The 144,179-nt window shown below is 42.8% G+C and overlaps 4 protein-coding genes and 1 long non-coding RNA gene across 7 annotated transcripts; 1 reads left to right on the top strand and 4 right to left on the bottom strand.

Annotated features, from left to right (window-relative positions):
- Nucleotides 1-26,349: 26,349 nt before the first annotated feature.
- Nucleotides 26,350-42,507, bottom strand: DTD1 (D-aminoacyl-tRNA deacylase 1). Its single transcript, XM_081872915.1, has 5 exons — nucleotides 42,370-42,507; nucleotides 39,846-39,936; nucleotides 38,106-38,341; nucleotides 32,599-32,696; nucleotides 26,350-26,525 (listed from the first exon to the last, which is right to left on the bottom strand). The coding sequence occupies exons 1-5, from the start codon at nucleotides 42,410-42,412 to the stop codon at nucleotides 26,370-26,372; spliced, it is 624 nt and encodes a 207-aa protein (XP_081729041.1). The 5' UTR covers nucleotides 42,413-42,507; the 3' UTR covers nucleotides 26,350-26,369.
- A 5,088-nt stretch (nucleotides 42,508-47,595) lies between these two features.
- LOC309347935 (uncharacterized protein) lies at nucleotides 47,596-48,588 on the bottom strand. Its single transcript, XM_081872928.1, has 2 exons — nucleotides 48,371-48,588; nucleotides 47,596-47,821 (listed from the first exon to the last, which is right to left on the bottom strand). Exons 1-2 carry the CDS (start codon nucleotides 48,537-48,539, stop codon nucleotides 47,631-47,633), a joined length of 360 nt encoding a protein of 119 aa, XP_081729054.1. The 5' UTR covers nucleotides 48,540-48,588; the 3' UTR covers nucleotides 47,596-47,630.
- Nucleotides 48,589-53,538: 4,950 nt separating this feature from the next.
- Nucleotides 53,539-78,001, bottom strand: SEC23B (SEC23 homolog B, COPII coat complex component). Of its 2 annotated transcripts, none has more exons than XM_081872696.1 (20): nucleotides 77,902-78,001; nucleotides 75,637-75,872; nucleotides 74,038-74,095; nucleotides 73,185-73,271; nucleotides 72,794-73,030; nucleotides 72,587-72,672; nucleotides 71,631-71,775; nucleotides 71,022-71,180; nucleotides 70,031-70,146; nucleotides 69,545-69,668; nucleotides 69,057-69,137; nucleotides 65,733-65,822; nucleotides 65,120-65,226; nucleotides 64,632-64,785; nucleotides 63,179-63,256; nucleotides 62,782-62,943; nucleotides 61,803-61,889; nucleotides 59,548-59,703; nucleotides 55,938-56,003; nucleotides 53,539-54,763 (listed from the first exon to the last, which is right to left on the bottom strand). In XM_081872696.1, exons 2-20 carry the CDS (start codon nucleotides 75,855-75,857, stop codon nucleotides 54,674-54,676), a joined length of 2,304 nt encoding a protein of 767 aa, XP_081728822.1. In that variant the 5' UTR covers nucleotides 75,858-75,872; nucleotides 77,902-78,001; the 3' UTR covers nucleotides 53,539-54,673. The 2 variants fall into 2 exon arrangements, with proteins under 2 accessions (XP_081728822.1, XP_081728823.1); XM_081872697.1 differs by lacking the exon at nucleotides 77,902-78,001 and adding an exon at nucleotides 77,562-77,710.
- LOC309347968 lies at nucleotides 76,069-117,808 on the top strand. Of its 2 annotated transcripts, none has more exons than XR_014159089.1 (3): nucleotides 76,069-77,122; nucleotides 99,916-100,067; nucleotides 117,433-117,808. It is a non-coding gene; the product is annotated as an uncharacterized lncRNA (long non-coding RNA). The 2 variants fall into 2 exon arrangements; XR_014159090.1 differs by lacking the exon at nucleotides 76,069-77,122 and adding an exon at nucleotides 78,330-78,451.
- Nucleotides 110,212-135,725, bottom strand: SYNDIG1 (synapse differentiation inducing 1). Its single transcript, XM_081872896.1, has 4 exons — nucleotides 135,645-135,725; nucleotides 123,377-123,928; nucleotides 115,204-115,341; nucleotides 110,212-111,797 (listed from the first exon to the last, which is right to left on the bottom strand). The coding sequence occupies exons 2-4, from the start codon at nucleotides 123,869-123,871 to the stop codon at nucleotides 111,639-111,641; spliced, it is 792 nt and encodes a 263-aa protein (XP_081729022.1). The 5' UTR covers nucleotides 123,872-123,928; nucleotides 135,645-135,725; the 3' UTR covers nucleotides 110,212-111,638.
- Between the last annotated feature and the right edge of the window lie 8,454 nt (nucleotides 135,726-144,179).

The raw sequence follows: 144,179 nt of genomic DNA, 5'->3' as shown, positions 1-144,179 counted from the left end.
AGCCGGAAAGTCACAATGGCTTTGACAGAACAGCTAGTGACATTAGCAGCAGCATTCTCTGGGTCAGGTTAACCAGAAATGTCATAAAGATCCATCACCTTCAGGTTACTCGTGAGTAGCTAAGAAGCGCATGGTCATTGGTGAATTGGTCACTGGTGAATTCCTTTTCTGATTTTCAGAATGTAAACTGTATTTTCTGTACAGCACCACAACTCCATCTTGACCAACCAACCACACACTTAGATTTCTGGTCAATGTTAGCAAGGGAAGACAACCCACCTCAAAGAAGATATTTAAGGGAAATAGGTAATACGGTAAAGGTAAAGGACCCCTGGGTGGTTAAGTCCAGTCAAAGACGACTACAAGGTGCAATGCTCATCTCGCTTTTAAGGTCGAGGGAGCCGGCGTTCGTCCACAGACAGCTTTCTGGGGGTCATGTGGCCAGCAGGACTAAACTGCTTCTGGTGCACGGAGTCCCATGACGAGTGCCAGAGCGCACGGAAACACCGTTTACCTTCCCGCTGCAGCAAGTATTTATCTACTTGCACTGGTATGCTTTTGAACTGCTAGGTTGGCAGAAGCTGGGACAGAGCAACAGGAACTCACCCCATCATGCGGATTTGAACTGCCAACCTTCTGATCAGCAAGCCCAAGAGCAGGTTTACCTCGCCTGTGCCAGTGCACTCCAGCGGAGATCCCTCGGTTGGCTGGATCGCGCACGTGATTTCTGGCGCCTGCGTCTGCGTAGACGCAACTTCCAGCGCCGCGGAAGCAAGTCCCAGCACTGTGCTGCACTGGTTTAGCGCAGTGTGTGGGGACTCGCCGAGTGGGTGGCTCAGTTGGGGGGCGGCTCATGGCCTCCGTGGGCCACTTGTGGCCCATGGGCCTTGGGTTTCTGACCTCTGCCCAAGAGGCTCAGTGGTTTAGACCAGGAGTCAGCAACCTTTTTCAGCCGTGGGCCGGTCCACCGTCCCTCAGACCATGTGGGGGGGGGCGGACTATATTTGAAGGGGGGAAATGAATTAATTCCTATGCCCCACAAATAACCCAGAGATGCATCTTAAATAAAAGTACACATTCTACTCATGTAAAAACACGCTGATTCCCGGACCATCTGTGGGCCGGATTGAGAAGGCGGTTGGGCCGCATCTGGCCCCTTGGCCTTAGGTTGCCTACCCCTGGTTTAGACCATAGCGCCACCTATGGGGCACCTAAGGAAACTATGAAGCTATCACTGAAGCGGCTTGGCTATTCAGTTCTGCAGTTCTCTAAAGATCTGGGGGAATAGAGTTCTAGCTAAATATGCAGGTACAGATACCCAAAGAAATCAGGTCAGCTTCAGGCCATTTCACATAATAAATTTTGCAGCAGAAACATCACTCTTTGTGTTGGGACAGGGACCATTTGTTTTGTGATGTTTGAATGATCTCATGAGCCTCTCTTCAGCTTTGATGGTGAAGAGGGTTCATAGCCTGGGTGACCACAGGAGAGGTTCTGAAATGCAATGAGAGAGCTTTGAAGTTGGTTACAGCAGCAGTGCAAACCTCTCTCTCTTTCTCTCTTCCATTAAGATATAGAGAACAACCCAAGCATAAGGCTATGAAACCAGGTGCCTTTTTAAAGTATATTTTACTTCAGAATTCCACAAATAGTTTTTCTTTCACACACAGCTGCCAAGGTCTCTCAGATTTTAGGCAAGTGATGAAAACTCAACTGATAAAAATTATATGCCCACTTTGGCATATAATAGTTACCTATATTCGTTTTAAACTGTTTTCTGATTTGATATGAATTTTAATGATAATCATTTCATGTATATTTGTTTTGTAATAGGTGTGTAGGTTTTAGTAGTGCTTTATCTACAGTTTTATTATGTACACCACTTAGAGACCACTCTTTGCTTAAGCAGTTTATAAATCTGTCAAAATAAATGCACAAGGCAAAAAATACAAATATTTCTCACCATGGTGGCAAATATAATAATAAACGAAAGGGTATGCCCTGCAAAATTGTACATGTGAAAACAAGAACATTTGATTATCACTTTAAGTACCACTTTCTGAGTGTCACATTAGGCTTTGGCCAACAATTGTGTCACTGTTCTCAAGTAAGAGGTGCACTATTACATTTAATAAAGAAACCAGGAGTTCTTGAGGATGAATCTGAATTTGAAATCTTATTGGTATTAGAAAACAAAAAGAGTTTAATTGGCAAAAATTATTCTTCAATCACAAATCTGGATAATAAAATTGAAAGGCTTATGATGAAATGAGATACAGAGTTACAACAGGATGTGAATAAAGCAGAGTGGAAATAGATTTGGCCTAAAATTGCACCACAAATTATGTCAATAGATTTAAAGGGCTTTTTAAAAAAATGATTGGATATCAGTAGTATTTGACCCCATTCACTAAGATACATGGGTAACGTGCAACTTTCATACATTAACTTGCATGCATTTAGCTTTATGCACATGGCAAAACATTTTTAAAACAATTTAAAAGGAGGTGAAACAAGGGGGGGCTGCAACAAGATTGGGAGGAACACATTGAGCATTGAGCAGTTCAGGAGCTCTAAAAGTTCTCATTCCTGCAGCAGAACTAACCCTGAAGTTTGAAAGCATTAAAAAAGTAGCTTGAAAATAAACACGAACTGTCTACATGCTTGGAGAAATGTTTTTATTCTCCTATCCTAAAACATGCCCTCCTAGCTACAACCTTTCAATGGCCCAGTAATAGCAAGATTAATGCCTGGGCCAGTGACAACTTTTGCTTCTGTATTTTAGCAGTGACTGCAACTAAACCTTGCTGTTAACACCTCCATTCCCAGAAGCCTTTGTAAATATGCTGCAGTGACTGACCCCCATTGATTTGCTTTTGGTGTTGAGTTCCCCAAGAGTTAAAGTGTTATGGAGAAAATAAATGAACTTCAGCTAATTTGTTTTTCCATTGCCAGTAGGCATTACTGGAAAAGTCTATGGAGGAGATTAAAGTGATACGGTTTGGAAGGAGAGTGTAAATGTAACAAGCCACATTCCTCCAACTCAAGAGATTAAGGTTGGGTTACAATACACATTTACTTAGGAGTAAGTCACCACTGCATTCCATACGATTCGCTTCCAAATACATGGGATTCAGCTTCCCCAAAAAGCAAACTACACAGAACAGTGTCCAACTAAATGTAAGCATTTTAAGTCCCATTGATTTCAATGGGCAAGATTTAAGCATATGTTTAGCTCCTGTATTGAAATAAACTTAATTTTAAACTTAATGAACTTCCATGTGTTAAACTTGTTAAAATGTTTTTGCATTTTTGAATATGAAGATTGCATGTTCCCTCTACAAATAAAAATACTCGATTCCTCCCTCTGGACCTACCAACCAGCCTTAGTTACTGAATATCACAATTATTTGCTCTCCCAATAAACTATTAAGTAATATCAATCTTCTATTATATCATGGTTGATTTTGATTATGTTTTGGGTGGTTTTGTTAGCTGCATCAAAATGCACATTTTGAACAGAAGAAATACACTTTAAGAGGGGAAATTATATGTTATTATAAACGTGTGAAAATTATGGAGAAGGGAAACAGTGAAAGGTAAAGTAGAGTAGATGTGTTAAATTGTGCCAAATCAGATTTTATCTGTTGCATTTTGGGTTCATTTTGTAAGCTGCTTTTGTGAAGAATTTCCTTGAAGAATGGATTAGAAATCTATCAATCAATCCCTCTTACATATTGGAAGCATATTATTTTACCACATGGACCGCACATTTGCTCACACATCTGCACCCCATGTGTAGGAAAATCCTCCTTACTCACTCCTCCCTGGATTGTGTCCCTCTGCCTGCTTTTGACTAGGCAGCTTGCCTCTAAATTAGTCCCAGGCGAGAGTCAGAGGCAAGCTGCCAAGTCAAAAGCAGGCAGAGGGACTGGTGAGTTATAACATTATAAATGTGTTATTAAAATGTGGCACCAGGGGGCGCTGTACAGCAGTCAATGGAATATTGCATATTTTTTTAGATCAGTGTAGATCCAGCCCCAGTTGACAGCTTCTTTACTCTTTAATGCTTAGGATGCTGACCCTTGGAGAGCCCAGTGGCAGAGAAGCTAAGGACAAGCAATAGAGGAAGGCTGAGGGGCCAACATTTGCATTTTCAAACTGCCTCTTCAAGCATCTGACAAAAAGGGTGGAGGGAGGGGGCTCTTTTGCTGAGATGCTGCGTCTAGTCCCTACACGCTGCCGCTGGACCAAGCCTCCACCTGCTTTGACTAGTCAAAGTCTTGTTGCACAGAGTTACAAACATCTGTAAAACTGCCTGATATACTATTCTCTTTGTTCTTCCTCTTGGTTTTCATTTTTTTATTTCAGAGATGGGCACAGAGACATATGCATGAGCATTAGCAATCATACCACAGTCCCATACGCTCATATGCAACTCTCTCAGGTACATGCATGCACACACAGATGCACACACAGTGCTTTTACGGTTTAAAGCAGCCTGGCAAGTAAGGCCACATTTTGGCTAGCCTACCTGCTCATGAATGCCTGCCTCCCTCCCTCCCCTGTGGCCCATCAGGAAGGGCCTGGAATGGGGGGAGGGGAGGAGGTCTTGGCCAGCTTCTTCAGCTGGTTTCCTCTTGCTCACTATAGGCGCCAGGCAAGTGTGTATTTAAAAAATATATATATTATTTTCAAAATTTTATAGTCACAATAATTCATAAATTCAATACTTTTCCAAAAGATGCAATATAGACTTCCCCCTCCCCTAGATTCCAATCTCCCCCCCCCCATAATTTATTGCATTGCACTTCATCTCCAAACTCATAGTTTTCCCTCTTATTTATCTTGATTTCTGATTATATAGTCACATATATGTTATATCAAACCTGCTAGCATTTTAATATATTTACAGTCGTCTTTTAAATAGTCTATAAATTTCTTCCATTCCTGCTCAAACTTTTTCTCATCTTGATCTCTGATCTTTGCGGTCATCTTTGCCATTTCGGCATAGTCCACCATCTTAGTTATCTATGCTTCTTTTGTTGATACCTTCCCCTCTTTCCAGTTCTGGGCAAGCAACATTTTTGTTTTTGTTGTTATCATCCCAGGTCAAAGTAGCACCAAGAAGGGGAGGGAGAAGGATGAGGACTAAAATGTCAAGGGAAAGGAAAATATAGAATTACAGCCGTAACCGAATAAGTATGAGAATGAAATTAAAATAAGAAAATGTTATTATTTGATTGACGTGAGGAGTTGTTGGAAAAAAGTTCAAAACAGGATGCAGAAAAGGGGAGGTAAGGGGAAGTCCGGTTAGGAACGCAGGAGCGGGGGATGTGAGGGAGTCCAAAGATGATAAGAAAATTCTGTTAAGAGATATGCTACATTGTTCTGTTTATTGGTATTGTAATTAAATTAAAAAAATTGCTAATAAATATATTTTATAAAAAAAAGGGGGGGAAGTCCGGGAAGTAAGGTTAATGAAAAAGAGGTTTTGGAATTATACATGTTTATATGTTTTTGTATGTTTCTCTCTGTGTGTTGTTTTGCTTATAATCTGTGTTGGAAAATCAATAAAAAATTATTATAAAAAAAAAAGAAGGGGAGGGAGAAGGGGCTCCCAGTGCTGCTAGCATTGCCAGAAGCCAGAAGGTGGAATTCAAAGTACAGTCATACATTGGGTTACAGAAGCATCAGGTTGTGAGATTTCAGGTTGCGCACCACGCCGAACCCGGAAATACCGGAACTGGTTACTTCCGGGTTTTGCCGCTTGCGCATGTGCAGAAGTGCCAAATCGCGACCCGCACATGCAGCGCTGTGGGTTGCAAACATGCTTCCCGCACAGATTACGTTCACAACCTGAGCATCCACCGTAGTCCTAAGGAGCTGGCTCCATTGGCCCAAGCACTTCTACTGGGACCCTCCCCCTCTCCTCCCCTGCACACTATTCTGGGGGTTCTTCTGATTCCTCCAGGGCACAGGAGAGGAGTGGGGGACAAGGCCCCATTGTGCTGGCTCCCACAAGTGCAATTGTTTAGTTGAATCTACCTGAGCTTCATTAACTACGAACCCCCAAATCTGGAATCCCATTGAAACTGGTGACAAAGTTTGACAAACATTTGCAGCATTTTGCAGTGAAAACCCCACGTTTTGCAGCACCCCACAAATAGAGTAATGGATATATCAAAGCGGGGTTCGTAATTAACATCCAAAACCCAATGTCCAATTCACTCCAAATTGGTGCCAAAGTCTGCCAAAAGTTTTTTTTAAAAAAAAATAATATTTATTATTTTTAAACCTTACAATAAAGAAGAAAAAGAAAGGAAAAAAAGAAGCAAAAGAAAGAAAAAAACCAATACGATACAATATATAAACAGTACACAACGCAACATTAACACATTAGACTAAACAAAACAAAGCAAAAACAATTTAAAAACATACATCATACCATTTCAATGCCTTATCTTTCATTCCCTTGTTTCATTGACCTCCTCTCACCTCCCTTTTTGTATTCCACTTCTATTAATTGTTTCAGCAATTCCTTTCCATCTTTCTATATTTTCTGTCATATAATTATCTTAACTTATTTTAACCTTATTTTCCATTAATACTATAATACTTATTTATGCTTAACTCCTTATAACATTTCTACTAAAGCCTTATAATTTCATTCCAACATTTTTCTGACACTCATTAATTTTACAGTATTTCTATAAATAAACTTTAAACTTTTTCCAATCTTCTTCCACCGTCTCTTCTCCCTGGTCTCGGATTCTGCCAGTCATTTCCGTCAATTCCATATAGTTCATCAACCTGGTATCTTCTGTCTGAGGCTCTTAACTCTTTTCCAAGTCCCTTCTGCAGGTCTTCTTCATATTTATACATGCACTTTACTTTGTCTTCTGCTGACCTTGTTCTTAATTTCCTTCCTTTGATGCTGAAGAGTAGATCTCGGGGAAGCTCCGACCTAGCAATGTTTTTATTCCTTCTCGACAGGTCAGCCAAATCTCCATAATTAAAACTAAAATCCAAAAGATATTTCAGGACGTGTTTCAAAATCCCTCCAAATCTGAAAGTCCCCACAACTCCAAACTCCTCCTGACCCAGGTCCAGGTCCCAAAGGTCAGTAAATCCCTGCATGAGGTGATCTATCCAACTTTCCTTCTCCAGTCCAAGCAGGGCTCCAATCCTCAAAATCTGACCTTCTCTGAATTCAATCATAGAAGGCAACAACTTATAGTCATCAAATTGCCTCTGCTGGCTGGGGCTCTCTCCCTCTCCACCCGTATTACTTTAGGTTCAACAACAACAATTTTCTCCCTCGCCTTCTCCACAGCCTGCCACGCCAAAGTAGATTCCTGCATTGATTCCTGAATGGCTTCTGTATAGATGTTCACTCTTTGTCCCAAATTAGTCACTTTTTGTCCCAAGTTATCAATTTTAATAGTCATCAAATCCATCTTCTTGTGGAGCTGTCCCAAAGAATCACTTATCTTACATAATGCAATCACTAAGGCCTCTTCTGTCGACATTCTTAACCTATCCAAGGTCAATCCCTGGTTCTCACGGTTTTTTTATCTTGCAGCTGGAGATTCCACCAGCTCAACTCTTGTAACAGTTTCAAAGGCTCCCTCTAGAGGGAAACAATTTCTATTTGTATCAATCCTTTTAAGCACAGTTCAAGCAATAAAATTAGTTTCAATTTTCAGTTACTTTTACTGCTATTTAAACGCAGAAGGAGACAATGGAAACAATGTATTTCTCTTATTTAACTAGCTGTCAAGATACGTTTTATTCACAGTCAATGAACTTTCCCAAAACGTCAGTCTTACTAGCAGCCCGTTTCCAGGTTCAGAGCGGTGGTAATTTAACTTTCTTCACTCTCTCCCGCAGGCTTACGCGATCCCAAATTTTCCCCCCTCTTCTCCTGCTTCCAAGGGGGGTTTAATGATTTTAGCCGATGGAAATTTAATCCTTTACAGAGGGCTTTCCAAGACTTTAGCTTGCAAGCTCTTTGCTTCAATCAATTTACAAAAGGGGGAGGCGGACTTCCTGTTTGAAACCTCCCCGTTTCGGTGCCAAATTAAGACGTTTAAAAATCCAGTTTTCTGTTCTACTCACGGGTAGTTGTTTAGGATCAAATTGTCCACAGGAAAAAGTCAGCGCTCTCCGGCAACAGCAGTGAGGCTTCACTCCGTGAAAGAAGCAGTCAATTCGAAGCACCGCGCCGCTTACCCCACGTTGCTCCGGATCCCCGAAACCGGGTCTCCCCGCGAGTAGGGCAGGCGCAAAAGGTCCCAGCTGAATCCCACATTCACAGGCTTCTCCCGCCTGTGATTTTTAGTGGGTCTCCGCCTTCGCCGTGGCGGCCAGACCCTGATTTCCACAGAGCAAATTCCTCCCGATCAGAGGAATTCTGTCGGAGGCGCCAACCCGGAAGTAGGTTTGGATTAAGGTTTTGGTTGGGTAAAGGGTTGGGTTAGCATTAGGGTTCGGGTTTGTGTTGAATTAGAGTTGGAGTTTTGTTCCCTTTTGTAAATAGATTGAAGCAAAGAGCTTGCTGTGGAGAAGGCGAGGGAGAAAATTGTTGTTGTTGAACCTAAAGTAATACGGGTGGAGAGGGAGAGAGCCCCAGCCTTACAGAGGCAATCTGATGACTATAAGTTGTTGCCTTCTATGATTGAATTCAGAGAAAGTCAGATTTTGAGGATTGGAGCCCTGCTTGGACTGGAGAAGGAAAGTTGGATAGATCACCTCATGCAGGGATTTACTGACCTTTGGGACCTGGACCTGGGTCAGGAGGAGATTGGAGTTGTGGGGACTTTCAGATTTGGAGGGATTTTGAAACACGTCCTGAAATATCTTTTGGATTTTAGTTTTAATTATGGAGATTTGGCTGACCTGTCGAGAAGGAATAAAAACATTGCTAGGTCGGAGCTTCCCCGAGATCTACTCTTCAGCATCAAAGGAAGGAAATTAAGAACAAGGTCAGCAGAAGACAAAGTAAAGTGCATGTATAAATATGAAGAAGACATGCAGAAGGGACTTGGAAAAGAGTTAAGAGCCTCGGACAGAAGATCACCAGGTTGATGGACTATATGGAATTGACGGAAATGACTGGCAGAATCCGAGACCAGGGAGAAGAGACGGTGGAAGAAGATTGGAAAAAGTTTAAAGTTTATTTATAGAAATACTGTAAAATTAATGAGTGTCAGAAAAATGTTGGAATGAAATTATAAGGCTTTAGTAGAAATGTTATAAGGAGTTAAGCATAAATAAGTATTATAGTATTAATGGAAAATAAGGTTAAAATAAGTTAATTATATGACAGAAAATATAGAAAGATGGAAAGGAATTGCTGAAACAATTAATAGAAGTGGAATACAAAAAGGGAGGTGAGAGGAGGTCGATGAAACAAGGGAATGAAAGATAAGGCATTGAAATGGTATGATGTATGTTTTTAAATTGTTTATGCTTTGTTTTGTTTAATCTAATGTGTTAATGTTGCGTTGTGTACTGTTTATATACTGTATTGTATTGTTCTTTTTCTTTCTTTTCCTTCTTCTTTTTTTCCTTTCTTTTTCTTCTTTATTGTAAGGTTTAAAAGTAATAAATATTATTTTAAAAAACAAAAAACACAAAACCCTAATCCAAACCTATCCCAAACACTAATGCTAACGCTAACCCTAAAACCATACATAACCCTAACCCTAATCCAAACCCTAATTCATCCTTAACTCAAACCCTAACCGTATCCCTAACCCTAAACCAACCCTTACCCAACCCTAAGCTTAACCCTAAACCAACCTTAACCCTAATCCAAACTTATCCTTAAGCAAACCTAACCAAACTTATCCTTAAGCAAACCCTAATCCTAACCCAACCCCAACTCTAATTCTATCCCCAACCATAACCCTAACCCTATCCCTAACCCAACCCTTACCCAGCCCTTACCCAACCCTAATCCTAATCCTAACCCAACCCCAACCCTAATTCAACCCAAACCTGAACCCTAAGGCTAACCCAACCCTTACCAAACCCAAAGGCAAATCCAAACCTATCCCAAACACTAATGCTCATCCTAAAACCAACCATAACCCTAACCCTAATCCAAACCCTAATTCTGCCTTAACTCAAACCCTAACAGTTACAGATAGGTAGCCGTGTTGGTCTGCCATAGTCAAAACAAAACAAATTCCTTCCAGTAGCACCTGGAAGGAAACCCTAACAGTAACCCTAACCCTAAACCAACCCTTACCCAAACCCAACCCTAACCTTAACCCTAAACCAACCTTAACCCTAATCCAAACCTATCCTTAAGCAAACCTAACCTAACTCAACCCTAATCCTAACCCCATCCCTAACTCTAACGCTATATCAACCTAACCCCAACACAAAATCAACTGCAACCCTAACCCTAACACCATCCCTAACCCTAAACCAAACTTTACCTAACCCTAATCCTAAACCAACCCCAACTCTAATCCCATCCCAAACCCGAACCCGAACCCGAACCCGAACCAACCCTAACCCTAACCCTAACACAAACCTTACCCAAACCTAATCCTAATCCTAATCCTAACCCTATCCCAAACGCTAACCCTAACACTAACACTAACCCTAACCCTAAACCTTACCCTTACCCTAATCCTAATCCTAATCCTAACCCAACCCCAATCATAATTCAACCCAAACCTGAACCCTAATGCTAACCCACCCCTTACCCAACCCAAACCCTAATCCAAACCTATCCCAACCATAACCCTAACCCTAATCCAAACCCTAATACATCCTTAACTCAAACCCTAACCGTATCCCTAACCCTAAACCCACCCTTACCCAACCCCAACCCTAACCCCAACCCTAACCCTAACCCTAACCCTAACCCTAATCCTAATCCTAACCCAACCCCAACTCTAATCCCATCCCTAACCCCAACCCTAACCCTAACCCTAACCCTAACCCTAACCCTAACCCCAACCCTAACCCTAACCCTAACCCTAACCCTAACCCTAATCCTAATCCTAACTCTAACCCCATCCCTAACCCTAAACCAAACCTTACCTAACCCTAACCCTAACCCTAACCCTAACTCAACCCTAATCCTATCCCCATCCCTAACCCTAAATCAACCTAACCCCAACGTTAAATCAACCCCAACCCTAACCCTAACCCTAACCCTAACCCTAACCCTAACCCTAACCCTAACCCTAACCCTAACCTTAGCTAACCCTAATCCTAATCCTAATCCTAACCCAACCCCAACTCTAATCCCATCCCTAACCATAACCGTAACCCTAACCCTAACCCTAACCCTAACCCTAACCCCATCCCTAACCCTAAACCAAACCCTAACCCAACCCCAACTCTAATCCCATCCCCAACCCTAACCCTAACCCTATTCCAAACGCTAACGCTAACGCTAACGCTAACGCTAAAGCTAACCCTAACCCTAACCCTAACCCTAACCCTAACCCTAACCCTAACCCAAACCTTACCCAACTCTAATACTAATCCTAACCCAACCCCAACCCTAATTCAACCCAAATCTGAACCCTAATGCTAACCCAACCCAAACCCTAATCCAAACCTATCCCAAACACTAATGCTAACGCTAACCCTAAAATCAACCATAACCCTAACCCTAATCCAAACCCTAATTCATCCTTAACTCAAACCCTAACCGTATGCCTAACCCTAAACCAACCCTTACCCAACCCCAACCCTAACCTTAACCCTAAATCAACCTTACCCAACCCCAACCCTAACCTTAACCCTAAATCAACCTTAACCCTAATCCAAACCTATCCTTAACCAACCCTAACTCAACCCTAATCCTAACTCCATCCCTAACCCTAACCCTAAATCAACCTAACCCCAACCCTAACCCTAACCCGATCCGTAACCCTAAACCAAACCTTACCTAACCCTAAACCAAACCTTACCTAACCCTAATCCTAACCCAACCCCAACTCTAATCCAGTCCCTAACCCTAACCCTAACCCTCACCCTCACCCTCACCCTAACCAAGCCTAACCCTAACCCTAACCCTAACCCTAACCCTAACCCTAACCCTAACCCTAACCCTAACCCTAACCTTAACCTTAACCTTAACCTTAACCTTAACCTTAAACTTAAACTTAACCTTAACCCTAACCCTAACCCTAACCCTAACCCTAACCCTAAACCCAACCCTATCCCTAACCCTAACCCTAACCCTATCCCTATCCCTAACCCTAAACCAAACCTTACCTAACCCTAATCCTAATCCTAACCCAACCCCAACTCTAATCCCATCCCTAACCCTAACCCTAACCCTAACCCTAACCCCAACCCCAACCCTAACCCTAACCCTAACCCTAATCCTAATCCTAACTCTAACCCCATCCCTAACCCTAAACCAAACCTTACCTAACCCTAACCCTAATCCTATCCTTAACCCAACCCCAACTCTAATCCCATCCCCAACCCTAACCCTAACCAACCCTAACCCTAACCCTAACCCTAACCCTAACCCTAACCCTAACCCTAACCCTAACCCAACCCTAACCCTAACCCAACCCTAATCCTAACCCAACCCTAATTCAACCCAAATCTGAACCCTAATGCTAACCCAACCCTTACCCATCCCAAACCCTAATCCAAACCTATCCCAAACACTAATGCTAATGCTAACCCTAAAATCAACCCTAACTCTAACTCTAACCCTAATCCAAACCCTAATTCATCCTTAACTCAAACCCTAACCGTATCCCTAACCCTTACCCAACCCTAACCTTAACCCTAAACCAAGATTAAACCTAATCCAAACCTATCCTTAACCAACCCTAACTCAACCCTAATCCTAACCCCATCCCTAAGCCTAACCCTAAATCAACCTAACCCCAACCCAAAATCAACCCCATCCCTAACCCTAAACCAAACCTTACCTAACCCTAATCCTAACCCAACCCCAACTCTAATCCCATCCCCAACCCTAACTCTAACCCTAACCCTAAATCAACCCTAACCCCAACCCCAACCCCTAACCCTAGTCCAACCCTAACCCTAACTCTAATCCCATCCCTAACCCTACTTCAACCCTAAACCAACCATAACCATTGCCCTTGCCCTATCCCTAATTCAACCTTATCCCTATCCCTAATTCAGCCTTAACCCTAACCCTAGCCCAACACTAACGCTAACCCTAACTGTAATTCAATGCTTACCCAATCCTAACCCAAATCTAACATCAACGCTAACGCTAGCCCTACCTAAATATAGTCCATTTTTAAAACTGGCTCTCAGTGGCTGTCGAATATTGGGGTTCTTTTTCAGCCCAACCTGCCTATGCCAAGAACTAAACCTGGGACCTTCTGCCACTGAGCTATGGTCCATCTCCAGTGTGCATGCTGTTAGAAGAATCTTCGCATCTTCCTATTGTACTTCTTTTCCAGTATATTTTACTTTAGCTGGCCTTAGAATCCGCTAGCACTCACCTGTTTTTCTCAGCTTCCTGATAACCAAGGGAACCAATATTTTTTTCTGAATTAAAATTCAATGCACAGTTGACTGGTACACTCCTGCCCCCAAAGTTTTAGAGTACGTAAGAGCAAGAATTACACTTCAGAACAGTTGACTTCTGTGCTTGTGTGCATCATTGTTCTGGACACAGTGGTCAAGTAGCAGAGGGGAAGGTCTGGATCAGTAAGTCATGAAACTGAAGTCATGGAGAAGCAATAACCTCTTGGTGGGTAATGCTGTGAGCCGCTCCAGCTCAAGTCACCATTTATCATATCGAAACAAGTCTCTGCTGGGCCTCATTTCCCAAAGGAAACATGAATCCTGGATAAGCGCCTGGAACCTCTGGAATCTCACATGGTTCGTAGATTGGGGTGTTGTATAACAATATGCAACAGGCACCCTCCTCTAAAGGAGGGTTGTAATTCTACAACTTTTCAGTATCAGAACTGATTGAATGATGCACCCACAACCAAAGTTGCAAGATACCCATCTTCCAGCAAAAACCAATTGAAAGGCACCAAGGGTAAGCCCTAGAGATGCATTGGGCAGCTGCCTCCATAGATACATACTTTGGTCTCAGGGTACTATTTCCTTCAGTTAATTTATGTGGTGCATTATCGTGTCCAGACCCACACTTGGGGAATGTCTAATCTCGTGTGAGAGAGCTATAGGAATCAGGAAGGTAGGGTTTTGAGGAATTAATTCAATTTTTAATATCACCAATAAGAAACCACCCATGCTGAAGCTGTTGGAGCAAATGAGTTCCATGGCAACATCAGGCTTATTTCCCTTCATTCACCATTTCCCTTTGTTTGTGATTGCAGTCGCATGCATCCTGCCCGCCAAACTGTTCATCTGCCTGCCTCATATTACTAAGCCTTCTGGTTTTGATGTACCATATGCTCAAGTTCTGTATTTAGAGAAACAAACCCATCAAGCGTTTTCCTGAAAATCTCTAATACTGTGTGAAACCAGGAACACTTAAACCACTGGTGTTTGCCTTTTCTATGAAATATTATTAGCTTTGAATTGCACAAAAAGCCAAGACACCATCTGGTGCCTTTGAAATCGTGACATAGTAGGAAGATAATACGGACAGCGTACAAAATGTTATTTTACACTGGGTTTGAATTTTTTGGTCCCCCAAGAGTTAGCGTCCATGGTTACATCAGGACTAGAGTCAAGATCAATTCCCCATTTGGTCACCTCAAGCTGGTCACTATCTCCCAGTCTAACTTCCTCACAGGGTTGTTGTGATGATAGAATTGAGGGGGAAGAACCACCTGGTTTGTTTTTGTTATCTTTTCCTTCTCCTTCTCTTGCCCCCCTTTTCTCTCTTTATTTTTTTGTTACAAAATTGTACAAACATAACATAAAACATAAAATCATAAAACATGACATGACTGGCAAAATATAGGTCCCGGGGTGGGCAGATGAAGGTGATGGACTACATGGAACTGGCGGAAATGACTGGCAGAATCCAAGACCAGGGAGAAGAGTTGGTGGAGGAAGATTGGAAGAAATTTAAAGACTATCTACAGAAACATTGTAAAATTAATGAATGTTAGAAGGATGTTGGAATGAAGTTATGTGGTTTTAGCAGAAATGTTATAAGGGTTTAGGAAAAAATAGACTGTTAATTGGTGAAAGGAGGGAAAGTAAAGTTATATTATATTAAGATAAATTACAGAACAAAAAGTGGAAAAGATGGAAAGGATTTGCTGAAATAGTTAACTGAACTAGAATACAAAAAAGGGAGGTGTGAGGAGGTCAAGGAAACAAGCAAATGAAAGACAAGTTATAGGTAGATTAGCTGTGGTTTTCTTCTTCTTCTTCTTCTTCTTCTTCTTCTTTCTTATTGTGATGCGTTGTTTTGTTCTTGTTTGATATGGTGTTTTTACTTTTTCTTTTTGTAACCTTTAAAATTTTAATAAATATTATTTATAAAAATAAATAAATATATAGGTCCCGGGGTAAAATACTAAACATTATTTTACAAGACATAATAATGAGATGATTACAGGATAGCAGTTCAATAGATTATTCAGTAAATCAACTTAGAAAACTGAATAGGAATGAGCTATATATTGCAATGTTGTATTTATTGTAATATTGCATTATATGTTGTAGGTACTTCTCATCCATGTGTTTTCATTTGAATATTTAATAAAATCATAGCATATAGTGAAATTTTTTCCTCTCCCTCCTTGCCACCATCAATTTTTGTGAAAACTGTTGGTCAGACTAAATTATACAAATGGTCAATATTCATTAATTGCAAGGTTTTAGAATTTCTGGCTATTACCGTTCTAGCTGCTGTTAATTAATGTGTTAATTCCCTACTTCTTAATTGGTCTATATCTGAAATATATAAATTAAGTAAGACTAATGCTGGGGTTATTGGGATTGCCTGAGCTGTAATATGAAACATCTCTTTAAAGACTTCCTTCCAAACTGTTTGACTTTAGCAAAACGGTGTTCCAGTTTTTCCACTTTTTCAGAAAAGTGTTTGGAGCTTAGAAAGAACATGTGAACCCCACAAACCCCCTTGACGCAATAAAAAAAAATGGGAGGATGACATGTGCTACAAAATTAACCCCACCCAATGGACTAGAATGTGGTCTAAACCTCTCTTTAAATCCATCTCTGCCAAAAGAAAAGCACTCACTCTGAAACTCACTTACACATGGACCTGCAGAAACTAGAGCTGATACGCCCAGGAACCTCACCACAGGCACATGCTTCCACATTTGGTGGGAATGTCCCAAAGTCCAACCCTTCTGGACAACAGTCATACCAGAAATATTCAAAATAACTAAACAAGTACAGTGGTACCTCGGGTTAATAACTTAATTCGTTCTAGAGGTCTGTTCTTAACCTGAAACTGTTCTTAACCTGAAGCACCACTTTAGCTAATGGGGCCTCCTGCTGCTGCTGTTGCGCCGCCGCTGCACGATTTCTGTTCTCATCCTGAAGCAAAGTTCTTAACCTGAGGCACTATTTCTGGGTTAGAGGAGTCTGTAACCTGAAGCGTATGTAACCCAAGATACCACTGTATTACAATTTAGCCTAGAACTGGCCCTACTGAACATCTTCCAAGATAATAATGCCCACTCACACTATATAAAGAGCTCATAACCCACCTACTCTCAGCAGCCAGAAACATCATAGCCAGACACTGGAGAGACCTGTCAGGAGTAAGTATGGACCAATGGTACCAAACAGTATGGGAAACGGCCTTACTAGAAAAGCTAACCAATAGACTGAAACACAGGAGAAATTGAAGATGATGCCTTCACTCTGGTGTGGCTTCCCTTTATCACATACACAGCCCAACAAGACAACAAGAATCCATCGACAGCATAGAAATCAATATGGCTAACCTGATCCAACAACCCCCCCCCCAAAAAAAACCCCAAATCTCATTGCAGCTAACCAAATATAACAAACCATGCCCTAGGCCACCTCCACCCTCTCTCACTAGCAAGGAAATATAACGAGTGAATAGAAAGAGAACCAACACAAGTGACAACGACCACCTTCTCCCACCTCTTTTCTTCCCAGCCTTATATAGCATGTCTCACAGCAAATTTAACTGATCTGTAGAAAACACAACCTAAAAAATGAGACAATGCACGGACTTTTGCAAACTAAGAAAATCATATATATGAACAGGTGAACAACAGGGAACCTCTCTTTCCTCACTTGCCTTTAAGTCCAGAAGCTCTCAGGCACTGGCAGGACTTTGGGCTCTCAAATTTCAGTGGTGACCTTTGCGACACTAAAATTTGGTGACCCCCCCCCCCGCTGCATTCTACAGCATTGTTGTGGCGCCCCCTGCAGCACAGTGCCCAGTGCCACTGAACTGGTTGTGCCACCCTAAAACCACCTCTGTCCCCGGTTCTGTCCCTGCAATCTCTCACTGCTATACGAGAGGATTGGAAAGGTCTCTGCACATGACTTTGGAAAGCTATAGCTAGTCAGTGCAGACAGGGATATGTACATGCGAGTGTCATAGGTTCCTATGACCTTTTTGCCAGTGTCCTGTGATTCTAACCCATACTGATCCTGGAACCACTGAAAAGAACTAAGATTGGAGGCAGATGTCAAGGCAATGATATATGATTTAAACTGAATTCACTATTTATTTAGCTTATTCCTTAAAAAGTAAAGACAAAACTTAAAACAGGCAACTGAAGAGCAGAATTGCCAAGCTGCAGAGCTAGGGGTGTTTAAATCCACTGAAATCCAATTCTGTGTTGGGCTGCAGTCTCCATGTTCAGGATGTTATACTTCCATTTAATTTGGCAGTTACTGACTGGGCAGAGCATTTAGAAGGTTAAACACTTTTTAACTAGCCACCACAGCTTTGCCGCGAAGAGCAGAGCTTTATGTACAGATATTAGCAGGTGATAGTGCTTTTCTCCGTGCTTTGAAAAGGTTCACTGGTTGACTTCTGCACATCAGGCTACTGTTAAAAGACAGACATTTTTCTAACAAGGCCAGAAGAGTGCTTTGCTCCCTGCACCCCACCATTGCTCCATGATAAAAATAACAGCCAAGTTCCCAAAGTACCTTGGAAATTCAGGATGGCTTTGCATACATTTTGTTTTTGGATACAAATATAGCTGATATGTATGAGGCTGCCTGTTGTGAAGGGAATGTATTTGCATTATTTTCTGCTTGTCCCAGAAACTGTGTACAGGAAAGCACTAGGGCTTCCACGTGTTTCAAATGAATAACTGTCAAATAATATACATGTATGTTTCACAATAAATGTAATGCATGTATGTTCAGTAACTGGGTATCTGTACATTCACCACAGACTACTATGAGTGCACACAGGTATGGGAACAATAGAATAGAGAACCTATTTGGAGCTTCAGCTTCAACACATCATGATTACTCACACTGCTGAAGTGATGGCACAAATCCATGACAAAGTGAACAGATAACAAAGGCATGGTAGCTAATAGATATTAATGAATCTGACACAATAAAACATTATAACAGCAACCATGAATAAAAAAACAAATTTGAACAGTACCCCTTTCCATTAAAATACTCTGCATTTTAATTTCATTCAAGATATTGACTAAAGAGAATAAGGGATTTGATCAGTTTTCTTGCTGGAGCCGAGAATAGCCTCCAGGTTATGACTGAGCAGGATATTGCCCCTTATCTTCACCTTCCCAACCAGGAAAGCTCTCTGTGGCTTTATCTTGCCCAGTGCAAGCTCCATGAAGTCTTGGTCAGAGAGAATGAAGAGTGTTTGCAGGCTTGCAGGAAGCACCAAGCAGACCTCGCCAAAGCCAGTCTTCAGGTCTAGAGTCCACTGTGCCGCCATCTTCCCTCCATTCATGACGTCCCACTGAAAGATGGCATTCACCTTTATCACAAGGTGCTGTCAATCTCTTCGATGTGGCGGTCAAATTCTTCAAAGACTAGGCCACTTTGAAGCCTGGTGGCTTTTGCCAAAGAATTTTTGGAGGCTGATACCAGACATGTACACCTCTGAGACAGCAGCTTCCTCAGATGTGTTGATCTTCATCTGAAGAAATTTTTCTTTCTTTCCCCTTCCACAACTGTGTGTGTGTGTGTGTGAGAATTACCAATTATTACCCAGATAGTCGGGTAACAGTAGGATTCCAGATAGCAAGATACCTTTCAGATTTACCCCAGTGCGGACACGACAGCTGTGTTACCTGTGTTACGTGTATGTCTGGCTGAGTAGGGTTTGGGTTTCACAGGCATCATTAGCCTGTTGGGTGAAGCCAGTCAGCATCCAATTGTGGTTAATTTGCGTGCTGTTATCTCATTGGTGAATATGCTCCACAGCGCTTACTTCTGGACACGAAGCATCACGGTTTATACCAGCAGTGCAGAGCTTCCAGTCCGCAGGTCTGAGGTTGCCCATTAGGCCACTTCCTGCTCACTTGTCAGCATGCCAGTTTCTGCCCGCTCCATAGCCTTAGCTCCATGTTTCCCTGGGGGCCTCGGCTGCGAATTCTTGGCTGCCGCTTCCATTAACCTAGAGGGGCATTTTTCAACATCACCACAGCCACTTTATTTGTATGCTGTAGTTAAAACCAGGCTCAAGGCGGCTCACAACATGAAAAGATTTACGTAATGACAAAAGTAGTCATAAACATGAAAAATACACCAAAAAGTACACAAAAAGAGTTTCCATAAGATCTAAAAATAAAGATGCAAAAAATAAGTATTAATGATAGCAACAAAACTCCTCAAACAATACCCCAGCCCAAGAGTTTGTTCAGCAGCCTCAGTTTTCATAGCTGGAGTCAGTCCGGGTCCCTGCCCACCGCAATCAGTGGGAATGGGCCAGAGGTTGCTACTGATGCTCCGCAGCACTATGGCAAACTGCCACTTGCTTCCACAGGTCAGCTGCTGATGCACTGCGTGAACTTTGCACCTTTTGTGCCTTCCTACTTTTGCTGGTACACTGTAGTGCAACCCTGTCCCTCCTTTCTCCTCCTTAAATGCAGAGCCTGAATGTGGTGCCTTTTACTAGCAGCTCAGTGGTTGCTCTAGAGAGCTCCTGGCTCACAGCAGAATGTTGCCCACTCCCTTTCAGAGGAAGCTACTTGGACTGCTGGGAGCTAAAAGTGCTTTGCAAACCGGGTTCTGAACTGCTCCTACCATGAGTTTTCACGGGTGCGTTTGAGGACACTTTGCTTTAGTGCCTGGATAACACTGCTGCTCCTCTGTTGTTATTTACTTCTCAGTCAGTCTTACTTCATGCATCAAACTGCAAATGAGATGTGTGTGAAAACCACTCTTTTGGGGAGACAGATGATACTTTGTTTTGGAAGAAAGGTGTTTTGATAACAATTAATGGAGAGAGAAGCTGCTTGGGTGGATGTTTTTTATTTGTGTTTTGGTTTATTACACTGGAGGGAAATTTCCATTGTCTTTTGCCCTGGTCAACTCTGGTTGACCATATTTGAATCTGGTCCTCAAGACAAGCGGTGAGCCACCACAACTTATAACAATAGCTTTGTTAGCCTGCAATGGAACAACTGTCATCTCTGTCCAATACAATTTCAGGTGGGTAGACCCTTCCCCTAAATCTTCTCCAGAAATAATATGGAGTAAATAGATTTGAATGTGAATAATAACTTCCATAATAACACTGGAAAAAATACAGGTGGCTGATCCCATGATATTGAAAGAGACAGTCTACATCAGTGTTGGGATATGGCTCCTTTGAGTCACTCAGAAAGTGAAAAGAACTTTGGGAAGCTTGAATTCTTTTTGAACTTTAGGCCATTCCATACACTACTATAGTTATATATAATGAATCCAAACACATAGAACCCCTAAAAGCACATATATAGCAGAGCTGCTTGACCTGACAAGCTATCTGACAATAGAATTTTAAATTGCTGTTCTTTCCTAGAAGTCCTGTACCACAGACTCTGGTATAAAAGCAAAGATACAGAATGGCATATTTGGCCAAGCAGATGGCATCCGCCAAGCTGTGGATTAGAGGGGGCTGAAATTCCGACTTACCAGCACAAACAACAGCAATTTGCAATCTGCTGTCTCTGCTCTCTTTGCACAACGCTGCTTGGTAAGGCCAGACTGCCTTTGCTGGCTCAGGTAGAAATGCCATCAGACACAGAACACAAACACAAATAATCATAATTCAATCGCCCTTTTCGAGGAGAAAAAGGCTTCTGGGAGTGCAGAAGTAGCAGGTGGTAAAGGACTGTTCAACCTTTCTCCTGTTCCAAATCCACCCCCACTGCAGCTTTCCTCCCCACTGGGTTTCAAGTGCAGAAATACTGTGGGGCGGAGGAGGTCTAAGAGCTACAGTTACGTATGTCTGCATTCAATGTGTAATTTGGCAGTCAGTGGCCAGAACAATGTGACATACTGAATGTACCCCATGAAAGAAATGTGGCAAAGCTTTTTTGAGAAGGCTGATTGTGACACACTTATGTATAAATACCGATTTAAGAGGTACTTTTGATACGCCATGCCGTTGGCATGGATAAGCCTCACTGAATTTCCTAAAAGAACAGACATCCTGCAGAAGTAGTATTCAGGAGGCACACTTTATTAAAGGTTTTCTCTCTGTCAAAAAGTTTAAAAGACACACACACACAGACACACACCGTTCACAATAAATAAATAACAGGCTAATCAGTCTCATTTAAATTCAATTATTTCCCACAAATTGTACAGCCAGACACACATAGACAATACAACAGGCATATACAGGGCTATGAAAAGAGACACGAGTGACATCACACCAACAGAATCAAAATATAAGCTTACTCTTTAGATTCCAAGTGAAAATGTAAGGAAAAAAACCTGATTTTATAAAACCGAAGCATATGATCAATAGCTCATACAAGCAGAACTGCTACAACCTGCACAGAAAAAACCACCATTCCTCATTCAGTAACAATGGCCCTCTTCTTACATGATGCTGATGAAAGAGCTGCTGCAGAGAGTTCCTCCCTCTATCACCAAGGCAGCAGGAAAAACCTTATGCCACCTAGGAGGAGCCTGTGCTGCAGACCCTCTCATAACAACATTGCTCCGGTTTCTGGAAGGGGTTGGGCGGAGTTGCAGTGGAGGCCCCTTCTGCATGGCCTGCATCTTCTCATAGTTCCTGGTGGCATGGAAAGGAATCCACTACCCACACCACCAGAATAATGTCAGATGGCTCTAACATCATTCTGAGTTTGGAAGAGGTTCCAAGTGCCTCTGGAGCTTAACATGAGGTTACAGACAAGCCCCTGTTCCCTTCCCCAGTTCCAAGTTCAAGAAGTGGCCTGGAGAAGGCCACACTAAGTGTGGCTCCAAAAGAGCAGCGCAACACTGAAGAGCCTATCCAAAGCCCTGTTATTGGAGCCCTGTTCCCTCCAATAATTGAGATTGGGGGAGGGAAACTATTTTTCCAATGTGCTAGGAGCCTATCCAAAACACAGGACAGCTGCAGGGTAATCCTCTGCCCCCAATCCTCCAACCCCTCTCCCCCACTACAAGTGGGCTTGCCATATTCACTGCAAGAAGTAGGTAGAGACACTTGCCATGACAAAAGCATTTGTAGATGTGTGCCAAGAACCATGTGGAATATCTGATCACTTCCCATTTACATGGGAACCAACCAGACAGATATGGCAGGCACACTTCAGTAACAACAACATAAGAACTAGAAAACCAGAAAAATGTCCTCTACTACCCCCACTTTTAAGCATTTTAGCAATGGAGACAGGTAACATCCCTTTAGTTGTTCCTGGATGGTGCAGTCCGTAACATCTTACTTCTCTGTTCCGAATGCTCTTTCTGTCCCAATTTGTTCGTGTTGGAATTGAGTGCTGTCAGCTAATGAATAGAAAAGGTTGCCAGAAGCTTCTGATGGAGTTTTTCTGTCAAAGCAAGAAGTGGAGTATCACAAGACATGGAGGGAGAGCTGATATTCACCAAACACACAGTATTATTTTATATTGCCATTGCTTTTCCTCACCCTAATAAACAAGGAGACAGCTTCACTTTAAACATCAGTTTGAAAACTGTTAATCTTTTGAAGTATTATTTATATATTACTCATTAGCAGGATTTCCCACACTTCTGATACCTGGGGCAAAGTTTTCCTTGATTAAAACTGTACTTTCTAGCAACTGTGATGCTTCCAGGATTCCTGCATGACTATCAGCTGTCACATGGGCAGCAGCAAGAAATACTTGGCGGTTTCTTATTCGTTCTACCAGGATGTCACAACCCATATACTGGCAGAAAGAGAGGGAACTGAGGATGCACCCAACACAGTAGCTTGACTTTTCACGATTTCAGTCCCTCTCAAAGCACACCAATGTCTAATGGTCCACATTTTGCGTAAAGTGTGCAACCCTGCCAAGCCACACCTCATCCTTAATCCAAGGCATGAACAGCACACAGCCAAACTATCACTGGCTTCTACTTCTTTCCAATCTGAAATTGGCCCATTTATCCCCACCACTCTTACCTTTTACAAAAGGTTAATTTTGCTATACAAAATTAAACAGAAAAGTATGGGAGACAGAAGTGATAGATTCTCACAGAAGAGTTTGGGATAGAAATAAGAATGATATCTGGAGGGGTAAGAAAGACCAAGGCATGAACAAGAGATTTAGTCATAACAAGTGAGAGGAAACACACAACGAGCAGGCAGAGAGAGGGGCACGAGACAGAGGGGAGGAAATGGTGATATATAGCTAGATGTTGTCATAGGATACTGGAAATAATTTGTGTCCCCCCCCCCCCACAAAGAAAAGAGTGCAATAGGAATAGAAGAAAACCAAGAAAAGAACCTTGAGGAATCAGTCAGAGAAGGGAAAGGCTAAAGAGGAGCTTCGCCCAGTGGGAACAAATCAGTGATCAGACCGGAAGGGGAAGAAACAGTTAAGAATAGTCATAGATATCTACAACACAGATGAGGTCAAGCTGAAGAGGATGATCAACTGTATCAAAGGTAGCCCAGGTAAAGGACCCCTGAATGGTTAAGTCCAGTCAAATTTGACTATGGGGTGTGGCACTCATCTTGCTTCAGGCCGAGGGAGCCGGCGTTTGTCCGCAGACAGCTTTTCCAGGTCATGTGGCCAGCAGGACTAAACCACTTCTGGCACATGGATGAATGCCAGAGTACCAACCTTTGGATTTGCAAATGAAGTGGTAGAAAAGGATATCTGAAATATCAACTTCTTTCACAGATGAAATTGGCTGCTGGTTAGCGAAGTAAAACCCATTCTCAGTTGTGGGTTGTTGTTTTTTAGAATAGGAAAGGTGATGTCATGTTTGCGTTCAATAAGGAAAGGGACAGAGAAAAATTGGCTGATGACATAGTGGCTGAAAGGCAATAAAAATGGGGGAGAAGGCAACTGGGAGTCAGGAGGTCAAGGGACATGTGGAGTGGTCAGAGTAGAGTAGCCATCTCATCAGCCTAAGGGGGAAAGGATTAAGGGAGGTGGCATGTGAAAGTGGGTGAAAGAGATTGTGTCAGATAAATTTAATGTTAGTTAAACAGAAACCTGTTCAACATAACAGTGGGGACCCTTCATTTTATTACCTTATTCCACCCCACCCCCCATTTTCCAAGTAACTGTTACAACTTTTAGATCTCCTTCAACTTCATTCTTCCCAAGTAATCACTTTAAAATGGGGCCAATGTCCACTCAAAGTTAATAAAATCCAGCCACAAAAAGGGAGAAGGATTTGTTAAGATACTATTTTATGGCATCAAATCTGTGGTTGCTTAGTTTCTGCTCTGAAGAAAAACAAACACAAACCAGGATGCAGATTCTCCAAACAGCTACTACCTTGTTTTGAACTTTCCCTTTTTGGGGAAGGTTTCTGAGTGAGGAGTAGCCTGATCACTTCGGGCACACCTGGACTCTATCAGCTTTCTGGATTCCTGCCAGTCTGGCTTTCAGCCTCTGCATGGCAAAAACAACGTTACCGGGGCCTTGGTTGACCAACTCCACCTAGAGATGGATTGGGATAATTGCAACCTAAATGATGCATCCTTTGTCACTATTGAGCATGAGCTGTTTGTGGTATAACTGGCCAGTGGGATCGCGCCCTGCATATCATAAGGGTTCATTGTTTTCATCTTCTGCCCCAATAAATCTTTTGTGCATCATGATGCATCCCATTCAAAACAGCCTGTTTCATTTCTGGGTGACATGCTATGTTAATCTCAAATTAGGAATGCTGAAAAGAGTAGCAACAGTCTTATTTTTATACTACTTTTGGCGTCACAACTTCTTCCCGCACCCCCAAGGAAGCCATAGGTCACCATTTGCAAGAGGGGTGACACTATCAATGTGCAGAAGCCACAGTCTGAGCTACACCCAGATACTCTGATTTTTACTTTTCCAGAAAAAGCTGTGCAGCAGTGGATCAAGAAACCCAACGGAAAAGTTAAACAACAGATATGCCATGTGACTATCTGTAATGCAACCAGAACTGGTTGTGTGCTAGGGCTGATTTTTGGTTGCCAACCAGCCTTTAGACCTTGTAACAGTTATTATGTGTCAAAAGAGCAAAAGCTAAGCATAAGGAAAGAGGAGGAAGCAATTTTAAGTCATTTGGAAAGAGAATATTAAAAGGACCCAAAGCTTGAAGTGCATGCAAAGAGTGATGGCAGGAGAGAAATTATCTCAACAGCAGTCGACAAAATTTAGCAGAGACATATCAAACTGACTGAGAGAAGATAATGAAAGAATGGGAGGCCAGCATGAATAGAGCAGAGTAGGCCAGGAACAGGCTGCCTTTGGTCTTGCATGGTCTAGTCTTCATAATCTGCCATGATCTGTTAACTTGCTTTAAATTCACAAAACAACAATATACACTCAAGTTCTTTTAAATGTTATGGCATAAGTAATTAGTGCTAAGTCATATACAGTTTTGCTTAAAAATGCAAGAAGTTTGCTGGAGAAGTCAACTGTTTGTAAGAATCTCAGCAATTAGCAATTAGCAGCTGCTAGTTGGCAAACTAATAGACCAGGGGTTGGGAACATGTTGCCCTCTAGATATTGACAGACTCCCATCAACAACTACAGTGAAACTGGCCAGTGGTCGGGGAGGATGGAAGTTGTAGACCAGCAACATCTGGAGAGCCACAAATCCCACATCCCTGCAGAAGACCAACTTACCCTCTTCTCATCCCTGGATTATATGAGAGTTGATCATGATGTAGCTCAGTGTTTTTAAACACCAAGGAAATAATTGAGAATATTAGGAACTATGCATTCCTATGAATTCCTCTTCACCCTGAACTGAAGCATGCAAAGAGTGAGTTCAAGATATTAGCTGGGAAACCAGAGTCCATACCTGAACCTGCTTTTCATAAGTTATGGTTCCCTTTCCGAAGACACATCCCCCTCAGCCCCACTGCTTGCACTAGGATCATTTTTACTTCTGGGAACATTTCTCTCTCTGCTTGATTCAGAGGGTGCCTTCATCCGGGTCTTCTCTTTCCTCTGCTGCTGTTTCTCAAGTTTTGCCAGCTGAAAAACAAAACAAGAAGTTTCATAAATGCACGCTAGAGACTGAAGCAGCTCAGCAGCACTGAAAATATTTTGAACAGACCACTGTATTAAAAAAACAAAAAACTTTAAACTTTGGCATCTCTTAGGAAGATTATGCACCAAATCTAATTTTCTGCCGAGAATCACCTACTGCTACGGAACCTTGGGATTTGTGCAAAAGACAGATATTTTGTCTTTTAAAAAATGAATTACAAACACAAATTACAGCATGATATAATGAAATTACCATGTGCACAGTATTCCAATAGTATAAGCCTTCTTTAGTAACATAGACATTTATCTTAAGTAACAGGTGTTAACCCTTCCGGCATCTGTTTGAAATATTTGTAAAACTTTATTAACATTTTTTTAATAGCAAACTTGAGTTACATCATACTCTTTGTATTCCTCAACAATTAAGGGGCCAGTTGTCCTGTGATGTTTCCTTCCTCCGCCCCACCTTTTCAATTTTCTAAAAAGTTATGCTTTACTTACTTAGCTACAAGGGTGCAATTTACTTTTGCTGAAATGAACACTGAAACTACCAAACATCTGTGCTGAGGTCCACTTTATCCCCAGAGACTATTCAAAATAAGACAGAGAAAGTAACTTCGCATTTTGCCTATATCAGGGTACCAGAGTAAAAGGTTTCTGTTTTTGTAAAAAATAAATGCAAAAAGGTGTGCAACAATAGACAAGCAAGGAGCTACAGTCAGGTAAGAAGCAAAGAAGTTTAATAGCTAGCAGAGACTGGAAGCTTGAGATGACTGTGAAGGGTGTCAGGATACCAATACAGTGACATAAGGAAAGTATGAATTCCCTTCTCTTCTGAGTTTACCTTGTCCTTGAATATATTAAGACATCACCATGCAAAATGATTTCAATTAGTCTAACAGGCAGCTGACACTACCATGGAGTCAATACACCAAGACATTATTTGCCTATCGATGTTCTCAGTGGACAAATCCACCCCCAGGTGCCCTGTCAAGAAACTAAAAATGATTTATACTAACTTCAAAATTTACTCCAGTCAAGATGTTCCTGTGAACTGATAACATAAACCCCTACTCAAAACACAAATTAACTGGCAATGATCACACCTAATTAAAATGATGTTATTACCACCTATTTAGCTGCATAACGATGTGTGATGTTTAAAAGCACAACAGACTCATTGACAATTCAGCACCTCCCTGCTTCCTTATCTCAGGCTGCGCCTCCAAAATATGGGTCAGAAATAGTAGATTTCCTTATGGACAATAAGAACAAACGGGATCAGTTTAAGACTTCTATTGCAGAATGGGCATTAAAAATTCAAACTAATATTCCTCTTCTAGGAGTATTAAGTGAGTGTGGTACATTTTCAGTACATGCAGTCCTCCTTGAGGTTCCTCTGCCCCCAGGTATCATCATTTAAGTTCTAGAACATCACTCTTTGTCACAATGAAGCATTTCCAGTTAGATATAAAGTCCTTCAGAAGGACCATGAAGAGTTTTTTGTTTCAAATCTATTTCAATTGGTGTGAACTTCACAGGGAAGTAAATTATGTCTTTGAAACACAGTAGAATACATTAAAAGAATCTCATCAGAATAAGAGAGTTTGGGTTGCTTTGAAAAGAGAAAAATTAAACGAGCCCCTAAAACTTTTAGCACTGTCATGGAGAATGACTGTTCTTTGTGTACATGGCTCCCCTGGCAACAGTTACCAAGGTAAGGCCCAGTCACAGAGAATGTAAATCACATAAGCTTCAATGAGATCAAAATGTTCATTCATGATGGATCTCTTAAAAGCAGCAGACCAACCTCTCTCCTCCCCCCCCCCCCAATCTAATTTCTTTGGGTGGACTTGAAGAGTATTTCCCTACCATTGCAGGATGATTCAAGCCTAGGATTATTTGTTTCTTTGTTGCATTTATATCCCACCTTTTTCTCCAAGGAACTCTGGGTGACATACATGGTTCCACCCCCCCCATTTAATCCCCACAACAACCCTGTGAGGTAGGTTAGGCTGAGAAGAAGTGAGTGGCCCAAGGGCGCCCAGTGAACTTCATGGCTGAGTGGAGATTCAAACCCTGGCCTCCCAGATCCGAGTCCAACACTCCACCCTCTAAACCACACCCTTGCGCTCAGATGTATTGTTCAAGGGGGCTTCCTCCCAAGTATGAGTGAGAATGTGGTGCTGGTTAATGTTCTTAAATCAAGTCAGATGCATTCACTGGATATGAACAATGACTGCCACCGTGTCCACAATTTCACTCACTCTAGCAGCCAACAATGCCAAGGCTTTGCCACAACATCACCCCTTCTCAATATGCTGTAAAATCAATCGTGTGCTCAGTGCCCTCATACTAAGTTGTAAAGTAAAGAAGAAACACTTGTGCTCATTCTCGCATTGCAATGAACCATGGTTAAGGAAACTTGTGGTATGGTATATTTGAATTGTTAAACCATAGTTTTCAATTAGCCAACAAAGCAGAATCAGAAAGCATGAACTAAATTGAATTTTAGTTATTTATTTTATTTCAAACAATTTATATCCCACTTGATTGTAAAACACCTCAAAGTCAAAACGCTTTACAAAAAGAACATAGAGCCATTGAAGTGACTTTAGAACAAATTCATCTGCATGAGGATGATGCACAACAAGGTTTTCGCCCCCTTTCATCCCAGGAGCTCCCCAAAATTGGCTTGTGGGGAGTGAGAAGAACCTCCAGAACAGTGCATGGGGGGAGGGAGGGGGGATCATTCTGTCTGGCAAGCTGCAATTTTCACACTAAATTTCATTGTGTTCACCATAGCACAATGTTGAATCCTGCCCTATTACTACAATTTAAATAAAAATACAACTCCCACTCTATTCTGCCTTGGTCAGACCACACCTGGAATGTTGTGTCTAGTTCTGGGCACCACAATTTAAGAAGGGTGTTGACAAGCTGGAACGCATGCAGAGGAGGGCATCCAAGATGATCCAGGGTCTGGAAACCTTATAAGGAACAACTGAGGGAACTGGGTATGTTTAGCCTGGTAAAGAGGAGACTGAGAGGAGGTGTGAGAGCCAAATTCAAATATCTAAAGGGCTGTCACATGGAAGATGAAGTAAATATGTTTTTTCCTGCTCTGGAAGCCAGGACCTGAACCAAAGGCTTCAAGTCACAAGAAATGGGATTCTGACTCAACATCAGGAAGAGGTTTCTGATGGCAAGAGTTGTTTGACGGTGGAACAGACACCCTCAGGAGGTGCTGGACTCTCCTTCCTTGGAGGTTTTACAGCAGAGATAGGAGGAGGGCCATCTGTCAAGTATGATCTAGTTGAGATTCCTGGATTGCAGGGGGTTGGACTAGATGACCCTTGGGGTTGCTTCCAACACTACAATTCCGTGACCCCCAACCTCACTGAAAACAGCTACTGCTGCAATTAGCCAACACGAGGCTTGTTTGAAGCCAACATACATCTGAGGAGGATACTTTCAGGTGGAGAGCTAGGAAGTAAAGGATTACTCTTTCTTTCCCCAGCTACAACTCCCATCTAGAATTGCCCTTATTGCTGCAGTTAAGAGTTGAAAAAAGCCTTTTTATTGGTTCCAATAATTGGATCCAATTAGGGCTTTTTTCTAGCCTAACTCTGTGATTGTAGGGGGAGGCGCCTTTCCTGGATATTGCCACTGGGAAGGAAGACTAGTGCTACATTCTCCAGGATAATTCCTCCCCACATTAGGCTTGAAAAATGATATTTCTCCAAGCCTTATTGCTGGTGAAAGAGCAGTGGTGGGAGTGCATACAAAACTGTGGTGCCCACTAGTTTTTCCAGGTTGCAAATGTATCCATGAGCTCCTAGCAGCTCTATGGGCCCCTAGCAGCAGAGTATCAATATGGATAGCTTGGACCTTACCTTTTAATTTTAATTTAGTAGGTCCTACTGAGGGTGGCAATTACCTGTGCCTATAGGGATCACACACCTATGCTAAGAGGCTCCTTGTTGCTGTGTCTATGTACAGCAGGGCAGATCAGGCCAGCTGGGAACTTTAGATTCACAAACTCCCTCTTCAGCCTCACAAACAGATGTCCACTGCCTTTGAAGCTGATCACAAATTACCAGTTCACATCAATCAGCAATGCATGGTTTCCCCAACACCAGGATAGGAGGAAGAGAATTATTGCATGCAATGGAAGGAGGAGGGGGAGTAGGAGAGCCTGAATGTTCTGAATTGCTTATTCATGCAACTTCAAACCACTGTTTGATGTTATATCTTAACTGCTCCTGTATCTGTTTTAATAAAGATTGCATAATGGAAGGCTTGGGTCAGGAATCTTTAGTCCTAAGAAAGCCAATTGCTATCCCTATATACTATCATCATCTACAATTCTGAAAGGGTCCACTTCTGGCTTTAATACTTACACACTGATACTAAACATGTTTACTTGGAAGTAAGTGCCAACAAATTCAACAGAACTACCGTATTTTTTGCCCTATAGGACGCACTTTTTCCCCTCCAAAAATGAAGGGGAAATGTGTGTGCGTCCTATGGGGCGAATACAGGCTTTCGCTGAAGCCTGGAGAGCGAGGGGGGTCAGTGTGCACCGACCCCTCTCGCTCTCCAGGCTTCAGGAAGCTATCCGCTAGCCGTGAGAGAGCTGCGCGGCTCTCCCACGGTTAGCGGAGAGCTTGCCTGCACCTAGAAGCTTGGGGTGCGCTGAACTCAGCATGCCCCAAGCTTTGGGCTTCGCGCAGCGCTCTCCCACGGCTAGCGGATAGCAACCTGTTCTGGGGGCTGGGATCAGGGGAAGCTCGGGCTTCCCCTGCCCCAGCCCTGCACCTGGGGGGGAAATAATTTTTTTTCTTTATTTCCCCCCAAAAAAACTAGGTGCGTCCTATGGGCCGGTGCGTCCTATGGGGCGAAAAATACGGTAACTGTAGATTTACAGCCTTTGTATGCATATAGTGTTCTTAATTGCTTTGCACACATTATGTCAGTAACCTATACCCAGCCCCAACACCTGTAAGGCAAGCCATTATTATTATTTTCATTTTCATTTTGCCAAGTAACCTTGGGCAAACTACTCAGTGAAACCACAGCTGACCTGAGATTTCAATTGAACTTCCTGGCTCATCTTGCCACACTAAGTCAGTTCTCTTTTACAAGGAATGTAGTCGCTTTCAAAAGGATAGGGGACAATATGCCATTTCAAGAAAATCTGAGTAAAAACGCTCAGCTTGCTTGTGAGACTTGTACATTATTCCCTTATTTGTTCTCTTTTCCTACAGGAAAAGAGTACTGATTTGTGTGCAATGTGTTACAGATATGCAAACAGTATAACAGGAACATAAAGCAGTAATGAGAAATAAAAATAGAACAAAAAGAAGCTTATGGTGACAGAGAGACTTAGGTACAGAGACCACACAAGCATTTCTTTTTACTGCATGTAAAAAAAAAAATTAGGTAAAAGTGGTTGAACCAATGAAATGAAACATAATGACACCTGCTGTCTTTGGATCTATTGGATAAATATTTTAATTTCACAAAATATGATTAACAGCTTTGGGAAAGTTTTATAAAATCTGAAGCTGATGAATTGCATCTCTTTTGAAATATATGGCTACATGTCAAATATTTCTGTTCTCAGATGCCACAAAAGGAGTACTAATAAAAACAAAAATAGTACTAATTTTTAGAAACAATCCCAATCCACACTGTAGATGTTATGGGCATCCATTAAATACCAGGTCCATTACTACAACAACTATTACCATTAAACAACAATTTAATAGTTTGATCTTCTCAATTTAACAGCACTTTCTCATAGGATTTTCTTTCCAATTATCTTCACATGCAACTCAGGTTCTATCAAGGGCATTTCACATATGGACCCACTTACAAACATATCATAAACTGTATTGATACATAAGTATGAGTGGGTGGGAATCTATGATTTTCTATATTAGCATATAAAACAAAAACTGGAAAATGACACCAGTAATATATACACAAGATCATAGTCTTGTTTTTAGAAGAAGATACACGTCAGATGAAGGAAAGCATCAATGTAACTTACCTGCTTAGGGTCAATGGGAGGGGCAGGAGACTCCAGTTCTATAGTCACAGGTCCATCGTTCTGAATATGTACCTGCATATATTCACCAAATTTGCCATCTGAAAAATTAAATTAGAGTTGAGTAGGAAGAAGAGGACATTTACCTAAGAACCACCTTTGGTTTTTATAGTGGCCGTCACTGCATGGTGCACCTGCTTCCAATGCTTCTTTGCTATATATTTAGCCCCATTATAAGGTGTGGCAAAAGACAGGGGTTCTGCCAGGTGGCCTTGATAATGGAGTCAACGGGAGGACAGGTCTGCCTTGACCCAGGCATGGAGCCAGCACCTGGACATAGACTTTGGCTCACTGCTGAGAACATAGAAGGGAGGCACACTGATGGCTAGAGACTGGCATTTCGCTGCCTGGGACTGTATAAAAAAACAGACTTCAAAGGAAAGGGTCGTTTACCATCAGGATGTGTTGTGGGCATGGGAGCCCAGGCAGCCACCTACCAGCCTAAAGAATCAGAGTGATCTCCCGCAGTTGGAAGAGTGTGCCAAAGGACCTGTTTTGTAACTATCTTTTCTATATCCTTTTAGCCTAAGATTATAGCAGTTGGGCTGGGTGAAATATTGATATATATAATAATTTATTATTTATACCCCACCGATCTGGCTGGGTTTCCCCAGCCACTCTGGGCGGCTATATATAATCCAAAATCAATATTAAATCCACATCGTAATAACAGTTTCAAATAAATTGAGCAGGCAAGTCACAGCCTTCAAACTGCGAGGGACAATAACATTGCTGCCTGCCTGCCTTCCCTTTCAGTTTCCCCTCCAATAGTAGAACACTCCCTCCTCTAGCTTCTCTGTAACAGTGGTGTCTGCCTTTGCAATAACAGCTTCAAATACCTGCCTCCTTCCCTTTCAGTTTCCCCTCCTTCCCTTTTTTAAAAAATCGTGTTTATTTGATTTTACAAATATAAATTTATAACAATGCCAAATAAATAGCCATATAAAGAGATTTCTCTGAATCTTGAGACTTCCACCGTCATTTTCAAGTACATATTATTTCATAATCTATATTTTATATCTATCCATATTGTTCATAGTATTTGTTACATTACAAGTGAGATTAAATCCTGCTAATGTTTTCATCTGCTTACAATGGTCTCCTAAATAAATTATAATTTTTTCCCTGTTCTTTCTTGAAGTTTTTGTCTTCTTGGTCCCTGAGCTTTCCGGTCAGTTTTGCCATTTCGGCATAGTCTAACAGCTTGGTTTGCCGTTCCTCTCTGATAGGGACTCTTTCTTCTTTCCTTATCTGGGCTAGTAACATCCATGCTGCTGTTGTTGCATACATAAAAAGTCTTTTCTGTTCCTTTGGAATGTCGGTACCTACAATTCTGAATAAAAAGGCTTCTGTTTTTTAAAAACAAAAGTTATTTTAAACATTTTTTTTCAGTTCATTATATATAATTTCCCAGAAAGCCTTTATTGCCTTACATGACCACCACATATGATAAAAGGTACCTTCTTTTTCTTTACATTTTTTGTAGGTATGGGACGCTGTTTGGAATAGCATTTTCCCCATCCGTAGGGGTGGCAAAGAATTACAGGGACAGCCATCTTCTTGCCAGTTTTTGCCTGAATACATCCATAGCCCTTGAAACCTTGTCTAATGTAACCACTGATAAAACAGTAAAGTTGCAGGCTGAGGTTTCTTTCCAAGGAAATATTTTTTCACTTAGCTTAAGATGCTGGGCTGTTGGCCTAGTGACCACTAGGTGGCAGTACAGTTTTCCTTCTGCCAAACTGACAATATTGCTCCTTCAATTAAAAGTTTATGCACTGTATTTATATTTCTCATATACTACTACTCCCCCTTTCTTTTGGACTTTAAGAGCTACAAATCTTTTAAGAGTAATAAAAAAGCTGAAGATGCTGGTGTCTTGGCAAAGATTTTAGTAAGTAAACTAAGAATATAATTCCTCCACAACTACCTGGTGATACTTTTTAAAGACTGGTTCTTAATCATAACAGAATCTGAAGTGAATAAGAAGAGTTCCATTTGATGCTTTAGTTTTCAGACTTGACAGTTTACAAGAACTTTTATTTTAACATGTTTATGTCTAAAAGCTTCAATCCACATATTCAGCAGATCATTATCTCCTTTATAACTACATTGCATTGAATACAAAGTACGGTAGGTCACAAGAAGCTGACATTTTAGAAATTGATTTAAACCCTACCAGGCACTGCTCCTTTCTAAAGGAAAAATTTTGGTAAGTGATTATATCTTTGCACAGCCAATCAGGATTTTGAATCATAACATTTTTCTCTATCTACTGTTTTATTTCCTCCCATTCAAGCACAAATGCTTCCTATAAAACAGGACAATATTAAACAGATTAAACAGAATGGCATGGTGGTAATATGCTACTTTCTGACCAAACTGCGGGAGACAGTGGAAGACAGAAGTGCCTGGCGTGCTCTGGTCCATGGGGTCACGAAGAGTCGGACACGACTAAACGACTAAACAACAACAAATATGCTACTTCTAAAGAAAGGTATAGAGCATTGTCAAGGGATGAAGTGATGCCTTTTTTATAAGGCAGAAGTCTCCAAAATGCACAAGAGATCTCTAGTGGGGGCCAAGCTACATGTTTCATAGAACTGCAGAGTTGGAAATCACCATGAGGGCCATCTAGTCCAACCCCCTGCAATGCAGGAATCGTTTGCCCAACGTGAGGCTTGAAGCCTAAACCCTGAGATGAAGAGTCTCATTCTTTACCGACTGAGCTAACCCCTTTTCCTAACTTTTGAGCAATGTTTTCTTGTGACTTGAAGCTTCCCCAGCCAACCAACCGCCATTCCAAATCTCCAACTGCTTCTTTTCTAATGAGGTGGGGAAGAGATAGAGGGATTCTTTCAACATTTGCTTTCCCTCCAATATCTATAAGCAAATTAATTTGGAAGTTAGTTTTTCAGGAACAGGATTGAACATACAATCAAGTGCCAGAATTTTCTGAAGATATATAACCAGTTGTTAGTCCATGAAAAGAAAGCAAACAGTATTGGTTAGTGTTGATCTGATCTATCTCTGAGCCACCTCACATTTTGTCATAGACAAGAGTGCAGAAGGGTTAGAGAAAACACTTTCAAAACTGCAAAGAAACTAGTACAAAGATACATACATAAATTTCCAGAAAACTACATGAACTGATTACTTATGAAATGAAAGACAATACTGTATATGTAAATTCTTTTAATTAATCAATAAATTAATTAACCGCATGGATAACTTTTGTTTTTAGTATATCTAAGGCAATATCTTCGCTTTGCTGAGTGATATCCAACTGTTATGTCCCACTTATGCAACAGACTACTGCACACACAAACAGGAATGTCCTTTGCTCTTCTCCATCACAGCAGCCTCCCTCTGATGCAGACTGGGCGACACAGGGCTGCTGGAGAGGGAGAGGAAGGTCCATCACAGCCACTGGTGCAAGACTGAATCTTGTCTTGTGTTCCAGTGGACCTCTGTATAATCTGGGGGCACCATTCTAAACAACACAAAAGCTTCCTTCCATTACCATTTTAAGACCAAAACGACTAAGCTAACACTGGGCTTGGACCTGGAAACAACTTTTTCTCATATTTTAATTTCAAAAAGAGAGAGAGAGAAGGATAGAGAGAGAACACAAAGCCTGAAAATTTTAAGAAGAAGAAGAAGAAGAGGAGTTTGGATTTGATATCCCGCCTTTCACTCCCTTTAAGGAGTCTCAAAGCGGCTAACATTCTCCTTTCCCTTCTTCCCCCACAACAAACACTCTGTGAGGTGAGTGGGGCTGAGAGACTTCAAAGAAGTGTGACTGGCCCAAGGTCACCCAGCAGCTGCAGGTGGAGGAGCGGAGATGCCAACCTGGTTCCTCAGATTACGAGACTACCACTCTTAACCACTACACCACACTGGCTCTCTCTTTAAGTAACCTAAAAGTTATTGCAAACATTGGTGGTTCTCATGAAGACAAGAGGATCGAGGTGGGGGGAGGTCATAGAATAGAAAAGATTCATAGAATCCTAGAGTTGGAAGAGACCACAAGGGCCATCGAGTCCAACCCCCTGCCAAGCAGGAAACACCATCAGAGCACTCCTGACATATGGTTGTCAAGCCTCTGCTTAAAGACCTCCAAAGAAGGAGACTCCACCACACTCCTTGGCAGCAAATTCCACTGTCAGACAGCTCTTACTGTCAGGAATTTCTTCCTAATGTTTAGGTGGAATCTTTTTTCTTGTAGTTTGGAACCATTGCTCTGTGTCCGCTTCTCTGGAGCAGCAGAAAACAACCTTTCTCCCTCCTCTATGTGACATCCTTTTATATATTTGAAAATGGCTATCATATCACCCCTCAACCTCCTCTTCTCCAGGCTAAACATGCCCAGCATCACACTTCAAAACGACCTTGACAGATTAGAGAACTGAGCCAAAACAAACAAGATGAATTTTAACAGGGAGAAATGTAAAGTATTGCACTTGGGCAAAAAAAATGAGAGGCACAAATACAAGATGGGTGACACCTGGCTTGAGAGCAGTACATGTGAAAAGGATCTAGGAGTCTTGGTTGACCGCAAACTTGACATGAGCCAACAGTGTGACGCGGCAGCTAAAAAAGCCAATGCAATTCTGGGCTGCATCAATAGGAGTATAGCATCTAGATCAAGGGAAGTAATAGTGCCACTGTATTCTGCTCTGGTCACACCTCACCTGGAGTACTGTGTCCAGTTCTGGGCACCACAGTTCAAGAAGGACACTGACAAACTGGAACGTGTCCAGAGGAGGGCAACCAAAATGGTCAAAGGCCTGGAAACGATGCCTTATGAGGAACGGCTAAGGGAGCTGGGCATGTTTTTTTTTAGCCCTATTCTGCTAAGAGTTCATGCCTATGTGTTGCTCTCAGGCGCCAGGGTTCCAAGGCAGTATTATGGCAGAGCACACACCGAGCTCTCAATTCTAGCAAGCTTTAGAGGGGCAGAAAGGAGAGGGAGGCTTGTCATTTCACAAGTTCAGTTTTTCCTGCAGACTTTTCTGACCTCTCCCTCTTGCAATCTGCAGTGACTCGCTTCTGTTTTGTCTCTCCACTCATTTTCCCATCCAGCACATCTATATGCAGATACTCCACTTTATTAACAAAGCAATGTTATTCAAGTGTCCCTGTGAATTTTGTTTTAACAGTCCAAAAAGGCTACTTGTTTTCGTTTTTGTTCTGGAGCCATTGTACTTTTCCTGGTCCTTATCCACATATTTAAGGAAATAATGATCCCATTAACTGATAGGAAAAGGCAAAATAAAAGTAGCAGCTACCAAAAGGCAAACATGTTTTACTGTATATTTAGATTCTTCACATATTCACCTCGGAGTAAGACTCATTGAACTCCATGGGACTTACTTCTGAATAGACATGTATAGGATTGTGCTGTAGGAAGCTTTTCCCATTTATCCAACTCTTTAATTTGGCCTTACCTTTAATAAGCTCTGGCTTGTATGATTTGCGAAGGTGTTCTAGGAAACTGTTGTAGAAAGACTCTGCTTGATCTGTAGGCATTGCCATATGATAGTCTGGCTTGTTTCCTTTCAGGATACACTGAAGAGTAAACTGGCTGACACAGAGCACTTCGTACTGCTTGTCCATTACACTTTTAGACCAGTGTTTGCCACTTTCATCTTCAAACACACGCAGATTTAAAATCTTTCTAACCCTAAGTTGAAAACCAAAAGACATGAAAGGTCCATTAAACTTTTAGACCAGTGTTTGCCACTTTGATCTTCAAACACACACAGGTTTAAAATCTTTCTAACCCTAAGTTGAAAACCAAAAGACAAGAAAGGTCCCTGTCTCAAAATCAGATCATTCTTACAATTCCACATAAATATGAAGCGGGGTTGGGGAACCACAGCCTTAAAATATGGAATAAAGAAAATATTCATAGACCTTGAAGATTCCATATTTTGTCATCATATCCAGAAAATCAAAGGTTTATCTGGATCCATTTCAACCTGAGTTCAGGCCTGGTTTCAGAAAGGAAATCAGCCTTGGTTGCCTGATGGATGACTCTTCTCAAGAGAGTGATGGGGGGGGGGGAGTGTGACCCTGCTACTCTCACTGCCTAACAGCATTTGGTACCATTGACCATGGCATAGTCCTAGACCAACTGTGCAGAATGGGTTTTGGAATCACTGTATTACAGTGGCTTTGTTCCTACCTGCATGGTTGGGTCCAGAGAGTAGCATTCAAGGACTGCTCTTCATCCCCCAGCACTTCTACTATGGAGTTTCACAGACATTCTTTCGTTCCCAGTAATATTTAACCCCTACATGAGCCACTGTGAGTAGTTATTAGGCTGGAGCATGATGTGGTAAATATGCCAATGACACGCAGTTCTATTTCTCCTTACCAGCTGAACTGGGAACGGCTGTGAAAATCATGGACTAGGTGCCTTAATGCAGGGACTAGCCAACGTTGCATTCCTGCTGAAGGGGCAGATATATAGCAAGAGGGTATTCCTGTGTAATTAGAAACCCAAGTGATCTGTGTGACCTGTAGTATCTTTTACCAGCTTCATCCGGTTTGCCAGCTAGTCATATTGGGATAGCCTGGCCACTGCAGTCCATGCATTAGTAAACTGAAGACTAGATTACGGCAATGTGCTCTATGTGCCCTTTGGGCCTGGTCCGGAAGCTCCAGGTAATGTAGAATGCAGCAGCTAGATTGATGAGAAACAAATAGCTGACAGCATGCACCTCTACTAAAACATCTGCACTGACTGCACACGTGTTACCAGGCCAAATTCAAAGTCCTTGTATTAATATACAAAGCTCTGAACAACTTGGGTCCAGGGTACCCTAAGGAAGTCTTTCTGAACCTTGGGTCCCCAGATGCTGTCAGACTACAACTCCCATCATCCCTAGCTAGCAGGATCAGTGACCAGGGATGATGGGAGTTGTAGTCCAACAATAGCTAGGGATACAAAGTTGAGAAAGACTGTCCTAAGGACTGCCTGAGCCCTTATATCCTAGCTCAGTAACTAACATCATCAGGAAGCGTACTGCTAGTTAATTCAGAAGCCTGACTAGAAGCCAGACTGGATATTTCATATGAGTGAACAAACAAAATTAGCATTTGTATGCAAAATTGTTAAAAATTAAGTAAAATTTATATAAGCACAATACAAAGAAAAAGTTTTATACTTTAGATTGACTTACATGTGCTCAAGCTCTTTCTGAGTGTCTTCCACTGAGATACCCAGCAGGACACAAATGCCTTGTCCAATGGAGCTTATTTGCTCCCCACCAACTGCACGGGAATTTTTAAAAATAGGTTAAACTTGTCACATGCAATTATATATCCTAGCAAACTATAGGGAGTTTTAAAAGTTTCTGATTCTAAGAAACCAACTTATTGCCAGTGGTTTGTTGTCACTTAAGTACTAGTGAAAGACCCATCTAGTCCAGGATCCTGCTCTCACAGTGACCAACGAAATGCTTATAGGAATTGTGCCAACCAAACTTGAGCACATCAGCATTCTGCCCAGTTTTGATTCCCAGCAACTGCTATTCAGAGCCATACTGTGTCCGACAGTGTAAGTAGAAAACAGTCATTGTGTTCCTCCTCAAGACCCAAAGAACAAGCATACATACGCTATCGGAAACACTTTTTTTTTACTTTGCCAAATGTCTATATGATCTGGCCCAAGACTGGTATGTAATAGATGCTTTTTTTATATCAGCATAGCCCTATGGTTTTAAAATGTTTATAGATGGTATATTGAACAGATATTAATTCTTGTTTTATGTGTTTGGCTTTACAGCAATATGTATATACACTGATGAAGGATGTATTTGGAAATGGGTGCTTTATGCTAGCTACTCTGTCTGTTTTTTGCTTATTAGCATTTTATGCTGAATATATAATTCACATATATAATTCAATTTATGAATCAGTCTTTTCGTGCACATTCTTGTGGGGGGTTTTGCCTCATTCAATACAGAAGCAGAGTACTCTTACAGCTAATCAAAGGGAGACATTTTACTAATAAAGTTCTCACAGTGCTTAGAATGGCAAGAAAAAATACATCTATCAAAATTCTCCTTCTGCATGAGGTATTTTATGTACAGGATTCATACTTAATCAATCTGGCAACAATACATAGTGCATATTTGTTTATTCTCGTACATTTACACCCTGCCTAACCTAACAGGCTCATAAGCAATGCTGTGGGTGAGCCCCACTGTACAACAAATTAATCAATTCCATGATTATAACTCTTGAATTCCTAAGAGGCCTTAGAGACTTTATAGCTTTTTTGGTATTGGCCTGCTATGTTTTATTTATTTTAAAATTGTCTATAGGCCTAACAGTATGTAGTATGCAGTAAAACATAGCATAAAAACATAATATAAACAAAACTACAACTTCTGAGGTCAGTACAGGTATGGGCAAAAAGATAACAGGATCATAGAGTTGGAAGGGATTTTTTTTTAGTTTGATGCATTTAGTTGTCAATATGCTCAAATGTGTTATGAGGGCTTGTCCTAAAAGGTGGGGTACACCAGTACCCCCAGGGTGGGAGCTGCGCCAAGAACCCATGGGATCCTAAGCCAGTCCAGCTACTGGGCAAATTCTGGCCATTCTGCTGCAGCAGCCTGTAGCTCACACAGCAAAAAATAAAATAAAAAAATTAGCAGCTTTATTGCCTTCCTCCCAGCTTCAACCATGGCTACTGCGAGCAGGAGTGCTTTGCAAGTGGCAGCAGCTCCACCACTCAGTTCAGGCCCACCAAGCCCAAGCTGGGATTTAAAGATTGCTTCCTTAAACGTTATGGCACCTTGGAATGCTCTTCACACAGCTTCTAGGACATTGTCTGCTTAGATGATATGGATGCAACCCTGTGCTTATCAAGTCTCTATAACTGCTATCCAGCAGCTTGCCCTATTCACACAAGGGGAAAAACAGGAGAAAATTGGGAGTGGGTGGGTTGTTATTGGTTTGATTTTGTCTTTTTTTATATATTGTAATTTTATGTCGTGAACCACTCTGAGATCTACGGATGAAGGGCGATATACAAATGCAATTAATTAATTAATTAATTAACCCTTCCATGCCAGCTTCCTGTTGCCAAAGCAATGCAGACACAACCACAGGGATTAAAAGGCACGGCATGGTCCTCAAGGAACTTCCTACACTATTAGGAACACAGATGGGAAGCTGCCTTATACCGAGGTCAGCGGGAAATGAAATGTAGAGACTACAGTGGTAAGTGATCATTGCAACAGCTAAACTAAATATTTTAACATCTGTGGCAGAGGAAACTCTACTAAGGCCCAAATGAACAAAATTAAACTTCTTATTAACATGGAAAGCTACATGATGCTGAGTTAGATCATTTAGCCTAGTATTGCGTGCCTCAGCCTTTCTCAACCTTGGGGGGGGGGGGTTCCCCAGATGTTGTGGGACTACAACTCCCATCATCCCTGACCACTGGCCCTGCTAGCTAGTTCAACAGCATCGGGTGGCGGGGGATCCAGCCCCTCCCCCGCCAAAGTCGAGAAAGGCTTGTCCACCCTGAGGGCCAGCAGCCCTGGAGGGTTTCAGGCCCCGTCCGGAGAGGCCCCCGGAGGCTGAGCCCAGCCTCTTCCACGGCCGCTCCCCGCCCCCCCCCCCGGCGAATCCTCTTGGCCGGCCTGATTCTTGGCCAGCCCGAGGGCCGGCTCTGCCCGCGCGGAGCACCTGTCACGCTGGCCCGGGCGACGCGCTGGATGATGGCCTTCATGGCTCCGGGCCCTCAGGAGAGTCGGCCGGCACCCCGGCCGGCGGAGCAGGAAGTGGCGTCAGGCCACTTCCGGGAGAGGCAGGAAGCGCCCTTGGCAGAGCTGCGAGCGACGGCCAAGGGCAGAGGGAGGCAGCCTCGCCAACTTCTGGGTCGCCTCGGACGGCAGGAGCGGACTATAGGAGACCCGGGAGGCGTCGCCAGGCTTCGCCCCTCCGGAGCGGCTTGGAAGGACAGGAGTTTCAAACCGGATCAGGGACTGCAGGTTCCTGCATTGTGTGGGCTGGACTAGATGATCCTTGGGTCCCCTTACAACTCTGTGATTGTATGATATGTTTATGTGCATGTATGAAATATAGGAATATATGAAATATTATTTCAATATTTACTTGCATTTGTTCTCCCATTTTCCTTATTTTTATTTGTAAACTGCACTGGGTCCCCATCAGAGAAAAAATAATAAATAATCCTAGCAGTCTCTAACCCGACCCCAAAGGAAAAGGGGGGAAAAGTGAGCAGCATGTTTTTCTAACTTATATCTTATTTCATAGAGGGGGGATACAACATTTCCAAACTGAAACACTAAAAAAGTGTGGCAGGTCTGCGCGCATGTGAATGGTGTAGAAGGCTTCTGTATGCAGGGGGCAGTTTCAGCAGATTGAGCTCTGCTACTGAGAATTTTTTTGTATGGGACAGGGTGGATGGACACCTGCTTCAGTCCAGCCTCTAATCTAATTTACATGAGGTTCATAATTGTACTTTTTGCTACTGCTGACACAGCAAAAACAACACGGGAGGCAGCAGTTAGAGTTCTTGGTCTCTTCAGCCACAGCAGGCGCCGTGATTCTCCAGCTCACCTCACCCCTGGAGGCACACTCCATTGTCTCTCAGGACAGTCTTATGCCAACAACTGGTTTGAGATGAATTTCCAGTTTTATTAACAGTAAATTATTTCTAAATATATAAAAATTAGCACATATAAACCTTGCCCATTTTGGTGATGCATGAGTAGCCACTTTAGCAGATAAACTCCAAACCAGCAACAAGGCCCCTGCTCTCCCTTTCTTACAGTTTGTTCTTTTGAAGCAAGAATTCCCTCAAAACAAAAACAAAATTCCAATTGGAAATATGCCAAATTGAGATATCGTCTGCTAGCACTCCCGCTAGCAGAGATAATTAAGGAGTAATGAGAGGTGGTCAGGAGATAAGTCCCCTTTGAACTAAATGGGGTGTTGAAGGGCACAGCCTCAGATGTTCTGAAGAAGACAATCATCATCATCATGGGGAGGGAGAAAAATCTCTGGGGAGGAGAGAACGTCTACAGTGAGGCAAATATACTGGCTCGAGCACCAACTGGAAAGAAACGGGATTTTCTAGTTGCCAGTTAAATAACACACAGAGGTGAAAAGGCTGCAGGTGGTTAAAAGCAATATCAGATAACAGGTAGAGCCCTTTCAAGCTTTAAATAATTTATTGCCTGGAAAGATTAAAATGGACTGGAGCCTGGAATTGCATATAACTTATTTTTTACGTCTTTTGTAAATCTTTGTTTCCTTGTGCTGAGCTGATGAAAAACGAAAATGGGAATTTCTTACTGTCTCACATGATGCAGGGACGCGAAGGCAGCCTTAAATCATGGCTACAAGAAAAACATCCCTGGTCTTTGAACTCATGCAAGACCCAAGACCTGTTTAAAATGCAGTTAATGGACTTAAAAGATGGTTAAGGAGACTGGGCTACAGATAAGAATGGGAGATGTAGAACCTGCAGACGGTGAACAGGAACTAGCTGAGGAAACACATTTATGGCTGCTGGAAAGGTGGGAGCTTATGATGGAATCTGCAGCAAGAAGAGCACAAGACAGATCAAAGCATAGTTGTTTTTTACATTGAATGTGCTTTCAAAGCTGTGTCGGATGAGATTTGTGGAATAATGAATATACAAACAGAAAAAGTCTCCCATCTGCTAGAGACTAAAATGATCAAAAGATTGAAAAAAGAAAAATGACAATGATTTAATAATTTTACAGGCAAACAAATATGGATTACTATGTTTCTGAGCTTTGTTGGAACCAATGAAGAGAAACTCGCCACAGTGAACTGGAAAAATATTATTTTGGACATTTGAAGGTAACAGTAGTTAATGAAGAGCTACATTGAGAAAAGAATTCTGGATGCCTGGGAAGAAAATTTGGGATTACCATCTTTTTTAAAAAAAAAATTATTAACAACTTCAACATAACAAATTATCAAAACAAATAATCTTCATTATTCCCCCCCTTTCCACCTCCCCAGCAAATCCTCCCTCCCTCCCGCCTAAGACTTCCCTCAGCTCCTCTCTGATTTCTAAACACATTAACCTCTGCGTATTGTAAAACTGTATACATCCTTATATTATCTGTCTACTATGTTAACCCTCAATAAATTTGTGTGTTTATTCAAAACCTGCCAAGGAGTCCAGTTCATTTTGTTGTCTTCTTAAATAATTTATAAAAGGCTCCCATTCTTTTTTAAAGTCACAGTTGTCCTTGTGTTGCAATTTGCATGTCAATTTCACCATTTCTGCATAGTTCATCAATTTCTCATGCCACTGTTCTTTTGTCGGGGTTTCCTCATTCTTCCATCCTTGTGCAATCAAGACTCTTGCCACTGTTGTAGCATACATAATTTTTTTTTCCCCTTGGCAGTTCTTGTCCTACAATCCCTAACAGAAATGCTTCTGGGTTTTTTTTATAAATGTCATTTTAAACATTTTCTTCAACTCATTGTATATCATTTCCCAATTTTTTTAAATTTCTCTGCATTTCCTCCACATATAGTAGAAGGTCCCTTCCTTTTCTTTACATTTCCAACATATGTTTGACCCAGTTTTATACATTTTTGCTATCTGTACTGGTGTTATATACCATCTATACATCATTTTCATATGATTTTCTTTCAGAAGAGAACAATCTGTAAATTTTAAATCTGTTTTCTACAGTTTTCCCCAATCTTCAAATTGTATGTTATGTCCTATATCTTGTGCCCATTTGATCATGACCGCTCTCAACTCCTCATCTTTTGTTTCCCATTCTAAAAGGTAAAGGTAAAGGTACCCCTGCCCGTACGGGCCAGTCTTGCCAGACTCTAGGGTTGTGCGCTCATCTCACTCTATAGGCCGGGAGCCAGCGCTGTCCGCAGACTCTTCCGGGTCACGTGGCCAGCGTGACAAGCTGCATCTGGCGAGCCAGCGCAGCACACGGAACGCCGTTTACCTTCCCGCTGGTAAGCGGTCCCTATTTATCTACTTGCACCTGGGGGTGCTTTCAAACTGCTAGGTTGGCAGGCGCTGGGACCGAGCGACAGGAGCGCACCCCACCGCGGGGATTCGAACCACGACCTTTCGATCGGCAAGTCCTAGGCGCTGAGGCTTTTACCCACAGCGCCACCCGCGTTCCGATTCTAGCAGAATACTATATGCACCCTTCAGCAACTTCACTTTCCTTTCTATGACTTCCTTTTGAAATCTAGAAGTGGTGTAACTAAATCCTTTCTTGTTATCTTCTTTATACATCTCATGTAATTGCCTATAATGTAACCAACTCTGAAAATGATCTTTTATTTCCTCATACTCATTTGAAAATTTGGGATTAGCAGAATGGAAAAAAGCTGGATATTTCGAGAGTGCATATGTTAAATATTTTGAATAATTGATAAACAAATAATTGGCAGATGGAAAAGTGGAAGCCTATTTTTTTCTTTTAATTTCCTCCCTCCCTCTCCTTTACTTTCTTTTACGATTGTTAATATTTGATAGCACTCTATTAACTTGGTTCTTATATGTTTTGATTTCTGAAGATTTATATTTGGGATAAATGAAGATATACATACAGAGAGGTGATGGATCGAAGAGAGGGACCTGTGTGAGAGACAGGCCAGAATGAATTTTCCTCAGGGTGTGAGGCTAAGGAAGGGGGAAGCACTCCCTGCTGAGAGCTGGGAAAACTCACTTCTTTGTCTGTGGATTGAAGATTCAGATATAATTATGATAGAGGACTATATACACATAATTCTGTGCTTTATTATGTGTCTTTTCTTGTTCTTCTCTCTCATCTCTTTGATTCTATTTGTTCTAGATACTATTTTATTGTATTGTGAAAACTAATAAAAATCTTTGTGGGGGGAAAAAGAATTCCCTCAAAACAGAGCTCTGTCCTCTGCAAAACAGGATACAGTACCTGGCCACCCTAGCTGCTGCCCAGTCACATCCAGTTTGCCGTGGTTTCTATGAGCAGACCATCCAGAAGGCTGGAGGTGGGGGGGGGGTGTCCCTCTTTAAAGACGGCTGGCACCTGTCCATGTGATGATGGGTTCACCACTCTTGGTCCAACTTCTCTTCAGTTAGCTTTCATCAGCCAGGAAAGGCAAAGTTCCAGGCAATGTGGTTGAATACATTTGTGCAAGTATCCTGTCCACATCATCAGGCTGCATTAACTAGAAACGGCCCCATAACACTGGACCACGCACTGCATTAGACACCTTGGCTGGATTTACTGTAATAGCAGCATCTTAAGTCACTATGAGGTCAAGCAACTGTCCTCAGAATGCCTTGCAAGCTGCTTGCAAATCATCACCATGTGTTCCTGGTGCCCATCATTTCCAGACCACTTGCAACCACTCTGCCGAGACAACTCCTTGGTGATGCATGCTATGATTCCTTCACTGCCTCCTTAGCTTAATCTGTATACAGCCCTTCATACATGGATCTCAGGGCAGTTCACAGCATAAAAACACATGACAAAACCAGAAATATGTAATAAAAACATCAACAAAACACACTAGTAACTCCCCTCCCCACGCCCGATTGAGGTGCTAAAGATGTGGGATATAGGGGTGATGAAAGCTTAGGAACACTTCTGTTCCTCTTTTATTGAGATTTTGCTATGTTATGTTGTTTTGATTATTTTGTACATTTTCTTCTATTAACAGGTGTTTTGGGGGCGATTTGAGCTGAAAAGCAGCACAGTATATAAAAACCCCATAATAATAATGTTCCAATAGATATCAAATTTTAATAGGTCACAAAAAACTCAAATTCAGTGAGGCAGTCTAGAAAACCCATTGATTTTTCAAAGCAACTGCTGATAACATATCTGTTATTTCAGACTGGGTTTCATGTGAGTTTAGAAAATATAAAACATACTGACATTTTATGTATCTTGATAACTTTTGCTCAGAATCATTTATTTTTCTGATCTAGTAGTATCATCAAAATATGACTGTATGTAATTATGCAGGCGAGTTGACAGTGGCACAAAGTTTGGTTTATAAGTTGTCGTCATGTTGAAAGTAAAGCCTTTCTCTGCTGTTCTAAACATAACAACTTTCCTCCGTCCATCTTCTGAAACATATTTGGTCAATCCAGTTGCATTCTCTAAATGCAGAAAAAAGAAAAGAAAAGGCAAAAGTCCCACTTCATAAGAGGTTCCTAAGAGAAAAAACTACAGTATTTGTTTTTTGCTATTCATCATTTTTTGAAGCATAGTGATGGATGAGACAATATATTTAAAAAACGAATGAATTATTTTACACATATTTAACTTACACAAGGACACTTCAAAGTGCATTGCCAAAGCACTAATGATTGCTGCCATCAAGCTCTGCACAAAAACCTTACTTTGAAATATAGGGAGTTATCACTAAGTTGGTCCCAGACAATAAACAATTCAAAAATTAATAATTCAAGCGCATTTAAGTTGACACCCATTAGCTAGTGTGGCAATGGGCAGATGGTCTGCACAACTTCAGAGCTTGCAGACCTTTACCTTCAGGCGTACCCCGCCCCCTGCCCCAGTCAAAGAGCTTTGGGAAGCTGCTTCTCCTGTTACAGAAGAAAGCATCAGGACATTTACAGCATCAATATATTCTCTCCCTGCTCAGAGGCAAGCGGGCCCCGTCCCCACGCGAAGGCCAAGGCTCCTACCGAGCACCCGCTCCTCCTCGGTCTTCTCCCTCTCCTCCTTCGCCGCCTTCTCCTTCGCCACGCGGGAATACGTGTAGATGTAGATGGAACCCAGGATCGTCCACACGCCGAAGGTGTACACCATGGCGGGCCGGCTGCTCACGGCCTTCCAGGCCCGCCACAGATTCATCCCGCGCCACCTCTGCTTCTTGGAAGGGCTCCTTCCAGTGGCCGGAACTTGGGAGACGGGGAGACGGGCAGGGGGGAGGACCAGGCCCGCGCTCCCCGCTACGCACTTCCGCTCCCACTTCCTGTCCTTTTATTCGCCCCTCTGGCCTCCCTCGCTCGTTGGTCCCTCGGACTTGACTCCGCCCCTTCGCGTGCCGGGCGAAATGCTTCATTCCCATTGGCCGCGCCTGGAGCCAATCGCTCGCCTTTCCCTGCGACCCGGACGCGGCCGAGATGATGTTCGGATCCCCAGTAATCATAATTTTTCTTCTGTTTTTATATCGCCCTTTATCCGAAAATTTCAAGGCGGTTCCCAGCATAAAATACCGCAAAGTACATAATAAAAGCACAAACAAACCGAACCAAGAACTCCTCCTCCTCCTCCTGCAAATACACTTGACAGGACACAGCGGCGCCTCTGAAGGCTCGTGGTCTTTTAAATAAACCTATTGACGGGGCTGCGCGGGGGAATTTTTGGTTGTAAGCCGTTTGGGGTTGCCTTGGGCAAGATAAAAAGCGGCCAACGAATTTAATAGTAGTAATAAATTGTTACGATATGGATGCAATGCAGCTGCAAAGTGCTAGCTTGAAAAGTAAACATAATGGGAATGTTGGGACTGCCCGTGGGAATCAGAGGGACAGTCTATTCACAGTGCGAAGCACCGGAATTAGCTCAGAGTGTAATATGAGTTCTTCCGTTTATTCCTATCCAGGAAGTGTTTGTCACTAGACTGCTGGAGCTTGAAGAGAGCAGTCACGTTTTTGTAATGCTGCAAAGACAGAAATAAAGGCATGCAAATACGTTTCTGTTTATCTCTTTGGGGGGGGGGCATGAAAGAGGGGTGTGTTCTTCTCACGTTTGAGAAGAATCGCCGATCGAGACCTTGCCTGTGCCTGCTGGGGAATGCAGCCAGGGAGGTCAACAGGGAATCAAGCCGGGTGCCTAGGATCGTTGCCAGTTCCTCCTGATAAAGGGCTTGGTATCCCGACATAAATGTCGGCGCGGAAGGTTTTAATGGCAGCTGCGGTTAAGCAGCACCGCGCCTGGCCCCATATGGCAGAAGCAAAAACAAAAGAAAACTGCAGATAAGGGTCTCGTTTCCTGGGGAGAATATAGTTGTCAGGGAATAAAAGTTCTGAAAGCATTTCTAAGAAAACTAATCCAAATGTCCGCACCTAAATGTCGACACACTGTTGTTTCCACCCCACTTAAGCCTCGCTCATGCAAAAACATCTGGGTTAGGGTGGGCCCTCACAGGGCTCTTGCAAGAACTTGCTAGCTGCTGCCACATCTTACTTCTCTGGTGCTCCTGCGGCAGGTGGTGTCCACCCACCCCGCTGCTGGAGAAGTGAGAAGCAGCATCTTGTGGGGCTCTACAAGATCTCACTGCAAGCCACAGCTGTTGCTTCTTGCTTCTGTTGAGGTAAGGTGGGAGCAGGTGGGGCACCCATGGGGTGTTGCCCCTGGAATTTTGCCGCCCAAGGCAGCTGCCTCAGTCCGCCTCATGGACAGGCTGGCCGTATTACAGGTGTGCACCGGGGTCAAGACAGCTCAAACAAACTTACAGTGGAGGAAAGTGTTTTGCAGCAAACTGTGGAGTCAGTGTCAGAGGACTGTGAAAGCCACCGAGGAGAGAGGATTAACAACAGTGCAATCTTAACCAGTCTATTCAGAAATAGGTCAATGGGGTTTCTCTTAAGGCAGCAATCCTAACTCAAGTTGCTTCTTTGTGTAGCCACTTTTGGGATTGAAATGCTAACAAGCAGCTGCCTCCCAATCAAGTAAATAAATAAAAATACTCAACAGACTTATCAATTGTGTTGAAGATAAATTATCAATTGTGTTGAAGATAACTCGGTCCTGCCCCCCTAAAATAAATCCTGGCTATGCCCGTGCCCACCCCCCTTTTTTTCTTCTTTCACTCCCAAGTAGGAAATCAGTTGGGTTGCACAAGATTGTGCAGTTGGGTTGCGCAACAACAACTTTCAAGGACAGGTCTATTCTCCCCCACTCCCTTAAAATACATACACAGTGATGCAGTTTGAACTTTAGGGTTGTTAAGTAATCACTAATCACTCCCTCACATTGTCATATTCTGGCAGCAGTTGTAGGAGAAAGTGGGGCAGGAGAAGGTTAGAGTCTACTGACACGTCTGTTGCCTGAGCAGCCTCTCTTTCCGCTGCATCCTGCACAACAGCCAGTGTGGTAGCCTACCTTGTGGATGTAGCCTACCATGATTTCAGCAAGGCATTTGACAAGGTGCCCCATGATATTCTTGTAAAGAAGCTGGTAAAATGCGGTCTTGACTATGCTACCACTCAGTGGATTTGTAACTGGCTGACTGACCGAACCCAAAGGGTACTCATCAATGGTTCCTCTTCATCCTGGAGAAGAGTGACTAGTGGGGTGCCACAGGGTTCTGTCTTGGGCCCGGTCTTATTCAACATCTTTATCAACGACTTGGATGATGGACTCAAGGGCATCCTGATCAAATTTGCAGATGACACCAAACTGGGAGGGGTGGCTAACACCCCAGAGGACAGGATCACACTTCATAACGACCTTGACAGATTAGAGAACTGGGCCAAAACAAACAAGATGAATTTTAATAGGGAGAAATGTAAAGTATTGCACTTGGGCAAAAAAAAATGAGAGGCACAAATACAAGATGGGTGACACCTGGCTTGAGAGCAGTACATGTGAAAAGGATCTAGGAGTCTTGGTTGACCACAAACTTGACATGAGCCAACAGTGTGATGCGGCAGCTAAAAAAGCCAATGCAATTCTGGGCTGCATCAATAGGAGTATTGCATCTAGATCAAGGGAAGTAATAGTGCCACTGTATTCTGCTCTGGTCAGACCTCACCTGGAGTACTGTGTCCAGTTCTGGGCACCACAGTTCAAGAAGGACACTGACAAACTGGAACGTGTCCAGAGGAGGGCAACCAAAATGGTCAAAGGCCTGGAAACGATGCCTTATGAAGAACGGCTAAGGGAGCTGGGCATGTTTAGCCTGGAGAAGAGGAGGTTAAGGGGTGATATGATAGCCATGTTCAAATATATAAAAGGATGTCAGAGGAGGGAGAAAGGTTGTTTTCTGCTGCTCCAGAGAAGCGGACACGGAGCAATGGTTCCAAACTACAAGAAAAAAGATTCCACCTAAACATTAGGAAGAACTTCCTGACAGTAAGAGCTGTTCGACAGTGGAATTTGCTGCCAAGGAGTGTGGTGGAGTCTCCTTCTTTGGAGGTCTTTAAGCAGAGGCTTGACAACCATATGTCAGGAGTGCTCTGATGGTGTTTCTTGCTTGGCAGGGGGTTGGACTTGATGGCCCTTGTGGTCTCTTCCAACTCTATGATTCTATGATTCTATGGTGTAGTGGTTAAGAGTGGTAGTTTCGTTATCTGGGGAACCGGGTTCGTGTCTCCGCTCCTCCACCTGCAGCTGCTAGGTGACCTTGGGCTAGTCACACTTCTTTGAAGTCTCTCAGCCCCACTCACCTCACAGAGTGTTTGTTGTGAGGAAGGGAAAGGAGAATGTTAGCCGCTTTGAGACTCCTTCAGGTAGTAATCAAGCGGGATATCAAATCCAAACTCCTCCTCCTCCTCCTCCTCCTCTTCTTCTTCTTTTCAGAGTGCCCGGACTCTCCCTCCTCCCAAGCCCTGGCTCCTGCCTTGTGGGTGGCATGACAACCCATAAATCACTGGTCCTCTCTCCTGGGTCACTTCCCTGGTCCCCTGCCTTTGCCACACACACTTCAGAGCCCTGCCAGTCCCTGACAGCTGTCCTGAAAGTTCAGACTCAAGGAGAAATTATTTGGAATATCTGAGCCTAATTCCTCCCAATATTCCCATTAAAGTTCAGACATGCCTTAAGTATGAATGCTTGAACAATTATAAGAAAACTGATTAAATATGATACTGAACAAAACTAACATAAAAAACCTCACCACATAGGAGCTCAGGAATGACAATTTTGCACTCAGTAGTGACTCTTGACGAAGGGTTGGAACACAGAAGGAAAAGTATAATCAGTTCCACCCTTCCCATCCACTGAGTAATTTACTGCCTTATGCAGAAAGTCCAGTAGGAACATGTCAGTTTTAGTGGGTGATAACTGTAGACAATTTGCTGCCCTTTAGTAGTATCTGAAAATCTTTTGACTGCGGAAGGTGTTTCACATTGCCTAACTGTAGGGCTAGCCTTGCCCCTGTACCAGGTTTTTAAAGTTCCTACATTTAGGGGAATCTTTTCATATTGATTTGTCAGCCAATAGATTCTATGGAGGAATCCAGGGCCCATTCTAAACAATACAGTTTGTATGGGGTGCTAGTCAGCCAGACTTACAGGACCTAACACTCTCTAATTGTATATTTCAGGGGGAAACTGGTAGCTGTAGAGAAAATAGTTGTCAGTTGCTTTCCTTGCTATTACTAAACTTTTCATCAAGGAAGTCCAGAATTCATTGGAGCATAGTCAGAACACCCCTCCCCCTCAAAAAGGGAAAGCAAGCAAGCCCTGCACACTTTCCATAGATCACTGAATTACAGACTGCTATTGGCTTTTCTAGTGGAGATATGGTAGATGGATGTGAAGCACCATTTTAAAATAGGAGGTGCAGCTTCCATTCTGGTAACGAACAGGCAAGTGCATACTTAAATCACAAAACTACAATAGCAAAAATGCATATTCATCTTCCTGTTTGTGTTCTGTCCTGCACTACACATTTGACCCAAAATATAGCAAGAAAAGCTCAATGGCATTTTTTTCTTCTATCCTGTGAAAACAGAAAACTGCTATTTTTGGCACATAATACTCACATTCTTTATCTTCCTATTCATACAACTAAGCTTTCTTAGCTCCCCATGGAAAACTCTGTGCCTTATTATAGTTGATTCAGATATATCATGTAACTAAATACGCTGAACACACAAATAAAAATGACACCTTACAGAAAGAAATAAGCAATTTATCAGGGATTTAATAGATTTAGTATTATTACTGTGGTTCACAATAGAAAAAGGTTAAAAATATCAGGAGCTGTCACATTGTCTCAAGAAATACTAAGTTGACTCACACTGAAAGATCAAGAGAATAAGAAGGCTGAACAGCTAAATGTTCATAATGAAACAACTCTTCCTCTTTTCTCCCTCACCAGCCAACAGCTAACATCATCAGCCTCTCAAGCCAGGGCTTCAATAGCACCTCAGCCCACTCCACCAGTTAGAAAAGGTAAAGACTACATCCACAACTATAGAATGGCACAGGTGAATTCCCTTTGATTCTGGGGGCACGGCTCAGGGATTGTACACATGAGTCAATGCCTGACATCCTTCGTGGCACGACCACAAGGCTTGAGGGCTGTTGCCAGTTCTAGTAGACAGTTTCAAACTAGATGGATTAAGGATTTCTCAAGTCTAAAGCAGCTCCGGGTAGCCCTTCCTTCCCCTTATAGCCTCCTAATTCACTGCATTGCCTACTTAATTGTAGGCAATACTCTTGTGGGTAAGATATATTTTCAAAGGTAAAGTAAGAACAGGGGCTTTTCCCCAGAAGCTACAGAGTATGTGCCCAGATTTGAAATTTACAGCTACACTAAACAGCTCATAAAAGCACAAAAAAATCTTAATACCAATTTGGAAATGTTGGGTGTTTCTTAAGTAAAACTGTTTAGAACTTCTATTCAGTTCCTTTTAACATGCTCATGCCAAAGTTTAACTGCACTTATGCAAACCAGGCAATTAAGAAGTTAGCTAGTGACAGCGCCAAGCATCAATACCTTCCTCAATTATTGTTATTACTATTTTTAAGTACAAGTAAAAAAAGGTGAGTTATAGGAGACAACAGGTGAGATAATTCATCATTTTGTAATAATGACATGAAGGAAAAGGTAGAATTGGCAGTACACAAACAAAAGGAATACAAATAAGTTAACTCTAAAATAAAAAACTCCCTCACATCTTTGTTATGTAGAATCAATAAGAAAAATCAATTGAAGAGAGGGGTAGGAATGTTATCAGTTTCTTGGCAGGTTGTAATCAGTAGCATGATTCACTTAGTTCAATGATTTTTTGAGATTTCTTCAGCAGGTCAAAATTATGATGCACTTGAAACAGCCAGTTTCTTCAGATGATCCATGAATACCTGCAGACTAACATCATCTGTTAGGATTGGAGCACCAGATTCCTGGAAAAAGAAGTTACATTTTAACACCAAAACCAAAGCTAATGTAACCAGTGGGGGCAAGGGTGGTGGTAACTGGACAAATTAAGTGCAATTAATCATAGAATACAAAGCTATCTAATTTAGCTCTACTAATCTATGTTACAATTTTTATTCTAATTTCTCACAGGCCTTATACTAGACAGACTTAACTAAATTTTTCTGGAAGGTTAGCTATGTTTGCTGTTTTGCTACAACACAGACTAAATTTTGCAGCCACTTAAAGACTACATTAATTACGGCGTAAGTTTTTGTCAACTAGAATCCACTGCAGATGTATTCAATGTAATTCTGTTGCAAGTATGTACACACTGATGGTAAGCAGAATGAATGCACCAGGATGGATAAAAATCAATGATTTTTTTTTAAAAAAATGTAAATCTGATTTTTAAAATTTGATTTTTTTTTAATTTAAAAATGATTTAAAAAAAAATTAAATCAGATTTTTTAAAATAAAATGTTTTTGGAGGAAAAATCTTTCTAAAGATAGTTTTCTATTTAAGTTACATTATAGTCCAAAGGATGGGACGCAGGTGGCGCTGTGGGTTAAACCACAGAGCCTAGGACTTGCCGATCGGCGATTTGAATCCCCGTGACGGGGTGAGCTTTAGTCCTAAGAAAGCCAATTGGTACCCCTATATACTATCATCATCTACAATTCTGAAAGGGTCCACTTCTGGCCTTAATACTTACACACTGATACTAAGCATTTTTGCTTGGAAGTAAGTGCCAACAAATTCAACGGAACTAACTGTAGATCTACTCGACTCCAACCCCATTGGCCCCAATAGTATGTCCAATAGCCAATGATGATTTAAGCTGGAGTCAGTTATCATCCAGAGGACCACAGGTTCCTCATTACTGATGTACACTATATTTGATTCCCGCCCCCTCAAAACACTGCAGAATATCCTAGTTCCAATTTGTGTATTTTTATGTCACACTTCTTACAGCATATTGGCTGTCCCACAGCAACTGGAAGACTGGATGAAAGGGGATGAAAACCAAGCCTCCTGAATACCAAAAACAATGGCCACATCACTACTCCCTGATTTTGATGTAGTAAATTAAACTGTGAATACATATTCAGAATAAAAATATACACTTTAAACACAGGAGTAGGTATTTCATTACTTACTTGTCCCCATGCATAGAGATTATTATGAGTCTGCGAAGGATTCACTTTAGACAAGAGAAAGCGTGCCTATAAAAGCCAAAATGAGAAAGTTGGTTAGACATAATACAAAATGAAATCTCAAGCTTATCACTATATCCTAAATGTCCACGTGAATTTGTCAAGTGATTGCATGTACAGTGGTACCTCTGGTTACATACTTAATTCATTCCGGAGGTTCGTTCTTGACCTGAAACTGTTCTTAACCTGAAGCACCACTTTAGCTAATGGGGCCTCCCACTGCTGCTGCGCCGCAGCCACACGATTTCTGTTCTCATCCTAAAGCAAAGTTCTTAACCCAAGGTACTATTTCTGGGTTAGCAGAGTCTGTAACCTGAAGCGTATGTAACCTGAAGCTTATGTAACCCAAGGTACCACTGTATACTGCTCTTCTCAGCTCAAGATAAATAAAAAACAGGGAACTTTCACAGAAGAGGAACTTGGAAGGAAGGAAGAATTCTGCCACTACAAAAAACTAGTCTGCTGATTTTAATAGTTCAAATGGTTACTGGCATATTTCAAGTAAATGATTAGAAAGAAGTAATACACATTTGTTTGGGCGATGACATCTCTCGAGTATGAAATCAGAGTTAAAATGATACATGCCTTCAACTATAGATGACTGTAATGTGCTCAAGATGTTTGGGAGTTTCTCTTAGCTCAAAAGGCAGCAGTCTGCTTACTGAAAAAGCAAGCTAATGGCTGCCTTTCGAGCTAAGAGAAACTGCCAAGCATCTTACGCACATTACAAAGCAGCACACCAAGCCAGCCCAGCTGTTTACTCTGAGATTCCCTGTTGCAATGGGCAGGATACAACTTACTGATGAGCTTGTGTTTCTGGACCGTCCAATAGATATTTATCCTGATTGACTGATTGATTGATTGATTGATTGTGTGCTACATTGAGGGCTCTCTACACCCATGTTTGGACAGAAACCTTAAAATAAATTACAGTGGTGCCTTGCAAGACGAAATGAATCCGTTCCGCGAGTCTCTTCGTCTTGCGGTTTTTTCGTCTTGCGAAGCACGGCTATTAGCGGCTTAGCAGCTATTAGCGGCTTAGCGGCTATTAATGGCTTAGCGGCTATTAATGGCTTAGCGGCTTTAAGAAAAAGGAAACAAACTCGCAAGAACTCGCAAGACGTTTCGTCTTGCGAAGCAAGCCCATAGGGAAATTCATCTTGCGAAGCACTTCAAAAAACAGAAAACTCTTTCGTCTAGCGAGTTTTTCGTCTTGCGAGGCATTCGTCTTGCGGGGCACCACTGTACCGGTATATCCCAATGAAAAATGTAGAAGTTCACAGGATAAGAATACCTGTTATTTTATTTAACCTCAACACTGGATAGCTCAGTCAGGTAGGACATGAGACTCTTGATCTCAGGGTTGTGGATTCGAGTCCCACATTGGGCAAAGATTCCTGCATTGCATATCTGGCATATGAGATTACATTATGAGGCATCTTGCCTTTGTTGGTTGAAGGAATGGATGACATTAGAGAATTCACATATTTTAGACTTAGAAGGTCATGATAATATTTTTGGGTAGCACCCTTATTTATGGTACTAAAAGGTGAAAGTTCATAAAGGATTTACAAACCATATAATTATGAAAAATTTGTACAGAGTATGGGATAAAGTTTATTAGAGGTAAGAACACCATTTTGGCTCTCACTTCTGGAAGCTATAGCGGTAAAGAAAAAGAATATGGTAGAAGTGTGGACAACTTATAGAAATTTATTAAAACGAGCGAGGAGAGTATAAATTAAATGAATTTAAAGAATTATCTGGGAAATTAACAACATGGTTACAATGTCATCATCTGAATAAAGTATCTTAAAAAGATTGGAGTGTAATGTAAAAGTGTTGTCTAAAATGTATAAAACATTGGAATGGGAGACAAAGGATGAGCAAGCAAAATCCTCAAAGATACACTGCGCACAGATATTGGTCATAGATATAGAAGCATGGGAACAATTGTGGAATTTGGATATAAAATTTACAGCATGCTATGGTTTAAGAGAAAATTATGTGAAAATTATATATCGTTGATATCTAATACCAAAATGGCAAGAATGTATAAATTTAAATCAAACAAATGTTGGAAATTTGAAGGGAAAAAGGTTCTTTTTATCATATGTGGTGGTATTGTAGTAAGGTTAAAGCTTACTGGGGAATGATATATAGTGAATTGAAAAAGATGTTCAAAATAACTTTTATTAAAAAAACCCAGAAGCTTTTCTTTTGGGAATTATAGGGACAGAACTACTTAAATTGTATAGAAATTTATTTATGTATGCTACTACAGCAGCAAGAATGTTACTTGCCCAAAAATGCAGAAGCCCCAGTAAAGGAAGAATGGCTACAAAAACTTATGGAATATACAGAAATGGTGAAACTTACCAGAAGAATAAGAAATCAAGATAACAAACTTTTTATAAAAGAATGGAAATGGTTTATTGAATATTTACAGATAAATTGTAGACAGATAAAGACATTAGCAGGATTACTGTAATAACCTGCAGATTTATAAGAGTATATATTTATAGTAGATAATTAAAAGAGTAAGTTAAATGAATTTGGATACACAGAAGATATTAAAAAATACATTTAAGGAACCACAGAAAGAGGGGGAAGTCAAATTTTGGAATGTTAAATTGATTGTAAAACTAATGAAATGTATAAATTTGAAAAGTATGAATAAAAAACTAAATAATAATAAAGATTCCTGCATTGCAGAGGGTTGGACTATATGACCCCCATGGTCCCTTCAAACTCTATGATTTTATGTGGGGAGGAAAGCCCAACTATAAGATAGTAGAATGTAAACGTCTGGTACTAAATGAAGATGCAGAAGCTCTATTTAAGCAGTGGGGAATGCATAGTCAATTCCTTATTAAGCTATGAAGCAGACTGGGTGGCCTTGGGCAGGACTTCAGCTTTGATACAGTCATACCTCATGTTACATCCGCTTCATGTTACGTTCTTTCAGGTTATGTCCTGCGGCGACCCAGAAGTACCGGAAAGGGTTACTTCCAGGTTTCACCACTCGCGCATGCGCAGAAGCGCAAAAATGACACCACGCGAATGCACAGAAGCAGAGAATTGCAACCTGCGCATGCACAGATGCGCCGCTGCAGGTTGCACTCTTTTCATATTGTGAATGGGCCTCCGGAACGGATCCCGTTCGCAACCAGAGATACCACTGTACTAGCCCACACTACAGGATAGCTGTATAGAATCAGTGTTCTAAGGTTCCTGGAGGAATCTTAAAATAATCAACAGAACAGCCTGAGAGAATCAACAGATGAGCAAGAGGTACAAACTGTATCAAAACAAGTAACTCCCAGGAGTTGACATCCTAAGTACAGTATGACCAGTACAGTAACCTTTAGTGCACGAAAGAAACATACATTTTATAGCGTGGCTGTGGTACACACTTATTAATATGGCTGAAGATAAAACAAAATGCTTTCGGACTCTAAATGAACACTAGGTATCGGGACCTGTTCAAAATCCACTTCTACATATATTTCTGTTAAGTTTCATCACACACCTTTGTAATGCTCTGCCTTACCTGACTGCTTCCATGCTCCGTGTTAATGTAACGTGGCATTGGGAATCTTGTCTGCAGAATTTCTTGAGCATCATCCAGTGGAGCTTGCAGTAAGTGCTTGAAGTTTTCATATTCAGGCATATCTTGATAGCCAGCTTTACGCCACTGGGCAATAGTCTGAAAGGAAAGAGAATGAGGGATTAAAGTATTTCAACTTTTATTATTAGGTACTGACGGACAAGCCTGTTTTTGCTTCGTAATCTATGATTTGTGTTAGTGCAGAATCTTCATCTCACCTTGTTCAGACATAAAGGAGAAGCAAGATGTTTGGAATGGGGCCCTGTGCAGTCCCAGGCCCACATGATTCACATGGGAGCACGATCCAGAAGTGGCACGTCCCAGTTTTGCAATGGGACATGTTGGAGAGTATGGTGGCACCATTCACATAACAAAAACTACCACAAAGATATCAACATTTGCAAAAGTAGGGGGTCCATGGCTTGGCTTTTGAAAAACAGGAGGTCCACTTCCGGTGCAGCCGCCATGGCAAACAGTGGATCCCACAATAGTGGATGTCAGCCGTGCAGTTAATTAAGGATAATCTGGGAGTAATTATCCTTGCAAGCCCCACACCAGGGTCGGGGGGGGGGGAGAACTTTCACTCGCGGATCATCCAATAACTGCCTCTTGCTCCGATGGAATGTGGGGGCACGGATGCAGAGTACATAGCACTGCACGTATTGGAAACTCCCCAAGATGGATCTGAATTTGGACTTAAACAGACGTGTTCTGGATGAAGGAGAAAGATAACTTGCTAAATGAATCAGCCACTGAGTGCCAAAGTTTTGATCTGGAGAGGACTCTCATCGTAATTGGAATGCTATGTAAGTGAAGGGGAGCCTTTCTTCTCTTTTTACATTATATTTACATTATATTTGCTGGGCTATGATTCGACAAGGCTTCATTGAAGAAGAATCAATTACTAATGGAATGAAATTATTAATGGATTATAACTATATATGGAATGCAAGAGGGATTCAACAAGAACTTATAATTTTCCTTACGGAGTACTTGAAAGAATAGACTGTGTGAAATACTGTGATGACTTGTGACATTGCCTACTAAAGAGGGCTCTAATTCTGATTTATTATGGTTTTGGCAAGACACCAGCCTGTTAGAAGGTTGGAACAGTTCAAAGGAGACAAATGCTGGAAGTAAGCCAGGAGTCACGGCTGGATGCTGGAGTGCTTTCAGTTTTGGAGAGGCAAAATGGAGAAACTGTGGCGTAATAAGAAATAAGTCCTCGAAGGAGGGGCAATGTTGAAGAGGATTGATTACAACACAAAGGAAAAGAAGAATGTAAGCAAATATTTCACACACAAAAATACAAGATATAAATTCCCTCTGCAACTTAATGGCTATGGATTTGTTAAATATGAACAAAAGTCATCACACCAGTGGCTGCTAAAACAACGGATTAAGATCGGAATTGTGGTATTTGGACTATAAGAGAATTGGAGCAGGACCAAGGAATAACATCAGCTCCTGATAGCTGGAACACGGGAAGTCATCCAAAAACATTGAATTCAGGACTGATTAATTGGCTCTTTTGATTGCATTATGATTTAGTATGATTTGGTATTGTATTAATGTGGCCTCCAATGGACTGTTATTAATGAAAAGTTAATTTTAAAATTTTAGAAAGAAAAAAGAAAAACAGGAGGTCCACAGTACTTGGCTAACCACTGCTATAGAACATATTTCCTTTTCATAAAGGCCTGCTTTAACTGTGGTTTGGCATTATGCCTAAGCCAAAAACATTGATTAAACACACACCCCACTCACCAAATTGTAAAGGCACAAGGCAAGAGCATCTGGGAAAACAAACAAGAATATGGATCCCAGAATAATTATCCAATAAAGTCGTACCTTGGAAATGAAATGAAATCCATTCTGGAAGTCCATTCAACTTCCAAAACATTCAGAAACCAAAGTGTGGCTTCTGATTGGCTGCATGAAGCTCCTGCAGCCAATTGGAAGCTGCAGAAGCCCTGTTGGACGTTCAGCTTTCAAAAATAGTTCGCAAACCAGAATAGTCACTTCTGGGTTTGCGGGATTCAGGAGCCAGAACGTTCGAGAACGAAGCTGTTCAAAAACCAAGGTACGACTGTACATAAAAGATAATAAAATAGACAATATATTTTCAGGAGCTTGTTAAACTTTTTAGCACCTCACAGGAAGCATTCAGTTTCAACAAAAGGTTATCAGCACATTACCTCACCAAGGTAGATAACAATCTGGAAAAAAGAATCCATCAGGAGGATCCTATCGGCAAGAATGCTGCTGCTATCCAAAAGTACAGGCTAGAAGCAGAAGAAAAGGAAAAAAATAATCACATTAATCTTATTACAAAAGTGAAGTGGAGTATAGCTTTTGTAAAACCTCAACTTTCAAACAACAAAACTAAACAGAAAATAGACAGATTCTCAAACAACTTCCCTCCACCCAAAGAGGAAATCAATTACATATTTTTTAACATAGCATCTTTTACTTCTACCAAATATTAATAGCTACCGTATTTTTCGCTCCATAAGACGCACCTGACCATAATACGCACACAGTTTTTAGAGAAGGAATGCAAGAAAAAAATATTCTTTAAAGGGAGTGCTGAGCACAGCCTGAATGCATCCCAGGCTCTGCTCAGCGCTCCCTTTCACGAGGAGGGGAAAAGCCCCCAGGAGCCACACACACGCTCCACACGGCTCTTTAAAGGGAGCGCTGAGCAGAGCCTCCCGCCTGCATTCGCTCCATAAGGTGCACAAACATTTCCCCTTACTTTTTAGGAGGGAAAAAGTGCGTTTTATGGAGCGAAAAATACGGTACTTCTCAATATTATGCTGGTATCTTCTACTCAAATCAAGATATATAACTTCAGCACACTTATCAACTGTTAGTAGATATCAAAACCTCTGGACCCCACTATTTGAGGGGCGCAAATTCCTCACCCTGCCTTTTAAATACTATAACACAGATTTCATTTCATTAGAGTTTTTATTCTTCAGTAACTAAGAACAGAGAACAAATATTTTAGATCTTCTAACAATTCAGGATGCACATTTTCACCAAAATATACACACAGTAAGATTCTAAAAACAAACATTTTGATATTTGGGGGTCATTACTCCTAGCTTAACATGTGTCCCAAAATATACAGAAGTATCTACTATAACTTTGGTCTGAACAAAAGCAAATCACCTCAGGTGGTCCATAAAATGAATAAGAATAGAGTATAGGCTGGATCATGATGAGAGACTGAGTCAGATCCTGTCTGGCAAAGTTATGACGGTAATAGGAAGATTCATCTGGGCTGTTATTGAACACTTGAAGAAATGGAGATCGCCGCAAATGGAACATGAACTACATGGGACACAGAAAATGGTAGAGATTTTCAGTAGAATACCAATCAAAACTACTACCATAACATTTCCTCCTCTTTGTTTGCATTCAACTCTCTGAATTAAGTCAGTGAATGTCACACAAACACATCATTGTTTTAAGAATTTGTTTAATCATCATAAGAGTCTTGGAACCCCGCTGTTATCTCCTACCAATTGTTCTAATTTTTTTAAAGTTCCAAAAAATATCCTCTTACCTGGGGATACAAAGAGAATGAATCAGACAATCTGAAAGAATTTGGGTCATCTTTGTTGTATTGGCCAAACTTCTGACACTGTTGGAGATATATAGTAATAAAACCTTAAATGTTTTAAACAGTATAATGTAACATAGCATAACATAACAAGAAAAGAAATAAATCACATCATATTACCAAGAAATTTGAAAAAGCATGTTTATTTCATCACATAATAGAATAAAATTTGTCACAGATGGATTTAGTAAAGCAGTTTAGTTTAAAATTACTAATGGAGAAACTGATCCTTAGATAATCAAGTGTTTATATCACATCAACTGCATAACATCAGGAGTGGGAAACCTGTTGCCCTCCAGATGTTGCTGGGACTGGTGATAGCTAGAATCCAATAACATCTGGAGGGCCACAGGTTCCCCATCCATGCTTTTCTGCTCACTCCTGGAAACTGTCACTCATTCTACAATAACAAAACACACAAGCTCAATTTAGACACCTGAGAATTTTACTTAGTGGCCTGGCTTTGAACTACCATCTCAGCTAGCAAGGCAAGATATGAACAAGCATTTTGCCTGTACTCAGTGCCCCTTTGCTCTTCCCTTTGTGAGAGCCACAATTAAGTCAAGAAATCTCCAGTTAACCACACTTTTTTGTTTCCTTTGAATCAGAAAATTATGGTTACTAGTTTTCGACAAGCCAGGATGTTAAACAATGGTTTGAAGCTTGTTAAGATCAGAAGTTGGGGGAACTTGGGTTAGTTTTAAATTATGATTAGTTCATATAAGCCAAGACCATACCATGGTTTAAAATCCTGGCTTGTTCATTGATCAAATTACAGATAGGTAGCCGTGTTGGTCTGCCATAGTCAAGACAAAATTAAAAAATTCCTTCCAGTAGCACCTTAAAGACCAACTAAGTTAGTTCTAGGTATGAGCTTTCGTGTGCATGCACACTTCTTCAGATACACTGAAACAGAAGTCACCAGACCCTTCTATATAGTGAGAAGGTGGGGAGGGGTATTACTCAGAAGGGTGGTGGGAATGGGTGACAGGCAGATAGCTGTGATGAGCCTCATTGATCAAAGTTTACTTTACGCGTACCAATTTATCACTGAGTTCAGATGTAATAGGAAATGCTGAATAGTTTAAAGGGGAAGGCCATTTCTTTTGCTCTCTTTGTGGCCATGCCAGAGGAAAAGAGATGAGGGGAATATGCAAGCCTGTGAGTTGTGTAGGCTTGTTCTTGTAATGTTAAATAGAGTTCAGAATTGTTTGAACTAGCCCAAGGTTTTAGATTTAGCCAATGGATTTGGAATGATTATTCAAATTTTGTTTCATACCAGCTGGGCTTTAAAAAAACCCCACAATCTGAAACATTTCCACCAGAATGCAGTCCAATCAGCTTAAACAATAATTGAGTCCTAAGATTACACAGGCTTACAATTAATTATACTCACAAGTCTGATTAGCTGCCTATCCAGCCATCGTAGGACATCAGGCCCTTCCTCTGATTCAGCTCTATAGACACCGAGTCGAGCCATCAGGACAGCGGCTGCTTCTTGGTCAAATGCAGCTTCTATGTGCTGCAGCTGACTCTGTGCATCTGCCCAACTAAAAACAGCAACAACTGGTACACATAGATTTTTGAAGATTAAAGGACACACCAAACTCCCTCCCAAATTCCTGAAAAAGTATGCACCCTGTATGAAGCAGCAACCAGTGGAGTAGCGTGGGGGGTGCAGGGGGGGCCGGCCGCACCGGGCGCAACATCTGGGGGTTAGGGTTAGGGATAGGGTTAGGGGGCGCAAATCCAGGGTTAGGGGGTGCAAATTACTTGCCTTGCCCCGGGTGCTGACAACCCACGCTATGCCACTGGCAGCAACACAATCTAAACAATATAAACATGAAGCCAATACACAGCCAAATATCACCAAGTTGTTCTCACTTTCTAGCAACTGTAGTCACACGAATGCGCCTCTGTGTGCTGGAATGCTGATAATGTGTAACAAACTGGACAGCCCCTCTGCCACCCTGAGGTATTGGTGCATTGTGCTGAAAACCAGACAAACAGAAGTTTCCTTTAGGATATTGTAAGGGCAGGTTGAAAACATCATGCAGTTACAAAATGAAAACAAAATAAAAGCAGTATGGCATACTCAAAATCAACAGTTTCTTAGAGCCACCAAAAAACAACAACATTATTGTGCAGGCCAAACTAATGAGAAATTGACTGCCAGTGTAATCTTATGAATGTTTATTCAGAAGTAAGACTCACTGAGCTCAATGAAACTTACTTCTAATAAGTGCTTAGGATTGCAGCTTAATCAAGTCTAATTAAGTACATTATGAGAAATAGTTAGAACAGGGTGGTGGCAACCCCCACTCAAAGAAAATAAGGGTGCAGCTTGGAATCATACTTTCTTAAACTTGAAGCATTGCTCAAAAAGAGCAGCTATAATTTCTGAATGGATAATTTGCTTGACTTGAATAGCAGAGTAAAAAATGTTTCATAATGTACATACAACGTTAAAGGCAAATAAATAAATAGGCAGGCTCACCTGGTTTACTACTTCAAAATAAATGGCTAGAGTTGTGGTGGGGTCAAGGCTACAAATCTTCCACTGGCATGTGCCACCAATCCCAAGTTCCTATAAGAGAATCCAAAATATTCAGATCTACTCTGAAACCCAAAACATCTGTTTATATTATGGCTACAAATATGAACCATAGCTCATCTTTGATCTTGCAGATTCATATGCCAGTTTAACCCCAATGAATTCAGTAGGGCTTGCTTATGAGTAGACATGCATTTGCTTGGACTGTTTACCCGCAAACACCCCCCCCCCAATCATTCTCACATAGTACCAACTTCCCATTTCAGCATAAGACAGCCTGCTAAATCATCTTCTCCCCACTTACAGAAGGCTCCCTCCAAAGCCCTCCAGCTGAGGGAGCCCCAATGCTTCTCTGGCTTGTGTGTTTGCCTCCTCGCAAGCAAGAGGGGTGGCCAATCTCTTTCCTCCCAGCGGATCATTCAGGAGAAAAGAGACCTGCTGCCCATCCAACTTGCTTGCGTGGAGGCAAACCAGCAGCCAGCCAGGCAGATGTGAGAGACTCCCTCTGCCTGGCTGAATGCGTGTTGCTGAACAAGCCCCACAGCCCTCCTGTTGACACATGAGACAGAGGGATGTGGCGCTGCTGTGTGCTTCTCAGCCAGTGGGCAAGCCACCTTATCCGTGCCTTGCGGAGCTGGGCCGCCTGAGGCTGCTGATGAGTGCTGGGCCCGGCAGCAGCATTAAGAAGACTCTGCACCGCCTAGCTGACTTCACTGGGAGGGAGGGTTCTGTCTTTCCTCCTGGGTGCAAGGAGCCTGCCAGGCTCCCTCTGAGAGGCTGCCTCCACCTTGCACAGGCACTTTCTCCAGGGAGAAAGTGGTAGTCTGCCCGACTCCTGTGCCAAGGTGGTGGCAGGTGAGGCAAGCACACTAAACTGCTGCTGCCCTGGCAAGGTGGCAGGGGTGTGTGTGTCTAACAGAACCCCCACCCTATCCCTGGCTTGCGACGGAGGTGAGTTGGGGGCACCTTTAAACTTCTCTATTGAGGGGCGCACACCCACACCTCTCAACAGAGAAGTCTAAGGGAGTCCCAGCCCCATTTCCACCTTGCACAAGCCAGAGGCAAGGAGAAGGCTGTCCCTTAGAATGAGTGAGTGAGTGAGTGCGTGAGTGAATGAATGAATCATTATTTGCGTCAGCCATTGGCCATAGTAATATAACAACAGTACGATATACAAAGAATAGAAATAAAAAGTCAATTATATAAAATACCGTATTTTTCGCCCTATAGGACGCACCTTTTCCCCTCAGAAATGAAGGGGAAATGTGTGTGCGCCCTATGGGGCAAATGCAGGCTTTCGCTGAAGCCTGGAGAGCCCCACAGCCAGCCCCACAAGCTCGGGGGACAGCCGGGAGGCGGAACGCCGCCATCCCGCTGTCCCCCGACCTGGTTTGGAGGCTGGCGGCGGGGAGAAGCCAGCTCCTCCCCGTCGCCAGCCCCGCAAGCTCGGGGGACAGTGGTAGAGGCACAGCGCGCCTTTCCCGCTGTCCCCCGACTTGGTTAGAAGACTGGCGGCGGGGAGAAGCTTGCTCCTCCCCATCGCCAGCCCCACAAGCTCGGGGGACAGCCCTGGGGGGGGAATAATTTTCCCCCCCTTTGTTTCTCCCCCCAAAAAACTAGGTGCGTCCTATGGGCCAGTGCGCCTTATGGGGCGAAAGATACGGTACATTTTAGGGTTTTGAATCAATAGTCAAATAGTGGGTCTTATTCCAATTGCCCCAGCTAAAAACCTTGAAAGCTGACAAATTGTGGCACTGCATTCAACAGTCTCCATTTCCTGCCTGACCTCCAAAAGCAGCAGTGCGAAACTGGGTAAGATCAGTCAGCGGCTCCCATCTAACAGGTAGGTGGAACATGATGTCAGGTGACCTGTTTTGCCCAGAGGGGCCTTCAGAAGCCCGTTTCAAAGCACTAGCTTGCCCAGTACTTTGAAAAGAGCTTCTCAAGATCCAATAATCAACTGATTGTAAGTGCCTGAATGTCCTCATTGGCTGAGACAGGCCATCTACCTGCTCCACACCTGACTTCATATATGATGTCAGATGTAGGACTGGTGGGTATGGCTTGGCTGAAATGAACCTGTGGGTCAAATGGGAAGACCTGCAGGCCGGAGGCTCTCCATCCCTGTCCTAAAGAATAAGATAAATCATACTGGGTAACAAATGTAGAGTATTGGCAACACACAATGTAGTATTAAAACACCACATGAAGGAAAGTGCAAAATAATAAAAAAACTGATAAAGAAATCAGCCAAATCTTTTCAATGAACTTATGCAAAAAACCAGTCAACACACCTAATTTTATAAGGGAACTCCTCAGCTCTCAAATCTGAGGCAACAAAAACATACTTTTTCCTTCTGGAAAAGAGGAACAACACACACACACACACACAGGTATGTAGGTATCACCCACATGCTCCTAGGAGCCTCGTACCTACGGGACCGCCTCTCCCGGTATGCCCCATGGAGAGCCTCAAGGTCGATAAATAGCAACACCCTGGAGGTCCCGGGCCCTAAGGAAGTCAGATTAGCCTCAACCAGAGCCAGGGCCTTTTCAACACTGGCTCCAGCCTGGTGGAACGCTCTGCCTTATGAGACCAGGGCCCTGCAGGATCTGATTTCTTTCCGCAGGGCCTGTAAGACAGAGTTGTTCCGCCTGGCCTTTGGCTTGGAGTCAATTTGATTCCCTCCCCCTCTTTCCTTTTTCTTTTCTCCTCCTGTGATGAGGCTGCATTTTAATGTTTTAATGTTGTATTTTAATCTTGTTTTTTAAGTTGTATTTCAATCAACTTGTTTTTATTATTGGTTGTTAGTCTTCCTGAGCCCGGTTAGTCTTCCTGAGCCTGGGGAGGGCCGGGTATTATTATTATTATTATTATTATTATTATTATTATTATTATTACTCTCCTCCTCCCTGAAGCAAAAATCCAAGGTGTAATGTGGCAGGCTGCAGTTTGGGGGGGGGGTTCTCCCACCCCCAGAATTGGATGCAAAGAACCTGAACATCCTACATCCTTTCAATGAAAGCCTTCTTCATATGGAACAAGATCAAACCACATGGCAGCCCTGATTTCAACTCTGCTACTCACAGCAACAAAAAGGCGGACAAATCCCCAACTCTCTACATCATTTTCTGTTGTACCTATAAGATAACCACTCACTAAAAACTGAGATGCTAAACTCCATTTTATGTTATGTATGATAGCATTTGTGTCATTGACATACCACCTAATTAACTTAAACAAACAGTAACCATACACACACTTACATTTTCAGAAACGCATGGCCCTTTTGCGTTTAGGGATACACATGGTCCAATTGCTCCACCAATCTTCAGCTCCCTAGAGGTCTAAAGTGAAAAGAAGGTTGAAGTAATCCTAAAGTAATAACAATTGTCCACTGGGTCCCTTGAAGTCCCCTGAGCAGCCACCCTGACCACAGCCTGATAAATCCTCCCCACAACACTCCTTGTTTTCAAATTGTGAATTCTGAAAAGTACAGAATGAGAAAGTGGAATTTTGAGGGGGGGAAATGAATAAAACAAGACAATGTCAAGATATGGAGAACCTCTCTGTTATGTAGGGCCATTACCCGCTATTACGTGAAAATGTTGTACACCACCCCATTGTGAATAAGGGATCTTGACTGAAGTTGGCAACTATATTATCAATTCCTCCAAAGTTAGGAGAGTGTAGCAGTAATACCTAACAAACTGTCCTGCAACTTCAAAATACAGTTGGTGTCTGCCACACTCACCTTCACTTCTAAAGAGGCCCCAAAAGCCATTTGGAATGCTCCACTGGGATCTTTGTTAAACACTCTCTGGAAAGTCTGCTTGAAAAGAGAGGTGTTGAAGGAGTCACCCATCGCCATATGACCCCTGAGAAAAGAATGTGTTACAGTGAAATACTGCTGCTGGGTTACAAAACATAAACCAACCATCCTTCTCACTCTCCTACTGAATTCAAACTTAAGTATATAGGTTTGTGGCCTTAGTTACGATTGAGTGTAATACTATTGTATGCAAAAGAAGAGGAACCCAGAAATTGGATTTATATACATGATAATGGCTGAAGTAAATAACTGCAATTATTTCCGTTCTCCCACTCAAAAAACCCTAGACTGAAAACCTGTCCCTCCTAGTCATCTAAAGAGACTGTGGACCAATCCAGAAATCTATCCCTTCTCTATGATGTGAAAACAGAGCAAGGCACACCCTCCCGTTAAGGACTGAGAACATACCCAGTAAGATTTGCACAACATTTCATCTCCAGAAGTCCAGTCTGATCAAGAGCACAGGCATAAATATCAATGCAGTGTCCATTGGTAGCTGCGCGATTAGCCAATGTCTCATAGTGCTAAGAAAACATAACAAACATTTTGAAGATATATTTTATTACCAATATGATTAAATATTATAATCCTAGAGCAACAGGGTGTCCTCCAGCTGTTGTTGGACCACAACTCCCATCGGGAATTTGATGGAATATGCAGTCCAACAAAAAGTTGTCCAAATTCAACAGGTAAACAATAGCATGGGAAACTATGGGATTCAGAGTGCCAAGCCCATTAAACCATGGGTGTCAAACTGAAATGTAACAACTACTGAGTTCCAAAGCTCTACATGAACATGAGCATGCATATGTTAGTACATAGATTCATGGAGTTGGAAGGTGCCCCTGCAATGCAGGAATCTAGTCCAACCCCTGCAATGCAGGAATATGCAGCTGTCCCTTATGGAGATCAAACCTGCAACACCACACTCTAACCAAGTGAGCTGCATGTGGCATAGCAAACCTGGAGGTCAGTTACCCCTAATTACTTTTGTTTGGGCGCAACTGATTACCCCCAAGTACTAAAATTTGTGAAACAACCATTGAGGCAGGACTGAAAACTACAGTCTTAGCAAAAACAACTAGGGGGAAGAGAAAGCAGCAAAAATCATGGTCTAAAAAGGAGCAGCTGGTACAACAGACATATGAAAATTTTTCATCCAGGACCTTTATTAGAGATTTCAGCCACTTCAGCTTGCATTAAAAACGATTTAGAAGATTATTCAAGAAGCATGCATCTGACTTAAACTGTCAGAACCCAAGGTGAACATTTCCATTCTGTTCAGAATGTTCATTCCATTCCATTCAGAAAAGCTCCTGAAACTACATATTTTGCTGGAAAGCCAGAATCCAGCAGACCCCTAACACAGAGAGAGTTTAAAGCAGAGACCAACTCTTACCTTCATAGCTTTTTTCATAAACCGGGCATTGTCTTTCTCTATATCATGCCAGGAACGGATGGGAGTTTTCAGCTCATCTCCCACCACCATGCCTGGCCCTTGAGTTGGTGGACCTCCTGTAAACAACATTATTCTGGCCCCAGTATTTGGAAATGTTCCCTTGGAGATGAGAAGAGAAGAAAACACACATGAAATATCAGCAGGCAATGTAGTCTGCAAAGGCAGTACAGTATATATCAACCACACTGGGGATTTTAGTTATTTTATTAAGAAAAAAAGAAATCAATTGAGCCTGACATTTTTATTAGGAAGAATAAGGACTGCTCATGCTCTTTTATCACTTTTCCAGCCTTATATTAAAATGGTGGAGAAAGTATTGCATACAGAAAGGATGCACTTTCAACACATCATTGTCAGATAGCAATCGCAAGTTATTACTTTTCATATATCACTATAAGCAATTCTAAAATATCTCATTTCCAAAGCAGTATTGAAGGAACACCATACGGCATTTTTTTAAAATTTAGGCATGTTCAACAATGCAAGTTTCAGATACTGAATGCAGTAAATAATTTTCACTTCCTTCCTCCACCAGTATAACAAAGATACCTCCAGTAATCCAACAGCAATCGACAAAGCTACTCCAGTGGATCGCAGGGGTCGCTTTCCCTGAGTTACTGGCCATGGGTCCCTTTGCAGTTGCCCTAGGAGATCTGTCAGGTTCATGTCAATTTTGTGAACGGGCTGCAAAAATCTACAGAAGTTCAGAATAAAAGTACACTGTGTTTTATTTTACAGAGAACAAACTTGATGTGTAAAGTTCTCAGGCTACTTGCATTCCTATCTTACTACTCAAATATCAGTAAATACAAGCAGAAGCAAGCTGGGCACTACAGGATACAAACTGTGCATATCAACCCAGACAGAACATACAAGATCACTTTTACATCCACACCTGCTCTAGCCTATGAAAGCTCATGCGTATCTGTTTGCTGGAGGACCCCAAGGGGATCAGCATGAGAACACAACAGCATATAACAGCATATAAAATTCCACATGATTGGGGGGGGGGAGACACACCCAACTGCACCACAATATATGAATCAGGTATCATTTTCAAATGAATCCATATGCCCTCAAAGTGTTAAATTATTGATCGTACTTTAATATAACATTTCATATGGTGATTTCCCATATTTTCAAACTGAAGATGCAAATTGGATAAAATTGCTAAAAGCTATTTTGACCATAGCTTTGCCCATCATAGCTCAGTCAGTGGAGCATAAGACTCTCAATCTCAGGGTTGTGGGTTTGAGCCCCACATTGGGCACTGCAGGGGACTGGACTAGATGACCCTCATAGACCTCCCAACTCTACAATTCTAAGATTCTGTAAATGCCACTTCTCTCCTAAATATATAAGAAAAGCAGCTGCTTCAAAATAGCCAAAAACAGACAAATTTGATCCATGCAAAGGAATCTATAGAGACAAGGATCTTTAGAAGTTCCATGCAAGCCAATCAACTACATCCTTTTAAATACAGTTTGCTTTGCAAAACTATATACCTGCTTGAAATAAGAGGTTGTTCCTGAGGCTGATGAGGTCTTCCTTGTTGAACAGGTGCTGCAGGCCTTGTAAGACCCAACATATCCTGACAATCAAAACACATATCAGAATTGGAGGAACCCAGAAGACTGCACTTTAAAATAATTTTTGAGGGGCAGACAAGGTTGGGTTAGGGGGTTTTATATAAAAGTTAAAGCAAAGCATACCTGTATTTGTTTTGAAGTTAGATCCTTAGTGCCTCTGAAAACATAACTTTTGGAAATGCCTTCACAGCTCAGTTCATGAACCTGTACCATTCTGCCGAAAGTTATCAACCCTACAAGAGCATCAGGAGGCAGCAAACTCAGAGACATCTGTAGGGACTCCTTCAAAGCTTGCAAGTCCTCCTCTTCCAAACATGTGTCCACCACATAAAGAAAGATCAGGGGTGTCTGAGGACCACGCTTGTGTGGAAGGAAAAACATTTATTTACCACATACAATAGAATACTTCCTTTTTTCCTTACAGAAAGCCATAGTCTAAACACTTTAAGATTACTGTCAAAGAGATACTAAAGTAAACAGAGTGGAGTTTCAAACACAGCATACAAAGGATTACCTGAACTATATATTCAATTGTGGAAAACTGTGGCATAAGCTCTGCTGGTTGATTCACTTCAGATATCCCTGCATATGCTGGAGGAAACTGGAGAAACACACCAAAGATTAGGACATACATCAAAATATGTCAAAGCTCACTTGTAATGCAACGTATATACAAGCAATTATATTTCAATAAAAAATGAGAATTTAATTACACATTCTACAAAAATGACAGCTGCCAATTTGGGATGAATTTCTGATTAAGCTGGAAATCAGGCTACAGGATTTGCAAACTAGCTCAAGTGGTTGGTCAAGGTAACTTACAAACTCAATTCAGACATCACACCAAATCATTATTAACACCAAACGTATGTACGGTTTAACATGACATCTGACTGACATGATTTGGAATGTGTTTGCAAATTATGGTTTGTGCAAACTCCTGGTCTGGCATGATGTATGAATTGACTATTGGAGATCAACGCTTCTTGAGCCCAGTGTGCTGAGCAGCTGGAATGAAAGCAGTCAAGCACCTCTAAAACACAGTTTTCCTATTGTAGGTTTAGAAGCTCAAGCTTCAGTTAAGGTTCTAAACTATGATTCTAAACTATGAACCAGAATTTGGTGCTATGTCTGCATTGAGCCACTGTCATTTGACTAATAAAGGCAACATGTAATGATGCACCTGGTTCATAAAGACAACCAAATGCATGGCAAATACTGATGACAGCTCAATAACAGAAACTAAAAGTTTTTATGCAGCATTTTTGTCAATGTCACTGGTCAAAGTTGTACATTCGCAGTACACATTAAAAAGGTGTACTGATCTGGGCAAATGGGAGAGTTAAGTTAGTGAAGATGTAACCCACCTGGTTTCGCTGAAAGCAGAAGTTACAAGCCCAAAGCTTGGCTCGGTAATCAACTTGACTGTAAAAAAGAAATAAAGTTGTTAAAATCCTTGTGATATATCAAACTTGCGCTTTAAAGGAATATATGTCAGGGTGCTCCATTTCTCTCTCAAATAATTGGTATTAGGTCTTTGATACATAGCCTCAAGGTAAACATATGACATAACAAAACTAATGATATTAAGAGAAAATTCCTACTACTGGCATTACCTCATAAAAGCCAACTTTAATCTCTTCATTTCAGTTGCTAGTAGCCAATAAGAGTACTTTCAATTAGTGCCAATTAGGCAAATGTACATTTTTTCAGCAAGTGGTTCCTCAACAAGGAGAGCTATTTTGACTGGCAAGTATGAAGGCATCTGTGTGTCCCTCCCTGGAGTGGGACACTTTTTCAGGCTTGCTGTTTGCCCTTTCATTTAACCTGTTAGCCTTTGGACAAGAGTAAGTACTGCCAGACCTGTTTCCTTACATTTGCTTTGTCTTAGAAAATAAATAGTATCCTTGTGACTCCAATGCCATACATACAATCAGTCAGTGTTTAGGTTTTGTGGGTGTGACAGGATTGTGCTTCTGCTTCTCTTGCCTACCATGCATGGATTCTTTCCCAATCCTCTCTAGCTAGATTCAGTGTTACTTGTGATCAGGGTTCTCCAATTACATTTAAAGAGAAAACGCAAAAGCCAGACTTTTTGTGGGGAAGCAATTTGCAAACAAGAAAAGGACAGAGAAAAAACACACTCAGTCCTATAATCCAATTATGAAACCACAGCTAACTGTGTATCTGTATTAGGCTTATTAAATTTATATAAAAAATATTGTGGTTCCAAGCTTACTTTTCAATCTGGAGCTCTAACTACAACACAATGGCCCAAATATCTACCTGGTGCAATTGTGTTGCCTAAGATAGTGTGTCTGGTTTCTAAGTTTTGACACTTCTCATGCATACTGCAGGGCTTACTTGTTTGAATGATTAAGGTTTGCATCGGAAACAGAGGCACCAACTCCTAGGCACAGAGTTGTCTTCGGCCCCCTCAATATTTGTTGGCAGGGTTCTAAGCCCCCAAATGTTGAGGAGCGGGAGAGGCCGAGCGTGGAGCAGAAGCAGTGTCCACCACTCAGGAGGAGCCACCAGCCACTGAAGCCACAAGGCTCTGGGCTCCATGCTCAACATCCTCCCGATGATGCACATGCGTTGTGTGTATGTCACATGCACGCAATGTGCGCCACACCTGTGACTTCACAGGTGTGCGACGCTGGGCCCCCTCAATACTGGGAGCAATACGGTGCCTCTGACCCAAAATAATATTCTCCCTTCTCTTAATATACTTTGGGTATGCCAACCCAGTTTTAACATTAATGGATCATGATACAATCTTAATGTATCACACAGGCTTGCCGATAGGACATGGAAGAATCTGCTATACTGTATGTTTAAATTACAAAACTCCAATTTAGGGCTTTCTTTACTCTAAGAAAAATGTGCAGTCTTGAGCTTTGCAGAATAAGGTCACTAACAAAATATGGCTCCACTGAAACAATAGATGTTAAAGAAAGTCATACCAAAGTGGATTAAGTACAGTTTTGCAAGTTGGTCTGCTGCATAATACTGGCTCATACTGGACAGGCGGCAGGTCTAATCTTTCTTTCAAAGGAGTTAGTAGACAGGCCAGTGGGACAACCATTCTTGTGGCCTCCAGTCGGCTGGAGGGCCATATGTTCCAGCTGAAACGCACCCCATCACGCTCTTCATTTTGCTGAATAAACTCCAGGTAAGTCGCCATAGAATAGCAATGTTTCTGCAAAGACAGACAACAAATTTGTTCACAACTATTCGGAGCCATAGATCCATAGTAGCAATTTGACAGGTGCTTAAGATTGCAATCTTAATCAGACTCACCAAGGAAATAGATCCCATTGAAATCAGCAAGGCTTACTTTTGAGTAATACTTGGTATCAGCTGGTGTCCAAACCAGTAGGGCATGCCATTTTAGGGGGAGGGGTGAAACTTAATTTTGGCAAATTTCTGCACTGAGGGGTCTTTAAAATATGTTTTTCATAGAACTGTAGAATCTTAAGAGTTGGAAGGGATCCCAAAGGTCATCTAGTCCCACCCCCTGCCAATGCAGGAATCTCAGCTAAAGCATCCGTGACAGATGGCCATCCAACCTCTGCTTAAAAACCTCCAAGGAAGGAGAGTCCACCACCTCTTGTGGGAGTCTGTTCCACTGCCAAACAGCTCTTACTCTTATTCCCAAATGTTTAGTCGGAATCTCCTGTCTTGCAACTTGAAGCCATTGGTTCGCGTCCTACCCTCCAGAGCAGAAGAAAACAAGCATGCTCCCTCCTCCATGTGACAGACCCTAAGATATTTGAAGATGGCTATCGTATCTCCTTTCAGTCTCCTCTTTTCCAGGCTAAACATACTCAGCCCCTGCAACCGTTCCTCATAAGGCTTACTTTCCAGACCCTGGATCATCTTGGTTGCCCTCCTCTGCACACGTTCCAGCTTGTCAACATCCAGCTTAAATTGTGGTGCCCAGAATTGGACACAGTATTCCAGGTGTGGTCTGACCAAGGCTGAATAGAGAGGTTCTATTACTTCCCTTGATCTGGACACTAGACTTCTCTTGATGAAGCCTAGAATAGTGTTTTTGCTGCTGCATCACACTGTTGACTCATGTTAAGCTTGTGGTCCACCAAGACCCCTAGATCCTTTTCACATGTACTGCTAGTAAACCAGATGTCCCCCTAGCCTATATTTATGCATCTGCCTAAGTGCAGAACCTTACATTTGTCCCTATTGAAATTAATTTTGTTAGCTTGTGTCCAGTTCTCCAATCTGATAGGGTCATGTTGAATTCTGATTCTGTCTTCTGCAGTATTAGCTATCCCTCCCAGTTTGGTGTCATCTGCAAATTTGATGAGCATCCCCTCAATTACTTCATCTAAATCATTTATAAAGACAACAACGGGCCTAGGACAGAACTTTTGGGTGTGAAGAATTTGAATCTACTGTTATTTTTGTGACTGGACAACATTTAACTTGGTAAGTCTATCTTTGATTAAAAAAACACACAAAGTGCTCAGGAAAAACCACAGAAACTTAATATTACTTTCTGAAAATGTCAGAGAATGTGGAATATATAACTGAAAGTACTTCAGTGTCATTTTTAATGATTTTCATGCAATCTTACACACAGGGGGGAGTTTTCAGTTGGAACTCACCAAGCATCAGTTCCGGCACCTCTCAGGTGGGTGCCATTGCCATTCTAAAAAAACACGGGAGGCATTCCAGCGAGTTCTGGCCTCTTTTTTTCCAGAAAATACTACTGCTTATACACATTTCGCTTAGCAAGCAAAACCAAATTATAATAATTTAACCAAAATAGCTTTTGAATTCCCAAGTCACGCTACAACTTTCTGGCACCCCTCATTTTTAGAATTTGAAAGCGGGAATATTCAATATACCCTAAATGTACTTTTACCTTTACTAGTTGAGAGAGCAGGTACAGTATGTCTTTTACAAGAGTAAATCATCTTTCTTCCACCCGCAACCCCCTCTGCACGTAGAAAGCTAGCAGGTAAAGGAGCAAGCGGCAATGGCCCGCGAGTTTTCTAGGCGCAGGGAGAAGGGGCCACGGAGGGGCTGCCCGCCTGAGGGCTCACGGGCTGCCGCGTCGGAGAGGAGGAGGAGGAGGACACGTAGGCCCCAAATGCCCGGCGCTGCCCGGTCCCGCCCCGCCCCGAGAGCCCAGGGACCCCGCCGTTAGGAGCGCCCGCCCCCCCCAGCCCCCGAAGGGCCAGGCCCTCGCCCCGGCGCCCCACCTGACAGCGCCAGCCTCGCTTCTCTCCCTTCCGCCGCTTGCAGCCCGTTTGGCGGAACCGCTGAAAGGACACCTCAGCGGCAGGCTGCCCGCAATTAAGATGGCGGAGGCGGAGGCGGCGCACACCAGAGACGTCGGCGCCCACTGGGAGAGCCACGTCTGAAGCTGAGAAGGTTTTGTGAAAAACAAAAGCCCTACCTATAAAAGACCCTGGACTTAGGTGTACATGCGAACAGGCAGAGGCGTGTCTTTCTCCAGAAACAAAGCAAAGCTGAGAGCTTGTTCTAAGGTCCTGCTGTTTGACTATTCCTTTCAGGCTTCTCCCCCTTCCTATATCTATGGTCTCGATTCCATTGCCGCTTAGCCATTGGCGGATGCGTCACCCACGGGGCTTGCGTCATCCTCGCCCGCGACTCCGCCTCTGGGGAACTGCCCGCTTTCAAAATGGCAGGCGAGCTTTCCCCTGAGTTGAGTAAGCGGTTGCTGGCGGGGCCATAGACGCAGGAGGGGTGGGGTACAGAGTGACCATCCCTTCGATGTGGATGCTGCTTGTGACTACATTTACCCGCCCCCTGCATGCCCCGCCTGCTCATAGTCGGGGAAATAGTTGTGCATAGAAAGAGGGAAAAGTGAAAGCCGTGATTTTGGGCGGGGAACCGGCGGCAGATTCTCTCTCCCTCCCCTCACACCCCGCAACCAAAATCGGATGAGGGACTCCGTGCTGAGATAACTGCATTGCAGGGGTTGGACTACATGACCCTTGGCATCCCTTCCAACTCTAGATTTCTATGATTCTATGAATTTGAGGACAATGAGCTACATTTGCTTTCGAATGTGCATTAGCATGGTTGTTTTTTAAATGTTCACACTAAATAAGGACTGTTGGACGTAGCAGGAAATTGTGTTTTGAGGAAGGTGCAGACTGTTGCCCAGTCACAACTCCATGGAAAGAAATTAATTTCTCCATTGATTCCTTGGGGCAGTTCTCACTTGCATCCCCGGGGACATTTAGGACTTGTGTTATGTACTGAGTCGAATAGGATCCAAACTGCAGCAGTCTGATTGGTCCTAGAACAATAGGATCCAAAAGGCAGCAGTCTGATTGGTCCTAGAACAATAGGATTCAGAATGCAGCAGTCTGATTGGTCCTAGAACAATGCAGCAGTATGATTGGTTGGCAGGAACCACCCAATCATGCTCCAGATTGCAGTGAATCCACAACCTGATTGGCTTACAGTAGAATTCCAGAATTAGCCAATCATGTGCAGCCCATTGTGTAAATAATGTATATAAAGCAGATACTTTGAGGGGACTTTCATTCATTCCTCCTCACCACCGTGAGCTGAATAAAGAGCATGAAATCACTTTGCGACTCTGAGTATATTTCAACTTGTTTCTCAGCCACGCAAGGTTCTTTCCCTTTATGTACCTATGCGCTCTCTGTCCCGTTCCAGCCATTCCGTTTCACCCACTGCTCATCTTCACCTTCCAGCCACATGATATCCCCTGCTGTTGAGTTGTTTTGGTGCTGTTTTGAGGTTTATTGGTTCCCTCGGTTCCCCCCACCCCGCTGGCAGATTTGTTGCCATTTTCAAACCTCAGGACTACCCTAAGTCTTCTGATACCACTCACTTGTGGCTGCCTTGTGCAGTTTGGCTACACAAGCACAAGTCCTGCAAAGTCTCAAATCAAAATCCGATTATGAGGTTTCCCATGTTACAAGTGGGATAGGGGAGTGGAGAGGGTGTGGATCACACAACCCCCCTCTACCCTGATCACATACCAGAGTCTGATAGTCCCTTAACTACTTATGATTGGTTCAGCACTATTGAAGCATTTTAGGAATACAGTTCCTGGCAGCCTCGGTGAGGGTACCCTTAGAACAGCAATACACATGGCCCGCATGAAACTGACTTCAGACAAGAGGAAGAAATAGCAATTGTCTTGCAATTTTTATTTTTTATTTTTTTACATTCAAGAGATATATGTCAGGGACAAACATGCCATGGACAAAGAAGTATTTGACATGGCTCCTAGTTTGTCTCTACGTGAACAAATATGTCCTGCAGCGGCACTGTAGCAACTGGGTGTTTTAAAACAGAAAAAATGCAAGATAAACATGAGAGGAGGTTGAAATAAATAAATAAATTGTCCGGTAGTGTTATGTATTGAAGTTCTCACCCTGGGCTAGCAGGGGGATACTGTAGATAGTTATGCAAATGAAGGATCGGAAGTGACGTTCAGTGATTGGATAGTTTTAGAAAGTTGCTACAGTAACTGTTGTTCTGGAGCTCTATATTAGCAAACTGACTGAGCCCTTCAGTTCAGTTCTGTTCTGCCTCTGAATAAACAAGAGCTGTTTGAAGAATCGCTGTGTCGTCTGATATGTTCGCCCACAACTTAACAGGTAGCACTAGAGACCAACTCTCTAAGGTGCTACTGGACATTTTATTTATTTATTTCGACTGTGTCAGACCTACCTGAATGAGAGGAGGTTATTCACTGTAAATAGCAGCTCAGAAACATTTCACAAAAGCTCATTTATCTAAGTTCCTCTTTTAACTGACCTCCCCAATTGGAAGTAATTCTATTCATCAAGCTTTTTAAAACCTCCCTCTCCTCTCCTAGTCCTTTGGGACCTTCCTGCTCATGAGGCCAGCTTCAAAAATAGATGGAATAAGAAGCACAGGGAAGGAGGAATTTCATAAGAATACCAGCAGTGGTTTTTCTGTCAACCACTGATTCTCCAGATAATAAGGATTCCATTGCCACAGTCCCTCTAATGAGATCAATACCGTGATGAATAAGGCAACAGGACCAAACAGAGACCTTTGTCTCTCCTTCAGATCAAGCACCTGGTTAAAGGGAAGGAAATAAAGAATCAGTGCTTTTTTCCTTAAAAAATATTTAGGGGTACTCTCATTTTCCTACTCATATTGAAATAGTGTCTCTCAATGAGGCCAAACTTAGATTCACAAAATGTTCTGCGCCCCCCCCCCCTGAAAAAAAGCCCTGGAAATCACCTTAAAGATCTGGGAAGCAAAAGGTTTTTTTAAGTGTCTTTATTATAAGAAGAAAATCATCATATATTGCTAGGCTGACGGTTGCAGCTCTCTGCACTGCAATATCCTACATAACTGATTATTTATCTACAATCAAATTTAGGGCAGTGTGGGCATTTCCATTGCATAGTATGCCAAGCCAAGGGGGCACAAAATTGACAAGATCCATAAGGAGAGAAGTTAAATCTACATGATTAGATTTACTGGAGTTAGAGGCTTCCAAGAAATTGGAGCTGTCAGACGTAGACAACATGGTCCGTGGCAGGCTTAGGCATGGAAAAGGCTGGAATGGATGTCAAGGGATGGCAATATGGCTTTGTAGTTCAAAATGTTGGGCAGGGAGCTTGCAAGTAACTGGAAGGCAGCAAGTGTTGGAAGTGCAGGATGAGTTGGAAGTGCAGGATTGCTAATAGAGGGGCTCAGACATGAGACCTTGGCTTGTGGCAGCATGGAAATATAGAATAATGTTGCATAAAATTATGCCAAGTTCTTTCCCTGGGGGAATGCCCAGAAATCCCAAAGAAAGGGAAGCAGACACAAGTGTATAGGTTCAAAAAGCTTTCTTAATCCAGTACTGGATGGGCAGACCTTAGCTCATGCTGCTCAAAAAGAGGCTCTGACCACCACATAACGAACTCATGACACCTTTATATCAGAGCTTTCCAAACCGTGTGTTGCGACACATTAGTGTGTTGGCTGCAGTGTGTAGGTGTGTCACGCGAACACTCCCCGCTCTCCTCCCGGAGACTTTTTCACAACAGTTCATGAGTCCAAGCAGCAAGATTCAAGAGTAATCAATAACATGGCTAAATCCCTTTGGAACAGATTTGGAAACAATTTTTATATTTGGAGAAAAATCAGCCTCTTATATTGCTGTCTTGTTTAACAACATAATTGGGGTGGGGGCTTACCAGACTCTTGGAGAGAGTCTCATCCAACTGTGATTGCCAAACCAGACAGAGATCCCACTCAGCTGGGACTATATCGTCCCATTGCCCTGATTAACCAAGACACAAACCTTCTAATGCCCAGGTTGAGCAGAGTGGTGGGATACTATGTTCATAGCAATCATCAGGGCTTTGTTCCTTAGAGGCACATATTGGATTCTGTGCACAGAGCTCTAAATATGATGCACAACAGTAAGTCTTTAAAGATACCAACCACTTGAATCTCATTAGATTTGTTCAAGAAGTTCCAACTGTCTTGAATAGATGTCTCCCTAGAAAGTTTTTGAAGTTATGCAATTTGGAGGTAAACTTATGAAAGTTATCTGAGTAATTGACTCTGAAGCACGAACAAGTTTGAACTTTGGTGGACTTGACGCTGTTTGCACTTTTATATGGGAATGTGGGATGTAAGGGTGCAGTCAAGTGCAACATTCTGACAGAGGACTAACAGCCTCCATGTTCTAACCAGTTGCTGTGACAACCAGTTTGTCGGTTGCTGGTAGTTTTGAAAGGTAACTGCTCACTTGCAGTCACCTCAGGACCAACTTCCCCCTGGTTTACCGTAGTTTATTTGCTTGTTATGTAACCTAAGCCTGGCTTCAGGTACAGTTCTGTAAACCTGAATGAATCTGAGAGTGAAATAGTTTTATATTAACATGAATCAGATTTGTGTGTGTATTCTTTAAAAGGTGGTTAAAGAGATTTTTAACCAGGAAGGCATCTTTATTAGTAGAACTCAGACCACTGCATAAACTTATAAAGGGGATTGTTTAACTCTGCTAAAGTAAACCTTCCCACAGGGAACACAGCAGGGGTGTTCACTATCACATCTGTTATTTATCCTAGCTATCCTGCCCCCAGCAAGAGGCTTAGGCAACCTGGTTTTATGAAGATGCAATCTCAATTGATTCTGATCATACGGAGTAATTATAGGGTGGATTGGGTATCTGTGGTGTTTTGATGGAGCTGGCTTGGCTATTAGAGCACTCCTGTTCCTGTTGAAGAAAACTCCGCAGAAGGTGCTAAATCTTTTTCTTAGGACAACTATTAACAAAAAATGGAATACCATGCAGTGGTGGATTCATGGGTATGCGCAAAATGCAGTTTTAGGGCCCCCTGAAGCTGAGGGCCCCACAAGTTATTAATATGCATTGTTAACTGAGAGAATACATCTGAAACATAATTACAATGCATTGCCATTGCTGAATTATAGTATTTGAATCTTTCGCGTTGTTTGCACTCTTCATTTCTCCTGCTTCCCAATTAAAGTCAGTGGAGGTTGGTTCACCAGTTTCAGAGGTGCTGTTATTATAAACACCACAGCAGGAATTGTTCCCAAGGGGCAGGGGAAAATACATGCAAAGACAGAAATATTATTACTGTCATCTCCTCATGCACCCCATATTTTCACATAGTTGCATTAATTAAGGTAAATGAATAGGGTCACCCAAAAATGTTTCGCACAGGGTCTTGCAGATTATAAATCTGCCATGGACACCATTACTTTAAACTCCATTTGAAAATCTATTGCTGCAACTGATCAGAGAAAATAATTTTAATTCTATCTGAATTAAAGAGAGAGCAACTGACATACAGGAAAAAATGGGGAAAGAGTCTATTGAAAACCTAATATTATAGTGCAACAAACTGAATGGGAATGGTTGTTCAAATTCATACAAGTAACTCTAATTAGTACCAGCAAGAAGGAAAAATAATTTCAGAACAACTGACCAATGGTAAAGGTAAAGGACCCCTGACAGTTAAGTCCAGTCGCGGACAACTCTGGGGTTGCGGTGCTCATCTCGCTTTACTGGCCGAGGGAGCCGGCGTACAACTTCCGGGTCATGTGACCAGCATGACTAAGTTGCTTCTGGCAAACCAGAGCAGCGCATGGAAATGCCATTTACCTTCCCGCCGGAGCGGTACCTATTGATCTACTTGCACTTTGACGTGCTTTTGAACTGCTAGGTTGGCAGGAGCAGGGACTGAACAACGGGAGCTCACCCCGTCGCAGGGATTTGAACCGCTAACCTTCTGATCAGCAAGCCCTAGGCTCTGTGGTTTTAGGCCACGGCAATGGTACTTCCCCCCATATAGAATGAATAAAATATATTGCCAGCACTTGCTTTGTAGGAAGTACATTAAAATAAAAACATTCTGGGCCACTGAATATAATACAAGAAACTATAGGATATGAATTTTGAAATTCCGAGAACAAGTCTTCTGTGCATGATACGGTCAGGAGTTAGAAGCACAGATCTTCAGTTGGCATGCTTATTGGCTGGTGTTAAACTTTGCATTACCTACCAATGGGGTTGGGATCCTTTGGCTATAACAGACTAATTGAGAAAATTATGGGAGATAGCATTAATGACAAAACAAACATCCAAAAGAAAAGCTTTAAGTAGTAGCCAATAGAACTAATTCACTGAGATATAGGCTTTGTTTATCCAGTTCTGGAATGAACAAATAACAGACATTTCCTCATATAGGCTCTTTCTCCTTAATATTGCTGTTTATTGCTGTTTATTTCCCCTGCTCTCTTCAGGATTTTTTCTTTCTTTCTACACATTCATTTTTTTCCTCTCTCTTACAATTTCCATTGTATAAGCAAATTATAAAAATGTGGTGATGAAACAAAATGTGTCATCTGAATTTCTACTATGCAGAAGACTGAGGCTGTTTCTGAGTGTTTTTTTTAAAATGGTATCCAAAGATCCATTTTCTACTACATGAGTACAAAATGATATTTATCAGAACTCTTTCAGCTCTTTTCACTATCTGAGGTTAGGTAAGTGGTGACCATGGAGAGGTTTTTATAGCTTGTGGTTTGTTTGGCACTCACCTTCATAAGTCTTCGGTGTCAGGTGAGGTGGTATTTGCCCAGGTATTTTAGAATGTTTTATAGTTGTTTGCTGTTGCTTTTACTTTATTGTGACTGTTGGATCTTGCTGATATGTTGGAAATTGTTACTTTCTGTGGTATTCTTGTTCACCTTATGATTTTATTGTGTGCATATGAACTTTGGACATTTTGTTAATCAAAGATGAAAATGAGATGAGTATTTATATTAAGCAACAGTACCACTTTTGACAACAGAAAAAGCAATTTCCTAAATCAAACAAAAGAGGGAAAGAGAGGAGAAAGATGGACTTATATGGTTAATTTTAAAAATCCCATGCTGTGGGTTAGAGGTTAAATGTGGAGCCTCTTTCTAAAGAGGCTGCTGGAGACTGTATTACTTGAATTAAGAAAGGCAGCAATCTGTAGTAGCAATGCTGTTAAAATGATTATTCTCCCGAGGAGCAACAATATCCAGAGGGTCACTGGTGGTAGTTTTCCACCACATCTCTCAAAAATGGCTACATTTTCAAACCAAATATTTAAAACTATTCATTCGCTTCATTCCTGAATCTAAAATTTCCCACCATTTGTTCCAGATTTTTGTTTTGTTTTTTGCATCTGTCTGTGCTCTTGTGTGCAGTGCTTGCTACAAATTTATGGGGTGCCAATCAATTTAAACATGAAGGGTCAACTGATTTCATGGGATGGCTCCAAAAGAGGGAAAATAATATGGTAGATTATTATGAGCGTGAGGCACACAATAGAGTAGCCTGTTAAGAGCTGACCACTTTCTACTCAGTGGCCATGTGGGTTAACCCCCAATACTAAGCCGTCTTCCACAGCCACTCAGAGGGCCTGGTAGTCAGACACTCCACTTTTGTATATATGTTCCTGATCCCGCTCATGAAATGGGTGGGAAATATAGGTGGATTGTGGGGTAAGAAGATCCCTCATGTAGATAAACATGGTAGAAACAGTTTGAACACTGTAGAGAGAGTGATGATGGAGGAAGGAGGATAGCCCAAAACTTGTGTCACGTTATTGCACTGAACACGTGACCAATTCCTGAAATACATTTGGAGGGTCTACACCACCACAGGTGCTGCTATGTGGTTAGTTTGTCAGTGATTGCCCCATTGCTCCTGATGTGGCTCCCTCTCAGATGTTGGTGAGTTACAACTTCCATCCGCTCCCAGTCCAACCAGCATGGCCAACAGTCAGGGATTATGAGTGCTGGCATCCAGGAACATCTGGAGGGGACCACATTGGCTACACCTTGCTCTGTAGTGACAGCGTTGGCAGAGAAGGGTCTCCTTTCTGTTGGATGTTCCAAGGATGGAGTATCAGTATGGCACCATACATCACCTTGGAGACTCATCCCCAGAAACCTGCAGTAAGGGATAATTGCCTGACTCTTGCTGTTGTGCTTTGTCAGGGATCCTTTGAAGCAGAAGTTATGATTAATGAGCAAGGCGCGATACACAGAACACAGCGGCAGCTGCCAGGTATTCAGCATCCCAGAGTGCTTTTCATCTCCCCCCTCAACAACTGAATGTTTTCAAGTGGGTCTGTGGCAAGTCAGAGCACCCTGTGGATAATTTGCTGTTCTCTCAAATGAAGTAGGGCAAGGAGTGTGAAATGCTTTAAAACAGATCCCGTTTAATCAGTTGTGCGGATTCATGTCAGAAAGGAAGGGCACAAACTGAAAATAGAGCTAGCAGCACTGCAGGCAGAAAGTTCCCCTTTCCCAGCCATTCACAGATTCTTTCCTTCAGCTGATTTCATTTTAGATGCTAAGAAAATGATTCATACTGCGAGGTCTTGTAGCTGTCAGAAGGAGAAGGCATGTGGGAGAGGAGTCAGTTGCTGCATGCATCTTGTACAGCACTTGCTAGTTAAAAATATTAAGTTGAATAGTCCAAGTATTGCTCTTGCCTGGAAAGTAGAAACCTATCAGGAAAATGGCTGGCGTGGCAAATTAAGAAAAGAAAGGAACAGAATACAATAAATAAAATCATTATGGAAGGTGAAGAGATAGTCAATCCAAAAGGTATTAGGAAAGGATTCTTATAGTCATTTGTATAATAATAAAGAAAAAAAATAATATGAGGAAAATAGACTCAAGTTAAAAATTACAGGCCTATATCATTGTTAAATACGGACTATAAAATCTTTGCGAGTATTTTAGCAAGGAGGTTGAAAAAGGTGCTACAAGAAGTTATACATAAAGATCAAACGGGTTTCCTTCCTGGCAGACAGATGAAGGATAATATAAGGAATATAGTTAATTTGTTAGAATATCTGACAGCCAGGAATGAGAAACAAGCAGTGTTAATATTTGTGGATGCAGAAAAGGCCTTTGATAATATATCTTGGGACTTTATGTTAAAAAATTTAGAACACATGGAGGTGGGGAAAGAATTTTTTAATGGAATAAAAGCGATATATACCGAACAAAGAGCAAAGCTGATTGTAAACAATATGACTACGGAAGAATTAAAAATATCAAAAGGTACGAGACAAGGATGTCCTCTCTCACCATTGTTATTCATAATGGTTCTGGAAATTTTCCTAAATTCAATAAGGAGAAATGAAGCAATAAAAGGTGTGGCAGTAGGCCAGAATGAATATAAAATAAAAGCCTTTGCTGATGATCTGGTAATAACAGTGGAAGAACTGTCGGAAAGTACAAAATTCGTTCTGGAGGAAGTTGAACAATTTGGACAAGTAGCAGGGTTTACATTGAACAAGAAAAAAACTAAAATGTTTGCGAAAAATATGGATCAAGGCACAATAGAAATAATGCAACAACAAAGAGGGATAGAAGTTGTGAAAAAAGTTAAATACTTGGGAATCTGGTTAACCCCCAAGAGTATTGATTTGTTTCAGAATAATTATGTGCCAGTGTGGAAGGGAATAAAGAAAGATCTAGAGGCGTGGGGTCGAATGAAGTTATCCTTTTGGGGGAGAATTTCAACAATTAAGATGAGTGTGCTGCCAAAGATCTTATTTTTATTTCAGACAATTCCAATAATTAAGGGGACAGTGATTTTTAAAGAGTGGCAAAGAGCAATTTCAAGATATATCTGGCAGGGTAAGAAGCCAAGAATTATGTATCAGTTATTAACGGATGCGAAAGAAAGAGGAGGCTTTGCCCTGCCAGACTTGAAATTATATTATGAAGCTTCATGTCTCTGTTGGTTGAAAGAATGGATAAAGTTAAAAAATACTGAGTTATTGGATTTGGAAGGTTTTGATAATAGATTTGGCTGGCACGCTTATTTATGGTGTGAAAAAAGAAAGATTCACAAAGGTTTTGAAAACCACATCTTCAGAAGATCTCTCATAGAAATATGGGAGAGATATAGAAGTTTATTAGAATCAAGAACTCCCCACTGGCTATCTCCGTTAGAAGTTATGAGTCTTAAGAAAGTCAATATGAGGGGGAATTCGATTACATATAAAGAACTGATTACAAAAGAAGGAGGAAAATGGAAAATGAAACCCTATGAAGAAGTGAAAGTGTATGTGTATGATTGGTTGCATTATTACCAGGTTAATGAAATGTTTAAAAAGGACCTAAAAGAAAGAGGTTATGAGGAAAAAGAATCTAAATTTCAATCAGAAATAATAAATAATGAGAATAAATTTTTGTCCAAGATGTATAAAATTTTGCTAGAATGGTATACAAAAGATGAGGAAGTTAAATCGGTTATGATACACTGGGCCAGAGATTTGGGTTATAATATACAGTTTAAGGATTGGATAAAACTGTGGAATAAAAATATAAAATTTACGGCATGTACTGCGTTAAAGGAAAATGTTATGAAAATGATTTATAGATGGTACATCACACCCGTAAAATTGGCAAAAATGAATAAAACATGTAATAAGTGTTTGAAATGTAAAGAAAAAGAAGGAACATTTTATCATATGTGGTGGGATTGTAAGAAGGTGAAGGGCTTCTGGGAAATGATATATAATGAGATGAAAAAGATGTTGAAATATACGTTTGTTAAGAAACCAGAGGCTTTTCTTTTAGGAATAGTAGGAAATGAAATAAATAGAAAGGACTGTAAACTTTTCCAATATGCAGTAACAGCAGCGAAAATACTACTGGCCCAAAAATGGAAACAGGAACAATTGCCGATGCTCGAAGAATGGAGAATGAAACTGATGGATTATGCAGAACTAGACAAACTAACAGGAAAGATCAGATATCTACGAGATCAAAAGTTCATCGAGGACTGGGGAAAATTTTCAGATTATCTGAAATGTGTATGTGATGAGCAAATAACGCTAGTGGGATTTCAAGAAGCTCTGTGAATGTTAGAGGACTATTGTATTGATGAAAACTAAGAGGGTGAAGGTCTATAAAATGCAATATAAAATTAGGAAATGCGTATTTAAAAATTTGAATAATGGATGATTGTCAGAAAGGTTGGAGGAAGTCTAAAAGAGAAAATATGTGATAAATTCAGATTGGATATTATAAATGTATGTTGGAAAATTTAATAATTTTTTTTTTTAAAAAAATGGAAAGTAGAAACCTGTAGTCAAATATTCTGGGATGCTCAGTCAGTAGAGTATGAGACTTAATCTCGGCATCATGGGTTCGAGCCCCACATTGGGCAAAAAATTCCTGCATTGCAGGAGGTTGAACGAGATGACCCTCTTGGTCCCTTCCAACTCTACAATTCTATGAAATGATAGGTTGTTTAGTTCAAATCTACCGTATATGATGGGATGCGGGTGGCACTGTGGGTAAAACCTCAGTGCCTTCGGACTTGCCGATCGTATGGTCAGCGGTTCGAATCCCCGCGGCGGGGTGAGCTCCCGTCTTTCGGTCCCAGCTCCTGCCCACCTAGCAGTTCGAAAGCATGTCAAAAGTGCAAGTAGATAAATAGGTACCGCTTTATAGCGGGAAGGTAAACGGCGTTTCCGTGTGCTGCGCTGGTGCTGGCTCGCCAGAGCAGCTTCGTCACGCTGGCCACGTGACCCGGAAGTGTCTCCGGACAGCGCTGGCCCCCGGCCTCTTAAGTGAGATGGGCGCACAACCCTAGAGTCGGACACGACTGGCCCGTACGGGCAGAGGTACCTTTACCTTTACCTTTTACCGTATATGACGTCCAGTACCATAACCCATTATAACTTTGCTCTTATTGCCCCCTGAGCATTATCAGATCAAACACCCCTCCGTATAAGGATTTTATCAGATTTAAAACCTTTGAGGTTTTAACCCTAACCAAACTGAGAAGTAACCGAAACAACAACAACAACAAAAATCCTTCCAGTAGCACCTTAGAGACCAACTAAGTTTGTTATTGGTATGAGCTTTTGTTTGCATGCACACTTCTTCAGACGAAAGCTCATACCAATAACAAACTTAGTTGGTCTCTAAGGTGCTACTGGAAGGAATTTTTTTTTAATTGTTTCGACTACGGCAGACCAACACAGCTACCTACTTGTAATAAGAAGTAACCCTTTTGGCAGACAGGTTTGTTCCCTGAATGATTGGGATGTTTGTGAACATACAATGCCATCATACCAGCACAGTCAATCTACATCAGAAGCTTTACTCCTAAAGTACAAGGTGATGAAATAGAGAAGTAAATTACTTGGATTTTTAAAAGTATATGCTTAGTGCCACAGTTCTTGTCATAGAATGGGTACCAGGGCTGGCCCAAGACACGTTGGCACCTGAGGCAAACCACAAACTGCTCCCACCCCTGTCTGGAAAGAAGGGCTGAGTGATGATTTGCCTCAGGAATGGAGTAGGGGGAATCAAATCAACCTTACCTGATGGTTGAAGTGGGAATTAAAGCCTGCTGGGGAGCGGCCTGCTCTGTGTCACGCTGGGGTGGTGCAGACCCCAGGAGACCCCAGAAGGCAGCCCCTGCTATTTTCTTCCCAGCCCTGGGAGACCAGCAGCACCTCCTGTTCAGCAAGAGGCCGCTGAAGAGGTGGCATGGGGGGAAGGGGGCTTCTGAGGAGGCTGCAGATCTAGCCTCCAAGAAGGATGCCACAGTCATCGTGGCAACTGTGGAGGCAGAGGCGGCGGCAGCAGCAGCAGGCGGCAATGCATTTCCTGGAGGTTGGATCTGTTGTCCTTGTGGATCCTGCCGCCTGAGGTGGTCACCTCACCTTGCCTCATGGGTGAGCCACTCATGACTGGTATGAGACTGACTGTGGACATGCCCAGCTGTCTTGAAACAAGACCAGCCTGCAACACCTCAAGTTACTGCTACCACCTCTTTATTAATTTGCTTCCCTGGTGAGAAATGTTAATCTGATAATCTCAAAGAGATAGAGTTATTGTTGCTTGCATCCCAATCTCCAAGTGACCAGATACTTCAGAGGTTCCAGCACTTTCCCAGGGTTTGGTTTCCTTGCATTTGCCTCTCATGGCTGCTTCTAATCTTTTTTAAAAAGGTTATGAAGAGACTGTTAAGCATACCTACCACGTCTGGCTCTTACCTCCATCCTTGGAAAAACTTCACCAGCTACTTTTCTGTGTGTTTGGGCCACTATTAAAGGTTCGTGAGGTGAGGGGAGAAGGTGCAACCATATAATGTGGGCCAAGACCATGGAAATACTCCTTCAATTCTTCTTTTAAGTTAATATGCTTATTTCCCCCGAAGACACAAAATTTAAATGTCAGCCAGTGAACATAGCAGGAGCCTTTGTTGCTTTGTGAGTCAAGATGATTGCAGTTCGGAAACTTTTTTTTAAACAGAACACCACTTTTGATCTTAGTGCTCTTTATGCAGAACATAAGCTCATTATTAAATTATATTCTAGTAACATTTCAGGTTATTTTTTACAATGAATATTTGCAGTATTAAGAGTAATCTTTACCAATGAATAGTTTCTACATTGGTGCAGGAGTGTACAATGGTGTTTTAAATAGCTTAAACTCTTTATGTGGGATTGAAAGGGGGGATTTCAACTCATATCTGAATATTTGCCACCCACCACTGAACCACCTACTGATTCAAATATGCAAATCTGCTAACTGTGCTACCAGCTGCACTAGAAGAACTCCAGCCCAGGAAACTCTGCACACTGTGAAAATAAAAGATCATATGGAACTGCTTGAATATTGGCATGTGAGAGGTCAAGGACAGAGAAGGGCCTCCATGAGGCAATTCTGCTTGTTTACAGAAGTTCATGTACTGCTTCACTCAGAATCAATAATCCTGCAGCTGCGTCTGTCTGCAGATGCAAAATGCCCTCTACCCTGGAAGGAAGCCACCTGTCAATCCTAAAGCATTTGACCTGCAGTGCTGTCCTCCAGCCAAGCCAGAGGGTTGGTTTTTCAATCTCTTTGAGCTGTGCGCCATGTATCTAGAAATATGCTTGCACTGGTGATGGGACTTCTAATTGTTTGATTTTTATTACTAATCATCCTTCTCATTTTCTGTTTATGAGCAAAAATTATTTACATTGCCTGTAGGTTAGCTCACCAGCAAGAAATTTACCAGACCAGAGTCTCCCTGCACCCCACCTCTTGGAGGAGGGGGAGACCCGTAGAGTTGTCTTGCAAGTTTATTCTGGGCATGAAGAAATTATACTTGAGCACTAAAACAAGATGTCCTACAAGACGGGGGGGGGGTTGCAAAACACTAATACAGTGGTGCCCCGCAAGACGATTGCCTCGCAAGACGAAAAACTCGCTAGACGAAAGGGTTTTCCGTTTTTCGAGTTGCTTTGCAAGACGAATTTCCCTATGGGCTTGCTTCCTTTTTCTTAAAGCCGTTAATACCCGGGGAATCCGCGCTCCGCAAGACGAAAAAATCGCTAAACGAAAAAACTCGCGGAACGAATTAATTTCGTCTTGCGAGGCACCACTGTAATAGTCAAGCCCTGCCCCCCCCCAATTGCTCGTGTGGGTCAAGCAGTGGCTTGGGAAAGGATTTGTCTCAGGATGATGGCAGGAGGGGAACAGGTTAACCACTCTTACTCCAGAAATACAACCCAAATCCAAATGGAGCCTTTGCACCCGCTATTACTTTTTAAACTTGTGATACCTTATTCTCACATCTCCACATCGTGTTTGGTTTGGCAAGAACATAGGAAGTGCCTTGCTCAGTTTGGCCCAGGTCATTCTACAGCCAAGCTCCATAATGCTTATTTTCTGACTTATTCTTAGACTTGCAAGGTTTTATGTAATTAATTTCTCAGACTCCTACACTACCCATCCAATGATGGGTAGCTTTCCTTCCTCACAATAACAAAATATTTCTGCTTCTGATCTTAACCTTGTTTTTTCCCTCTACTCCTGCCTCGCCCACCAATTTCGGGAAAGGCCAGCTGGGTCTCCCATGTGGAGAGTGTCAGTTCGGCCCTGCAGAGCAGTGACACTGCTTGGGTTCCCACATGCATTCCCACTTAATCACGTGCCAAAAATAGCACCGAAAAGTGGTGTTGCGGAATGGGAAAATCCCCACTTATGCATGTCCTGTAACAGAACCTCAGTGTAAGTGGCTTCCACAGGGGAGCTGCAGAAAAATGTGGATGGTCAAGAGAACTGTGGACTCAAAAATGTTGAAAACCACTGATTTAGGCAACAGGATAAAGGGATAGGACTCCAATATTGGAAAAAGCAGTTTTCAGAAACCAGTGGGAGAACATTTCAACCCACCACTATGCAACTGTCCTTAAAGTGACAGTTCTTAGAAAAAAGGAACATCAAACAGCTCCCTTCACCATAGCTGTCAAGCGTCCCTTATTTGAAGGGACAGTCCCTTATTCCAGACTTCACATGTTATTTGTGTGAATGGGCAATTCAGGTAGAATTTGCCTCACGTTAGTGTGGATCCTTGAGGTGCAAGTCTTCTTCTGTGGACTTCCGTGGTTGTTCTAGGTTCCAGGACTTGGGTAAAAATACACACAGGCTTCCCCAATAAAGATGTTCACCCTAATGTGTGAATAGCAGCATCAAGGCCAGCTGCACATCACTGGGGACAGGGATGCAGCCCTTTGTACCTGTTATGCCTTCACTTGAATAATGTATAACGAGGGCTAAGACGTTCAGTCCTACTACCAGTGGCCTAAATTTAGATAATGGGGTCTCATCCCACTTACCAATGTTAAAATGTCTGTGTTAACATAAAAAATTAAGGTTGCCATGTTTTGAAGAGCAAAAAAGAGGACACATTTGCCGACTTCTACTTTTAACTATGGATCTCTATGGCAACTGTCATCATGAAAAAGAGGACTTGTCCTGGAAAAAGAGGACATATGGCAACCATTTGCATAAGAAAATATTAACTCTTCATATAGCTTATGAAGTGGACTCTAATCCACAAAAGCTTTTGCCATAATAAATCTGTTTGTCTTTAAGATATGACAAGATCTAGACATGTCTTTAAATTACACTATAAATAAAGTCCAGCCAAAGATGCACAAGATTTGAATAAGGGTCACTTACAATCTTAGGTTTGGGGAAACTCAGTCTGACTGAGAGCGCAAGAGAACATCACTGTTGAGAACACTGCACTTTCGACTGTGGAAAGGATAGTGCCAGTCTGGTCACTGCATATATCAGAAGTATGCAATTAAGAAAACTCATTTTCTGTCCCTGTGGATTAAAGGACATACAAGCCCCAAAAATACATCCTATGTAGCTGCAGCACTTATTGGTACAATATATGCTATCAAATGCCCTTGTAGGAAATCATACCTTGGTCAAATTACAAGAGCTTTTGAGAAATGTACAAAGGAAAACTAATAATATAATATAATATAATATAATATAATATAATATAATATAATAATAAGCTGGAGCCTCTCAGGGAATGTTTTTGGACCATAATAATATCATTAATTTCTTGTTTGGTAATAGACAAGCTGAACAAACTGAGCTGTTATTAAAGAAGGAAGTGTGTTGTAGTTTGAGTTTGCACAATTATAACACCCACAGATTTTACTGAACAACATGATTTTATTTCCCTACTTTAGGAGGCTGCTTTTCTTCATCTTTTCTACAATAATTTTGTTTGTCAATTTCGGCATTTCAGGCAAGTATAATGCTTGTGGCAAGCACCTGCCCTGGGCTGCCTCAACCGTCCTCAGCCTAGTGTCCTCCAGATGTTTAGGACTACAGCTCTATCACTCCTAGAAAGCATGCCAATTATTGGTAATTATGGGAGCTGTAGTCCAAAATATCAGGAGGGCACCAGGTTGGAAAAGTTTGGGCTACATCATCTGCTTATTTCTGAGATCTCTTCATTTTTAATTTTTTGCAGCTAGTATCCTCCCATTTTCCTTCTTCACATAGCCCTGGCTGTTAAGGATTGGTCACTGTTGGTTAGAGAGGGGAGTCTAGTGAGGTGGAATGAGTATGGCCTGGTGGGGAAAAAGGGTCATGCACTTCCCTTGAAGACATTGCGGAAAGTGGGAAAATATAGAAAACTCCAGGTCATACTCAGACTGGGCAACCCTGTCTGAAAGCTGCTAGTTATTTCTTTAGCAACTTTTCTTTAGGCAGCGCCAGTCCAACAAAAGTCCTCGCTCTGAGCACTGCAGAACATTCATTTAGGATGTAGTCATAGCAACACTTGAGGTGATTATTATATTTTTGAACAATGTCAGGTAACAATCAGGTAATTGTAAAATGACAAAGGAGTGATAATGTATCCCTGGCTCAGATAATCATCTATTGGAAGTGAAAGACAATGGCTGATCTAAATGCCACTCATGGTGGGTGAGATTTTTGGGGTGATTGCCGCCACCCAGAACAGACCTCAGTAAAGTTGTGGAAGGAATGAACAGATTGGGAGAGAGCTCAAACACAAAAGAATATTTCCTGTATGTGGATCTCTATCAATTATCCTGTACCTCGGGTTAAGTACTTAATTCGTTCCGGAGGTCCGTTCTTATCCTGAAACTGTTCTGAACCTGAAGCACCACTTTAGTTAATGGGGCCTCCTGCTGCCGCTGCACCGCCAGAACACGATTTCTGTTCTCATCCTGAAGCAAAGTTCTTAACCTGAAGCACTATTTCTGGGTTAGCAGAGTCTGTAACCTGAAGCATATATAACCTGAAGCGTATGTAACCTGAGGTACCACTATATAGGCTCTAGTATAGAAATTAGGTTTAGTAAAACACTTCCCACTAAAAAGTCCCAAAGCAATTCACAACGTAGTAAAAAAAATATTACAGTGATAAAATTTGCATAGACATATTAAAAACAGATTTAACAATACTATGTTCTAGTTATAGGAAGCAGAGTCTGGTGAGATGGCGGAACCACAAAAGGATGGCACCTGGTGGGACAGCAAGGTTTTGCTATGGGGACTTCCGGGTTGGTGCCTCTGGTAATGGCGGAATTCCTCTGATCGGGAGGAATTTGCCCCGTGGGAATCTGGGTCTGGCCGCCACGGCGAAGGCGGAGACCCGTAAAAAATCACAGGCGGGAGAAGCCTGTGAGCGTGGGATTCGGCGGGCACCTTTTGCGCCTCCCCTACTCATGGGGAAACCCGGTTTCGGGGGTCCGGAGCGACGTGGGGTGAGCGGCGCGGTGCTTCGAATCGTCTGCTTCTTCCACGGAGCGAAGCCACATAGCTGTTGCCGGAGAGCGCTGACTTTTTCCTGTGGACAATTTGATTTTAAAGTAATTACCCGTGAGTAGAGCTGAAGCGGGAGAATTGGATTTTTAAAAAGTTTAATTTGGCATCGTAACGGGGAGGTTCAATACAGGAAGTCCGCCTTCCCCTTTTGTAAATAGACTGAAGCAATGAGGCTGCAAGCTGAAGTCTTGGAAAGCCTACTGTAAAGGACTAAATTTCCACTGGTAAAGAACATTAACCCCCCCCCCTTGGAGGCAGGAGAAGAGGGGGGAAAGTTGTGGATTGAGTATGCCTGCAGGAGAGAGCAAAGAGAGCTAAAATAATGCCGATCTGACTCTGGAAACGGGCTGCTAGCAGGACTGACGTCTTTTGGAATGGTTATTGACAGTGTTTAGAACGTTCATTGACAGCTAGCTAAATAAGAGAAATACATTGTTTCTATTGTCTCCGGCTGCTTTTAAAAAGGAGTAAAAGTAACTGAAAATTGAAAATAACTTTGGATTGTTGGAAACTGTGTTTAAAAGAAGACATTACTGATTAATATAAATAGAAACTGTTTCCCCCTAGTGGAAGCTTTTGAAACTGGTTGCTTTACAAGAGCTGGGTTAGGGGAATTTCCAGCTGCAAGATAAAGAACTGTGAGACTCTGGGACTGACCTTGAATTTTTTAAGTGTTATGGCAAATGGAAAGGAAAAAACAGACCAGTCAATTGCTGAAAAAACATCAAGGTCTGGGAGGACTTGGCAGCAATCCAGGAGAGGCTCAACATCAGGCCCCTCTGCCTCTTCTGCTGCTGCTTTTGCATCAGTACACTCAAAATCAAGAGGAATGTCGACAGAAGAAGCCTTAGCGGCTGCATTAAATAAGATAAATGATTCACTGGAACAGCTTAACAAGAAAACAGACGCGATAAATGTGAAAGTGGATGTTGCAACTACTAAAATTGACTTAAATACAGAAAGTATAAATAATTTGGGACAAAAGGTGAATACAAATACAGAAACTATCCAGAAATTGATACAGGAATCTACTTTGATATGGCAGACTGCGGAGGAAGCTAGGGAGAAAGCCGTTGCTGCTGAATGTAAATAACACAACTTGAGAGAGAGAGAGTCCCAGCCCTACAGAGGCAACTTGATGAACATAAGTTGACGCTTGTTATGATTGAACTTAAAGAAAAACAGACGAATTTGAGGATCAGAGCCCTACCTGAATTGGAGAAGGAAAGCTTGACAGATTTTCTCATACAGGAATCTGCTGACTTTTGGGACTTGGACTTGGGCCAAGAAGAGTTTAGAATTGTGAGGGCCTTCAGACTTGGAAGAGGAGGGAAAAAAGAGAAGAATAGATTAAGAGACTGCTTGATCACCCTTCGAATTAAAGAAGAGAGAGATAGAATCTTGGGTTGGCATTACCAGAAGAACCTAGAAGTACAACAGTCAAGAGTGGACATTTTTAAAGACGTCCCGAAATATCTTTTGGATTTTAGGCCTAACTATGGAGATATTGTTGCTCTGCTGAGAAGGAACAAAATCATCTTTAGGTGGGAGTTTCCCCAAGGTCTATCCTTCAGTTTCAAAGAAAGGAAAATAAAAATAAGATCAGTAGAAGATAAAGTAAAGTTTTTGTATAAATATGAAGAAGATCTGCAGAAGGGACTTGGAAAAGAGCCAAGAGCATCGGATAGAAGATCACCAGGATGAAGTTGATGGACTATACGGAACTGGCGGAAATGACTGGCAGAATCCGAGACCAGGGAGAAGAGTCGGCGGAAGAAGACTGGAAAAAATTTAAAAATTATTTACGGAAATACTGTAAATTTAATGAATGTTAGAAAAATGTTGGAATGAAGTTATATGGCTTTAGTAGAACTGTTATAAGGAATTAAGTATAAACAGATTAATAGAATATTAAAGGGAAAATAAGGTTAGAATGTGCTAAGATAATTACAGGATAGAAAACCGAGGAAGATGGAAAGGAATTGCTGAAACAATTAACAGAAGTGGAATACAAAAAGGGAGGTGTGAGGAGGTCGTGGAAATAAGATATTGAAATTATTTGATGTGCTTTAAATGGTTTTTGTTTTGTTTTGTTAGTTTAATGTGTCAGTGTTATGTAGTGTTTGTGTATTGTATTGTATTGTTCTTGTTTTTTGTAGTGTTTAAATTGTTGGAAAAGTAATAAATATATATATTTTTTTTAAAAAAGCAAGGTTTTGCTATGGTTGGAGCCTAATGAACATGGGTGTTGAAATGTAGTGTTGAAATGTTCAAGCATGACCCAAGGGCAAGGTTCAGCTGTGTGTGGCCAGTGGGCTTGCTGGGGTGCTGCTGCAGCAAGTAGTCATAGGGGGCCATGAAGATGAACCACCAGAGCGTGCGGGGGACAAGATCTGTGGGGTCTGGTGCAAAGAGGCCCAGCAGTGGCTTGTGGCCTGTGATTATTGTGAAGTGGTGGCCATAGAGGTAATCGTGAATGAAATATACTCGGAGTCAAGTGTGAATTTCATGCTCTTTATTCAGCTCATAGTAGCAATGAATGAAACTTCCCCCAAAACGTCTAGCTATATATACATTATTTACACAATGGGCCCCGCATAATTGGCTAATTCCGGGCTGTTCTGTAGGCCAATCAGGTTGCGGATTCATTTCCTCAGGAGCCTGATTGGTTGCTCCTGCAGGCCAATCAGGTCGCTGATTCACTTCCACCTGGAGCTGGATTGGGTGGCTACTGCGGACCAATCAGACTGCTGCATTCTGGATCCTATTGTTCTAGGTTTCAGCTCAGTACATAACAGTGAAACCTCTATACTCCAGCCACGACCGCCACAACCTCCTTGTCAATTTGGGCACAGTTCCACTCAGCTGCTGACAAGGTCCACAAGCAATAGGCAACCAAAGCCTCCTGGCCAGCCAGCGAGCAGTTGCTGAGCACAGCGCTGAAGCCGTATGGGGAAGCATCACAGGTGAGTACCACGAGCAGGGACTCATTGAAGTGGGCGAGCACACTGTCTGAGGAAGGGAGGCCCTTTGTAGCAGAGAAGTTGTCGCCGTGTGTGTGGCCCCAGGCCCAAGGGGACTTCTTGTCCATGAGCTGGTACAGGGGCTCCACCACAGCTTGTGTGGCAGGATGGAATGATAAAAGTTCAAGGGTCCCCAAAATGCCTGCAGCTCCTGCTTAGAATGTGATGGTGGAGTGTTCTAGATGCTGGCTACCTTGGATAGAGATGGGCGGATGCTGTCAGCATCAGTGAGGAAGCCCAGAAACTCGGCCTTGAGGACACCCATCTGGCACTGATGCCAAACCAGAGGTGCTTGACTCAGAAGCCCCGCCCCCCTCATGTGTCACAATTGTTTGAAATGATGGACATATGTTTGCAACAGGAGCGGGAAACCTGATTTTTTAAAAGAAATTGTATTAAATTAAAGTAATTTGGTTTGATTTGTAATAATTTGGAAAACTAATAAAAATACACTTTTCAGATTCCTGTGCAATATCTGGTGGATATTTTTTTAATCTGGTTTGCTTCTGCAGTTTACTGGTTTTATGCAAATCTGAGGAATCTTCTCTCTCTCTCTTCTGTTCAGTAGCATGCCAGGAAGAAAATATATATGCACTGAGGAAGGAGTGGGCATGGAAAGAGGAATAGAAGAAAGTGACTGTTGATCCATCCACCCCAAAACACTGGACTAATTTGGAGTCCATTTCTACCCAAGTTAGTGGATTAGCCCCATATCAGGTAAACCCAAATTTACGGGGGGGGGGGGGCGGAACATAGATACTAGTGGGTTTTTTGGTGTAGCATCATGTGGACTAGAAAAATTAAATGGGAACACAGTCATCTTGAAACCCACAGTAAACTCTGGTGTGGATAAGCCCTACATAAAAAACTCAGTTCCAGATTGTTTCTTCTTATTTAAAACACCTCACCATCTTTTAACATAATAACTGACATCCTAAAGGAAAGATGAGTAATGCTCCAATCTTATTGTTCAGAACATTGCTTTGGTAGGTGGCCCTATAATTAGCATCCACCAGATGCATCACAGGAGCATTTTACAAAGGTTTGAGCTAGTGCTGCTGTATAAGTGCCAGAGTGGAAAGTATTTAGAATCCCTTGACATAAAGTGATACAGACAAGGAAGGGATAGTATATCTGGAGGCAGATAGTATAACTCTAGTCCACCAAGAAATTTAAGAGGCATTTAAATAAGGTTTTGGAGTGGGGATGGGGATGTCCCACTCAGTGGCGTAGCGTGGGGGGTGCAGGGGGGGCCGGCCACACCGGGCGCAACATCTGGGGGTTAGGGTTAGGGGGCGCAAATCCACGGGTTAGGGGGCGCAAATTACTTGCCTTGCCCCGGGTGCCAACAACCCACGCTACGCCACTGGTCCCACTGTTTCATTTTTAAGAAAAGAACATGTTTGCAAAGAGGTTGAGTGGTAGATATTCCACACTTGAATGTTATCTCTCTTCTTGGGTTTCTGTTTACCATCCCTCAGCCATGGCTGAGCACTTTTGGGAAACCATTACCAGCAGTGTGGGTTTCAGATTTGTATACAGAGGCTCCTGAGGAATTCTGAAGTTGCCCATCTCAGCCCTGTGACGCTATGGTTGTACTATGACACCAACATTGACAGTGCAGCGTCTTAACACGCTTTCATTTGCCTTCAGCCATAAAATGGGGCAGGAGCCCACAGTGCCTCTTTTGAGGTTTACATGTACCAGTTCTCTAGCAATGCTTGATTCCAGAGGGTAGGGTTGATTCAAAGGCTGTAGGAAAGTTTTTGCCACCACTGATTTGGGCCACTTGCTCTCCAAAGAGATAAAAGAAAACTAATTTTGTAAACAAGTTCCCAGCTTAAGGTCTGTTTTAATTTAATATATTTTTCCTGTAAAGGATTACTGTCTGTGCTGTGTTCATTTGTGCACTAAGCCTATTGCTCCTAAGAGTGACTGATTTCACTATTTTAGAAAACAAATTCACACTTGTAAACATGCAGTTTAAAAATTTGCATGGTGCAGCACAACAGCCAGCTTCCTAAAAGCTCAGTGCAGAATTTATTTCCCATCGCCACATTTCTTTGGGAATAAATGACTTTCCATATGCTGAGGAACAAGAGTCTGTAGAGTGTTAACAAACAGACTGTGAAAGAGCATCCTTTTTGGCAGACTTCTTCTTAATTGGTGCTTGATTAAACAATGTGCAGAAATGTGCTGAGGCACTAACTTTCCCTGTGAAGTTCAATACACTGTCTGCTCAGGCATTATGAACATGGGGAATATTGGATTTGCAGTCAGGGAGGGCTCCACAGATCCAGACAGATCTGCTGTAGCAGCCCTCGCAAATCTGCCAGCCCTTGCGAAGCGGCAAAAGCTGAGTGGTGGAATTCTTACACCCCACTCAACACCCCCAGGACAGCAGATTCTAATGCGGAAGGAGCCTTCCAGCCAGCAGAGTTATTTGCGATAAGCAAGCCGCCAGGCTATTTATTAATAGATATTATGCCTTACATAAAGTATATGAAGCAACAATAGAACAGCTCTTTTAGGAAAGGATTGATGTGGGGTTCATACACCCAGCTAAACCTTAAACTGATGAAGGTAGTTTGGCATATTCACATCCACTCATTTGCAGTAAATGTAGACGCTAATATCTTAAAGCGACTTTCCTGTTATTCTTCTGGAGCATTCATAACTTTCAAGAAGAAAGCTGTGCTCTTAAACTAACCTTTGTCAGTCTTACATTCATTCCAGATCCCTTTGTGCAGGGCCGTATTAAAAGTTTTGGGGCCTTTTTGCCACTTTCTGCTTTGAGAGCCCCCTCCCTTTTTGTCCATTTAAACTTGGCTACCTCACTGTTCAGAGTCATACACCCATTCAGATGCACACAGAAATCCATTTACAATCTTCCTGCTTGGGCCACTTCACACACTAAGCAGAGACACATATTTGCCACTAATAAATACACTGTACAGGCAGGTGCAGCAAATCACAAGTAGCAGCGGCGTAGCGTGGGTTGTCAGCACCCGGGGCAAGGGAAGTAATTTGCGCCCCCTAACCCGGGGCAAGGGAAGTAATTTGCGCCCCCTAACCCAGGGCAAGGCAAGTAATTTGCGCCACACGCCGTGCCCCCCCCCCACCAAGCCTCTATATTCTGCGCTTGTCAGGCTTGGCTGCTGGCCCTCCGTGGCTGGCAACGGACTCAAGAGACCGGCCGTGGAGGCGCTGGAGGGCTGGTCTGGGGCCCGAGAGAAGCCTCGGAGAGTTCTCGCTGGGTTGACCTCGCAGCCTGGGCTACCCTGCGGGGCTGTTGTGAAAGGCGAAGGCGAGTGGCAGCGTGGCTTGCAGCGGAACAAAGGGCACGACCACGGCGCCGGGACGTGCCCTTTGCTTGTGCCCCTTTGCTGGGGAGGCTGAGAAGGGCGCCCCTTTGCTGCGCTCCCCCGGGAGGTCCCCCGGGAGCAGAGCCCGCTGCCTGCGCTGGCAAGGAGGATGAGCCCAGCTGGCAGGCCGGCCAGAGAGGAGCCTCGCAGGCAGCGAGTGGCTGGCTCCTTGCGGGCGGCGGCAGCGCAACTCCCTCCTGCCGCGAGAGGCGGGCAGCAGCCGGGCCTCGGACCTGCAGCCAGGAGCGCTGCCTCTTCCCGCGCCCCGAGGGCTCCCCGCGCCCAGCAACCCGGGGAAAGCGCCGCACTTCCACCACTGGCCCTGCTTCCACCACTGGCCCCTGAACCCCAAGGCTGAGGCTCATGGCGCGCACCCCGGCTTGCAGCTCCTCCTCCGCCCTTCCAATGGGGCAGCGGCCCGCAGGGAAGAGCAGGCGCGCTCTCTGTCCCCAGCTAAAGCCGAGGGGGGCTTCTGGTAGCCCCGGGGTGGGAGGTGGAGGGGGGGTCGCTGGCTGCAGCCGCCTCGCCTCGCCTCCGTTCTCCTCTCAAATCAGACACAGACGGCTGCTGACAGCGAGGAGAAGCGGCAGGGGTGGAGAAGCGCAGCGTGGGCAGCGGGAGGCGGCTTGGGGAGGGGGGGCTCGCAAGAGAAGCGCGCCCTGCGGGACTGAACCAGGTTCCTCTCCCCGGCTCCCGCAAAGCGACGTGCCCGTCTTGTGCTCTCCGCAAAGGCGCCAGATCAAAGCGGCAAACGGTACAGATCCACACCACGCCCCCCGCGGAACAGTCGTGCCCTCCACATCACAGGCAGCTCAGAGTTAAACTCTGCGCCCGAGGCTCTTCGGCAACTCCGGAGGCGGCGAGTGCGCCCCCCCAGATGTTGCGCCCGGTGTGGCCGGCCCCCCTTGCACCCCCCACGCTACGCCACTGACAAGTAGAAGGGGCAGGTGAGGAAAAGGATAGCACTCTTGTGCTTTCGATAGGAATGTAGAAGAGGGTACTCCAACAGGTGTACCTTACATGCTGAACTTCCCCTCTTCTACACACCTATTAAAGATACAAAAGTCTTGCCCGCTTTTCCACCATTCTAATCACACTTTCCTGCTGAGCACTTGTGTATAATATATTTGTTTGCAAAGATATTTTTAAAGATGCATCTTTAAAAATCTTAGGTGTGTACACCTAATGTGTGAAGCAGGCAACACTCTTTTTTGGGGCCCAAATAAATTATACTTTGAAATGTCACACACAATGTATTGAATGTTTTAACCAATCCTAAGCATGCTTACTCAAAAGTAAGTTAACAGGGTGTGTTTCCATGTTACTGTGCTTATGACTGCAGCACGTCTCACGTGGACTTGGGCAAGTAGTGGGGAAAAGACACTCCTAGCCACCAAAATTACCCAAGCCTCCAGTGGCGATGTTGCATCCAGCAGCAAGCTCCCCTTGTCTCTATATCTGTCCATCAGAGGTTTCAATTTTTCCCAGTGACTTGGTCACTTTGGGATTTGTTTGTAATACAAACTGGTAATACTTGTTTTTCTTTCCTACTTTCATTAATAAAGTCTGTTAGCAGTTTAAGTGCTGTGGCTGCCATGCTGTGTTTCTCCAGCGCTTCCAGTGTCCATAACACCTCACTTTCCCCCACCATTTCTCAAGGGCTCCTCAGATTTTGATATACACAAAACATAAAATCATCTGTTCATCTCCTCAAAAAGTAAGCTAAAATGTTATTGGGATACACAAGGCTATTGTTTGAGAAAAAATACAATTCAGTGAGCATTGTCATGGACTGGGTGGACACAGAAAAATGGTAGGAGGCACCATCTGGAGAACCTCCAAAGGAAGAAGGTTCAGAGCCCGGGGACTGGTGGTGAGGATGGGTGGACAGAGGGAGAAGAGGAAGCTGAGAAGGTAGTTTAGGAGGTTTAATGAGCAGGGAGAGGCTGTGGAAGAGAACAGTCCAGAATCAGAAGTAGAGAAAGAAGCAGGAGAGGAGGGGAGTGGAAAGGCAGAGATGAGGCACGCTGGTGAAGAAGCCTTCTAATTAAGAGTTAGCTCCACATACTCTGTGTGAGTTATTGCTGGCCGCCTCTCTGACAGTATATGCACAGGCAAACTTGTGCTTGTTATGAAAGGTGAAAAGGTTTGCAGAAGGTTCATCAGTAGTGGAGAGAGACTTTAATGGAATTACAGACTCCAAATTGGAGAGTCCAAATAGGAGTTCTAGGTTCTCTGGTTTTGAGGTGAGAACATGAGTCAACACTTGGATCCAACTACTTATCACCAGTTAATAATGTGGCAGACTCACCTTGCTAACTGTCCCCTATTAAATATAATGCACACACCTCACTGTACACCAATTAATACAAAGCTTTACAAATTTACCACAGGATGTCTAGTGGGGGACTTGTGGGAGGGAAAACTTTATGATTAGAGCCTCGGGCATAAAATGATCAAACAAACAAGAAAATTTTATCAAACAAAATGAAGGTTTTGAAACAAAGTGGGTCAGGAAATGTGGTCTTTCAGGTAGATGTTAACGTATTTACGGTACTTTAATTAACTATAAGATGTCTCACTGTAACACAGTATTACAATCAGAGTTTCTCTTAACCTCTCTTTACTCAAAATCAGTTATTATACTTCAGTTTCTGTTACTTAATTATGACAGTTAAATACTTTAAACATCATACAGTTTCCTTCACCGATTAATACTTTGGTTCATGAGTGAGGGGCACTTTTCCTCAGTTGCCCACTCTCTCAGCAATCCCGCACCTGAGGTATTCCAAATGGTATAACAGACCCAGGGGATCCCCTCACCCCTTGTGACTGGGTTGGGAGTCTTCTGGACTAGACAAACTCTCCCATCCTGGCTATACTGAGACCCAGGGAGCCTGTATTCTCACAGGTTCTACCTCTCCCGGTTCAGTCACAACCCTCCCAGAACACTCCGGCCTGTACATCTTTCCCAGACCCTCAACCCAGTCTCCCTATCCAAGTCTCCTCAGTATGGATGTTTAACTTAACTGAGAACCAGTTCTCCTTCAATCAAATCCTATCCTACTCCCTATCTCTCCTCTTAAATCCAGCCCTATCTCTTAACCCAGGCATAGGCAAACTCAGCCCTCCAGATGTTTTGGGACTACAACTCCCATCATCCCTAGCTAACAGGACCAGTGGTCAGGGATGATGGGAATTGTAGTCCCAAAACATCTGGAGGACCGAGTTTGCCTATGCCTGTCTTAACCTGAACCTTAGCCTTATCTAAGTCTCTCCCTCAGAAACTGCTCCTTTTATTCTCCCTCCCAAAGTGCTGCTCCTCCCCCTTCTGTGACGAGCTGACTTTCTAGCCAATCAGAGAGAGGTGCCAGTATTCTGGTGGAATTTCAGGGGGACTGCATCCCAGACGCTGGTCTGGCTCTGCTGGCCGTCACAACACCCCTCCAGGATAACAACAAAAACCCTAATTGTCACCAGCAAGCAAAAGAGGGGGAGTGAGAGGAAAGAATAATCAACGGACAAGAATCCTAATGAGGGTCAAGTTTCCAAAAGAACTTGACTATCCAGTTTATTTTGGAATCTGTGGTTGATTATCTGATTGCAGTGCTTGCAGTTGTTGTGAGCATTCACGCGATGGGAATAGTTAGTTCCATTAATGCTATAATGAGGTGTGTTTTTATACAGGGTTTGTTAATTCAGCATAATAGTCACTGAGCACTGAGCAATACAAGAACAACGGGCACATATGTGATACCGTATTTTTTGCACCATAACACTCACTTTTTTCCTCCTAAAAAGTAAGGGGAAATGTCTGTGCGTGTTATGGAGGGAATGCCTACGGGTGGCATGCCTACAGATTTTCCTCCTCTAAAAACTATGTGCGTGTTATGGTCGGGTGCGTGTTATAGAGCGAAAAATACGGTATATTGATGTTGTATGTGGATAGATCCAGCTCAGACAGTTGCATTTTTCTTCCTGAGTGCAGGAGGCATTGTGCCTGTAATACAAAGTCTGAATACTGAAGAGCCTGTCTGCCTGGAACACGTGCCTCTTCAGAAAAAAAATAAATCAAATTTTCCTTCCCCTTCCACTGAGCCAAGGAAAGTTCCGAGCAGTCTTTTCAGGAAGGGTTAGCACTGGGAACTTCTCATTTGAAAATCTGTCTCTTTACAAAGCTTCTTAATCTTGTTGCTCCCATTAATCTGTAGATCCAATCTTGTATGCTAGAGACACAAATGAATGATAGATCTACCCTGCGCCTTTGTAGGGAATATATAGCTATTTACAGCAACATGCAAAGGTCATGCTGGTTCCTGTTCCTTTAGCTGTTGTATTTGAAACAGAGAATTTTAGCAGTCCCCCCCCCCCCCATTCCTGCATAATGTGGCACTTGCTGAAATCCCCTTCATTTGATAAGATCTCACAATCTTGACTCTATGCATGCTGGCAGAAGGACAATACCCCTTCCTGCTCCAGACACAGGTGAATGTCATGTTTGACAAGGGTGTAAACCCCAAATGGCTGTATGAATTGCCAGACATGGGATGCTGGTTGGGTGCTTCAGACTTTTGTGTGCATATACACCGTTTCAAAGCTTGACTGCATACATGCTTGATGGGCGATGGGTAGAAATATACCATCTTTCTTTCTTTCTTTCTTTCTTTCTTTCTTTCTTTCTTTCTTTCTTTCTCTCTCTCTCTCTCTCTCTCTCACACACACACACACACAGCATGACATGTAGGGGAAATTTTGTGAAGAGAATTTTGTGCATGTCTCCACTTGTAGGCAGATTCTTGATCTGTTTCATATCTGATCCAGATTTTTAATTCAGATTTAAGTGCACACATGAGAGGCCGAAAGGCCCAGCAGGCCAGGCATTTATCCTTGCTCTGGGCACAAGGCCAAGTGCTGCTATTGGTCAGTTGGTCCTGCACCCAGGGGAACGCCCTCTAAATTCCTGCCACCATTGTCCAATTCGACAGCAGCAGGACAATCCGGCCTGCAATAAGCTGGTTCACAGTGGAGGCCTGGGAACCACCTGCAAAGCTGCTCACCCGAGAAGGGCAAATGGAGGCTACAACTTTCCCTCCAGCCAAGACTAGGCTTACCCAATGCCTATCCGCCAATCAAGGCATTATTGAGTAAAGAAAATTCAGTTATTTTCTGTTTGTTTTTCCTGGCACTATCAAAGCTCACATATGGCAACCTTTGCTTGCATACACACAACTGCGCAATTACGGCTCCCATACAGAGCACTGCATTCTTCTTCTCTACCATCTTTCAAAAGAGAGCCCCTGATTATGTCTTGTTCTCTTTTGAAAGGCAACTCATGTTCTTCACCTGAGATGCTTGCAAAGAAGCTTTTTGGAGTGGCAAAGGCTGCTCCTTACTCACGACGACACATTTTGTTGCTTGTCAGGGATACCCGAAGCCTTCTTAATGCCAGGCTGGTAGTATTTTCTGAGGTGGTTTTCACCATCCCTGAAACTGCTTTTTCCATACTGGCGAGAGGGGGGCATGAATTAGTCCTGCTTTTAAGCATTAATATCTCCTGTTAGTTCATGTGCTTCATTGTGCAGTAGTAAATTGCACACAATTCTGTTTTAGCATCAGGGTTTTTAAAGAATTAAAATACAATAAATCAAAATAGGAATCTCTGGTTTCAAATTCCGCTTATATAGGGTTATATAGGGTTGCTGTCATGGCGTGTGGGATTTACTTCTAAGTTAGCATGCAAAAGTTTATATGGCAATGTCTGGCAGCTTCCTGAAAAGTAACTTATGATGTTCTCCTGTTGTTGTTGGCATCCGTCTGTCTCAAGAGACAATGGAGGGTGCCTCCAAAGGTGAAGTCAAACCCCTAGAGAATCACAGCGCCTGCTGTGGCTGCAGAGACAGGTAAATCGTAACTGCTGCCCCCAGCATTGTTTTTGTTGCATTCCCACCACCCAGACAACAGGACCCTGCTCTCGGCCTTGCATGGTCCAAAGGAAAGCAGAGCAATACGTTTGGCACCAGTTTGACTACAGGAGTTGCTGGAAGGAAGTGTACAAGACACCAACTGTCCAACCGTCTTAGGGAATCCACTCTGGATTTGTATAGGGTTTACTCCTTTGTTTTTTTTCTTCCCAAGATGTCCCACAAGGGTGCAGACAGTGCTTTTTCTCAGGGGGGACTCGAGGGGATGCAGTAACAGCACCTCTTTTTGGTTATTAAAAAGTGTGGAACTTACTGTAACAACTTCATGGCGGGTACCTCTCTTTCTAGAAAAAAGCACTGGGGGCAGGTAATGTGGGGAGATGGTTGTGTGCTTTCTAGGATGTGCTGTTAGTTTGCATGGTGAGCCAGCAAGACCAAACAGGTTTTGTCAGGTGCGAACCAAGAGTCAGATCTGAAGATATCCCAGAGACTCCTCTATCATGACAGAGGTTCTCCTGCAGACAAATCCATGTGATATTTCAAAACTACAGAACTAAGTTTGAGTAATTAGGAAAAAAATATTATGATCCTCAAAAGATTTTTTGGGAGTGGTGGTGGTGGAATCAACATGTGGATTGGTGGCTTTCCTTTGGGAGTTCTGGCTTCACAATCCATTTCTAATGTGGACTTGGACAAGTAGCATTCTCAGCTCTAGGACCCTGTTTGTAAAGCAGGGTAGGTATGATATGTGGAAACGGCCTTGTGAGAGAATATACCTTGTAGGGCAAGGCAAAAAATAAATAATAGGATTATTGTGGGAACAGCAAGTAGCTGTGGAATGATTGTGTGATCTGGGCAAGATGACCACTGTACTGCAGCATGGTTTGCTGCACCCCAAGTGGGGCAAGCCTACATGTGCATGCTACATTCTTATTACACTGAGCCAGCAGTCACCACACCCACATATTACACAATGGAAACAACTGGTACTGACAATTTCTGTGCGAATCATCACAACTGGACAGCATTTCCACCCATCTTGCAAACCACAGTGAAAGCATCAAATCAAAAGCCCAGTAAACTGTGTTACTAGCAGCCATCCCATAGCCACTAAAAGTTCCAAGCAGAAGAGACAGAAAGCTTCCCTCAAAGGCACGGTGGTTAGGAATGTAACTGGCAGGCTCAAATTAAAATTCTGCCTCCAACTCCATCAAGTGATTTTTCAGGGATTGGTTTTATACTGCGCAATGTATCTGTAATATTATTAAAAAAAAAATACTGTGTAGAAACATATACATACCCCAAATAAAATGCCCTGTCATTTAGTGAGGGAGGTTGTGGTAAAGGCCCAGAATTTTATAACAAAGTCTCTTGATATCGGTATGGGCTTTATATATGGACAAAAGTTTCCTGCAGGATATCTTGTAAAATGGCTGTCTTTCATCACTTTTGTCACAGTTGACAGTAGTCTGTTCCCATTTTGCTAACTGACTGTGCAAGATCTATCAAGTAGGTAAAAGGTAAAAGCCACCTGCTCCCCTTATAATAAGCAGGCAAATTACATGAAACAACATCTGCATTTCTTATATTTTTAATGAACTTCCTAAACTTGCACAAAAATAGTTCCACATCTGTATGCCCTTTAATTTCAAGCGGCACTTTTTAAAAATGGAAAATAAACAAATTCAGTGTTAACAGGACCTTAGATTAACAGCCTTGATTAAAAGCAATAAATAGAGATAAATACAATGGTTCATTGCAACGAGTAGTTTCACAGAAATCTGCAAAATGCTAGGTAAGATGTTGCTTCGGGAGATCAGAAGAACATCAAAGAAATAAAAGCACAGTAATACACAAAATAAATATTTTCAGTTGATTTTTAATATTAATTAATTCTTTTCAATATGCCCATTGCCCACTTGAGTTTATTTTAGGCGAACATCGCAACTAGAGAATGGGGAATGTATCACAGCATGACTGAAAGTCCATAAACCAAGAATGAAGGTTTGTGCCATCAGGCTGACACTCCAGGGTCCTGTAACCAGACCTCTTGGTCCATGCTGTGATGTGGAACTCCATGCCTTGTCATGAAATCTGTGGACAGGCTTCTTATATTTAGTTGCAGGAGAGGCCCCTTTGTTAAGAGAGATGCTGCCAGAAAGAGCTGCATGCTTTGCAAGCCAGTCATTTTCAGAGTGGGATCAGGGCCAGCCCAAGACACTTTGGCACCTGAGAGGGACAAATCCTCTTGTTAGCAATGCACCAAGAAGCTCAATGTAAGCTCCACTGAAATGAACAGGAGCTGCACAAGAACATGACTGTACTTCTGCACACCTCATTTTGGTTTCAACGCAGCTTGCACAGGAAGCTTTCACAACAGCTTTGTTCCATAAGTTCAACACCCCAAATCTGCTGCCCTCAGGCAGCCACCTCATTTTGCCTCACCTCTGGATGTGATGGACCAGAAGAACGTATCATTTTGAGTTTGTTCTTTTCCTATAGGGCTCCTGCTATTCCTATATGACATTCACTTTGCAGGTAATATTTGAGCCATGGTCATGAATATGCACTGAACCAGCTGTTTCATCTTCTCAATCATCCAAAGCCGAGAGAGGAATCGCCTTTCTTATGTAGGAAACAGTCAGCTGTGTAGAGCTTTAGGTCTCTACATTCAGATGCCTCTCACCTTTTGACAGATGAACCTCATGTTCAAGGGTATATATGCGACAGAGCTCCCTTTGGGTTTGGTCCAGCTCAGGACAGCAACGAGCTCTGAAGATGTATATCTGGCTCTCAGGAAAGAACCTGCATTTCTTGGCTTCTTGCAATGACCGTACTGCCAACATTCAAAGTGAGCTGGAGGGGGTGTGTAGATCCTGAACATTCTTCTTCAGAATTCAAATCGTACAAAATTACAGCAGCCCTTCGTACCATCAAAACAAGTGATATTTGAAATGTCATGGCCTCCTGTGGCTTTCTACAGCAGTCCACTTCTTTGAGTTTCATATGTGATTGTTTTTGGACAGGTACGCTATAAGCGCCACGGCAACCCCGACATAGATGCCTGTTCCAATAGTGATGGACAGCACAGCCAGGAAGAGGGCTCGTCGTGAACTGGAGCTTGCATGGTGGAAGTCCCCTTTAGCAATGGCTTTGTTTGTCTGTAGGGGGATGAAAAGCTCACTTTAGTAAACCTGGATATGGTGCACTCTTCAACTTTAAAGAGGAAAATTGATTTTTTAGACTTTTTTTTTTTTAGTATACTGTATAGTTTGGGCTTTTAAAGCTGTTGCTAAAGTAGAAATAGCCAAACACTACAAAGTCAGATCCATTCCATCAAGCACAGGAGGATAAAGGACTGCCCCGTCACAGACAAAATGGTGCATTGAATAGAACTTTCTGAGTTACTAATTTAGTTGTCTTTGCCACCTGGCATCCATTTTTGGCATAAACAGATGAGCCACATTAAGCTGCAGCCCCACTTCTTAAATTTTGACATCTCTTTTACAATAATGTTCTTTATCCTGCATTGCCTGGATGCTTGATTCAGTGGGTCTGTTTTCTTTTTAGGTGGTTCTTCAACTCCTGTCAACTGCATTTTAATGAACACAAATGGTGAAAGGCAATTACACTGCAGCTGTTCTGTTTTAAAATTACTGATGAGTTAATTTGCGATATTATAACTGAGCATCTAAATGATAACACTTAAACTATTATAATGTTGAGACAAGCATGTCTAAATAAACATGGTGTGTTAAATTATTGCTCGGCTAATAAAGGCCAGGTGAAACCCTTTTCTATGTGCCATGCTAGGTCATAACAGAACACCTGCTTTGCATGCAGAATGCCATAGGTTTAAGCTTTCAAATCTTCAGTGGTATACACACCCACCCCCCACCCCCCGTATTTTTCCATGTAAAGGATGCCCCCATGTATAAGACAACCCCTATTTTTTTTAAATCCAAAATGAAGAAATCAATATTTTAAACATGTTGTAGCATGCTGTAACTAGAGTAGGTCATTCTGCCGTGGTTAATGGCAAAATCTTGCCTGTGAGTCCTAGAAAACCTACCCCCTGTCTTGCAGGCCTTTCCACCTGGCCTGGGAGGGCAAGACCCTGACTGACTCCAGCTACAAAAGCTGAGCCTGCTGAACAGACACTTGGGCTGGGGAATTGCTTTTGTCACGTTTGTAATTATGTAAATCGTTTCATGTTGTAAGCCGTCTTGAGCATGGTTTTAACTACGGAAAGGCAGCATAAAAATTAAATGATGAAGAAGAAGAAGAATATCTGACACCAGAGACATCTATCTCACATGACCTTGAAGAACGACACTGCCACCCCCCAAAATCAACCCTCCTTTGCTGTCCTGCAGGACACCTCTGCAGCGGCTATGAGTTCCAGCACTTTCCTTTCTGGAGAAAAAAAAACAAAAAATACTTGGCCAGACTGTGGTTGGCATCAAGATGACTGATGAGCCAATTTAACACAGTCTTCAGGCTGAAATGTTTTCAGTAGCAGGCCGAAAGCTTTAATAAATAAAAAGCAGGCACAAAACACAAACGGAATTCTAAGTTGGGGGATTCCGCTCAGCAGCAGCACAGGGCAAGCCAGCTTGTTCAAGAGCAGACAGAATTAAAGATAACAGTGCAGACTTCCTTGTAAAGGTCTTGGATCCTTCAGCACCGATCATCTTTAAATGTCTATTGCCTAGAGCATCCTCACTCATTAAGAGCATCCTCACTCATTAGCCTAGGATGTCTCCACTATTTTAGTTTTCTCTGCAGTAATGTATTTGTAATAGCACTGTACAAGTGGCAGAATGGCAAGCCTGACAGCAGTTCATAGGGGCTGGTGACATTTATATGATCATATGTGCCATGTGCTTGTGAAAATGGGTATATTTTTAGGGATTTTGCAACAGAAGGAAGCCAGTTGCTTAAATCAGTCTATAAAGTGACTGTCAAATTCACAGTAGCAAGAATGCACATTTGAATAACTTCCTTCCACCCTTTAATTTTATTTCTAGAGTGCTGAAACAAAGTAGGTGCTCTATATAAAACACAAGTCAGTGTAAGATGAGAGACACTCAATGGAAGGAGAGAGGTGGGAAATAATAAAGGTGTCAGGTGAGAGAACAAAAATATGAGTTTCATAGTGCAATCTATACATGTGTACTGAGAAGTAAGCGCCATTGAATTCAGTGTGGCTCCTTCCCAGGTAAGCGGGGACTAGATCACAGCCTTGCACAGGCATTTAAAAATAGCAGTGGAAGGAACCAGGTGGATTCTCAGTTCTATCCTGCATTCACAGTGTTGGCAGGTGGGGAAAATGCACTAAAGAGCCTCAATGCTTTTTTGATCTCTCATCAAAAATGGTCTTGAATGCATTCTAGGATCAAAAGCCCTTCCGTCTGAAAGAAAAATTAAGGTACTTACAAATTCAAATGCACCAAGAAGTATAGACATTATACATTAAAGTGCCCCCATTAACTTCTGCCCCATGTAAGCAATAACCACATCCTGAATATTGTGTTTGCTTTCAACTTATGCTTCATGCACCCACATTTCCCCTTGGTCTTTCAGTCCCAATTCTCTTCTTTTGAAGGGTTGAAACTTCCAGAGATATATCAAATTTTAATAAGCTAAGCTTTAGAATTCTAAATTATTACTTCTGACAACCAACCTCTTGCATGATGAGCTTATCTTAAATACAATCTTGTGCATATTTAGCCTAAAGTAAATCATAGAATCATAGAATCATAGAGTTGGAAGAGACCACAAGGGCCATCGAGTCCAACCCCCTGCCAAGCAGGAAACACTATCAGAGCACTCCTGACATATGGTTGTCAAGCCTCTGCTTAAAGACCTCCAAAGAAGGAGACTCCACCACACTCCTTGGCAGCAAATTCCACTGTCGAACAGCTCTTACTGTCAGGAAGTTCTTCCTAATGTTTAGGTGGAATCTTCTTTCTTGTAGTTTGGATCCATTGCTCCGTGTCCGCTTCTCTGGAGCAGCAGAAAACAACCTTTCTCCCTCCTCTATGTGACATCCTTTTATATATTTGAACATGGCTATCATATCACCCCTTAACCTCCTCTTCTCCAGGCTAAACATGCCCAGCTCCCTTAGCCGTTCCTCATAAGGCATCGTTTCCAGGCCTTTGACCATTTTGGTTGCCCTTCTCTGGACACGTTCCAGTTTGTCAGTGTCCTTCTTGAACTGTGGTGCCCAGAACTGGACACAGTACTCCAGGTGAGGTCTGACCAGAGCAGAATACAGTGGCACTAAAGCCATCCAAGCACCTGCACTGAGAATTTATTTCCTCTATTTCATGAAACGGAAAGAACTCCTGAGTACAGTCGATAAGGCAAGCTTGAAATATCAAACCAGGGAGGGGAATAGTTGCTACACAGAAATAAAAGTGGAGGCGCGAGGTCATCCTGCCCCCTACATACTCAGCTCTGTCTGCCCAGTCCATGGATGGTTTCATCATGCCCTCAGCATAAACAGGGCAGCGCATGCCTGCACACACTGCTAATTGAGATAACAGAATTCTACATTACCTCATGTGACAAATAGAAGGCAGCAATTCCCAGTGGCCAGAAACAGCAGAGCATGGAGAACACGCTGAGTCCAAGATGGTCCCTGGGCGGCATCATAAGGAAATGGTCTTCACTGTCGGTGTCACTTGAATAATCGCTCTGGAACAGCAAGAGGAAGGGCACGTAAAGAGGACACTGATTAGAGGCAAGTTCTTATTGCCTGCCCCTTTTGGATCTGCGGTCATTTATTTAAAGTTTGCTATATAGCCAGGATAGCTTAGCTGGTAGACGATGAAGCTCTTGATCTCAGGGCTGTGGGTTTGAGCCCCACAAAAGATTCCTGCACTGCTAGGAACTGGATTAGAAGATCCTCAGGATCCCTTTCAACTCTACTATTCTATATCTTAAGAAGATATCTTTTTAAAATAACTCACGAAAAGCTTCTTAAAAACTAGCAAACCTTATTAATAATACTGTTGTGAATTTGGCTGCCCTGACCACTGGGAATAAGCAATCGGAACCTTGACAAAAATGTATTCTTTCCTAGCGACTGGGTGCTTTCTCAGATGAGCGTGGGTGGGGTCTCAGGTGGGTGCTCTGCAGTGGGAGGGGGTGAATTAGTGAAACAGGCAGCTTGCCTCAGACCTGGAAGAAAGACAGCTGAGAGTCTGTAGCTGAAACCGGGGATATGTTTTTGTGAAAGCTGCACAAGTTGCCCTCAGAGAATCTGCTGCCTGTTTTTAAGAGTCTGCTTGCTTCTTATAGGCTCTGCTTTATTTATCTGTATCTAGCTATATATCTAGGCTAACATTATAAAGAGTCCTTAAGGCAGTTGGATGGTGTCTTGTACGCCTCCTTCCGGCAACTCTTGAAGCCAAGCTGGTGCCAAACATGTTGCTCTGCTTTCCTTTGGATCACATCACCCCGCCAAGGTGCACTCCATTGTGTCTCAAGATAGGCTGTCTTTGTAATTTTTTGCTGGGATCTGTCTAAGTCTGCAGTGTGCTCTTGTTCAAAGAAAAGTAAACACCGGCTGTAGACAGTGTGTAGCACATTTCAAATGTTAAAGGCAGGTCAATATCATGATTATGTAATATGAATTGGGGCAGGCAAGGCAGAGACTGGTGGTTTGTTAAGGCTACCTCTTGAGGAGTCTCTCCTCTTTCATCTGCCTCAGGCCCTCTGTAAGCCAAGGGACCTGTGTGAGTGATCATGGTGATCCTGAATTTCAGAGGTGGGCAGCATCCTAAGTAAGCCATCAAGTTCAGACAGAAAGTCCCCTAAACCTAGAGAAGGTGGTGTGAAGCCCACAGGCTGCATTCAGTTGTCCTTCCCAGGGAAGTTACGCCCTCCCTTTTCCCTCATCCCACCAACACACGGATGAGTCACCAACACATGGCAGCAGCAGAGGACTACATGGATCATAAGGTTGCCACTTTGTGAAATGAAAAACAACAGCACTGGGAGATGGTTTGGTTGCAGTAGGAAGGAGGCTTCTGAGTCACAAGGCAGGTCCCAAAGCACATACATCTGATGAAGCTTAGTGCGCTTAGCCAGCTTGAAGAAGTGTTGAGAAAAACAAGCTTGCTCCGTTCATTTCTGGGAATTGTCCCCAAAGCAAAAAAAACCCAACAGCCAGGCATTTTTTCCCTAATCAATTGGCAATGTTAATGTTTCAAGGGAAATTCTGGGAGGGCTGATGACCGTTTACTTCTATTCCAGAGAGTTCTAGAATACATTTCATTATCTGGGGACGGTATAAAAGGTAAAAGTAAAGGACCCCTGGACGGTTAAGGCCAGTCAGAGGCGACTATGGGGTGTGGCACTCATCTCGCTTTCAGGCCAGGGGACAGCTTTCCAGGTCATGTGGCCATCTGTCACGGATGCTTTAGCTGAGATTCCTACATTGCAGGGGGTTGGACTAGATGACCCTTGGGCCCCTTCTAAGGCTAAGATTCTATGATTCTAAGAAGCCAGGGTTAGCCCGCTATATGTGGGACTATGAGAAAGCATTTGACCAAAAGGGGAATGCAATCAGGCTTCATCTTTATGATTAGCATTATTTAGAACTTGCACATTAATCATAGCTGCTTTTGGAAAAAGAAAATGGGGCACATCACAACCACAACCAAGCTCTTTTTAGTTGTTGTAGCTTCTCAATGGCAGAAAGCTGAACAGATGCTCTTAACATTCTACTCTATGTACATTTTCTCCTCTCCCCTGTTGAATTAAGTCTGTTTGCCCTCCTAGGCAGGCGGTTTTGTGGACGGGCTCTGAGCTGCTCTAGTGAACCAACGAAGAGCAGGCAGGAGGTCTTGGACGTTGCCCTGGGTGCGGGACCAACTGACCAACAGGGGCACTTGGACAAAATAAACTGTGGCCTGCCAGGCTAATTGACCTCTTCCTTTTGTTGGAACTTTGTGCAGCAGTGGATCAAGGGATCAGGACCTGCCTTGAGACTCAGCTGTGGATCCAGGAGGAGTGGCTTCTGTCCAATGCTCAGACAGGGGCTAGGGCCATACCACTCCTCAAACAGGGACCTCTTGGGGGCACCCCTATCTGATGTAAGTCATAGGGTGCCCCCAACCCCAGTTGGGTTTACCATCAGACCTCCAATAGATGGGCTGGAGTGTTTTTTTCACCTAGGGAATGGGGTGGTCTCAGGGCCTTGGCACACGAAGGTCAGGTTATGTTTTGCATCTGGAGAGACCTTTAGGTGCAGTGCACCAATAGCCACCTTGTATGTTCTTGGAGAAGGAATTTAATTTGCTGCTCTGGACTCTGTCTGGAAAATGAAGACTGGTTTGTTCTATTTCATCTCTTGCAAAGGTAAAGCCAACAAAGACCGTGAGGTTTTTTTTAAATGACGTCTATACTATAAGATTCCACCACCATACTGAGTGAATTCTGTAGACATTCAATTGGCCCAGGCCCAACAAACATTTGCTGTGGAAAGAGAGACTTTTGGATAAAAGAGCATGGCAGCTCAAGTGAAAAGCTCAGTGCACTGACACCTCCCATGAAATGTTAATCTAACTTTTCATAATTCAGAACTTTGGTATTCAATATTTCTCAAATCTTAACATCTATCAATCAGCAATAACTGGCTGAAAGGAATACTAATTTATTCATAATCATTTGAGGTTGCAGCCATTATTCAGGCATGGCAGCTTCAGAATGGCCATAAATAGTTTAGTGCCTGAATAAAGTTAATCTTCAGCCCCTCTTCCTGATTTGCAGTGCAATCCTGTACTGTCTATTTAGAAGTAAGTCTCAGAGTTCAATGGGGCTTCTCCCAGGTAAGTGTTATAAGACTGCAGACTAAGACATTTGTCTGGGTATGTGTGCTTTTATCTTTGTGTTCTCAGTAGTCTGCACTAGCTTTCCCAACCCCATCACCAGCCTTCCTGAATACTGAATGTGTGTGTGAGAGAGAGGGAGAGGGGGCAGAGAGAGAGACAGAGAAAGACGTGACTTGGCAATTATATAAAAAGCATCTCACACACGTGCAAAATCTCAAGGTTCTGTCATGCTCTCTAGAATAACTCCCAAGCCAGCCTGGGTTAAGATTGTGCCTTCAGCAGGGTAAGTGAGGAACAAGAAAAAAGACTGAACTGGACACGGTGACTAAGGCTGAGGAAGAGGTTCTCAATAGATAACCTTCACAACTAAATTGGAGAGGAGCTACAGTGCGTTCGTGAGGAGGGGTGAAATTCATGAAAGTGGGAAATATTTCAGGGGCAACCAAACTGTTTGAAATGTTCAGTGCGGGCAGTTTTCTCATGGGTGACAGATGCAAAGTAACAATTTCTTTAAAATAAAAACAAAAAAGAAAAGATATTGGTGGTGCAGCTCTTCTCAATGGCCATCAGCTGGCAGCTGCCATTTTTGTTTCCCAGAATGCCTCAGACATAACATTATTCTGGACTTTCTGGGAAACAAAAATGGCAGCTGCCCACTGGTGGATACTGAAAGGAGCCCCACCATTTGTGGCATCAACTCTTCAAAGAAACTGGGGAGGGGGGAACTGCTACTGCTAATAATTTCACTCTGCTGGAAAAATCACCGAAACCCTCTTCCATTCACCTTCTGTGCATAGCGTGATGAATTTAGAATAGTGGCAGTATTTTTGCTCGGCCATAAATCAGTCCACAGGTTTACTGATTTTAACTTCCAGGAAAGTTTGGTGTAGCAAGGGCAGGGACTTCAACTAGCAGCTCATCTGCCAGCAGTTGAATCTCCAGCCCTTCTGCTGGCTGATGTGTCTAGGGAGGCTGCCAATATGCCACTCCTCCTGCCCACTGTAGCCAGCATGCCAGTCTCAAGGGACCCTTCTGTGGGGATATCTGAGAAACATTTCACCACCACCCCTTGAATATGGACCCTGTGAGCATGAGGAGCCCACTTCAAAAAAGAAAAGCAATCAAGTGACCACTCTGCCCCCACAGATGTGCTCATCCCTTGGCATCTGAGCATACAGTGCAAAGACCAGCAGCAAAGAAGTCTATAGCTGTGGGTATATCTGCATGTGTGAAGACTTCTGCACAATTAAGAATCATACACAACTGGGCCTCCAGACTGTGTGAAAGTCTTCATGCATGTATGTGTGGCTGCTGGGGGCAGAGGAAGCTGGCAGTGTGGAGGGTGGGCACTCAGTGCGCCCTTGCTTCCATCTTACACGCTGATTCAGTACATCAGCAGCTCTTCTGAAGGGGAATAGAATAGAGCGCTGAGTCTATAACAGGTGAACCAATACCAATAAATATATAATTTGCTATTGAAATTACCTGGTGAAAGCACCAGCTCCTAGCTACCAACCAGGAATCTAGGGAGAATTTCTTCTCAGTCATGCCAACTGGTGACTGTCAGCTTGTTCACAGAAAAGGAAAGTGTCTGACAGAAATAGACAAGGAGGTAGGCTGACAAGAAAGCCATGGCTAGCATCAGGGCCACACCTGAAATTTATAGCCCAGGTGTGTATCAGAAACAAGTTCCTACTCTGGTTAGCATGCATGCCTCTTTATCCTCATAACAGTCCTAGGAGGTGGATCAGGCAATGTGATAATGGCTGGTCCAAGTTCACACTGTGCGGGGGATTGAATTTGGGTCTCCTCAAACTAAATGCAGCACCCGCAGCCACACCATGCTAAATCATTTAGTTTCTTCTCCCCTCAATTCCAATACTTGCTCTCATTCAAATGTTTAGTAAAAAGCCTTCAGATCTGTAGACTAATCTCAAGATTACTGCTGAGGCTGAATTAAAAATATTTCTACATGTTTCAGTGCAAGCGCAGATTATTATTTTCCTCGAGAAAACAGAATTCTCCAGTTTATCAGCATTTTGCATTGTGTAGATCAGTACTGTGAACAAGAACCTCTTAAGAGCGAACAGTTGAAGATGCAATTGAAGACAATCTGAGTAACACTAAAAATAAGAACACAAAAGAATTTTGGAAGCCGGCATGAAGGAGAGACACTTTGGATAAATATCCAAATTAGGAGGCATTCTGAACTGTGTTTTGGAAGGACACCGTTGTTTAAGACAAGGGGCGGGAAAGATTTTTCAACCTGAGGGCCACATTCGTTTGAGAGCAACTTCCCAGGGGCTTTGTGCGAGAGGAGGGTTGAGCCAGAGACAACAGTGGATGGAGCAAAGGACTGTGCATTTGTACAGTCGGCGACATGCCTCACCCTCGCTCTCTGTGCTGGCAAGCAAGTGGCATGATCACACTTCAAAGACACATTCCAGCAAGACAAAAGTACTTGGGAAGGGCATGGAGATTCCTGAAGGTTGGGTGAGGGGGCCCACCAGGCCTGAAGCTCCCCCCATCCCCCTGATTTAGGCACTTCACTGAGAGTAACGGTAGAAAGCCTATTTCCAAGGAAAAGTCACTCAAAGCAATGCATTAGCTGCCAACAGAGAGGAATATTGCCTGTGAGAATTAGTATCTGAACTCCAGTGTGTAGTTGGTGACAGTATTGCCAAAGAAGCAACTCAGAGGCTTGCCAAGCGAAGAAAAAGGCTTGGGAAGACTTTCTTTATTTTAAGGGATTTGAAATTGAGCCATTTAAGACTGTGGTCCCCCACCCCCTTTATTGATTTTTTTTACCTGGCTGGGAGAATGAGGAAAGCAAGATTATTGCCGTTCATGGACTGTCTTAATTAAATCAAGCCAATCAGCAGACTAAATATCAATGAACCCAAGTTTTAAACCTGGGCAATGCTGGAGTTTTTTGTGCACATGGACTGGTGTCAGTGGTGCACTTGGATAATTTTAGGCTCTGGACTTAATGGAGGATTCCTGTTTTGATGGCTACCACTTTGTTTACTTCAAAAAATGGCAAGCCAGTCCCTGCTCATCCATCTGAGTTGGGCTTTGAACCTCAAGTCCCGCCCTGATGGCGCCATTGGCTGCTGAGATAAAGGAAACTAGATTTTGGTTTTGTTGTTGTTTTTAAAATTTTGGCTGTGTGGAGAAATACCCCTGGTTTCTCTATTTCTCTTGAGGGCTACATTTCAATTAAAATGATAGCACGACTTTAGGGAGGGGGGCTATGATTCCTTCAATCATAGTAAAAAAATAAATAAATCAGATATTCAGTTTTACTTTTTTCTGCTTTTGCAAAAAGAAAAATCAAGAACATCTAATGACTGTGCAATGGAAAAGAAATTGCGCCAGCATCCAGACCTGCATGATTTTATTATATATTCTATACACATTTTGTAATTTGCTTCCTTATTGGCATGGGACTTTTTGTTGGCTGAAGAATGTATTACTTGTGCTATTTAATGTATAGGAGCAAGTCTTTGGAACAACGTCAGGCAACTAATATAATTGTCTGCCAGGGACCCTGCATCTGAGCAATGATATTAGGGATGGCCGGGTAACTAGGCAAGAATATTAATTCCAGCACAAATTGTATTGCAGTGCTTTAACTGCTTTCCACAAAGATCGAGACAGCACACGAGACTACAACTGAAGTAAAGTACCTCTGAGTCTCATTGATTTCACGTGTGCTTAAATGTCTCCCCTTGAAAACAACTGAAATTAAAACAGTTTCACTTTGCTGCATCGGGCTCTGCAAGGGAAGAGTCTCATTTACTTCCAAAATAAAAAAAATAAAAATGAAAGACAGAAAACAATAGCAGTCTATTTTCCCTCAGTCTTTTAGGACATCTCATAGGGTTGTCACCTGTCCTGTATAATACAGGATTTTCCTGTATTTCAATGTAAAATGCTATGTCCTGTACTGATAGTCTGTCCTGAATTTCATGTATTCTCTTTCTCTCTCTCTCTCTCTGCCAAGTTAGGGATCCTCTCCAAATGCATGGTTTCAATTGAAAGGGTGTGTGTAAGATCATGTATTTAAGCTTTGGGTAGCAAAACACAGACTAATTTACAGAGAGAGAGAGAGAGAGAGAGAGAGAGAGAGAGTAATGGATCTTCCTTTACTCTACACCACATGGTCAAAGGCAGAGGATATTGCAAGTACCAAGCAGGGAGCCAAATATTTACCTGCTCCACCACCTGATGTTTCAGGACAGTCCCAAGTGTAGCCTAAAAATCCACAAACTGAAGATGACGGTAGTTTTGAGGGGTTTTACTTGTGACTTTTCACTTACACTGAAGCCACACACCATTTTAAGAACTGGCATCGTACAAGCTTCATTTAAATACATGTGTTGACTGACAACCACTCTGAGCAAACTGAACATGTTTCAACTATACGTATTCTCCCACACTAGTCATAATTAAACACATAAACAGCAACACATAAATGGCAATACACAAACACTAGAATCTTAGTGGTGTCATCTGAAAGACAGAAACCAAAACTTATTTTAAGTTTGTTTTAAAATATACAGTATTTTTCAAAACAAACTCACCACTTGAGCAGGGAAGGATTCTCAGACTGCGTAATTCTGCTATGTCTCTGCACTGGGAATACGTGACCAAGCCTATCACACCTAATGGAGAGATGTAGCAGAATTACTCACCTGCAATGGAGACCAGCTGGAAGGGTGGTAGCCCAAAGTAGCCACTCAGGCAGAGAGGGAACAGGCAAACTCTTTTGTGGGTGGTCCCTTTGGACTCCAAGTAGTCTTTAATCATGTAATAATAAAGGCATGCCATTGGACCAGATCACATCATAGAAAAACTCCTGCAACTAATGACAAGAAGACCTGCCTGACCTCTACTTCCTGGAAGTCATCCTCTTCTTCCACTTCATAGGAGAGGGTATGGATCTTGATCTCATCCGTGGAGAGGCTAACAAATTTGCCATCAGAGTATCCCAGGCTGTCTTTGGTGGGTGACCTGTCTTCAATGAAGGTGGTTTCACAGCACTCCGCACTCACACTCTCTCCCCACGATCGCAGCATGCTTTCCGAATAGAGGATGATATTCGGGTGGTAGCGGGACTCCACTGTCTGTGGTAGTGTATTGGGGTCAAGGAGTTGTTGCACCGGGTCATTCCGTGGGTAGCCTGGAGAGTAGAGAGTACCAATCTGCCGACTCTGATACTGGGGGGTGGGGTACACAGACACCAAACCTTCCCTGCCCTCAGCCATCAAGTTTCTGGTGTTAATCAGCCCGTTCCTCTTCTTGGCATCAGCTGCTTTGGTGTGTTTAAGGACACTCTTCTGCTCAGCCAAGCCATCCATCCTGTTTTCTTTTTCCTCTACCATCTCACTGAAGGGGAATCTTTGTGGACGATTATCAAATGGGATGAAGAGATCCTATACCTGAGGCATGAGAAAGGGAATAAACCACAAATTAGTACAAAAGCCCCATTCATCCCTATCCCTAGGCCTTACAAATCACTTTTCCTGGGCAATTTGCTTCTTGTGTGGAAATGATAGGGCTAAAAATTATTTCACCACAGAGGATTATGACGGCATTGAAAAGATACTGTAGTAAAAGGGCTAAGAGACAGAGCTGTTAACCATCACCATCACTATATTTGTATCCCATCTATTCCATACATGCTCAAGGAGGCTTACAACAGGAAAAGGTTTACATAATTATCACTAAATGGACTTAGGTAAGTTAGTGTTCACTCAAACTCAGCACCTGCTCCCCCTTCTGCAAGATGACAATATGGTCTAGACCAGGGGTCACCAACCTAAGGCCCAGGGGCCGGAAGCAGCCCACGGAGGTCGACTGACAGGCCCACGAGCCGCCCCCCAACTGAGCTGCTCACTCACACGCTGCGCTAAACCAGCAGAGCGCGGCGGGGCAGGGGACTTGCTTCCATGGTGCCAGAAATCGCGTCTGCGCATGCGCAGATGCCGAAAATCGCGAGTGAGCGTGCGATCCGGCCCACGGAGGGGCCGATCCAGCCCAGGCAAGATAAACCTTGCTGACCCCTGGTCTAGACCCCTGTTTCTCAAACTATCTGATGTGGTGGACTAGCAATTCCGCCAACGCCAATGTGCCAGGGACCAGTACCATATTTGGTCCCTGAAGCACCCCCCCCAACCTTGGGTGTCCCTGAGGAATGACAATCAATGGCTTGTGGACCATTACCCAATTCATGAACCACCACTTTCAGTAGTCCTGGTCAAGAGGGACTGCTGTTTTACCCCCACCCCGTCTCCTATGTTCTAACACCCAATTTCATTTGATTGACAAATGTTTACACACTTGTATTAGCATGGGAAGGGAAAGTCAAGCCAGAATTGCAAAAACTATTTTTAGCATGTTGTATTTGGCACTACAATGGCATAACCTGCTGTGAACATAAAACGAATGCAGATTTATCAGGCAAATCAGGGCTGCATTTCACACAGGAATTAATCTTAATGCTTAAAATCTCCTTTCACAAGCAAGATAAAAAAGGGATTCTCAGGAACATTACAGAGTCCTGAAATACAAAGGTTTTAACCATGTATGTTTGACATTAATTTCTGCAGCGACAGTATTTTTCACCCTTCTCTAAATGTGCAGGGTGGGTGGGTATACACTCCTATAAAGATTTTTATACCATGTCTGGTAATGTGTCCCAATGACATATGAGGCCAAAAACATTCTGTAGAACTTGCTACTCTTATCACAGTGCTGCAGTGAAGGGTGAAGTGGCAACCTCAAGCTTCTCCCTGCTGCACAAACTACCTGTGGCCCTTCCTGGGGTGGGATTGCTGTACTTTAGCTATTCATTCACTTGTGAGATTTGCACCTCGCCCTCCATCGTAAGACACTAGGAAGGGTAACAACAAACATACAAATCCACAAACAAAGTCCTGTACCCACTCATCAAATCAGATAAAATGTCAACTGTCTGTCAGCTTTTCTTTTTACCACAGAGACCACCTCCACAGCATGCAAAACATCTGAAGCAAGAGACAGATCTGCAACTGGCACCTAAAGATAGCGCTGGCACTGGGACATGATTCTGGCCTGCCCAGAACCAGTCCCTTTATATGACCCAGCTTCACTAGTCCTCCATCATGTAAAGAGGTTGCATCTCCCTTCCAATACACAAACTGGTATTTTGACAGCTCCCATCTCCTTCCTTTTGCTCTCTTGCTTGCTTCTTCCTCCAGCCCTGGGCATTTTCTGTGCTATGTGCAACCTCAGTGAGTCACCTGTCCATCAGAGCCCAAGCTGCCAATATTGCTTTGTCCCTCATGCCCCACCCCCCACCCCCCGTGACCATCCAAGATGCTGCATTGCATGAAGAGAACCCTAGGTTTGTGCCATGAACTCCTAGGCTAATCTCACTTTCTAAAATTATTCATTTGCTTTCTTGAAGCACCATTCTGCTTTCCACCTCTGCCCTCTTGCCCTCTTAAAAAACTTCAAAAAAAAGTGGTTGTTGGGGTTCTTACATGTCTATGCACCAGACCCAAAGGTGCAAAATGAACACTCAAGCCCTTCAAGGTCCTATTAAGCAGGATTGCTTCCAAATGACTCTTAAGGACCATCTGCTTTTGGAGTTCCTTGATAACACTGAGGAACACTAGGTAAAGGGAGCCCTGGCTGTTAGGTCCAGTCGCGGACGACTCTGGGGTTGTGGCACTCATCTCACTTTACTGGCCGAGGGACCCGACGTACAGCTTCCGGGTCATGTGGCCAGCATGACTAAGCCGCTTCTGGAGAACCAGAGCAGTGCACGGAAACGCCATTTACCTTCCCGCCAGAGCGGTACCTATTTATCTACTTGCACTTTGATGTGCTTTCAAACTGCTAGGTGGGCAGGAGCTGGGACCGAGCAACGGGAGCTCACCAAGCTAGAAACATCTATTATTGCAGCCTGTGAGCAAACTATTGGATACCAAACCAAGAAACACCAGGACTGGTTTGATGAGAATGACAGTGGGATTGAATGAATCAATGAATGACAAGAAAAGGAAGGCCTTTCAGATCTGGAAAAGAGATAGAAACTGTGCCACTAAGAAAAATATCTATGCCAACGCTAAGGCTGAGGTTCAAAGAAGAACCAGAGAATAAAAAATGTTGGATAAAAAATGCTCAAGAGATCCAGCACTGAGCCCACATTCATGATGTACAGAGTTTCTTTAAAGCCACAAAGACCATCTATGGGCCATTAAATTATGGTATAAGCTTCCTATGCTCTACAGATGGTACCACATTTCTAAAAGATAAAGAAGCTATTGAACTGCACTGGAAAGAACATTACCAGCATCTCCTTAACCGCAACTCCCCCGTAGCTGCTGAGGTGTTCTCACAAATTCTGCAAAAATAAATTAGAGATGAGCTTGCAGTATCTCCAAATCTGGGAGAGTTGTGTACAGCTATTAACCAAATGAAAAACAACAAAGCCAGAGACCTGGTGAGATACCTGCCAAAGTCTTCAAAGTGGGTGGAATTTAACTTACACAACAACTTCACAATCCCATCAAAAAAATCTTGGAGACAGAAATCCTAGCAGACTTTAGGGGGTGTCAAAATTATCAATCTTTTTTTAAAAAGATGATCAAGCGGGTTACGGAAACTATCAAGGCATCTCTTTATTAGCTGAGGTTGGTAAAATTCTTATAAAGATCTTAGCAAACCGTCTCTTAACAATATCCAAGGCTACCCTTCCTGAATCCCAAAATGGTTTTGACCTTATAGGGGAACAGTGGACATGATTTTCACCGCTCAACAGCTAAATGCAGAGAGCAAAACCAAGCCTTGTATATGGTGTTTATTGACCTGACTAAGGCTCTCGACACTATAAATCGTAATGCCCTGTGGACTGCCCTTCTGAAAATTGGCTGCCCAGATAAACTTGTTAACATCCTTCGGCTCCTCCATGATAATATGACAGCAATAATTGCAGATAACAATGGCTCTCAAAGTGACCATTCACAGTGGAATCAGGTGTTAAACAGGGTTGTGTTATTGCCTCTATTTTTTTCATTGCCATGATCCTACACTTTGACGAAGGGAAACTCCCCACCAGAGTAGAAATCATGTATCGAACAGATGAAAAGCTCTTTAATCTGAGCAGGCTGAAAGCAAAGAATAAGGTTACCATAACTTCTGTCATAGAGATTCAGTATGCTGAGGAAAATGTAGTGTGTGCACACTCAGAGGGTGACCTCCAAACCATCCTAAATATCTTCGCAGATGCTTACAGAAAAAATTGCCTATTGCTCAATATCCAAAAAACCTAAGTGCTGTACCAACAAGCACAAAAGAACCCATCTGCAGTGCCACAAATCCAACTCAATGGTGTAATGTTAGAAAGTGCTGATCACTTCTCCTACCTGGGCAGTTATCTTTCCACAAGGGGCTACATTGATGCTGAAATCCAGCATCTCCTAGCTCTATGAATGCAGCCTTCTCCCAACTGAAGTGCAGAGTATTTGAGGATTGGAACATTTGCAGGGAAACCAAAATGCTTGTTTACAAAGCTATTGTACTGCCAACCTTACTGTCTGCTTGTGAAACATGGACCACTTATAAATGTCATCTCCAATTCCTTGAAAGATTCCATCAACAGTGTCTCTGAAATTTTTTTTTTATATCACTCGAGAAGGCAGGCGAACTAATGTCAGTGTATTGGAAGAAGCAAAGATCACCAGTGTTAAAGCAATGGTTCTTGAACATCAACTTCGCTGGACCGGTCATGTTGTTTGGATGCCTGATTTTTGTTTTTGAAGGCAACTAATCTATTCCAAACTTAAAAATGGAAAGCGTAATGCTGGTGGTCAACAAAAGAGGTTTAAAGACTCTCTCAAGGCAAATCTAAAAAAAATGTAGTATAAACACTGACAATTGGGAAACAGTGGCCTGTGAGCGCTCCAACTGGAGAACAGCCTTTACCAAAGGTGTCATGGACTCTGAAGACGCTTGAACTCAGGATGAAAGGGAGAAACATGCTAAGAGGAAGGCATGCTTGGCAAACCCTCACCGTGATCAACTCCAACCTGGAAACCTATGTCCCCATTGTGGAAGGTCATGTGGATCCAGAATTGGCTCCACAGTCACTTACAGACTCACTGTTAAGACGGTGTTTATGGAAGAAAATCTTACTTGGCTACAAGTGATCGCTAAAGAAGAAGAAGCTGTGTTTGAGGGCAGCTGAAATTTCTGTTTCTTCTCCCAAGGCAAGCCCAAGTACCCTGCACTGGAGTAATTCGACCACAGTCCAATTGTGCACCAATGACCACTCTCTGTTTTATTTATTTTTTGATGGGTTTTAACTTGTGAGTTAGCTGCCACAACAAGAACCTTTTGGCTGAGTAGCACAGTGTAAACAAAGTACAACAAATATACCAAAGCAAATTTTAATGTATGATAATTCCTGGTTTTAGGTTTTAAAATTATCTTCTGAATTAATTTTTTAATCCTCCTTGAGATAAGCATATGAGAGCATAGCATCTAATTATAATATGTAAATGACAATCTGTCTTGTAGTCACACTTTACTACATTAATTTAAGAAGCTAAGTTTGCAAATTGCCAATGAATTCTAAACTGGTTTCTGAACCTGCAGACATGACCAAAAACAGTGCAGACGAACACAGCTACCACTAGTTAGTCACATGCATTATGCTCCTCCTATCAAAGATAGTGAGGGTGACTGGCTGCAACATTGGTTACCCCACTGACTGCCAGGGTTGATCTGGCTGACTTGCCAGGAGTCCCCTGCCTTCCTCACAACTCAGTGTGCTCCTCCTCTCCCAAAGCAGTGAGCTCAGTGGAAGAGGACGGGTATCCCAAATGGAGAGGTAAGGATTCTGCTGCATCATCTAGTTCATCTAGTCCAGGATCCCGCTTCCAAAAATGTGGCAACCCTAAATTGTTCACACCCAGCTATCGGCATGCACCGTGTGCTTTGAGACTGCAATGCAAAAGCTGGTTTGCCTGTTAACCTTCAGAGTGAGGAAACACGTACTTGTTTTGCCTGTAGAAGGGAACAAACTCTGTTGCACCACCAGAGATACAAGAAGACCTAACCCATTCATGTCTTAAGTAGCAGAATAGGAACCATTCATACTCCGTTTACCAGGGTATATCAGCTATTTTCTCTTCATTAGCTTTTTTTTTTAAGCTAGGTGCCATATCACAAGAAGAGGTTTCTCACTTGCTGTTCAAAACATGTGACAATTTAAACCAATCTTGGGAGCATCTCATTCCTGATCTCTTTATTGGCCTCTGGTGGAAGATTTACAGAGGAGTAGCACAGTTAGCCTGCTGCAGCAAACAGGACAGAGCGTTGCGTCATAAGCTTTGTGGACTACAGGCCACTTCAGCAGATGCATGAAGCTATGGCCAGAGGGCAATGAAATGCAGTCAAGTACAGACAGTGATATTTATGTAATTAACAGTACGTAATTTGCAAACTGTTGTTGATATCACAGATAGTCTGACATTGGTAAACCAATTTAAATCATTTGCTGGATATCCCCTGAAATCTTGATGGATAGTATTGCAACTCCACAGTTTCATGCCAACGTTTAAGCTTCCACAGGATTCTAAAACAAGTAAAACAAGGTCTGAAATACATGCATTTTCCTCATTAGCAGAGTAATGTGTGAATCTACTCTGTCACCTTCTGCCCTGAGAAACAGACTACTTAGAGTTAACGATGATGCTCAGGCTCAGCACCACATGGCTCTCCCCATATGGCAAACAGGTTGGGCGAAACGTTCACCATGAGCAGAAGCTGCAGTTTTGCATGTTTCCACAGACAGACTCACTCAAACTCTGTGGGCACAAAATCAAGCTCTTGTGCTTCATGTTAATTAAATCTATATTTTAAAAAACAGCCTTTGCCTCTGTTTGCAATCATTAATGCATTAGAATGCTGTTTGCTACAAAAGCACACAATAAAATAAGGTAATGGATTTATCTAATGCAACACTCCTGGAGAACGGTCACTCAAGGGGAATTCCTCACCACCTCCACACTGCAAGCTCCTGCATGCTCCCCAAAAACAACACCTTTCTCTGGGTGGGGAGCTCAGGAAAGGCCTGGAATGCCTCTCTGTGCATCTGCTTGCTTGGTTTTTCCATCCCACCCCTTTCCTAACTCTTAGGAGAGGCTCTTGGGTGCAGGGAGAGAGACTGCAGTGGAGAATTACCGTATTTTTTGCACCATAACACTCACTTTTTTCCTCCTAGAAAGTAAGGGGAAATGTCTGTGTGTGTTATGGAGCGAATGCCTACGGGTCGCGGGGGAGATCTGCTGCAGTCCTGAGCAGAGGATCCATGGTTCCCCTTCCTTCCCTCCTCCGTGGCTCGCTTTGAAACAGCAAAGCGGGAGAAGAGCCGCTGAGTGGGGAGGAGAGAGGGACAGAGAGCCTGCTTGCTGTAAAGGAGCAAAGCGGGAGAGGAGAGGAGCCGCTTACACAAGTGTAAGCAGCTCCTGTCCGGTTGGCTCCTTTAAAGCAAGCAGGCTCTCTGTTCCTCTCTCCTCCCCACTCAGCTCACTAAATAGCAGCAAAGTTTTTCAGCGAGCCGGGGAGGAGGGAGAGAAGCAGAGCCTGCTTGCTTCTCCTCTTATATCCCTCTTCTGCATTATTAGCAGCATCCTCCTCCACACACCCCACGCGTGTTCCTTGTCCCTTGAGTGCTTTTCCTTCCCTCCCCACTTAAAACGTGGTTTCAAAGCATGGATCCACATGGATCCTCAGGATTTTTGCACTGGGTCACCCCAAATTCACCATCAGATCACATGTCTGTGGCCACAGCATGAACCACAAAAATCATACATCCACTGTTTCATTTACAATATTTTTTTTCTTGTTTTCCTCCTCTAAAAACTATTTGTGTGTTATGGTCGGGTGCGTGTTATAGAGCGAAAAATACGGGTATATTTCTGTGACTCTACTTGTCCTCACACAGCCATGGTTACTTACAACCTATTAATAAGCATTTATACAACACTTTTTTTTAGCTCTCAAAAAGTAATTCACAGCAATCCTTACCAGCCCTTATCATCACCACTGAGCTAGGGCTGGGGAGCAGAGGCTGAGAGGATTTGCCTCAGGGTGTCCAGCAGGATTATGGCAGAGGCAAGATTTGAAGGGGCGCTTTCTGATTTGCTGCCTTGCCATAAGGGCTTCCACCTGCATTGCAAATGCAAATAAAACCTACTCTTTATGGCTTGGCAGCTCCTTGCCATGGCCTCAGCTGGTGTTTAAGGGGAGGAAAGAGATCACCAGGATGCATTATGACCCCAAATATGCCACCTAAGAAGCAATGCGCTTGATCAAGTTACTATCTGGATAGAAAGTGTCCTTGCCCTGAAGCAACTGAAGATGCCCACTTTTATCACAAATTAAAGATTGATAAAACTAATATGGCATTTGTGATGATAAATAGTTCCTATCCTTCCTATCCATATAGGTTTATTATTACCTCACTCTGAAGGTGGTGGTGGTGAAAGGCTAGATGTGTAGTGAACTCTGCAAAGGTCAGTCTCAATCGATTTGAGGTTTGCTCAGACTTAAACCTTAAACTTCATTGTATTCTTGCTTGCTCATTTGCAGACCTCCAGTTTTTCTGACATTATGCCTCCTGTGTGTTGCAGCAGAAATGGCTTCCGAATTATATAGAACATTTGTTTGGAAAATTAATAAGAATTAAACTGAGAAGTGCACTTTGGCATCACGTGGATTATTTCTGCTTCAGCAGAATGTGCTTTAGTGACAAATAGTGACGGCATGGGGGTATACAGCCCCCCCCCAGAGGTGCCTGCATCCACTACTGAATGGATGTTATTGCTCAATGTGTCTGCACAAAAAGAACAACAGCTAATTGAATTGTCATGTGACAGGACCCTTGAAGATAATTTTTTGGAAGTTAGGCTATTCAGATTTTGGCTTCAGGCCATTAAAATTACTCTAGTACTATCCTGAGCTTGCTGATGAATCAATATAAGCTCAGGTGCAGCGGTGAAACTACTGGTAGGTTTTATTTCACCCAGGTCAAAAACCCAGATTGGCACTCCCCCCCCCCCGCCCCCGTGCATTTCTATAAAACACAGGCTGGGAGCCTCAATGACGCCCCTCTGGTTAGCCCCTGTGGCTCTGCCTGAGAGTTTTTTCAAAAACCTGTCTTTGAGACAGGTTTTTTAGCAATGTATTAATAATGTGGGGCTGCCATACATTTGGATTTTGCCAGACATTACAGTACCAGGATTACAAAGGTGGAATTGACATCCGGGGGGGGGGGGGATTTCTGAAGTGTGGCCCTTTGTCCTTAGGCAAGTCAATTGGAAAACTGCATTTTTTTGGCGTTATTGTAAAAACAACACATCTCAGCAATTTTTGGGGTGTCCTGGTTTTTACCTTTTGAAATATGGCAACCCTACAATAATGATCTGAGACTATGTGTAACAATCATCACACCCCACATTGACCTACTTTTGGCAAAATGCAAACTCTGACATCCCACTGATACTTGCCAAAATGGGCTTCATCCTGAATAAAACTACTAAAATTATTCAGGTTGTTATATTGAACACTGCTTGTGTAACCTGTATGTATTCAGAAAAAGTATTTATAACCTTATGAAGCAATATCTTGCATTCAGATAATTGGTGTTCTTCCATTTCCATTAAGAAAAACTGTGAATAACTTTTGTAAATACTATAAGTATTTCAACGAATTCCACATTAACAGGAGCATTATGTAAAAATTTTACTTGGTTGTCTCAAGAATTAGTTATAAAAAATAGGCAAACCTGCAGTGAAAATGCATGAAACCGACAGTGGCTGGAGATCCAAGGTTCAGAATTCATGTGACAATAAATCAGTGTCACTATATCAGGTAAATTTGGAGTTGTGGGTTACCATGCTAGAACAGGTGTGAACCACAGTTTGGTCAGTGTCACTGAGTCTTTTTTCAGTCAAGACATTTTGGCATCTATTTGTTTCTCCATCTCCTTCTCTGCACTTTCAGTGTAGATGCATTAAAGTGCAGAAGAAAGAGTTACAATTTGACATTTACGGTATCACCATTTGTCCTGGAAATACAGTTTAGAAGCTTTTCTGAATTACTGTCGCTGTGGTTATGGGGAGCACCTGAAGGAACGCCATAGAGCACTGGTGGCCCATGGACCACAGCTGAAGAATTACTGCAGTAATGCATTGGATCCATTTTTAATTGGAAATAAACAGCAGTTTCACCCACACAATCCTATAGACCTCTACTTACTTCCAGGTTCCATTGAATTTTGTGGGACTTCCAAAATTCAGTGGAGCTTACAAATAGCTGCACTTTTACGTGAGGGGAGAGGGACTTTCTGCTGGCCATCAGGCAATGGCTCTTTCCACCTGCCTTGCGCCCCCTCCAGGCCTGGGAGTCTTCCTCAGACCACGACTTTGAGAACAGCAGGCGCAGCTGGGAAGAGAGGAGTTCAAGGATATATTTTTTTAATTTTAAGAATAATTTGTGTGTCCTTGTTTCTCAATTTCATCATTTTATATGGTTTTGTATGTTTTGTGGTATTTTATGCATTGTGATTTGCTGTTATTTTTATTGATTATACATTTTTTTAAAAATAGCCTACTAGTTTTTGTATAAATTTGTTCCAAATATTGTTGTCTTTATCCAAGCAGAGTCTATGTCTGTAAGTAGTCCATTCATAAATTGCAAGTTCATATTATCAATCCACTGATTAAAGGAGATTATGCCTTTAACTAAAATTTTCAGAAAAAGAATATTCTGCTGTACTATATCCCTACTGTATGGAACTTAACCACTGGACAACGAAAATGGATTTTACATGCTCTAATGGTAGCCAAGAAATTTATATTGATGAACTGGAAGAATAAATACATGATCTCCTTTATTGATTATAGATTAGTAATTATTGTAATTGATAAGTGTAAACAATTTAATTATTATTTGCTGATGTTTAATTTTACTGTTTACTATTAGATTCTAATGGATTATTGAATATTGCTTTATTTGATATAAGTTGTTTATTTTTAAATTGTTGTGACTGTTTTATATTGGGTCAGATTGTTGCTATTAATGTTTGATGTTTTATTATGTTTTTATATGAGTTGGAAGCCACCCAGAGTGGCTGGGGCAACCCAGCCAGAAGGGTATGGTACTTATTATTATTATTATTATTATTATTATTGCTGCTCTAATAAGTTTCGACCTGGGAGTAAGGCCGACTGAATTCATTGGGACTTCATTCAGAGTAGACTTGCATCAGAATGTGTGCTTCGTCGTTTTCACAGAAGTTTGTTCTGCATTCTAAGCCAAAGGGACTTCCTTTAGCATCTCCCCATAAATCTTCACCCTTTGGGTAGGAAGCAGAGAGCACGTTCCCGAGCACGTCCCTTGGGGAGAAATCACTGGAAATGGGGGGGGGGGGCTGAGCGCGGGCGGCAGGCAGTTCTCCGCCCGGTGCCCCCGGCCAGCTGGCAGCCTCTCTTCCGCGGAGGCGCCTCTCTGCCGGCCGGACCCCCGCGGATGCGTCTCGCTCCTGTGCCACGGCCAGAGCTCAGTCGGCAGGGCAGGAGGCTCTTGTCCCGGGGTCGCGGGTTCGAGCCCCAGGCGGAGCATTGCAGGGGGCTGGACTAGATGACCCTCCCAGTCCCTTCCAGCTCGACCATTCTGCGAGCCCAGGTTCACAGGGGGGGAATTACCGGACTGGATTTGTCCCAAGGGACCCCTGCGCGGAGTCTCCCAGGCAGCAATGCCCCACGCGGCGGGAGAAGAGGCGGCTGGGGGGAGCTGGCGGGCGGGCGGGCGAGGGGCGCACATGCCTCGCCTGCCGGAAGATCGGGGCTGCCGACTTGGCGCTGCCGTCGGAGGAGGAGGAGGAGGCGGCGCCTCAGCCTGCGCTCCCGCGGGCAGCAGCCGGAGCCCTTTCGTCGAGGCTCCTTCCCCGCAGCGCTGCGCCCCTTCGGAACCGCGGGAGAAGGGAAAGGCGTCCCGTCCCCCCCCCCCCGCGAGGCTCCGTCGCCGTCTAGGCTGGGGCAGAGGCGGGACGGGCGAAGACTCCCTCTCCCCGCCCCCCCCCCGTTCCCTCCCGGGACTTACCTCCGGGCCAAGCGGCGGCCGCAAGGTGACCTCCGTCGGGGCTGCGGCTTGCGGGACCGGCGCTCCGGCGGCGGCGGCGGCCTCACCCTGCGGCGGCGCCCCCCCCCCCCGAGGTGCGCGCAGAGCGGCGGCTCCGGGCAGGATCGCGAGCAGCCCGCGGGGAAAGAGTCGCGGCGGCAGGTGGAGCTGCCGCATGTCACGAAGGCGGCAAGCCGGGGCGCAGCGCCGCCGCCCGGGGAGAGCCGACAGCGGCCAGGCGCTGCTGCTCCTGCTGCTGCCGCATCTGGGGCTTGACAGGAGGGATTTACAGCCCTGCACCGAGGCTCGGTTCGGCGGGGGGGGGGCGCAAAGATCCCCCCGGGTCCTAAAGGGAGCTCGGGGCTGGGCAGGCGGCAGCCAGGCAGGAGGCGGGAAGATGCGAATCGGCGCGAAACGTCGGCGCCAAGCCGCGGAAGGCGGGCGATGCCCCGCGCCGGAGAAGGGAAGGCGAGCCAACGTGGTCAGGCGCCCGGCCAGCCCAGCCCAGCCTTCTACGGCGCAAGACCCACAACATCCCAGCTTCCTGTGAAACAGGCAAATCACCTTGCTGCAGGAGTAAGCAGCAGCCGGGCTAGGGAGCAAAAGCGAGCTGAGCCCCAAAGTCCAAGGCCTTTTGAAAAAGAAAGATCATCTTCTGGTGCTGAAAAGGGCAGGAGGGGAAAGCTAAAGGAGCTTCTTTTGGGAGAGAGTGGGCAACTGTGCTGGAATGTTATGCTCATTGGCCAGAATGCTGGGATGAAAATAGTGTTGCGTACCACCCCAGTCTCCGAAGGGTGCAAGACTCCAGGGGTTCACCCAGGGTTTGGTTCTCCAGAAGAAGGTTGCCTGGTCAGTTCAACAACTGAATCCTCCATGAGATTTTAACCCTTGCTGGATCCAGGACCCCAAGGGACTCGGGCATCATGCAAGCTAACCCCCACCAACTCACAAACATATAAATTGGCGTCCAGGGGTCCAGAAGTTCCTCCCTGCTTCCTTGGCCACCACTCTTCAGTAAGGATACCTCTCAGGAAATAAAAGAGACCTGTCTCTTAAACAACCCACTGGACAGGGTCCCCAAGGACGTCCTCTATGCGGAGCTGGCCTCCAGCACCAGGCCAATTGGCAGATCAACTCTGTGTTAACAAAAATGTCCGTAAGTGTGACACGAAGGCCGGCAACTTCAACATCCCTGTGTGGGAATCCTTTGCAGACGGCCGTGGTACCAGTCAGGTTCATAGCAGTGATGGGGGGGGGGCGACCACTGGGAGGAGTGCAAAGCAAAGAAATGCTGCGGTGCATCTGCACCAGCACAACTGGACGCCTTCATCTGCCCCAGCTGCAACAAAACATATCTGTCCTGTATCAGTCGCTACAGCCACAACAGATGCTGTAACCTTCCAACAGCTTGATCTGACCCTCCATTGTCTCCTGGGACAGAGGGAAGCCAGCCATTTTGGTCTCTGGTAGGGATGAAGGGGCCTCCACTGTAGGCAACTCTGCTGGGCTTTGGAACAAGGATTTATTCTCTGTCTTGTCCACTCTTCTCCAGGGTGCGTCTGCAAGGGAGGCTGGGAGCCCTGAAGACATCCAGGGACAATGATTTCTGAAACAGCTCACAGCTTCCCACAACCCCCCCCCGCCACCCCTAGAGCAGCTTCCTGTCCTGGTGGGTTGGTACTGGTGTGCGCTTGCCCTCTCGGCTCTTTATCCCATGCTGGTCACTGTCACCTTTGTGAAACAGCATGAGCTGAAGCCTCCGTCCAACCCATTTTAGGCAGGACTAGGAGGAGGGAAGGAAGGCACTTTGTCCCGAAAACCAGACCTGTACAAACAATGGCATTAAGGCTGGGCAGTCGGTTTATGTTCCGCTTTTGAAATTCCTGCATCCCAGCACTTTTTAGTTCACACAATAGCCTTAAACAAGAGAGAGCTAGAAACTTGACATTCACTTTCCATCCTCTTTATTTAAAGTGGGTCTATATGGTCTGGTTCACATTTTTTAACATCTAGAAATATCCTGTGTAAGGGATTTCAATGATAAAAACATTAGAAAAGCTTATATTTGCTAGTGAAAGGTTCTCTGCATAAAGCGCTTATCATTCCAAGGCCACAATCCTGCGCAGAGTTAAACACCCAGACTACAATCCTGTGTGCACTTCTCTGGAAATAAGTCCCATTGAATTTGAGTGGGGATTATTTCTGATTAAACACATTTAGGATTTTGTCCATTGTTATGACACAGATCTTTGGGTAGAAGCATGGAGGACCTTACATACTGTTGACGCATATTTGTGACTTGCCTTTTGAATCAGAGCCATTTAACCATTATAAATGCAAATGTGTATGCTTCTATTTTCCAAATACTTCACTTCTCAGATGTATGTTTGAGCACAATTCCCCTCCTTTAAGCACATATTGGAAGGAGAGTTGGTGGTGGCGCTGAGGGGCACACACCTCGTGTGCCTCTGATTCTTCTCAGTGCTGCCTGCCTCTGCTTCCTGTCCTTTTGCTCATCTGCACCACAGACAAGGCAAAGTGTGAGGCCAAGGCAGCCAGAGGGTTGCCCAACATCACATCTCACCCTTATTTTTAGAGAAATTTTAAACACATTTCTGGTTTAGTGCTAAAGTGTCAGCTCAGAAGTGTAAGTGCCATCATCCTCCCATTTTAGAAAAGAGCTAGAATGGCCAAACTCATTTAACTTATGTTCAGAGTACTGATTCCCCAGTCCTGCAATCATGTTAGTTGCTCTTTGAGATCCTTCAGTTCTAACCTGACTTTCCTCTTCAACATTGAATACACAATGACAGATGAGACTTGCCTTGCGCCTGTTAAGAAGACTTAAGCGGATGCTTCTAAAAACTGTATTTTCTTCCTTTTTCATCACAATTATGAAACTGCTTCAATCTGCACATTTAACACTTCACATAAGTTACTTGTTTTTGTGTGCACAATCAAGACTGCAATATGACCAGGTGTACATTTGCTTTGCTCGCGTGAACAGAAAATTCACATGCATTGTTACATATGCAAGTTGGGTCTCCTTCACATCACTGATAGCAGATTCCTTCCCTTTAATCATAGCTACAAGGCTGAAGTTGATTCTCAGTTCCCATTTCTTCTGATTCAGTGCAGCATTGCTTAAGTACCCTGAACAAAAGTCGCATGAACACATAGACACACACTGCTCCCCAAAATAAGTTTCATTGTCACAATGAAGTACATACAACCTTCCTTGTTCACTTTTTGTACCCCTTACATAGCCATTCTTATAACATTGGCTGTTGGCTGTAATATGTGATTCCCAACAGCTTTGGGTAAAGTAAATAGATAAATTCAAGATGATGAAAGGAAGTGATATGGTAGCTTTCCATGTTAGGGTTCACTCTTGCTTTATAATATGTGTGTGAAGGGCATTCCCCCCCCCCTTTATCATTCCCCTATTCATGAAGTTATGGGATGCATTCTGTTCCTCAGTCACTTGCCACTGCCATAATATACGGAGGGAAGGATGCAGGTCTGAATGTGAACAGCCAGCACATGCCTTGGAGCCGGATGAGATTTCTGCATATATATATATATATATATATATATATATATATATATATATATTGATGAAAACTCCTCTGTCCTCCACACACAGAGATGTGTGAGGGCTATAACCCAGTGGTTCTCAGACTTTTTTATTGATAAGAAATATGCTGGAAAACAAAAGGAAACAACTCATAGCAATCTTTGATTTATAGCATAGAACACAACTACATTATTATGTGATCATGGGACACCCAGAAAGTATCAAACAATGCAGCTGCATAAGAACATGAATCTGGACAAAAAAAAGTTGTCGGAACCCGAGCACAATTCAGAATCGCCTGAGCACAAAAAAGTAAGATTAAAAATCCACCCCCCACCAAACTCAGGCGATTGCTATAACTTGTAAAAAATCCCCCCAGATGGGCATGTAGCCCCCCCAAAAGAGGACATGTCCAGGATTTCCTTTCTTTCTTGTTTGCTTTGTTACACAAGAAATTTTTTGATAAAAACTAATTAAAAACAAATCAAAACAAGGATTGTCCTCAGTATCACTTGATGCTCTTGCTCTCATTTTGAAAAGATATCTATCCATATTCTGCAAATAATTTTTTTTATATATACTACACTACACTACACTATATTGAAATGTTTAATTGTTTCTTTGACTGTCCTAGAATCTTCCAGGAACGTGTGCCATCAAAGTATTGGTGCTGACCTTTAAAGTCCCAAATGGTCTTGGCCCAGAATAACTGAAGGAGCATCTCCACCCACATCTTTCAGCCCAGACACCGAGATCCAGCACCGAGGGCCTTCTGGCAGTTCCTTCCGTGCGAGAAGTGAGGTTACAGGGAACCAGGCAGAGAGCCTTCTTGGTGGTGGCGCCCGCCCTGTGGAACGCCCTCCCGTCAGATGTCAAGAAGATAAAGAACTACACAACTTTTACAAGACATCTGAAGGCAGCCCTGTATAGGGATGTTTTACTATGTTTTATATGTGCTGTAAGCAGCCCAGAGTGGCTGGGGAAACCCAGCCAGACAGGTGGGCTATTATTATTATTATTATTATTATTATTATTATTATTATTATTATTATTAGGAGAGGGGTTGGAAGATTGTATTTTGTGACAATCCTGTAAAATCCAACGTTAATATTACAAGGAACATTTCCCAATACCAGGGGTGCCATCTAGTGGGAGCTGGGGGCCAAGGCCCCTCTCCAAAATTTCCAATATCCCACAGCCTGCCAGCCCCATTGGGTCTTCCTGCAGTTAGTGGAAGGCTGCCCCAGCCTGCATGGTGTCCGGAAAAGCAGTGGGGACTAGTGTGCTTCCACTGCGTGAGGTTCCACTGGCCTGCACAGCATCTTTCAACACTGCAGGGACCAGCATGGCTTAGTGGAAGGCTGCACTGGCCTGCCTAGTGTTAGGAGATGTGTGATGCCACAAGCTTGGGAGCAACTTGGCACTTGTGCGCAGTCCCCAAAAAAACATTTAAGGAGGACATACCACACTCGTAGCTTTCCCCTTTGAAGTTGTGGCTTATCTATCCTACTGCTTTCTATGCTGCTGTGGCTGTCTGTCCCATGCAAAATAAACAAAAGTAAGTGTGTGTGTGTGTGTGTGTGTGTGTGTGTGTGTGTGTCCTGACTATTCAAACAGCAACATAAAACAAAATAGGGGAAAAATTAAAATAAAAGTAGCAGACTCAAATAATCTTTGTGATCCGTCAGTATACGCCCAAAATCTAATAGCTGTGTTCCCTTCACAGAGCTGCAAGCTTCAGAGTTCCCTAGGAAGAGGAACTAACCTCTCAGCACCCTTAATAAACTCCAGTTCCCAGGATTTTGGAGGGGGAATTCATGACTGTGTAAATAGGTATGATATTGCTTTAAATGTATGGTGCAGATGGGACCTAAAACCACCAGAAGATTAATATCTGGGGCAGAGAGAGGAAGGCAGAGGGCAAGGAAGACCTTACACAGGAATGGACGAAGTCACAGAATCAAAGAATCATAGAGCCAGAATGAAATAGAGGGTCATCTAGTTCAACATCCTGCAATGCAGGGGCTCAAGCCCAGGACCCTGACCTGAAAATGAAAGCCAAGGTAGGAACTGGGGAAAGCCAGAAGCGAAGTTAATTGAAATGCCACAGCATGGTATGATAAGGTCAAAGCACATAAAGCGTTTAAAAATCATATTGTCAGAAAAGCACTGTTTAACGTCTGGATAAGATATAAGGACTTGCTCGAAAATAAAACCCCAAGGTGGTTGTCACCAATGGAAGCGAAGGCTCAGAAAAAGCTCAATATGGAGGCCAAATGGCCGAAATATTGGGAAATTCTGGAACAAGAGGGAGATAGATTAAAACTACAGAGTTTTGAAAAACTAAAAAATAGAGTTATTATCAAATAATGGAGGCATATAATCTGGACAAAAAAATTGGCTTCCAGGTGGAAAAATCAAAATTGGAAATAGAGCTGTTAGATCCCAAAAGTAAGAACTTGTCAAGAATGTATAACTTGCTGTTGAAATGGAACACTCAGGATGAAATTGTGAAATCAGCTATGATTAAATGGACACAAGATGTTGGACATAACATTATGATGGCTGACTGGGAACAGTTATGGACCACAGGTATGAAATTTACGGCATGTAATGCCTTAAGAGAGAATATAATGAAAATGATTTACAGGTGGTACATGACACCAGTCAAGCTTGCAAAAATTTACCATTTGCCCGATAATAAATGTTGGAAATGTAAAGAGACTGAAGGCACATTCTTTCACCTTTGGTGGACATGCCCAAGGATTAAGACTTTCTGGGAAATGATCTACAATGAAATGAAAAAAGGTATTTAAATATACTTTTCTGAAGAAACCAGAGGCCTTTCTCCTGGGCATGGTCGGCCAATTGGTGCCAAAGAAGGATAGAACTTTCTTTATGTATGCTACAACAGCAGCAAGAATACTTATTGCAAAGTACTGGAAGACACAAGATCTACCCACCCGGGAAGAATGGCAGATGAAGGTGATGGACTTCATGGAACTGGCGGAAATGACTGGCAGAATCCGAGACCAGGGGAAAGAGTCGGTGGAAGAAGATTGGAAGAAATTTAAAGTTTATCTACAGAAACATTGTAAAATTAAGGAATGTTAGAAGGAGGCTGGAATGAAGTTATGTGGCTTTAGCGGAAATATTATAAAGGATTAAGTAAAAATAGATTGTTAATGGATGAAAGGAGGAAAGGTAAAGTTACATTATATTAAGATAAATTATAGGATAAAATTTGGGAAAGTTGGAAAGGATTTGCTGAAATAGCTAACCAAACTAGAATACAAAAAAAGGGAGGTGCGAGGAGGTCAAGGAAACAAGTAAATGAAATATAAGTTATGGGAAGGTTCGTTGTGTTTTTTAATTGTTTCTATTTCTCTGTTTTTCTGGTTTTTATAATTTTTTTTTTCTATTCTCCTTTCTTTATTGTGATGTGTTGTTAAGTTTTTGTTTAACTTGGAATTATCTCTTTTTCCTTTTGTAACATTTAAAACTTTAATAAATATTAAAAAAAAAAAAAAAGAAATGCCACAGCAGAGAGTTGGGCTCAACCCAAGAGAGAGAGAAAACTGGGAGCAAAGCAAAGAGGACTTCCAGACCAGCGTTAGTCTTGGGTGGGATTCAGCCACATCCCAGCACATCCCAGCAAAAGAATGGACTTTTTACTTTTTACAAAATATTCCCCCTCTGGGGAAAGCTGGTAGTTTTCCAGGACTTCTGCATCTTTGCAATATGCAACAGAGCTGGAGAAGCCTGTCCTTGTCGTCCAGTAATCTCCTCCCATAGTTAGATTCGCCTAGGAATAGAAACAACGCATTGGAATGAAAATGGTAAGATGTTTATAGAGCATGCAGAGATACCTTCTGTTTAAAACAGAAGACTAAATAAGACTCTGCTCACAAGGTGACCAGAGCCCTCATACAGTGGGCTCAGGGGGGAATTGGAACCTACAGGGGGACACTTTTAATAAGCAGCCATATGTTAGCTGGCCTTGCATTACTAGGGATGATGGAGTTTTGTCACAAATCCCAATATACTATGGGGTTTATGAGGGCGTTTTGTGAGAGGGCTGAGGTGGGGTTTGTGATGGCCCTTTGTGAGTTGGCTGAGGCGCAGGCCCCCCAAAAAACATTTAAGGAGGCCATACCACACTCGTGCGTGCTGTCTCTCTCTCTCTCTCTCTCTCTCTCTCTCTCTCTCTCTCACACACACACACACACACACACAACTACATCTATTCAGCACACATACACACCACAGCCACACATGCTTCTCATTCACACATACACACACACTTTACATATGTTATTTATGTTATTGATTTATTTCATAAAATTTATACACCACTTATTTTTTTTTTAAATGCTCAAAGCAGTTTACAAAAGGACAAAACAATAAATATGAGAAAAATTAACCACATACTTTAAAACATACAAAAGTTGAAATACTAAAACATATTAAAATTGCCTCAACATTTTAAGCATCTACACAGCTGCATATACATCTCTCCCTCACTCTTTGCTAAAGCACATCTCTCTCTGCACATCTCTCTCTACCAGTTTAGACCTCAATTGGCATATAGGTGAAGTTTACATTTTGTTTCACCATTGACCGGTTAAAATTTCAGTTGTCTCACTATGGAGTTCAGAGCAACCCCCTCACAGGGCTGCATGGGACAGCCCCATTCCCAGGTAGATAAACCCCCACCTTCATTCTTTGATGCATGTGTGAAGGGGTGTTACGCACATATCAGTACATAAGCCTAGCGCTCTTCCCTGTGAAGAGGGAGTCTGTGCTAATCAGCCTCCTCTTGTGCAAAGGAACTTAGTACATGTCTGTCACTCCATGCAGAGAGAGCCTTCCCCTTTGCTGAATGTGTGGCCAATGGGAGTTAGCCTGTGAGGGCTAACATGAATGCTATAAGCCTTTTA

The sequence above is a fragment of the Podarcis erhardii genome (assembly GCF_964252035.2).
Source record: "Podarcis erhardii genome assembly, chromosome: 8".
In the NCBI taxonomy this organism is placed as follows: Eukaryota; Metazoa; Chordata; class Lepidosauria; order Squamata; family Lacertidae; genus Podarcis; species Podarcis erhardii.
The sequence above is the reverse complement of the archived record's forward strand: the minus strand, read 5'-3'. Positions and strand labels throughout refer to the sequence as shown.

Excerpts from the sequence above, each read along its gene's own strand:
- SEC23B (XM_081872696.1), bottom strand. The coding sequence starts at position 75,857 with ATGGCGACTTACCTGGAGTTTATTCAGCAAAATGAAGAGCGTGATGGG. Across the intron at positions 73,272-74,037 it reads TCTGCTTTCAGCGAAACCAG|TTTCCTCCAGCATATGCAGG; the intron begins GTGGGTTACATC and ends GTGTTTCTCCAG. Across the intron at positions 65,227-65,732 it reads ATTTTGAAGTAGTAAACCAG|CACAATGCACCAATACCTCA; the intron begins GTGAGCCTGCCT and ends TCTGGTTTTCAG.
- LOC309347935 (XM_081872928.1), bottom strand. The coding sequence starts at position 48,539 with ATGAATCTGTGGCGGGCCTGGAAGGCCGTGAGCAGCCGGCCCGCCATG. Across the intron at positions 47,822-48,370 it reads CGAGGAGGAGCGGGTGCTCG|AGAATGCAACTGGATTGACC; the intron begins GTAGGAGCCTTG and ends TTCTGCATTTAG.
- DTD1 (XM_081872915.1), bottom strand. The coding sequence starts at position 42,412 with ATGAAGGCCATCATCCAGCGCGTCGCCCGGGCCAGCGTGACAG. Across the intron at positions 39,937-42,369 it reads CGCCCGGGCCAGCGTGACAG|TTGGTGGGGAGCAAATAAGC; the intron begins GTGCTCCGCGCG and ends ATTCCCGTGCAG. Across the intron at positions 32,697-38,105 it reads CAAGCCAGAGCTTATTAAAG|ATGGCAAATTTGGTGAATAT; the intron begins GTAAGGCCAAAT and ends TTAATTTTTCAG.
- SYNDIG1 (XM_081872896.1), bottom strand. The coding sequence starts at position 123,871 with ATGGTAGAGGAAAAAGAAAACAGGATGGATGGCTTGGCTGAGCAGAAG. Across the intron at positions 115,342-123,376 it reads ATGACTTCCAGGAAGTAGAG|AGCGATTATTCAAGTGACAC; the intron begins GTCAGGCAGGTC and ends TTGCTGTTCCAG. Across the intron at positions 111,798-115,203 it reads CCTTCTATTTGTCACATGAG|ACAAACAAAGCCATTGCTAA; the intron begins GTAATGTAGAAT and ends ATCCCCCTACAG.